This window comes from Gouania willdenowi, chromosome 7 (assembly GCF_900634775.1).
Source record: "Gouania willdenowi chromosome 7, fGouWil2.1, whole genome shotgun sequence".
NCBI classification, from domain to species: domain Eukaryota; kingdom Metazoa; phylum Chordata; class Actinopteri; order Blenniiformes; family Gobiesocidae; genus Gouania; species Gouania willdenowi.
In genome coordinates this window covers 2,551,624-2,677,441 of record NC_041050.1, presented here as the reverse complement: position 1 = coordinate 2,677,441, position 125,818 = coordinate 2,551,624, and the positions used below count along the sequence as shown (strand labels likewise).

The following is a 125,818-nucleotide window of genomic DNA, read 5'->3' as shown; positions in this document are numbered from 1 at the left end:
AAATGTTTATCTAAATCTAAATGATAAATGTAAACATTAAATCTAAACCATAATCCATCCATCCATCCATCCATCTTCTCCCGCTTAGCCGTTTCCGGGTCGCGGGGGCAGCATCCTCAGTAGGGAGGCCCAGACTTCCCTCTCCCCGGCCACTTCCTCCAGCTCTTCCGGGGGGACCCCGAGACGTTCCCAGGCCAGCCGAGAGACATAGTCTCTCCAGCGTGTCCTGGGTCTTCCCCGGGGCCTCCTTCCGGAGGGGCGTGCCCTGAACCCTGATAAATGTTAAATATAATGTTAAATCTAAATGTAAACGTTAAATCTAAATATATAAGTAAAATGTAAATGTTAAATCCCAATGTAAATATAAATCTAATTGTTAAAAGTAAAAGTAAAAGACAAAGATATTGAGGTTCTTGTTTGAAGATTTCAACAATGGCAGTGAAATTTACTGTGATGCAAAGGGTTGCCAGCTTAAATCTTGCCTAGGATGCTAAATTGGCACTGTTCTGATGAACTGGCTTCCTGCTCAGGGTGCCCCCCCCCCCCCCCCCGCCAGTTTAAAGCTGGAGATGGGCAGAACTTGATGAATGAGTGAACATGAACACTCAGGTACCACTAATGTCAAAAACACATTTTTTATTCCTGGGGGTTTAAAGGGAGTTTGCGTCTGCAACTCTTCTGGGAAAGAGATTTTATGACGGTGTTTATGGGAATTTTTTGGACCATTCTTCCAGAAGCAGCTCTGATTTAGGACACCAAGTCTCCCCTCTTTTTAATTCTTCCCAAGGGTGACGTAATTGTATTTATCTGGTTGAAATCAGGACCTTGAGCAGGTTACACAAGTTCCTCCAAACTGAACCCCTTGTTTTTCCCCCCTGAGCTGTTCTCACTACGGGAGCATAAAATGGTTCAAAATCACTTTGTGTGCTGGAGCATTAAGAATTTCTTTCACTAGTGCAGCGTTTTTCAACCTTTTCAAGCAGCAACCCCCAAAATAAAGGTCCCAGAGATCGGGGACCCCCACTGTTGAACACAGACATGAACATTGACGGCCCTGCCATGTGCAAACAGGACCATCTATAAGGGGGAATAAAGCGGTGAGATTTTTGGGGTCCATCCATAAAGTCAGCAAAATGATGGTCCATTGTTCTATGAATCTGTGATAACCACATTTATTTATTCATCTGAATAATATCCACTGTTATCCAGGAACGTCCTAAAGATGGAAATCCTGATTTTAATCAGAAATGAAACCACAGGAAGTGGTTAAAAGTGTTAATAAAAGTACCAAAAAATAGGGATAAAAGCATAAAGGAATTAGACCAAAAACTGACAGAAAAAGTATTAAAAAAGGATAAAAAGTGTCAACAGAGGCTTAAAGTGGCAGATGGGCGAATAATGGAATTTAATAACTAGTAAAAAGTTGTTTAAACTGGCAAATAATGGGCATGACAGGTGAATAAAATGTGATGAAAAATGACCAAAAATGGTGGAAAACGTGGTGAAATGTGGTTTTAAAAACCACAGAAGTTGATTAAAAGTTGAAAATTAGAGTGATCAAAGGGTTCAAAGTGTCAATATTGGAACAATTAGTTTAAACTGGCAAATAATGGGGATGAAAAATCATGAATGTGGTTAAATTGGCAAAAATAAGCATGAAATATGGTGAAAACAGGTTAAAAGTGACAATAATGGGTCAACATATGTGACAATAGGTGGAAAAGTGGTGGAAAGGGTTTATAAGTGTTGAACATGTTTTGAAAGTGGAGAAAATGTGCAGAAAAGGCATTTAAATTTGATGGAGAAGTGGCAGAAATGGGAGTAATGTAGCAAAAATACAATAAAAGGAGCAAAAATATGGAAAGAAAAAGTGATGAAAATAGGTTAAAATATGGTGAGTTTGGTGTAGTAGAAAAATAAGCAAAAATGGGCTGAACTTTTTAAGAAATTCATTTCTTGAAGGCATCTGGGCACCACGTCCCAGTGTCTTGCGACCCCAAATGAGGTCCTGATGCCAAGGTTGAGAACCCCACGGGGGTATGTTGTTGTTTTGGTTTTTGTGATGACTGAACACCTAAAACATGTTGTTTTGGTGAATATACTCCTAACCTGTTTTTGCTTTGTGTCCAGTCTAATTGTCCTGCTGTATTAAAATAGGTTTGGGTGTGTCCCACTCCTACGTGTTAAAGCAACACACACACACACACACACACACACACACACACACACACACACACACACACACACACACACACACACACAAAAATAGCAGGACCAATTATTCTCCAAACATATTGTCACACTCCACATGCATACTGCCACAAAAGCTAAAGCTATGGTGCTAATCCCTTTATTAATTATCAAAATAATTAAATGTATCCATCTTGGGTGAGGATTAGCTCATAGTCCTGTTAATGTGATATTTCTAAACAATGCATAAAGTGACGTGTCAGCTATCCTTCCCTGATTTCACACAGTGCGATCCAAACTCATGACACCACAGAGCATTTTAAAGGGCGCATGAGTCATCATCATAATCATCATCATCATCATAGCAGCATATCTGCATGAGTGGAGCCCACATTCATGCTCCCTTCCTCACCCGGGAATGGATGATGTCATCACTAAAAAACTTCCTGAACACAAGGTTCATTCACAGCAGCCTCCGTCCCAACCCGTTGGATGGAGTGCCAAACAAGCCCCGTCTCCATAGCAACTACATCCTTTCAAGCATGTGAGAGCCCCTTCTTGTTGTTTATTTTTTGTTCTTTAATCTGTGACCAAGGTCAGACCTCTGAACATCTGGTGTTCCATGAGGATGCATTAAAAATGTGATTTATTTTCAGTTTTGGACATAAAATGGGATTTTAATTTAATAACCCACATCAATTGGTTAAAAGTTGAAAATTAGAGTGGCAAAAAACAGTTGGAAAAAGGTGTATAAAAGGGTTAAAAGTGTCAATATTAGAACAATTAGTTCAAACTGGCAAATCATGAATGTGGTTAAATTGTGTGAATGATGTCCACTGTTATTAAGAAAGTTTATTTTATAAACACCACAGTATGTTGTCATCTTAAAGATGTAAATCCTTGTTTTAATCAGAACATTTTTTTTGTTAAAAGTGACCAAAAATGGTGGAAAAAGTGAAGAAATGGGATTTTAAAAACCACAGAAATTGGTTAAAAGTTGCAAATTAGAAGAAATTGGGGGATGTAAATTAAAAAGTAGGAACAATTAGTTTAAACTGGCAAATAGTGGTCATGACAAACTGTGAATGTGGTTAAATTGGCCAAAAATAAGCATGAAATATGGTGAAAAGATGTTAAAAGTGACAATAATAGGTCAACATATGCAACATTAGGTGTAAAAGCTGTGGAAAGGGTTTATAAGTGCAAAAAATGTGTTGAAAGTGGATAACATTTGAAGAAAATGCATTAAATGTGACGTAGAAGTGTCAGAAATGGGAGTAATGTAGCAAAAATGCATTAAAAGGAGCAAAAATACGGCAAGAAAAGGTGATGAAGTAAGGTTAAAATGTTGCAAGTATGTAACGATTAATCGTAAGGTAGTTAAAAATCGATTCATAGGTATCAAGGTTCACATCGATGCTGTGAAAATTGAATCACAGTACTTTATTTTAACTATCCAGAAGTGTTGGCGGCGAGTGAAATCTGCTAATACTTTCTTTCTGGTCGCCTTCTACTCTTAAACATGTTCATAAATGATTCCTTACCCCTTTAGCACCGAAAGAATATCTGAAATATTACGTAAATATCTGTAAAAGTCACGTTTTTCTATGAGCTCTGTCTGCTAGCGCGTAGCATCTCTTCTTCACTGCAAGATATCTGCATGCCAACCGACCACTGGGTTACCAGCGCACTCTGCTGGTCCAAACAAATATCTGACCTAAATACAGTAAAATGACTGTTTTTTTTTTTTTTTTAGGTCCAATTGCTAAGGCACAAAAAAAAAATTCAGTTGCACTTTTAAAAAGAAAAGGAACTTTTGTGCAGTTTTGCATTGTTTACTATAGAACCAGAATTTAAATAATAAGCTTCTTCTTCATTTGTATTATTCCTTTATTTATTTCATTCAAGATTTAGTTTTAGTTAAATTGCATCATTTTGAATAGTTTATCAAGGGATTCTTTTGACAATGAAAAATAGTATAGTATTTTCCCCCAAAAAAATAAAGGAATATTTTTCAGTCATTTACATACAATCCCATTTTGTAAAATAAATCGTGAGAGAATCGTATCGTGAACCCAGTATCGTGAATCTAATCGTAATGGGAGTTGAGTGAATCGTTACATCCCGAGTTGCAAGTTTGATGTAGTTGCATGAATAATCGTAAAAATAAGCAAAGCAGTGAAAGGCTCAAATTGTTAAAAACAATATTCTTAGTTTCTTAAAGGCATCTGGTGACCCCCCTGCTAGTGTCTCACGACCCCAAATGGGATCCTGACCACAAGGTTGAGAACCCTTATTTATTTTTAGTTTTGAACATAACATATATAATAGCTTTTACATCCTTCTTCTTGACTATTTTTCAACAGTCCATGTAACATTAACCCTTTAGGTTATCATCATCTATATCTGCATTTATAAACTTTTAAGTTTCTATTTTTCTTGGTTTTTTTTTTTTTTCAGTTTTTTTCATGTGACTCACACACCCAACGTCCAAACATAAACCACAATGTTATTTATTTATGAATAATAGGCATTCCATGTTGATGCCTGGTTTGGTTTGGATAATTTTGGACATCACAGGGGGGAAATATGTCGATACAGACTTAAAAAAATTGCAGTCAAGTGTGTTATTCTTCTCTATTAAAGGAACAAATGAAATGCTGTGTCAGACAAAGATGATGTTGTTCATTTTCAGACACTTTTAAATAGTCTGAATCATTCTCTCAGAGACATGAGTCAGTTTCCTGAGCCTCAGGTTTAGTGTAAACCACATTCTCTCTCTGCACCAAAGTCACTGCACAAAGTCTGAGGAAAAGCATTGAGATGTCAACAACAAATAAAAGAAACAATATTATATAAATGTGCCATCATTTTTATAGTTATTCATGTGTAGAATAAAATATTTAGGTTAGGTTTCATTAGGGTCTTTAAAAATGAGGCTGTAGCTTGAGTTATATGATATATGACATTTTTTTTAAATGACACAAAATAAAAACATTAAGGGGGAATAGACGATAACAGATTGTCGTGGATAGATTAAGGAATGGACATGCAGGATTAAATAAATTGTTGGATTTAATTGGAAAACCATCCAATTTGCTCGGCAGGAGAAAGTTAAAAAGGCAGAAAAAAATAAAAACTATTAATGAAACTCAACTATAGTCATTTTTAATCAATTCAAATTGTCCAAATAACTCAATTTTCCTGAAATAACTTTACATAATTTCACCTAATTAAATAAAAATTGGTCACAAAATCAATTAAATTTAAAAGACAAAAATCCTGCAGAGACTGAAATCTGTCACTTATTGCCTGGATATGTATGTACTTTATTTATCATTTATACGTCGTGTAAAGTGCAAACTTCTGGACAATAATGTTGAAATAAAAGAACTTTGGAGAAGTGAAATGAAAAAATGTAGAAAAAAATGTAGATATTTTATATATATATATATACATAATATCTACAGTTTTTCATTTCACTTCTCCAAAGTTCTTTTATTTCAACATTATTGTTCTTAATTTTGTCAAGAATATAAATCCCTGTTTGAGAGTTTTTAAGAGAAACTGGATTATTCAAGAAGAAGAAGAAGAAGAAGAAGAAGAAGAAGAAGAAGAAGAAGAAGAAGAAGAAGAGTGAATATTATTAACAGTCACCAGGGGGCGCCATCACACTCTTGTTTAATGTAAACATGTTTGTGGATCTAAAGCGTCTCTGAAGTTAAAGGTTAAACAGGTGAGTCTGTGCATCAGTTTTACCATTAAAACCACTAACATCAGCTCCAATCTTTACCTTTCTACATCTGTACCAGGCTAGTATCTGCTTTTACTGGTTATTCCTCTGCTTAGTAGTGAACCACACGAGGAAGAATCAAAGGAAACTTTTCACGTAAAACACGTGGTTCATTGCGGTTTACTCTGTTTAAGCAACACCTCTGTTATTTTAAAGGTTTGTGTTTGTCTGTCTGTGAGCAAAATTTCTGATTTATATGTTATGCGTGATTAAAAATAAATAAATAAATAAATAAAATTAATAAATAAATTAAAAAATTTAACTTGAGGTGAACTAATCGCTGGAAAATACAACATCGGAAAACAATAACAAGGAATAAATATTTGTTCCCTGGTAAAGATAGTAGCTCAGTAGTAACAACTGGTACAATGATAAAAATGGTGATATTAAAGTATAGCCTGTGATGCAGAATAGTACAGGTACACATTTACTCTGTCTCTGAAATGTTTCAAGATTTAATTAAATTTTTTTTTTTTCCAGATTTAGTATCACCCGTTCTTTTTATTATTGTTGTTTAATAGTTACTTTACTTCCTGTTCTGCCAAAGTACCTGTGAGCTCCTCCCTCCCTCCTGCTAAGCAGTGGGAGGAGTCAGTTCCATAATGAACCTTTATGGAGTTCCTGTTGTAATTATGTTTAATTGAATGTGTCCAGGGCCCAGTCCGTCTGTATCAGAAGGTCGTTTGGAGGTTAAGTGCTGCGCTCCAACATACTGTATACTCCAGACATAATTATTGTCGATTTATTTTGATGCACAGCAGCAATAGCAGAGCAGATTACAGTAAATAATGTAGTGCTAATAAAGCTCATCTGTTATCACTGAGGTGTTGGTTTGTTTCCAGCAGTCTGTACCTTGCTATCACAGCATCTGTATCGGGTGTGAAGGCGTCAGCTCTGGGTTTGTCTGGTTGGTTTCACAGAAAAAACAAGAAGTTTATGTTGCTCATTTTTCACAAGCACTCAGTCTGAGAGTGAGAGTGGTATTAATGTATCATCAGACCATTTACTGTCAATGATCCTTTTCCTGCTGTTTGCACTATGCACATCAGCACCGTGCAGAACTACCATCTTTTAGAGCAGAGGTTCTCAACCTTGGGGTCAGGACCCCATTTGGGGTTGCAAGACACTTGGAATAACCGTTTTTTTTTTTTTTTTTTTTACCATTTTTCTGCAACTACACCAAACTTGCCATATTTTAACCTATTTTTCTCACTCTTTCATGACATATTTTTGCTCCTTTTAATTAATTTTTTCTACATTATTCCCATTTCTGAAACTTCTCCATCATCCTGCACATTTTTTTCCACTTTCAAGACATGTTCAGCACTTTTAAACCCTTTCCACCACTTTATCACCTATTGTTACATATGTTGACCCATTATTGTCACGTTTAGCTTTTTCCTGCTTATTTTTGCCAATTTAACCACATTAATAATTTGTCATGCTCATTATTTGCCAGTTTAAACTGATTGATCCTACTTTTTAAATTTTATTACCCCATCCCACAGTAAGAATGACATAAAAACACTTCTATGCATCCGTCTACGGGAATCTACATCCCACAATGCAATGTAGGAAACTTTCCGACAATGTCAGTAAACAAAAAATACAAACTTTCAAGCAGCAATGTCAACCTTTTACAACCTTTTATTTTGAGCAAATAATCTTGGATTATTAACGCGTCACCTGACCTGTGATCATCATGATGATCCCTGTGGGTTTATTCCTGTTCTCTTTGTAACGTCTGCAAAGAGAAACCAGACGAGTTGAATGCCAATATAGTTTGACTAAACCCATCCAAAGCCTGTCAGTATCTGTTTGGGATTTTGACTAATTAGTGTTATGGCAATTATTATTTTAATCATCATATCATCAAATGTGTGTTCATGTGTACAATTTGTCATGTGTTTATACACAATGACTGCATTATATCGTTGTACTTTTGAACAGAGATGATGCTCCTTTGCTGAGTCATGTTAGATTAGAATACCCGCAGTACAGACAGATTGTGCTGTATTCACAGGAATCCAGGGAACGTTTCGTCCTGACAGGCGGGCTCACCTCTGCCCGTTCTTTTTGTCAAAAAAATGTGATTGATTGCATTGAGAGACCAGCTGACCAATTCCACAGTTTTGGTTTTGGATAAAAATGCACAGTCTCGTACTAGATCCACAAGACACAAGACAAAACAGAAAGTTGTTTATTTCCTTCCGATTGGTCAAAAGTTTTCATTACAGTTTTTCCAAATTAATTCGCAAAAAACAATTCTTATTATAATGTACATAATATACAAATATTTTAAGTGCCATTAAACAAAGTGACTGTACAAAATATATATGAATTCATTTGTTGTTCTTTTTAAAACTTTTAAAAGATATGTTTTTGGCGCTGGAGTCGTGAAACCATATTGAGATTTTTAATTTCATTTAATTTTTTAAATCAAATAGTTTTCCTGTGCTTTGATTCTAACATATTACTGTTAGTTTCATGTCACAGATAGTTAGTTCTACCTCAGGTGTGTAGTGTAAGTTTTCAGTGAAATGGTCCCAAACTTTTGAGACTTTAGGTTGGTTCTTCTTCTGTTGAGCAATTCTTCTTCACATTGTAAATTGTCACCAATAAATATGACATGTTTTTCATAACATAAGTTGAATTATTTTTCTTATTTTGCACAAGGAATGATTATTGAGTAATGTTACATGATTTTTAGCATTGTCGTATGTCTACTATGGAATCAGAATTTAAAAAATAAAACGCATTACTTATGTTTTCACTTTTTGACCTTTTGCTTGTGCTTCCTTACCTTTTTTTTTTTGTGATTCTCGACCTACAAAAAATAGTTTTCAACATACAAACAAATTATTTTCCTTTTTATTATAGTTTTTTTGTAAATTATTTTCAAATACTTAGAGTATTTCACTTTTTTTCACATTTAGTTTGACCTTTTTTTTTAATTGTTTATGAATGTTAATCCTTAGAGACTATTTTCCCCTACTTTTCTAGAATATAATTGATGCTAAATCTGAATTCTACACCCACACAACACGTCCATATTAATAACCATCATCAGAAACAAAAGAGCCCTTTAAATGGCACACGGCAGACAAATGATTGTCTGCACAGAGGGCAGAGAGAGCTGTCACATACATCTATAATCAAACACGTTCATTCTCAGTTAATAGCAGATGCGTCTTCTCATGACTAAAGTCGACTGACAGGAGAACAGGAGCAACGACGGAGCACAGAGGGAATTTGGCTCATGAGGAATTTATTTTACAACCATGAAATGTAAGGTTATGTTTTGAATCATAAAAATCAAAACAAGACAAAACTCCACTCCATCCTTACTCTAATAATGAACTCTGACTGAAGAATCAGTTAATATTCAATGTTTAAACCTCAGCATTATTTCCAGTCTCATTAGAATCAGATCTAATGTCACACAGTTTGAGTTAAAGCAGGGGTGTCAAAGCTTAGTTCAGGGGCCAAATACGGACCAAGATTAGTTTAAGTGGGCCACAGATTTTTGGTGGGGGTGAAAAGAGTAAATTCAACATTAATGTGCTTTGATTTACACTTCCACATTAAAATGATTTACAAAAAGAAGTTAGAAAGTATGTTTAATAAGATACAGGATGATGGTCTACCTGCTGGGCATTGCTGCCTAACGCACCTCCACCGGTGCTTCCCTTGCAAATGTATTAATCTGACACCACACTGGGCGTAAATGGGTCATCAGCTGGGGACCACCAGTCATAGATGTTTTGCTTCTTTAACCCCAGTACATCTCCTGGTGGCGGAGCGATGGCAGGCAGGGATCTCTCCCTGCCACCCCCTACTGATGCCCTAGGTGTTATCAGCCCCCCAACTCTTGTGCTTCCTCCTCAGCCATAGCCAAAAGCTGCCCCTTTCCGCCTCTTCCGCCAGTTCTTTAATGGCTTTTCGACACCCTGCTCCTGTGCCTCCCATATTGCGCAGTAGTCGAACCATTGAGGACCCGACGAAGCCCCTGCATCCCACTTCGACGGGGCACATGATGGCTTTCCAGCCAGCCTCCCTGCAGTCTTCGACCAGGTCTGCTTACATAGACCGCTTCCGCTCGTTGGCAGCCTCCATACCCTCTTCCCAAGGAACAGTTAGCTCCACCAACATAATGGTGGCTCTGACCACATGACCAAGTCTGGCCTGAGCGATGTTTCTGCTACCTCCCTGGGGAACTGGAGCTGCCTCCCCAGGTCGACCCTCATGGACCACTCGCTGCCAGGTGTGATGACTCTTGACATACTTCTCTGGCGAGGAGGATTGACATTTTCTCCGGCCCTTACGAACAGGATGGGTTGTCTCGCTGGAGCCGAAGGACTGCTGTTAGCCTCCTGTCTGTATAACTCTGCCACCTCTGACAACTTCCTCAACACCAGATCATGTCGCCACCTGTAGCGGCCTTGGGACAATGCTATCTTGCAGCCCGACAGGATATGCTGGAGGCTTGCATTGCTGGTACTACAAAGGGGACAGGTCTCTTCAGCACCAAACCACTGGTGGAGGTTTCTGGGACAAGGTAGGGTGTCATAGGTGGATCTGATTAGGAAGCTGAGCCTGGCTTGGGGGATCTTCCACAGGTCAGACCATGACAAGGACCTGTCTGTGACACCTTCCCATGACATCCAGCCTCCCTGCCAGCTTTGCGACACCGCTTTGATATTAAGGCGCTCCTGGTCGGTCCTCGTCACTTCTGCCACCACCATGGCTCTCCGCTCTTCTTTGGAGGCTTTTGACCAGAAGTGGGGGTATATGTAAGTATATCAGTCCCTGCAGGAAATTCACTTAAATTTCCCCGATTTCATAAAATCGGGGAAATTTCTTCAAACAATTTGAGGAAAATGTGCCAGGTTTTGGGAAAATTGAGTTCTTTCAACAATTTGAGATTAAAAAACGAGTGCTGTCATGTGATATAATAACAAATATTGTGGCTTTTAATTGAATATCATTGAGTTTTCTACTATAAATATTATAAATATTTTTTTTGTTTTTGTTGTCCTGTCTTTATAATGAATGTATTCTACATTGTCGTGCTTTTGTGTTTTGTATAATTTCGATTCTTTAAATGTCTTGTACATATAGTGGAATCGACAATAAAGCTGACTTTGACGTTTGGTGTATTTAGAGGGGCTGATTATTATACAACCAAATTAGTTTATTTTTACGAAATGTTTCAGGTTTTCTTTTTAATTTTTATCGTTTTTACCTTCAAGCAGGCCAAATTTGATGCTCTAAAGCAGTGGTTCCCAAACGGTGTGCCGTGGGATTTTGTGACAACCATACTGTTGCGGCGATCTGGCCGAGTGCTGTTTGAAACCTTGTTTATGTTTTTAAGGGTGAAAATAAGTTAGCATTTAAAATATAGCAAATTTTTCTATAATAAAATTCAGAGTGAAAATAATTAATTTATGTATGAAAGTAGTATAATGTAAGAGTATTTATGTTGAGAAATTGTTAAATTAAAATTGAAATTGTAATATCTATAATTGATATAAACATAAAGAAAAAGGTTTCAGGTTTAAAAGTAGTTTTTTGTTTGGTTAAAAACTAATTTTACAGATTTCTACCTGCACTGATTTAATCAAAAAAAGTTACAAATATAATTTTACCAAATTAAATGTACTGACCTGAAATTGTGTTTATTTGTACTTACCTTGTTTGATGAAAAATGATAAACTTATTAGCCTTGTGTTTTATGTTCAAAGGTTTTTCACATTTCTTGTTACTGGAAAGAATAAAAGTAAGAACGAGTGAAATCCTGAATCTGGTCAAGTTCTTCTTTTTTCAAGTGTGGGAATCCATGACGTCATAAAGACACTGGGCACATACATTATTGTTGCAATATACAACTACACAACAATAATTACAATTTCATTTACTACTTTGTATGCACTCATTTCATAATTCAGAGGGAAACTCTACACCTAAAAAATATTCTTGAACAAAAAACAAAACAAAAAAATAACGCAATATTTTGCTGTTGCCGCCGTTGTGCAGGCAGGATTCTTGTACGGTCGCCTGTGGCTCAGGTGATAATGTGCATGATATGAGTGATCACGTGTGTTATAAATAGAGGAACCTCTGGGTACCTCACAGCACGATACGCGATACACAGCCCACGATAACGATTATCTCACGATATGACGATACTGCGATTATCGATTTATTGGTCAGAAATGACATAACAAGAAAAAAAAGATTAAGCGAAAAAATAAAATATTTTATTTTATGTCTCTGAAAGACAATGGTTTTATTATTTTCACTTTTTCAAACTAATCTTAAATTCAAAAAAAAAAAAAAGAAATCGATACTTAGCGCGAGCATATCGATAATCGATCGTGCGAAAAAATATCGCGATATATTGAGATATCGTCACACTCCTAGTTATAAAGGCTATTTTGCACAATAGATGTGCCTTCAGATTTGTACTTTTTCTTTGGTGCACCTTGAGCACAGAACGTTTGGGAACCACTGCTCTAAAGGGCCGGGTTTGGCCCCCGGGCCTTGAGTTTGACACACGTGTGTTAAAGGAAGGTCCATATGTATTGAGTCCATATTTAATCAAAGGAAGATTGATTTTTTTTTTTTCTCCATCAGAATATGTGAGCTATGTATATCACATGGCTGAATGTACTATTCTCACATGTTTCAACTCTGTCTCATAGCAACAGTCTGGTCGCCATAGAAACGGATGTAAACCTTAAAGGATTTTTATAATGTGTTTTGGTGATGAGAGGGATTTTATTAATAGAAACTGCTAATTTAAGAATGCTGTGTTTCCTCGTTCTACGATTTAAGGGAGTTTCTCATGAGGATGTTGGTTCAACTGTAACTAGTTTATTAAAATGCTTTAAAGTTAAACACTTAATAAACTTAAAGATGGTATTAAAGGTGAAAATCTCAGAAAGACTATTCTATGCAAACTTTTCCAGTGTGGTTGCAATGCAAATATTGAGGATTTGCAAACTAATTAAAACATATGATCAGTGATAGAAAGTTATTAAACAAAAGAAAAAGAAAATTCAACATGATATTTTTAAATGTAGTTTAGAATAATGATCAATCTGAGCATTAATGCAGGATCAAAGTGTTTTGTTTTCAGAGTCCTTTTTTATATTTTAGTTGTCTTATTGTATATATTCTATTCATTTCATGTATTTTTGTTGCCATCTGGTGTGTATTTGGGATTTTTCTTTTGTCTTTTTGTATATTTTTCTGTTATATTTGTGTATTTTGTAGTCGTGTAGTGCGTTTTTTTAATTTGTTGTCCCCTTTTCTGTAATTTTGTCCATTTTATATGCATTTTGTTTTTTATATACATTTTGTGTAGTAATTTTATGTATTTCTGTTGTCTTTTTGTGCTTTTTCTGTACTTTTATATGTTTTTCGGAGCTGTGTTGTTTTGTGCATTCTTCTGCCATTTTGTGTGTTTTCTTGGGACAGAATTTTATCCATTTCTGTTGGAGGAAATAAATGAGTTATCGATAGAATAATAACAGTAATTTTCAAACAGCAGACTACATAACACTCCATGCAGCGGTTTGCTCCAGTTGTCAATATATATATTATATAAATTTTTTTTGGAATTGGTTGTCTTTTTATATATTTATCTCTCTTTATTTTGCATTTTTGTCGTTTTATGTGATTTTGTAGTCTTTTTGTTGTCCTTTTGGGATTGAGAGGTGAATTAGAGGTCGACGATGGTCGGATGGCCACCATCTGTATTACCAAATTGGATATTTTGTCATAACTTTGGTTCTATTTGACATAGAAGCATGGTCTCAGTTGTGAATTATAGGTTTTCAGGGTCAAAGAATTCAATAGCATATCTTAAAATACTGTAAAATTGAGCTCAGAGCATGATCCAAGACCACCATCCTTATTTTTGAATTTCAATCTCATCATAACTTTGGTTTTGTTAGACGTAGAAACCTGGTCTTTGTAGGTTTTTGGGGACAAGGATTGTGATGAAATGGTGGCCATCTTGGATTTCTTGATATTTTTTTAGAGTGTGAACTATTGGTTTGCCAGCGTGGATCCCATTAAAAATGGATTCAGCATACTCAAAAACCCATTTTACACATTGTCATGCTTTCCTTCAGATGTGAACTTCTATTTGACATATCTATTACCAGCCCACTGATCTTCTATTTGATTAAGAGTTTTCTGAGAGTACTAGATGCTGCAGATATTGTATGATAAGACATAAGATGATTTCCTAGTGTCTGTCTCTAAATGATCAACTGAGCATCAGAAGCCCTCAGGTGTGTTTATAGCTACATGTACAAATCCCAGTCACCACAATGACCTGTCAAGAGGATGTACAAGTACTCCAGTTCATATTTCTCACAACTCCCCCATCAATTTGATGTCAGTGTTTCCACAGGGATGATTTTCACTGCCAAAGGTCACCAGCTGCTCACCATCAGCACGATGACACTCTTCAGATGGCCAAGAATCTTCCACTTTCCTCTGAAAAGTGGAAAAATCCACAAAGTAATTCATCCAAGGAATAAAAATGGACTTAACGCAGGCTTTGAGGAGGATTTGCAATCTAAGTAGAACACGATCAATGATAGAAAGAGATTAAACAAACATGTAAAAGATACTTGAGTCACATTTTCAATGTTCATGTCAGCATTTATGATCAATCTGAGCATTTATACAGGAAAAAAACAAAGGGTTTTGAGGCGTTTTATACATTTTTGTTGTCTGTTTATTAAAACACAACATTTAAACAGATTTATTTGGAAGAAGAACATTACAATTATTCAAGTGGATTGTCATTGAATCTGTCACAAATTCAATGAATCTAGAATATTTGCAGTGGTTCATGCTTTTCCCATGCTTGTAGAACACAATGGAAGTCATTTTTACCCTGAAATTGTTAAAAGAAATCTGATTTTTCCAAAGTCCTGCTCAAACCTCAAATTGTTTGACTATATCTCCCAAAATTAATGAAATATAGTCACTACCTGTCACCTATTGCTTGGATATTGTCAGTGCCTTATATATTAACTACATACCGTACTTTTATATAATTTATATAAGAAAATGCAAAGTCTGCTGCACCTGGTTTTCGTCCCCAGGTCCTGGACCAGGTCTCCTCACACAATAGGACTGTTTGGGATTTATTTCATCAGTTTTCTGGTCCTGTTCATGTTTTCATGCAGACTGTGGATGTTTTAGCTTGTAAAAAGCTGCTCACGTTTATGTTTTGTTTTGTGGCGTTACGGTCCAAATAGTATCCAGATAAACTTGTGACTAACTATCAACTGTGAGGAACAATAGATGTTAGAACTTCTACCATTTGACACTTTTGCAAAAACAATTACACAGCTTTTTTTGAGGGCAGGAAATATATTTATTTTGCACGTTATAATACCATAATACAGCTAGCCACTAACGGCAGCCGTCAACACGCACGGAAGTTGATCACAGGAAACGAGTAGCACCAGTAAAATCATTACACCACCTCTGGTTCCTTTAATTACATATCGTGTGTGCTTTTTGTAACATCCATCTTTTGTTTTGATTTATTTATGTATTAATAACGTTTCTATTCACCAGTTCATCAGTAATGTGACTTATGCGTTGCTTTTTTTTTTGTATGAAAGGACTCTATTTCCGGTTTAGATATAGAGTCAAATGCGCTTAAAAAAAAAGACAAACAAACAAGACAATATGATATGTTTCCATTATTATTTTGATTTTAAAACCAATCAGAAATACACCTGGTTTCAAATATGCAATAGTCACAATTAATAAAATAAATGTATTTATTTAATTGCATTAACACAACATGCATTGCTCGCTTCTTGTAGTGTTGACCTTCGACAGTATGTGCAGACAAAGTAAAAAAAGAAATACACCGTTGTTTAGTATTTGGTTTTTCGTTTAATTTGGTTTTGAAACAAAATAACCAAAGAACGAATTGTACACGGATTATAATGGTAACCCCTTTAGCAATGCAGAAATGCTAAGATTAGCATGTTGTGGAAGTTCAGATAAACTGATGCAGGTCAGACTGAGCTGGTTTTCTCTGGAGACGAGGCAGAGAAAAGTAATTACACAGCCATGAAAGCATCATACTTGTTATTCGGAAGCAGCAGCAACATGTTGAGAGAAGCTCCTCGCGAGGCTAAGACCTTCTGCTATTTTTGGTACTGAGAGTCATGTGAACTTGTAAAATCCAGGCGTGTGTTACTGTTACACTGAGGCTATGATATCACCCTGCTGGATCCTCTGCTTTGTTTCAGCCTGAGACGCTGAGATAATTGTGGTGTATTTAGCAACAGCTGCACATCACCAGAGATGTCTGAGGATTCTCACAGCTTTGTGCTTGTCTCATTGTTTTTCTCTGAGATTTGAATGTTGGATAATATGTTTTTATTGAGTGAAATATTGTGGGGAAAAGTATCAAATGTATAATGTAGTTACTCTCACCTTGTATTTTGAACAGGTTTGCAGACGTTAACAATGTAAACGTAGCAGCTCTGTGATGTAAAGAGTACTGATACAGTATATCTACTCAAGTAGAAGAACTGTTATTGATTGAAATTGAACTCAAGTTCAAGTAGAAGTAAATCATACACAAAATAATCAAGTACAAGTAAAAAATAGCTTGATTAAATAGTTCCCCAATTAAACATTTCTAGTTACTTTCACCCCCCACGTTTATTGTTGGTAATAAATCTTTACGGTTCCCGTACATACAGTAAACATCTCATGTATAAACTTAAAAATAAAAGACCAAATCTTGGACAATTGGAACTTAATGTTTTTCCCACAAATGCATCTGTATAAAATAAAAGGATGTATTTTTGTACTCGTCCTGTGTAGTTTGTGAGTAAAGTTTTGTATTTTTGATGTTATTTTTTTGTTGTCGTTTTGTATATTTTTTGGTCATTTTGTGTGCATTTGTTGTTTTCTGTTTATTGTGAGTCAATGAGTGGATTGTTGCAGGTATTTTGTTTGTTTTTGGAGTCATTTTGTGTATTTCTGCAGTCATGTATGTTTTCTTGTCATTTTGTGTATTTTTGTAATGACCTTTTGTGTTTTGTGAGTCAGTTTGTGTATTTTTGGCAATTTTGGTGTATTTCTCATTGTGTGTTTACTTCCCAACATATGTACTGGCATACAGTAAACATCTCTAGTATAAACTTAAGAAAAAGACCAAATCTGGCACGATTGTAACTTCATTTATTTTCCACAAAGGCATTTGTATAAAATGAAAGGTTTGTAAAAAAGTACAAATTTGTTTTGATAAAATAACACTAATACATTATATTCAAAATAAATACAATTCTCAGGTTCTAAGTATGGCTACTTTTATGAACTTTAAAATGGTGCAATGTGTGTGACAACATAATAGGCAGAAACCACAACCTGAACTATAGAATGTGGTGTTAATCAGAAATTAAACTATAAACATATGGATTATATTAAATGTGACTTGAAATCAATATTATACTATGGTTTAAGGTACCATTTTTTTAAATAATTTACTCAGTAACGGTTGAATGTAGAAATGTCACAAATTACTTCTATTAAAACATACCTAAGTACAAATGAAATGACTGATTTAGAAATATACACCAAAAAAGTACAAGTCAAAGCAACTCAATTATAGTAACGTGGGTGTTTGTAAAATTGTAATCCATTACTTTCACCATTCGATTGTTTATCTGGGAGCTGTTTTTCAAAAACTTTAATCTGGATAAAATTGATCCCTATTAGATTATAGAAAAAGATCTGCTCTACATCCTATCTGGTGGACATGTCAGCTCCTCAAAACTGGAAAAAAGTGTCTTGAAAATGTGTTGAAATGACATGGAATGACCTGTAGTTTATAAATATGTATTATTATTATTATTATTATTATTTGTGAATTCATAAGCAAAGAGGCTCGTGACCCACTGAAGGTCTTTGAATCACCTTGTGGTCCTGACCCACCAGTTGACAACCTCTAACTTATGCATTTTAAAAGTAAATCTGGATGCAACTTAAAGTGTGGATTATCTCTGTATTCTGTGCTTTTTTTTCTCCAAATATAAGTTCCTGAGTTTTCTGCAGGTTTCTTCCTGTAAAAGTGAGTTTTACCTCTTTATCCTGCTTTACTTTTGCTAATAACACTTTATGCTAATCAGCTAATGACAACTTCCCACTGTTTTAGTGCAATGTAAAAGTCTTGTGAGAGGTGATGATGATGATGATGATGATGATGCCACAGTTAGAGAGCTATTAGTGTGAAACACTTACCTATTACTAGCCTAAAAAGATATATAGATAATATAGTATGATGACCACTCACCTCTCCATCATCTACTTCACAGCTTTTAAATCTTTTTTTACGCTAATGTGTGCTACTCTGTTAGCTATCATTCTGAGAGGAGGCCGTTAAGAGTTGCTCTTATTTTAGAAACCAATCCAAACCCATCACACAAAAGCCTGGACACATTACCTGGTAATAACATTTTGAAATGGAGGCCTTTTATGAGATAAAAATGGGTTTTGGTGCATCTAGAGAAACAATGTGACCAATGCCTACATCTCTGCTTTATTTATTCCCTCGGGGTAAAAGGGGTGGGACTTAAAGCTGCCAGAGATATTTGTGTATTTATTTTTTATCAGATAAAGACGTACCGTCGGCCTTAAAGATCAATAAATCAAAGATTTGTTTTGAAAAGAAGATGTAAAAGGTTAAAATTGCCGCGTAAAGTTTATCTCCACTGTGAACTTGCGCATTGCATTGTGGGATGTGGAGTTCCGTAGACCAGTGGTTTTCAAACTTTTTTGGCTTAAGTTTCACTTATTTCTGAATCCAAGTCAATCCTTTAGTCCGACTACAAAACTATTTAAACACAACTATAGACCATAATGATGGAACAAACAAGTGAGAACACACATTTTAAAGAACGTCATTTTGTAAATAAGTGGAAAGAAACAGTATTTAGTGCAGTGGTTCACAACCTTTTTTGGATTGTGATTTATATTTCACAAAGTTAAAGTACGGAAATACAGTTAAGATTGCGTGCCGAACAAGAACAATAGAAATTTCAGGTGACCACATTTAAACTCATGACGACCCCATGGTTGAAAAACACTGATTTAGAGGCTCCTGAATAGATTTATTTTATAGTTCTTATCGTTTCTGGTCATCTCATGCCTGGGGTTGGACCAAGACTGACACTTTATTCATTTTCTGCTCTCGCTCTCTCTCTCTCTCTCGCTCTCTCTCTCTCTCTCTCTCTCGCTCTCTCTCGCTCTCTCTCTCTCTCTCTCTCTTCAGTACCCCCTGTAAGTTTTCAGTGAAATGGTCCCACACTTTTGACACAGAAGAAGAACCACTAGGTTGGTTCTTCTTCTGTTGCGCAATCCTTCTTCCCAAAGCGACACTGCGCTCAGTAGTTCATGTATGGTACTGCAGCAAAAATGAAGCAGAAATATTTTTGTCATGAATTTACAACATTAAACAACGCATTGACGGAAATGTTTTGTAGTCAACATTATCAATTATGTTACTAATCATTTTTGCATTATTATGTATATGTTACACACATTGTGGTTGGCGCGAACCTGGAGACGGTCTATTTTTCATTTGCCTCCCCCGCTGGCAAGAATCTCAAACTCCATTTATGATTTACATACTTGACTTGTGGTTAAACTCCTTTTTGAGGACCTAAACCTCTGTAAACTCTGTCGTCAGCGCTCAGGGCCACTGTTCTCATAAATGTAGCCAATTATGAATAGACTAAGGATCAACTCTGAGTGTATGAAAACTGCTCATAGTTTAGTGTTTGTGGCTGTAATGTGTGTGTTTCATATGAGATTGGAGTTGGCATTGTGCTGTAAGAGCAAACACTGAGACCTGACAGCTGTCAGAAATAGGCTGAGGTCACAGACGCCTCCCACACAATCCCACACTGTCATATTTTGTGTTTCTCGCTCTCCTGCTCAGCGAGGGCAGGTCTCCGCTTATTGTCTAATCCTCCCCCTCGCCTTTCATCCGCCGCACGCTGGATATCTTTACGGTCCCCGCGCCCTCGGAGAAATCACAATATTGATACTAGCCTGGCAGATGTGTCAAAAAGATGTTCACTTCTGGAAGAAAGCATCAAAATGTGTACATGTTGGTTTTTCAGTATGCTGAATCCATTATTTATGGTATCCACGCTGGCAAACTAAGGGTTCCCATTCAAAATCATGAAATCCAAGATGGCCACCATCCATATTGCCAATTTTGATATGTAACTTTGGTTCTATTTGACAAAGTAGCATGATCTCAATGGTTTTCAGGGTCAAATAATTCAATAATATATCTTAAAATTCCGTAAATTGTGCTCGGAGCAAGATCCAAGGTGGCCGCCATCCGTATTGTAAATTACTATAACTTCATGTCTGTTTCACGTAGAAACATGATCTTTGTAACAAAATGGTGGTTATTGGAGACGAGGATTGTCCGTCTCGAGACCAGGAACCCCCACTGTAGCTGAAGGTGGTTGAACACAGACATGAACACTGAAGTCATGTGGAGACAGGACCATCTAAGGGGGAATAAAGGGGAAATATTTTTGGGGTCCATCCATAAAGTCAGTAAAATGATGGTCCATTGTTCTATGAATCTGTGATAACCACATTTATTTATTTATATGAATAATATCCACTGTTATCCAGGTATGTTTATTATTTGCATCATAGTATATAGTCATCTTAAAGATGTAAATCATTGCTTTAATCAGAAATAAAAATGGGTTAAAAGTGATCAAAAATGTTGTAAAAAGGAATTTTAAAAACCACATAAATTGGTGAAAAGATGTTTATACAAGTACCAAAATATAAGGATAAAAATACAAAAAATGGTTAGAATTGTTCATGTTGGCTTCAAACTGGCAGAAATGGGTAAATAAAGGAATTTAAAAAGTAAGAAAAACATGTTTAAGCTAGAAAATAGTGGGCATGACAAATTGTGAATAAAATCTGATGAAAAGAGGTTAAAAGTGACAATAATGGGTCAACATATGTGACATTAGGTGGAAAAGGACTGGAATGGGTTTATACGTGCAGAAAATGGACGTGGACGAAATGTGCGGAAAAGACATTGAAATTTGGTGGAGAAGTGGCAGAAATGGGAGTAATTTAGCAAAAATGCATTAAAAGTGATGAAAATAGGTTAAAATATGGCAAGTTTTGGTGTAGTTGCAGAAAAAGGGTCAAAATAAGCAAAAATGCAAGTGCCTGTATTACTATGCATTATTAAATTATGACTAATTTGTTTACAAAAAAATGTTGACAATCATGTTTTTTGGCACTAATCTGTGGGACAATACATCATTGAGTAAAATGTATTATTGTCTCAGGCCTATGCAGGACTGCAGCCCTCTAGGAATCAAGTAATGGACCTCTTTCCAACTAGTTTTGCAGGAATAAACAATTTGAATGTTAAAGTGAAACTTCTGATTTATGATTACGGCTTGTATTAATATGTTTTTGAGGCTAAAAATGTAAAATGACTTGTTGCGTTGTGGCACAGCCAGAGATTGTGTGCGAAACTTACAATTTCTTACTCTGCATTTTTTTGATACATTGAGATAAAGACAATACTCTTTACTTTATGCAAACCTAGGGCAGAATAGCTAAAGAAAATTGGGTTGTTGCAACTTAACCTGCACTGGTTCACTAGTTTTCTATGCCTCTGCACGTCAGCCTATGAGAAATCTAGATTCAGGGATAGAAAAACTGGGCATCACAAGTCAAATCAGTTGCTTTTCTTTCTGTGATGCTGTTTTGTTTGGATAAGTAAAAACAAGGACATGCTTAGCTTGATTTTTCATATTTCTAGCTGCTTTTTCTCAGCGTGACTGCAGTTCAAACATTGCGCTATGCTAACAAAAGCAGATAGTAACAAAGAAAGCAATTTCCAATGTCAATAGGAGGGAACAGCAGCTGCTCAGCCAATGCACTTGTGTGAATGAAGTAATTAAGGCCTGATCAAAGTGTTTGTTTGAAATGAGGAAAAGGTTGCAAAGTGAAACTCTGACTTCTTATCAGATATTTCTTCTTCCAACTTCAACCTTTTCCCTTTTTTTGTCATAAATGATGTTTGATTCACTGGTCTGTCTCACACACTTCGGTCTCAAAACATTGAGAAATTTTTACCATTGTTCTGTGATTATTCAATAGTCACTGTAAATGTATAGTTTGATCGGATTAATACTTTTTGAGGTCTGGACAATTTAGTGAGAGGGGTATGTGTCGATTTTTGCCCGTCCTTAATTTTGTTCCATTTTCAGCTTCCAATATCTGAGGAACTACATCACATAGGAAACTGAAATGTAGTTCATTAATACAGCTCCACCTACTCTCTCAGAATATACAAAAATATCTGCTATACATCCTATCTGGTGGACATGCCAGCTCCTTTAAAATTAGAAAAAAGTGTCCTGAAAATGTGTTAAAATGACGTGGAATGAATCATCTGTTTCAGATGTCGTCAAAGGAAGCTAAACACACCAAAATAACTGAATGGCCTTACGTCTAAGACCTAATAATAGAACTTTGTTTCTAATTTGTGTCAGAAATGTTTTAATCACAATCACTCCCATTTATTTCCACTCCAATGTTACTTATTAGTTTAGTAGTTTTCAATTTCAATCCTATGTTTTAGTGCTTGGTTAGGTTTCATCCAGTTCTTTGGAAGTTATGACCTTATTCCTAAGAAGTTATCAAAAACTATCATTTTACTATATCACTATCAATATATTTCAGTCCACATCATCCTGAAGCATACAAGTCTCCCAATCTATAATAATCTATATTAACAGGCTTTGTTATCAATTTCAGATCTGGACCTGGTCATACACGTGTTTATATCATCACGCATTGACTATTTAAATCCAGAGGAGACCTGGTGTTCCAGGCTGTAGCTCCCAGACTCTGGAATAACCTGCACCAGTCTCTCAGCTCAACTGTGTGGTCACTTAAAAAACTGCTAAAGACTTCACTTTACAGTAAAGCTTTTAGTTAACTGGATTTTAATTTTTATTTATCATTTAATGTTGCTGTTCTTATGATATTTATGCACTCTTGTTTTATTATTCTATTGTGTTGCACTTGTACTTTTACCACAACTCTGTACAGCACTTTGTGATTTTATCTGCAAAAAGCGCTTTATAAATAAACTACTTACTTACTTACTTATTGTAATTCTGTTTTTACTTGTTTTAATAAGTCAACCCTAAACAGACTCCAGATTGTTCAGAACGCTGCTGCCAGACTTTTAACCAGTGCTCCCAGAACATCCCACATCACCCCCATTCTTTCTACTCTGCACTGGCTTCCAGTTAAGTTTGGAATAAACTATAAAATCTTAGTTCTGACGTTCCGAGCGTTACATGGTCAGACCCCTCAATATATCTCAGACTTGTTGTGCCATTACACTTCAGGGCGAAGCCTTCGGTCTTCATGTCAGGGTCTCCTAAAGACCTCAAAAACTAAATTTAAAACGCGAGGAGACCTGGTGTTCCAGGCTGTAGCTCCCAGACTCTGGAATAACCTGCACCAGTCTCTCAGGGAGCTCAACTGTGTGGTCACTTTTTAAAAAACTGTTGAAGAAAAAGCTTTTAGTTAACTGGATTTTAAATATGTATTATCCGTTTACGATGCTGCTCTTATGATGTATATGCACCCATGTTTTTTTTATTCTATTATGACATTGTATTTTCACCACAGCTCTGTACAGTACTTTGTGATTTTATCTACAAAAAGCGCTTTATAAAAATAGCTGCTATCTTATTAGCCTTGGGTTACCTGTAGGTTCAGCTAGCTATAGCTAATGTAACAGTTTGTTTTATTAAGATCCCCATTAGCTGTGGTAACACTCTTATAGCTTAAGGTGGATATGAAAAATTTAGTATAATATTAGAAAACTTACCCAGCAGTGCAGGAGCATTACTGGTCTGGTATGTTTTTGCTTCTTATAGTTGTAATGTCCACTTTGTTGTTTATTTTAATATGTTGAATATATCCTCCATAGCGTGTTGTAACCCCTTTTAATTGGATCTGGAGGATATTGCGCTGGTATTGCTCTAAAACGAGTCACTAACGTGCACCGGGAGACTTTTATTTACGAGACCAACTCAGGAACTTCACGGACATCACAAAAGTAAAAAAAAAAAAAACACAAAGCAGATGCATATGTTGTATAAAGTGAATCACTGTCTGTGCTGTGCAGTAAACCCAGGACTAGTATACCCAGCATGCAGCAGGTATGAAATGTTAACATTTAAAAGACTCTTTTGTACCTACGTATTTCCATCAAATTTAATTGGTTTTAGTTTGTTTTTTATCTTAGCCAGGTTTACTTTACTCAATTTTTATTTATATTTATTTCTAAATTGTAATCTAATCCTTTATTTGTATGTTTGTGTTCATCTCTAGCTGTTACATGTGTATTCATTGTATGTGGATCTATTTATTGTTGTCAAGGGCAGCGACTTGTATGAATCGTGAGTCAATGACAAAGTTTATTATGTTCCGTTCTATCGCATGTTTTCTGTTCTTGTGTTGCTTCTTTTATAAATGCTAAAGTTTATTGACTTTCAATGTGTTTGTGTTTTCTATAGGCCACAAGCTTTTTGACCTTTTTTTTTTTTTTAACTTCATAGCTTATACCAGGGGTGTCAGATATGGACCAGTTTAATGTCAAAAGAGCAATTTTAACATTATTGTGTTCTAGTTTTCAATGTCAGTCCCTGCAGTGTCTTCACTTAAAAAATTATTGGTTTTGTAACCATTTTTTGTGGAATTTTGCGGAATTATTTGTGTGAAATTGTGAGAAAAATTTAGATTTTTTTTCTATAATTTGAAATAAAAAATTACTGCATTCATGTGACGTAAGCGTGAGAAAACTTTGAACTCCTAAAAATGTTGTGAAGTTTGATTGAATTTGGATATTTGAGAGATCTACAACTAGAGCTGGGCGATATAGACCAAAAATCATACTGTATCTCAATATTTTTTCTCAAAATAGCGATATACGATATAAATCTCAATAATTTTCATTCAAATGAAGTCTTACCAGAAATACAATTCTTGGTTAAATTTGCTGATACAGAAGACCACACATGCACATTTATTAACGAACAGTTGCACAAAATGTGTCACTTGTCCATTTCTCCTATAAAGGACAGCACGTGTGAGTGACTTCTTTAGTGTGGCTTTCAGGGGAAGGTGTGTGTTAGGACACACTCTGTAATCCATCTAGCTGAGCTTTTTATGCTATTCTGAGAAGTAATGAAAGCAACAACTCAATAAACTATAATTTACACAATAATTCATGTTTTCTCTATCATTTCTCTTTTGTGGGCTGAATTGGATGCTCTAAAGGGCCAGATTTGACCCCCGGACCTTGAGTTTGACACATGTTGGTTATACAAACACTGCCATTCAGTCATTTTAAGCAGCACCTCACATCTTTTAAATACCATGCTGCCATCACCATGGACGTGCTGATGTTAACGCTCCTTCGTGTTGCAATGTAATGGAATCCAACAGTATCAGACTGGATTAATGAGACCATGAGGATTATTTAAGCGCACAGCAAAGAACTTTGGCCATCATTTTGGAACAAAACAATGGGAAAATGTCACATCCAGGGGTCGCTCCCTTGGAAGGCTTTTCAGAAACTGTACGTCCAGGTGGAGCCTCAGGGCTTTGCCAGGACATTTAGAGTGATTATGTTTCTTAGCTGGGAACGCCTGGGGATACCCCTGGAAAAGGTCTGGCTGGGTGTTTCCTGCTAAGGCTGTTTCCCTGTGACCCAAATCTAATTACAAGTTTGATTTTTCTTCCCTTAAAACCAAGGAATGGTTGGGAAATTCTAGATAAAACAACAATTTAAAGCAATTTATGGCTCAATTGGTTCAGATGATAACCCTGTCGTATTGGGTTGTTGTGACAGAGAATGTTTATGATAGGGCTGGGACTTTAATGTGCTAGTAGCGATTAATTAATTACAGAATGAGTTTGGATGAACTACGGCTGGGCCCGCGGAATAGCACGTACCGCCTTCAAGAGAATTCAGTCAAATGACTCGGTTTCACTGACACGCACTCATAGAATATCCATGTCAAATTACAGCCCGAGCATTAACAGAGGAGTAGTCATTTGAAAAATTAGGCCCCTGTAAGATATGTTATAGTCTGTGTGGTTTTTATTACTTTATTAGTTATAGTTAAATGATTAAACGATAGTTAGAATATGAAATTATCCATGATTAACTGTGTGTGTGTGTGTGTGTGTGTGTGTGTTTGCAAAACATATCCATTGTCCACCATAGCTGGTTTAAACTAGTTTGGGCCAGTGTGGGGGTATGTGACCCACTGCAGGGACATATGAGCCTTTTTCTCCCCCAAAGTTTTCGTGTTACCATATATGGCATTAACCCTGCACCCAGAGCGCTGTTGCACAGCCCTCTGGGTGTGGTCTATGTTTTCTATAATAAATACCTGGTTCTGAGGCATCACCATCAGAGCAATCCAACTTATATCGGACTTTTGTGTCTCTTTTTGTTGGGTTTTTCTCCGAGCTGCAGCTCGCACCTCTCTGCCTCTGGTCGCCTTTTAAGTCAGATAGTGTTTTTCTCCCTGAGTTGTGATTGCAACGGTCTTAACGTATTTAGACCCAACATTCACATTTTAGCAACGGTCTTAACGTATTTAGACCTAACATACACTGGTGCCGCAACCCGGGACCTTACATCTTTTCGTCTGGATCGGTGCGGGCGCAACCGGACCATTAGTAAAACTGCCGGCACCCCCTCCTTTGCAGGGGTGGTCACAGCTTGTTCCAGCACCGACCCGGACGGGGAGTGACGGGTCCCACGAACCAGGGAGAACACTGACGAGGTGAGAAGCTGTTTCTTTTCACCATAGTACCCGTGACGTACAACGGGGAGTGAAGACCGTGGTGGGTGACGTAAAACTCACACGGCGTGGTAAAGGGACAGAGGGCAGACGGGAGTTGTTGTGTGTTGTTTCTTTGTGTGTTGTTTCTTTGTGTGTTGTTTCTTTGTTTCTTTTCACCATAGTACCCGTGACGTACAACGGGGAGTGGAGACCGTGGTGGGTGACGTAAAACTCACACGGCGTGGTAAAGGGACAGAGGGCAGACGGGAGTTGTTGTGTGTTGTTTCTTTGTGTGTTGTTTCTTTGTGGTGTTTCTTTGTTGTAACGGTGTCTGTAAATCCCGTGCTGAGAACATGGGTAACGCGCAGCGTAAAGCATTGATGGAAAATAATGATGTGAAATTCATGCAGAGAAAGTATCCCGGTAGTTGTTGCTATTTAGAAGATTGGTACAAAAATTGTGGGTTTGCAGGGAAGTTAGCAGCAGCTAAAATACAGCCTTTTGATGAGACCGTGTGTGTACCGCGTAGAGTTGAGGAGACAAATCAGCAACAGAATGGGGCCGCAGGGGGTTTACAAGAGGGGGGAGCAGTTGCAGGACAAGAAACAAAGGGACCTGTGACTAGGGCGACTTACACAAAACCCCCAAGCCACGAAGAAATAAGTGCGTGTCGTCAGAAATCAGACGAGACGCCAATGGAATATCGTGCCCGTTTAGAAACGGTTTTTAGGACTAATAGCGGGCTTCCTCATTCTCCGCTGGTGGATAATCCATACCAAATACAGCTAAAAATGTGGTTAATTAGTGGTTTGTTGCCAAACGTGTCAGATTTCATAAAAGCAAACTGTGTCACACACCGTACCCTCACTGTTCCAGAGCTAATGGAATGGGCCGAACATGCTTATGAAGTCACTGAAAGAAAGAAAACAAAAACTGAATCAGCTAATGTTAATGTATTGGCTGAGGCCATGGCTGCAGCTCTAATGAGCGAACGCTCAGGGTTTAAAAGACAGGGAAAAAAGCCATATCGTACTAGAACGCCTGATGAGGAATAAAGCCTGTAATTAATGATTTACTGACTGCAGGCGTGTTACAGGAACATGACTCAGCTGAATGCAGCACCCCCATCTTCCCTGTAAAAAAGCCACAGGGGGGCTGGAGGATGGTACATGATTTAAGAGCAGTAAATCAGGCTGTTAAATCACGAGCTCCAAATGTACCAGGCCCACACACATTGTTAAATGAATTACAACCTCATCAAAAATGGTTCACTGTAATTGATTTAAGTAATGCATTTTTCTCCATTCCTCTTCATAGTACAGCGCAGGGATGGTTTGGATTCACATAAAACAAAATGGGTGACTGAAGGTGCTGTTAAAAATGACTCTGGAGTATTTATGTTAAATGACAAGCCGTGTTTGCCTAGATGTATGTTTGACGTCGTTGCTAGAATGAGCCATGGGTTGGCCCATGTCTCAACAGGAGGGATGGTAGATATAGTCAAACAGTCATTTCATATACCACTAGGACTCCAAACCCATTTTAAAAACTTTTGTCGTCAGTGTATCATCTGTTGTCGTCATAACCCTCAGGGTAATGTTACCAGTGCTAAAGACCCTCGAACCCCTAGGTCAGGCTGCTAAACACCTAAACACGAATGATGTCCCTTGTGGTAATTATAATGGTCCACCAACTAACACCAAAGGTCTACCATCAGTAGACATAAACCATTGTGCTACCGTTCAGAACGTTCGTACGGTTGTCCCAATGTTTGCTAGAGACGGTGTTTGGTTGAAGTGCGGTGATAAAGTTTATCCTTCCCCTCCAATTAATATGTCAGCCGTTTGTGTACCAGTAGCAGTCACAGATGGGTCTTTCATAGTTCATATGACAATGCCTAGTCGTTCTCGTCGTGAGATTATAACCTTCACACCTCATGATGCAATATGGGGCTCAGATGTCCCTCCCGAACATAGATATTGGTCAACTAGTCAAAAAGTCGTTCATGCTCTTTTCCCTAATATAGGCGTGGGTAAGAATTCCCTTATGGTAGAGACCCTCCAATACCGCTTTCACATGCTTCTTAATGCATCTTTAGCTGTTAATAACAAAATGAATGCTAGAACAGCGGCCACCGCGCAAATGGCTATTCAGAACCGTATGGCTTTAGATACGATTTTAGCTTCCACAGGTGGTGTGTGTGCTATGGTGGGTGCTACCTGCTGTACATACATACCTAATAACTCCTCGGAGTCCATCGAAGACGCCCTGCAAACACTCCGCAACCTGGAAGGTGCCATGTCAGCTGACGAGTCCAATGTCCATTCATCCGGGTGGGACTGGCTGTTCCAAGGCTCCTGGTTCCAATTCCTGCTACGTCTGGGTCTCCCTCTTCTGGCTGTGCTGCTGGTCGTTGGTCTTGCCTGCTGCTGCATCGTCCCCTGTGTGAAGAAAGGCATAGACAACATGATCATCGGTGCTATGCAGGTTCAGGCCTCCCCAGAGTACCAACTCCATGTTATGGGTCTCTCCCCATCTGCCCCATTGATGGACTAAGACCCTGCCACACCTTCCCATCATCACAGTGAGCGGTAAAGGTTCACTGCTACTGGAGGGTTATGTGCTGGTAACCTCTGACCCTCCCTTACCAACTCCAAACACACACTGAGACCTAAAGCCCTATTTTCAACACCATGGTTTTGGGTCATCAGTTGTACATACACCCTGAACTGTCTCCAGATCACCGTGGATCAGAATCGATGTTCGCCCCAGCAGGGGGGGACGGTGGGGAATTTTTCCCGTACTAGCTGTCGGGTTTTCGCCCCACCTCACGGTGGTCATCCCTGTTGTTTTGGTCCTATGATGGCACCGGGTAAACCTGTGAAGACGCCCGTCTGCTTGATGTTTTCCAAACCCACAACAGGGCGGATATGTAAGATATGTTATAGTCTGTGTGGTTTTTATTACTTTATTAGTTATAGTTAAATGATTAAACGATAGTTAGAATATGAAATTATCCATGATTAACTGTGTGTGTGTGTGTGTGTGTGTGTGTGTTTGCAAAACATATCCATTGTCCACCATAGCTGGTTTAAACTAGTTTGGGCCAGTGTGGGGGTATGTGACCCACTGCAGGGACATATGAGCCTTTTTCTCCCCCAAAGTTTTCGTGTTACCATATATGGCATTAACCCTGCACCCAGAGCGCTGTTGCACAGCCCTCTGGGTGTGGTCTATGTTTTCTATAATAAATACCTGGTTCTGAGGCATCACCATCAGAGCAATCCAACTTATATCGGACTTTTGTGTCTCTTTTTGTTGGGTTTTTCTCCGAGCTGCAGCTCGCACCTCTCTGCCTCTGGTCGCCTTTTAAGTCAGATAGTGTTTTTCTCCCTGAGTTGTGATTGCAACGGTCTTAACGTATTTAGACCCAACAGCCCCCAGGGGCCCCCGTGACACATGCGAAGTAATGGACTCCATTCATATATTGATATGTGTCAATGATTTGGTTCCACCAACTGTCGCAATATTTGACTCACAAAAAAATCAGAAAACAACTTAAATGGAAATTGCTAAAAAAAAAGAAGGGCCCCTAATCGAATTATGCGAGACATAATCATAATCTACGTTGAATTACCTTTGAAACAATATATCACTTGACTGTGTTCCCATAAATTTGGAAATTACCGAAAATGGGGGATGAGCCCCATTTAAAAAAAAAAAAAAAAAAAAAAGCGTCTCATCATATTCATTCTGATCTAACAAGAACTAACAGAGGAGTAGTCATTATAAAAATCGGGCCCCGGTGACACGTACGGGGTAAAAGAAAAACTAGAATTAAATATCTAAACTGTCATAAGATTCGCGTCAACCACAATGTGCGTAACATATACAATAATGCAAAAATGATTAGTAACATCATTGATAATGTTGATGAAAAAAATTTGCATTTAATGTTGTAAATTCAGAATAAAAATATTTCTGCTTCATTTTTGCTGCAGTACCATACATGAACTGCTGGGTGCAGTGTCGCTTCACCATTTACATTGTGAAGATGAATTGCGCAACAGAAGAAGAACCAACCTAAAGTCTCAAAAGTTTGGGACCGTTTCACTGAAAACTTAGACTACACTTTTGAGGTAGAACTAACATCTGTGACATGAAACTAACAGTAATATGTTAGAATCAAAGCAGCAGAAAACAATTGTACTGTATATACAGTATATATACATTTCAATAACTCCAGGAAAACTGTTTGACCTTCTCAGACTTTAAGACGTACTGAAATATGGAACGATATACAAATAGATTATTCTTTTCTGGATTTAGTTTCTAATGGAGTTCAGTGAAGTTATTGAGCATTCTATTGCACATATTGATATCGAGGAGGAGATGTTTCTTATTGTTTCAATGGTTGAGAGATTTTGAGGTTTATATGACATTATTATAATGTATAATAAAGATGATTGACACTGATTCCAGATTTTCATCAGTTTTAAAGAGAGAAATCAATTGTTAAACCTTGAAAATAACAACGCATTTATTTATCATAATGTATTTTGTCGTTACAAGGAAGATTCAAGAAAACGTCAAGTACTTTTTCAGTATGCCGAGGTCTGCCCAGGAATCCTTTTTTTGGAAATCATAATACGCTCACCCTAAGTGATGTGTTTTTTTTTTTATTTTAATACACAAAAGCGAATTTGTTTACACAAAATCTGGAAAAGCATGAATATAGCTTATGGTTTTCTGTCGATGTTATGACTGAGGTTGTTTTTTTAAATCCAGGTTTGTATCTACCTTAAATTGTCTTTAACCGTGCGTCCAGCTCTATCCGCTGTCATTGGAGACACAATTGCTTCCATGAATCACTCCTGACAACACGGACAGTTGATTTCTACTCACTGGAGCCACAGGCTGCTGTCTGTAAACACAAATTGAAGCCATTATGGGTCAGACTCATAACAGATCTGAAATAATACACTGAGTGCGACTCAGCGTGGCTGCGTGTTCGTTTGTCCCTGCAGTTTTCATTCAGGTAAATCAATAATGAGATAATAGCTCCAAATACAGGTGGTACAGGCAGTTTGGAGATAATGTTCAGGTGACATGAAACAGTCAGGCCTGCTCCACCTGTACCCACTGCTTTAGAAAGTAATCATTTAGCACAAACGAATACTGTTCAACAGCTTTTTAGATGGAGAACATTTTGGATCAATAAATCAACCTTTATTCATCTGTACACGACACTATAGTACAGAAATTAAATGGCAAAGGGTATACAGTATAGACACTTACAAACCCTTTCCAAAAAATTGGAATATATTTAATTTTCATAATTCCATTCAAAAAGGTAAACTTTCATAGATTATAGATTCACCAATCCCCAAACTGTGTGAGGTCCAGTGTGAAATATCCACAGTCAGTCATGATGTTCAGCTCTGTTCCTCACACGTCTTCCTCCAAACCCTTGGACCTTGATTCCCAAATGAAAGACACTTTACTTTCATCAGAAAAGAGGACCTCCATGGGCTGTGGGGTGGCCTTGACCTGGGTGGCTTAATGGGTTGTCGGGGTGTTTTGGGTGCCTCTGCGTGGGCGTGCGTCACTTTCGGGTGCTCTCATGGTCCCTGGGCTATTTGGTGTTGCTCTCCTGCCCCCTCCGTGCACATCTGGGTGGCCCTTGGGGCTGGGGGCCACTCTTTCCTCTTGCTCTCTGTCCCCCTGTATCGTCCTCCCCCCTCCTCTGCCTTTGCTCTTTGCCTGCTCTCCCATTGGGTTGGGGGGCTCCTGTCTGCCCGGGATGCTGGTGGAGGGGCTGTGGCCTTCGTTTGGGGGGCGGGGGTTGCTGCGCCGGGTGGGGTGGCTTGGGGGTGGGCCCGTCGGGGGCCTGGGGTGGTGGGGTTCACGGCTCCGGGATGGGGGTGGTGCTGGGGGTGGCTACTCTCGGGGGCGGCGCTTGTGTCCTGGGTTATTGCTGTGGGTCGCTCCGCCGGCCGGTCTGGGCGCGTTGGCCTGGTTCCCTGGGGCGCGCTGAAGGTGCCGCCAGCGCGGTGGGTCCGAAAAAATACCTTATTTTTTACTCTTTTTCATTGGCCCATAACTGCAACTTGTGGGAATGTAAAAAACAATCTGATCTTTGTTTTAATCTATAGTATAAAGATTTCTCTTTCTTGGGATATAAAACATTTTTATTCTTCTTTGACCCCAACTTTGGGTTATTTTACCACTCGTGAATATTGGCGTAAGGCCAGCTTGGTTCTCTGTCTTATAATCATTTGTTTATTTTGCCTTTATTTATTGTCATCTATGTGTTTACACATATATGAAATTTGTTCTCTACATTTGACCATCCCTGGGGGGCAGTGGGCAGCCTCGGGGAGAATTTGGGGGTTGAGGGACTTTCTCAACATCCCACAGTGATGGCCTGGGTGAGATTCAAACTGGTGACCCTCTGTTTACAAGCCTGCTTCCTTAACCACTAGGCCATCACTATTATTAGTTTTTAACATTTAAACATTTTAAAGTGTTCTAGTCACATTCACCCAATCACACACACATGGCGACTCCATCAGGAGCAGCTCATGGTTTAGTGTCTTGCTCAAAGACACTGAGGCACTAGGGTTAGCACCAGGCTGACCAACGTAGCACCATGGTGACATCAGGAAACCATTTCTGCCTGTGGCCATCAAACTTTACAACTCCCTGTTAGTGGATGTGATATTTTAATGTAAATATTTTTAATAGTACACATTTGAATATGTGACTGTTTTTTGGTGTTTTTAATTGTTAATTTGGAAAAAAAAAGACAAAAAGGAAAAAACCACCACAAGACCATAAATACAAAATTGATCACAACACAATACACAACATTGACGATCATCCATCCGTCCATCTTCAAACCCCTTAATTCCCATTTATCAAAAACCAAAGAGAAAATAAAATAAAAAACTAAATTGGAATTCACTCAAAAGATCAATTTAATGTTTTGCAAAGTACTGTATCTACAATATACAGCTGACATAACAGAATGTAAATATATATATATATATATGTATATATATTTACATCAAATATACATTAAAAGTGCAGACTGTTTATTTACGGAGGATGAGGAGAGCCACATTTAAATAATAAATACACCGTTCATTAATTGTCAATAATTCATTAAATGTGTCAATAATTAGTTAAATTCATTTTACATTTTATTTTCATTCTGAAAAGTAATATATACTGTATATATATATTTTGTACTTTTCAGAATGAAAATAAAATGTAAAATGTATTTAATTATTGACACATTTAATTACTTATTGACAAAAACATTCATATCTAATTCTTCAGGGTTTCATCCTTAATCACTATATTTACTTTGTGTAAACTTTTTATTGTCCAGAAGTAGTATTTTATGTGGCTTTACTGTATGTGTATGTGTTTTATGTGGCATTGATTGATTGATTGTTGGTTTTTTGTGATGAAATGTCTCTTTAAATGCTGACAGTGCACTTTGAGCTCCTTGCACATTTTTTTCCAATGTGGTTTTTCATACTGTAAATGGCTAATAAACTGAACTGAACTTTTAAATAATATACAAAATGCCATTAAATTGGCCAACCAGATGTTAATGCGTTTCGCGCACACGTTGAAAGGCCCGCGATAGGACTGGGAACTGACAACTCCTGACTTTTACCCAACAGATTTTACAGAGTAATTAAACCCCCCAAAAAGTGTATCAGCCATCTCTACTACATACTGTACTGTATCTTTAGCTGTTTTCATGAATATTTTCAGTTTTCTTTCTGAAATGCACAATGGATGGATGGTGTATTTATTCTGATATAGACTTCAAAGGCCAGTTAAACCATCACAACGGAGGATGCTAAAATAAAATGAAAGAAAAAGGTATGTGTACTACACTTCCTTTGGTCGTCGTAAACATCCTGCGTCGGATCATTTATAACCTCAGGAAGGTGTTTTTCCACCTACAACCCTGGTACTGTACTTCTTATCCACCCCACTGTAGCCCAGTAACCCCCTGGAACAAGATGAACCAGCAAACCAGTGAGTATTCCTTTTCAAAAAAGGTGTAAGGGAGGCATGGATCCCTTGATGGTGGTTGCTATGGATTTCTCGCCAAAGCTTTTGGTGTGATGCCACATCCCACTAGTGATGTCAGCGCTAGAGCTGGGAGGAAGGAGTGGAGAAAGAGAGAGAGAGAGAGACACATGGGGAGAAAGAGAGGTGGTGCGAGGGGAGCCAGCCTGTTGCTCCTGATCTCCACAGGCTCCTCGTTCTCCTGCAGCACAGAGGATGGAGCCGGGCAAAGCTGGAGCAGCACTTTGTTTTTCCCGTTTTGGGATTTCTTCCTCTCGCCCTGCACATTAAACTCGTAACTGTTGGGATTCAAGAGGCACTGTGAGTAAAACAATATCTTTGATTGATCGAACAGCAGAATACGTACTTTTTTTGTAACTTAATTTGAATGAATCTTGACTTTAATGAAGTCAGAATGTTGGAGTTATCACGTATCAATCACAGCGTTTTACAAAAAGGAAAATCCATGTTATTTTTCCACGTTTATCAGGAGTGAACAGGTATTTATTATCTACTGCAGACACAGATGCAGTGGTTTACAAATCGCCTGCAGGCATTTATTTAGACACAAATGAATGGTGACAGCGTGAATTCTGCAGTAGTTCCTGCTTGTATTTGTGTGATACCTTTTTTTTTTTTTTTTTATCTCTGAACGTGCATTTTGTCTGTGTTTTATGTTAACTTTCAGTTTATAGTGTTTTTTTTTTTTTATTCTTATGTGTGAAAACATAATATTTATTTCTTATCAAACCTCTAGCACTAAATAGATATTCAATATTTCCCCAAATTTTTCCCCCTTCATTTTTAATGACTTATTTTTTATTTATTTTTTTAAATTATCTTACATTCTCACCTCAAACATCCTATCCCAATGACCTCATAAAGTTGTGTATATTATGGTATTATATCTTTGTGCACTATCGTATTTTGTATTGTTTCGTCGAAAATTATGTATTTTAATGAATTAATCCTGTACTCTTACTTTTTTTCTTTTTTTTTTTTAACACATAGGTAAAACATTTTAAATGAATTTAGAATTTTATTTCGGCATTCATCAGAAAAACAAAACAAAAACGAAACAAACACTCAATTATTTGAAACAAAAATTATTAGGAAACTAATGTTACTATTTCTACAATACACATTTAATATATATTCTACACAAAGTTTTAAATATACAGTTTATACATGCACATCAAACATATATACATACATTTACATGCATGAACATGACACGCACATAATATTATTAATATGCTGTTTAATTTTTACTACACACATTTTCTCAATTATATTATATAAACGCAATATAAAGTGTCGAATATATATATATAATTGCTGTCCTAGGTATAATGATTGCTTTTCGTTCTTATTTTTACTAAAGATATATGAATTTAAAAGCTTTTTAAATGGGTTCATGTTGTTATTGCAGTTCCATAATTTAACATCTGCTATTGATTTTATGCTCAGCCTTTTCAGTGTTTTTTTGGCATATTGCATCTTGAATTGTAGTTTTTTAGATTAAACTATATTCCCCTTTGTTCTCTAAAAATCTGAGTTGGATTAGCTGTGGTAGTTTTAAATCTGATGTTTTTAACAATAATCCATTTGTGTGTTCTCTGTATCCTGCGTTATGTATTTCCTGTCAATGATCAATGAAGTATCTGTTGTGTCAAAATTCATCAAATATTAAATTTCCTGTTCACTTACGATGGATTATCTTTTTGTAAATCAAATACAAGCCATCTTAAGTGTTATTATTTTATTGCCAACGAAATGAGTTAATGTGCATTAGGCGAGTGTGCGTTTATAGCAGGATGTTGGTGTGTCAAAGCGTCTTATGGTCTGGTCTGTTTGTCAGATATCAGAGAGATATTATCAATCGTCAGACAATATGAGCTCACGTCTGCATGACAGCACATCCAACAGGTTCAGAAATATCTGCTATAACACATATAATCAGTATGTATTCATGCATGTTCAATGGTACATATATCAGTTTTTTTTTTGGTTGGGTTCAATTATAATTGTCATCCCGTAATTAGTGAATAATTACAATTATGATGTATTATAAGGGATTAAAGGCTTCTCAAATACAGCAGCATCACAAGTATCACATACAGTTTGAAAGCTTAGAATCTTCTGTTTTTAACCATATAAATCATTCTAAGACACGACCATCACAGCAAACACACCATTTTTTTCTCCAAGTTTGACATGTAGGAGGATGAGTTATTATTAATGGGTTATATAACTAAGATTATTAATTATGATTATTAATATTACTTCACTCCTTTTAACAGGAGAAATATGTCTAAGTTTTTAGACTAAACTCATCAATGTGAAACCAGGGAAAAGTGAATTCTAACAGCAACATCTACACCATAATCACAGCTTTAATGAATCAGAGAAATCAAAGATTATGTTTAACCTTTTATTCAAAAGTCAACAATTAACACAGTCAAAATATCCATTGAAATGGAATAATTAAATCATGATAAAATGCATTTCTATGCTAATAAAAGTGAGGATTATATGTAATAAAGTGAAATCACTATTCTAGGAGAATGCTCGTCTACTAAATATTGAATAAAATGCAGGAGACATATTCGAATAATAAGATCATAAAATCAAAGAATAAAATCATAAAGAGAGCTCATAACAAAGAGAGGAAGACAGACAAAGGGGAGACGAACACACATGAATGAGATGAAGTGTGTGTGGAACATGTTGTGAGTGTGTGTAAGTGTGTAGTTATGGAAGTATGGATGTGAGCTATTGTGGATGAAGTTTGCTGATGAAAGTTCATTCAGGTACCTTGAAGATGATGTCAGGGTTGGACCTGGAGGTGCTGTTTGAAGAGATGCAGTAGGACGTGCCACCGTTGAGTTCTGTTGCGTTTCAACAGATTATAGCCCCTTCAGCCAATCCAAGCGGTTCTGGCCTTCACAGCTGGGTTAGAGATTGGCTCGTGGCTAACCACAATGGGTCGCAGGCAGGGCTTCTTTCGGCTGTTACGCACGTCACTAGATGCTGGATTCGTCCGAAGCAAGCAGATATTGATTCCAAAAATCTAACTGTTTCAACTAAGAATAAAATGAAATAAATGAAAAGGTGGGGAAGGGAAACGTGTTGAGTATGAAACACCAGCGTCCCAAAACTGAAGTTAGGAACGGCTTTCTTCCTTTAAAAAGGTTATCTTTGGGACTCTCCTCCCAAGAAGGAAACTTCGTTGATTGGTTTAAAGTTGCCAGCATCTCAGCTGGCTGCCCTTGGGTGTGTCTGGGGTGTGTGTTTATGTGAGACAAAGACAAACAGGAGGGATGATTCCTAGATTTACACATAAACCATAATAATGAGTTCAGCATATTCAAATAATCTTTTCAACATCGTATCTTGAAATATCATGTATTACGAAAGAGTTTGATACCAAACACGACTGGAAAATATCCTAGAATCACTTTAGGAACCGGTTAATGAATTTTACTTGTAATTACTCATAAACATAAATGTCAAAAATCATGTTATGCCTCTTCTTTACTATATGGTTGCAGTAGATACCTCAAACTAACTTTTGTGACGTTTTCTGGTATTTTAAGCACTTTTTAAATGATGGAACATTTAAAATAGCATTCTGTGGGTATTAAATTATCTGAAAAGAGTGGAATAGGACAGACATTTGCAATTTCAATTTCTGTAGAAACCATGTTTTCATTTGTAACTTTTCAAACATAATACAATTTCTGTGTTCTCCCTTCTTCACTGGGACACATCTCAGAGAAGAGGCCTGGAAAGTGTCCTTCTGTGACATTTCACCACAGGGGGTCAGGGGTCAGTGGGACAGTTCTGTGATCTTACAGCATCCCAAAAGTATCTGTTTGTAAAGGAGGGAGAAGACGGATGTTCTTCCCCCGTGTGGAGTTGTAAAAAGAGTTCGTACTGAATATTTCAAAGAGTTGGGTCAGTCTTTTCGGCTACGGTATTGGGTTCAAAGGCCGCATAGTGGGGTTAGCTATGCACCTCAAAGTTGTGGGGGCAGTTATTGTGTAAACAGTTTGTGATAAAGAAACAGGCTCCTTGGTTAATTCCTGCTAGGAAGAGGGTCTTTAGGCTTGATGTGGTTTGGTTCCCTACAGACAAAATAATTCTGACATAACCAAGCCATCACCTTTAAAGTGATGTTTTATTGAATCCATATATTCCATCAAACATGTTCTCAAAATCTTCCTCAGACATTTAAAAATCCAGTGAATCACAGAATTTAGTCCAAAACACAGTGAAACAGCTGAAAAAAATTAAATGTAACGTCCTATTTACAAGAAATACGCAGCTCCGCCCTGATGTCTTCTTACTTTTTTTTTTCTTTTTTAAATCTCTGTGAGGCTGAACCGTATCATTAAAAATAATAATTTTTAGATTAATGTTGTAAATTCATGATAAAATCAGCTTTCTGCTTCATTTTTGCTGCAGTACTATAACATGACCTGCTGGGTGCAGTGTCACTTCAACATTTACATTGTGAAGAACAAATGCGCAACAGAAGAAGAACCAAGTCACATGACTCGAGCACCAAAAAATAACTTGTATTTTTTAAAAGAACAACAAATGAAGCCATACAGTCACTGTGTTTTATGGCACTTAAACTGTTTGTATAATATGTATATTATATTAAGAATTTTATTTTTTTCAAATTCATTTGGGAAAACTGTAATGAAAACTATTGACCACTGTGAGGGTGGGGGGCTATACCGCCCTGCCCCCCGCAAACTCCGTGAATACTATCAGTGGTTAGAATTTGTCATATTCTGTCATTTTGACATAATTGTACAAACAGAAAAACAATCAAATGAAAAGAGCCTTGTTTGTTTGTGTGGATAAGCTTTTGATTCAACTTTCACCCTAGGTTCCCAAAGTGGGGTACGGGTACCCCCGAGGTTACGCAAATTGTCATAGGGTATACATGAATAAAAAATAATGAATTGGAAACTAAAATATAGATTGACCAGCAGTCACGAGCCTCCATGCATTGCCACAAATTATTAGCTCAAATTATTATTATTATTATTATTATTATTATTATTATTATTATTATTATTATTATTATTATATATCATTCCTCAGAAGAATAGGTACAATTAAGATGTGACATTCCATCAGTGGTTCCCAACTTTTTTTGGTCATGACCCCATATTAATATCACAAACGTTTAGTCGTTTCCAGAGTCGTTTTTCTTTCTTTCTAGAATTAGCTTTTGATAATGTTTGTTGTTGCTAGGGTTAGCTTAGCACACAAAGTGATGAGATGCGTCAGCTCAGATATTTTTATACTGCATTTTATTTGAACTACACTAGATTTGAGAAAGTTAAAGTATAGATTACAGTTGTTTAAGATTGTTTTGTGTGTGGTGTTAGACATTGAAACATTTAAAAAATATTTTTTTTTAATGAGAATCAACTTTATTTGTCATTGCACATGTTATAGAGCAACAAAATTTCATTTCAGTTTCATCCCGTCCAAGAAAACATCAAAAGACAACCACATACGGGACTGTCAAAGGTTTAGATCAGGGGTTCTCAAATGGTCTCACCCTGGGACCCACATTAAATCGCACCCCACATTTTTCAAATATAGCACATTCTCTTTTTTAAAAACATAAATCGACATATTTTCCTGTGCAACATGTGCACTTCACAGCATGCCTGTCAAAAGAAAAGTTTCTTTCAAAATAAAAGACAAGTCCAACATGAGACTCCAAGTATGTACTTATTTTTGACCAGCTATTCGCGACCCGCTCAGTAGAGGTCCGCAACCCACTTTTGGGTCCAGATCCACCAGTTGAGAATCACTGGTTTAGATAACATTGACCAACACACTTTTGACTGATTCATTCCATAATTAAGTGTTGTTTGTTCTGTTTTTTGAAAGATTGACAAAATAAATTTAAATTCAATGAATTTGTTGTAAGAGAGGAGTTTGATTTAATTTGTTGCTACTGTATGTTTTCAGAGAGGAGTTGATCTACAGCATGTGGTTAATATTAGCTTAATAAGGTCCATAATGCACTTGCCTTATTTAGGACTGTGGACTGCTGCTGCTGATGATGATGATGTATGATGTGTAATACATCATCCTCCTTCACTTCCTCCTTTTCAGGTAATTGTGAGTGTAATGAGGTGATCTAATGACTTTGTTCCTGTTCTGATGGCTAATACTGGCTGTATGTCTATATGACCTCCACAGAGCCACAAAGTAATTATAACCTGGCTATTCCCAGGTGCCTTTATGTGTATTCGGGATAGATATCCTTCACTGTCATCGCAAAACGGATCGAACGGTGCGTTATCTCACCAGCAACACCGTCAACTCACCAATACCAGCGAGAATATAGTGTAAATACAAAGGAGTCGTCAGGTTTACTCTAGAACAGGTGTTGGACATGCTATAAAAGTGCTTTGTGGCTGTGATACAGAGTTCCTTCTTAACCCTCCTCAATCATAAATGGGGTCAAATTGACCCCTTTTATTGTTAATCATTGAAATAATAATGACTTTTTGGTAACTTACATTTTCATCATCTAATGCAATGGTTCCCAGTCCCGTACCCCATTTAACCTGAATCCATGTACCCTGCTGCACACTTAAAAAACATAATAATGTAATGTCTGAATAACTGAATTTCATATTTACGCTTTTCAATAACATCAACCAGTATTTCTTCCTATCACAATTTATTATATTGTATCCTCAGAACGTCAATTGCAATTATGTTCTCAATTACTAAAGTTCAATAACAATTAATCACAATTACTGAGCCTGAAATAAATAACCTAATAAAAGTGAACCTTCCTCTTGTGTTAGCTTTCCGTGCTCTAATGCTAACAGCTCCTAAATCAGCTGTTAAATACACTGAAAACAATTATCTATCATCTAATTCATTTCATATTTATTGGTTATGTTGTTTGACTTCTTAATCAATATAAATATAGGTTTTAATGTTTTTGGTCTGAGCCTGTTTTGTGTGAGTGTACCCCTTGATTTCATATTTTTTTAATGGTAAAATGTGGGAAAGCTTGATATGGATGAAACATTTTAATAATAGTTAACTACATAAACTGTACATAGAACTGTAACATGGTTCCCCAGTTTTGCGTTAAATTATAATTATCAATTTTCATGGCAATTACAATTGCAAAGTCAATTACCTAAACTCAATTACAATTTAATTATGATTAGTAAGTACCAAGTACACGATTACAGTTATAATTGACCTCATCCCTGGTTGTCATTCTGTTTTTATTTTTTATACACGTACCCCCATGACAATTTGTATACCCCTGGAAGCACCTGTACCCCACTTTGGGAACCAAGGATCTAATGAATTATTAAGTATTAATCAATCAGTTTATCTTATTAAATCATAGTGCATTATAATTTACTAATATTTATAAAGAAGATTATTTTAACTGACCAACCAACTTGGTCACGAATTGTCCTAGAATATTTACAAATGTCTGTTTTTTTTTTTTTTATATGGAACAAACACTAAAACTTGGTCAACAATTATCTGAAAAAAATCATTTTCTGGAGGCAAAGATCCCTGGGGTCAGATTGACCCTGTGGGTGAAATGTGTTGGCAGTATCTGAGGATAATAGGAAGGTTAAAATATCATGACCCAAAAATATACATTTAAATGTCAGAAGATCAAATATAAGAAGGATTTGCTTCATAATGGATTAAGTTTCTGTTTTTTGTGGAAATGCTTTCAGTTGCTGACAATCACGTGTTATTTTCTACTGAGGTAGAAAGCCCTCCGAGGCCGTTTGTCCACTACATTTATTCCATCTCATCAGCTAAAGCACTTTTTCACCCACAGCATAGGATCAGTTGAGTGACCACGGCTTATTCCTCCCGTCACCTGCGTCCACAGGGACGCCTTCAGACGCTGATGGAGGAAAAACCTTCCAAACACTCTAAAGTAACACATGTTTATATTGGATTTTTGGCCGACAAGATCCGAACAAGATCCGTGTCGTAGCTACGTATATATGAAATCATTATATACAGTATATATATATATATATATATATATATATATATATATATATATATACATAAAATCAAACCGTTTGGAAATTGTTAAATAATATTTCTACTTTGAGATTGGTAAGTGCCTCTTACCATAGGCAGAGTTTGAGATTCTTGCCAGTGGGGGGCAAAAGACAAAATAGAATTAAATAATATAGACTGTCTCGAAATTCGCAGAAATGATTAGTAACACAATTGATAATGATGACTACAAAAATTTGCGTTGACGTGTCGTTTAATGTTGTAAATTCATCATAAAATCTTTCTGCCTCATTTTTGCTGCAGTACCATACATGAACTGCTGGGTGCAGCGTCGCCCCACCATTTACATTGTGAAGAAAAATTGCGCAACAGAAGAAGAACCAACCTAAAGTCTCAAAAGTTTGGAACAATTTCTAGAATGGTCCAGCTGCAGACCCACAGGCCATCCAAACCACGCCCATTGTGGCGGCCACAAAGGAAATGAAGCGTTTGCAGCATACAATACATAACCCGACAATGTAGCAGCTACAATTAGCATATTAATCAACGTTTGAATAAAGAGAAACTATAAACGGACTTTATTCGTGGTTTAACGATGTAGTGAGACCCTAACCATAAAATAGCTTACTGACTTAGGCTATTGTTTTTCAAAGTGGGCGTGTTATGCTTCATTTCTGTTGTCGCCGCCACTATGACCATATTTGGAAGTTCAACTTCCTTCAACTTCCTTCACGTTGGCCTGCAGGTCTGCAGCTAGATATACTTATATAAAACTTATTAATATTTACTACACACCTATGGCCAAAAATAACTTGTATTTTTAAAATAAGAACAAATTAATATCTATATTGTACAGTCACTGTGTTTTATGGCTCTTAAAATATTATGTAATATTAGATGATGTACATTATATGAACAATTATATTTTTTTTAATGAATTTTGGAAAACCGTAATGAAAACTTTTAACCACTGGGGGGGGCAATGCCCCCCATGCCCCAGAGCAAACTCCACATAGGTCTCTTTCTTTTGTTGAGTTACGAGGGTCAAAATCAAACAAACCCTTTTTTAACCACTGACCGTGGCTCAGTGGTAGAGTCAGTCAATATTCAAAGGGTTGGGGATTCAAATCCCGTTCCAACCAAGTTGTTGTTGTGTCCTTGGGCAAGGCACTTTACCTACATTGCCTCGTATGAATGGGTATGAACTGTGCATGATTGTTGGTGGTGGTCAGAGGAGCCGTAGGCAGCAACACTTCTGTCAGTCTGCCCCAGGGCAGCTGTGGCTACATTGTAGCTTACCACCACCGATATGAGTGGTTTGAGTAACTAGGTGTGAATGAATAATGGTTTATGTAACGCGCTTAGTGTCCTCGAAAAAAAGAGCTATTTAAACCCAAGCTATTATTATAATTTTAATTTAAATAAAAAGCTTATTTTCTTGTATTCCATTTGTTTTTAACGCTTTTGTAAATAGGTCTCTTGTTTTGAAGTTAACAGGAAGTTTTGTCATTAGCACAATGGAGGGTCTCTGAAAATGTCAGAATGAAATGTGTTCTCCACCTTTGCAAGTTCTGAAAGTATTTTAAGTGAAAAAGTGACCAAAGTAAAATATCAAGATTTCTATTCATTTGATCCATAAAACAAGTTTTAACACTTTTTTTCTTTGATTGAAAATATTTTTCTAATTTTAACGTTATTTTTTTCATTGACGTGATTTTGTTGTTGTTGATTGAAACAATTTTTTTGAATTGAATAATGAAGAGACAAATCTACCTTCATAGCTGGAAGCACTCGGGAAGAAAGATGCCTGATAATGAAAAGTCATCAATGTGAGATCTTTTTAACGTGTGCGTTTTGATTGGTCGGCTCAGAGCTTGGAAAGGTCTGGCATAGACACTGTGGACGGGAAACGACAGAGGTGTTGATGACTCTGATCATTTCCTTTTTGTTGTGAGACGTCAAAGCCGGAGACGAAATATGCTTGGATGGCATTTCCATTGGTCGTGTTGGCATTTAAAGAAGAATAGATGAGAAAATAAATGAGTGGCCAGTGATGTGGAAACTCAAAGCTATATCCAGGGTCTATCACAGTGTGGGGGGGGGGGGTTGCATATTTTATTCATCAGTCTGGGTCAAAATGCATGTGTAGTGGGTTAATAGGAGTCAAATCACCTGTAGGAGTAAATGTTAGCTCTTGTTATGTTATGCTTTTGTCCCAAATTCAATGAATATTGCAACACAACAATAGTTTTAATTAGATACATTCCATGTCAAAATACATGTTTTTCTGATGCAATGTTTTTTTTATATTTTTTACGTTACTAGTGAAAAACAAATAAACTATATAATTATAAGACACAGAGACAAGCAACAACGGCCTCATGTAAAGGATTCTCAATATTTGCGAGTGGTGAAATAACCCAAAGTTGGGGTCCAAAATAAAAATTAAAAAGTTGCATAAAGAAAAATTAAGAAAGCGTAATATTTATACTATAAATTAAAACAGTCATCAGATTGTTTCTTACATTCCCACACGCAGTTATGGGCTAATGAAAAAAAGGATTTTTTTTTGGATTTCCAGAGCATGTCACCTAAGAACAAATGCACATATGTGACAAATCATTAGTTTTTTTTTTTTTTTTTTTTTTTTTTTCACCTTGTTTGCACATGCTGTTGAAGGTTAACACTACAAGAAGTGCAATCTTTTAACAGCAATGCATATTTTATTATTGCAATTAAATAAATGAATTTATTTCATTGCATAATTGTGACCATCACCAGCCCTCCCTAGGGAAGGGTAAATACTTTATTAAAGGGAGGATGTAAAAGAGAGAGGGCAGTGTTACACCAGGGTGAGGGGGGTGGGGGGGGGGGGAGTTAACAGGGAGGAGGGATACAAGATAGGAAAACGAATGGGTGGGGAATAATCAATAAGTTTCAAGTGATGTGATGTGAAATTGTGGTTGTGTATATTGTGCTTATTGTTGTGTTATCAAGCCAGTCTGGTGACCAGTGTGCGGCTTAGGAATAATGATGGTGGCTGTGAGCAGAGGAGGAAGTGAGTGGAAGTTACATAAAACAGGTATTTGGGAACAACGTGTCTATGGTTGAGCCCAGTATGAGTGTTATCCCACAGCCCGAGGCCAGTGCGTCCATGACAAATGTGATTCCAAGAGCCGCTACTGCAAAACCCATAAGCCACCCCCGGGCCCGAAGAAGCAGTCGGGCCAGCAGAAAGAGCGAGAGATCTAGGGGCCCCCGGCGACCACCCCACGGCCAAGCAGCCCCCCGAACGCCCCCAAGGTCCCAAGCCGAGAGGCTGCCATTGCCCCCCCCATACACACCCGAAAAGCCCCCAAGGAGCCAAGGACCCAGCGCACCACGCCACCGACTCCAACCCCCAACCCCCAGGCCCCCCAGCCCCCCACCACCACCCACACCCCCGCGCCCAGCCCCCCGAGGGGAGGGCCCAGAGAGCCCCCCGCCCGAGACCCCAGCGGAGGAGCCAAAGCCCACGCCCAGCAGACGACCAGAGCCACGCCGAACGGGCAGCCGGCGGGCCCCCGCCGGTGAGCCCAGAGCCAGCAAGGACCCGACCCCAGGCCAGGAGGACCCGGAATGGATGCAGCACCAGGAGCAGCCCGCCCAGGGCGAACGACCACACCCCAAGCCGCATAAGGCACCAGGGGGCCGCTGGGAGTCCCCCCGCCGGTCCCCAGGCACCCCAACCTAGCCCCCCCGGGCGCCCCAGATGCTGATGCCGCCCGCGCCACGAGCTTCAGTTCTTTAAAGCCAGGGCCCCCTCCAGAGGCCAAGCCAGACCGCCCCGCCGGGATGTGGCCCCCTAATTTAACCCCGACACTCTGCCTCACGGGGGACTGCCCAAGCAGGGGCCGCACCAGAAGGTATGCAAGGGCGCGGCACGCGCCACCCGCCCCAGAAGACCCCCGCCAGGACCGGCCCGGCCAGCCGGCCAAGCACCCCGGGCCCCAGGAGCACCCCCAGGGACCAGGACCCCCCAAGGGCAAGCCCCCGGGCCAAGCCCCCCGGGACGCGCCCCCCACCCCAGCCCAGGTCCCGGCCACAGCCCAGCAGGACCGCACAGCCCCAGACGGCACAAGGCCAGCAGCCCAGGGCCCGCCGCCCCCCGGACAGCGCAAGTCACAGGGCAGCGCCCCCCGCCGGCCCGCGAGCAACCGGCGACCCCCACCGCGGGGACGGAGGCACCCCAACGGCACACATCCAGCGCGGGACAGCAGCCCCCAGCCAAAGATGCCCCGGACCCACCCACCAGTCCGCAGATGGCAGGACATACCCACCAGGCGGCCGAAAGCAACCTCAACCATCGGAACAGCTAACGCCGCCCCCCCAGTAAACAGCATCATCCCGAGGCGCCAAACAACCCTGCCCCAACCCCGGTGAGGACACCAGCACCCCCCCAGCACACCCACCCCCCAAACCGGCGAGGCAGGCCGCCCCGGGCCCGCACACCGCGGGGCCCGCCCCCAAGGCCACCAGGAGACAAAGCAAGCACCAAGCCACACCCAAGGGGGAGAGGCACCCCCGCGCCCCACCCGGCCGACACAGCCCGGAAAGACCCCGCAAGGAGAGACCCCGGCAAAGCCCCCCCGAGACCCACCGCCACGCCCGACCGCACCATCTTGATGTGCTTTTACTCTATGCAGTGGCCCAGCCACCAACAGAGGGGCCAGGCCCCCACCGGAGAGGCCCAGATATGTGTACCAACCCACCACCCTGTTATGGTGCCTCTCCATTCCCCAATGGAGAGGCACTTCCCGATCCCCTGTGTGAATGTGTGTGTTTGGTGAATGTATGGGGTGTAATTAAAAGAAGGGGGATGGAGGGGAGCGGTGCTCCCCCTCCAGCCTCTGTGGATTTATGTGTATGTGGTGTAATAGGCCGGAGGGTGTAAATGATGATACACCCTCCGGGGGGTGACATGTTGAGATGCGATTAAAATTGGAGGGATTAGTAGGGCAACTAGAGGTGGGAGGGCCGCCCCCATGCCACTACATAGTAACACAGGTGGCGGCCCCCTCCACCCCCAGCCCCACCATCCAGCCCCCCAAGGGTTGGGTATTGGTGTGTGGTGCATTTTCTGAGTGAGCCAGACCAGCTGGGAGTGGGGTGAAGTGAACATGTAGGAGGCCTGTCCAGTGTGAGCCGGGCCCGTCCGCGTGGCGGGCCACGCGAGAGGGTAGATGGCGCAGACGGGCAAGTGGCACTGCGGGCCCCGGAACAGCACAGCCGGAGACCCCCCCCCACGGCACCCCCCCAGACCGCGCCGGCCCCGCGGAGCACGGCGACACCCCCCACCCCCGGGCACAGCCAGGCACCAACAACATCCCCCGGCGCCCCAGGGGGCGACCCCCGCCGCCCGCCGGCCCGGAGCAACGCCACCCCGCCACCAAGGGGAGCGGCCGAGCAGGGGGGAGGCCCATGCCCGCACCAGGGCCAGCACAGGCCCACCCGGCGGTGACAAATCATTAGTGATGTGAACAGTCTATGTTCATAGCTCTAAGCTGATCACATTACAGGGAGCTGAGACATATGCCAAGTAGTTTACTGAAGACCCAAACATGTTCCAGACCCAAACACACAATAACTGTCATGTCCACCAGATGTATAGCAGATGTTTTTGGATATTCTGAGAGAGTAGATGGAGATGTATTACTATACAATACTATACAATATATGTATAAAATGTGCGTAGAATGTTGGTGGCTTTTATTCATCACATGTTATCTTGAGGGGATAATTCTAAGCTAGGCTATGCTAGGCCAAAGCTAATCTACGATGTAAACAATATGTATTTTGATGAGAATAATAACAATTTGGAAGAGTGTTACAAATATGCATGATATTATTATCTTGATGTTATCAGTTTTTTTAAAAGAAGTCTGTTTTAAACTTTTAAGCATAATATATTTGAGGCAGTCAGGGCTAAACATATATAATCACCAAGGGGCGTGGCTTAGTGGTAGAGTGGGACGTCCAATAACCGAAGGGATAGGGGTTCAAATCCCGCTCTAACCAAGTCATTGTTGTTGTGTCTTTGTGTCTTTGGGCACGGCACTTTACCCACGTTGTGCATGAATGTTGGTGGTGGTCAGAGGGGCCGTAGGTGCGCTTCTGTCAGTCTGCCCAAGGGCAGCTGTGGCTACATTGTAGCTTACCACCACCTGTATGACTGACGTGAATGAATATGAATATGAATGAGTCTCCTTGAAGAAAGCGTTATATAAATCCAAGCCATTATTAGGTCTTGTGTCTCCTAAAGATTGATATTCTCTTTACTTTTATGAACCACAACCTCCACTTTAGTGTTTTAATTGAATTAAACTCAAGATTCCTTGTCTCGACGCAAGAGAAGTAAAAGCATCAAACGTAGGAATCTGTAAAAACAGTAAAAGCTGAAGCCTTGAATAAAAAATGTATATTGTTTATATAATTGTTCCCACCCCTGGTAAATTCATGATGTGATCAGCCCCTTCAAACCCCTGATGTGAATGTTTGCTGCAGTATGAAATATGGAGCGATGAATTGAGGAAGACAATAAGAAAATAAAGTGATGTATTACATTGGCTTTGCTCTGGTTATACAATCATGTTTATAGAAGTCTAAAAACAGCCATTAGTGCTTATATACAGTCGCTCGTTACCGGAATGTATTATCTGCACTCTGCTGTTGGACCACAGGCAGACTCAGGGAGACAGTTACTGCCTCCGAGCTAACGGCTTCTTACAGGGTTGTTTTCAGTGTTGCATTAACGCCGCCGCCCACCTCCAACATTAGAGAAACACTTTAGTTTACTACGGCTCCCGCTGGAGTTTCTGCAAAGGGAAATTCCTCAGAGGTAAAAAAAAAAAATAAAAAAATAAAACCTTCCTCTGGTTTAGTGTTTGTGTTTAACCAGATATCAGAGACCAAACAGAGGGAGGCAGAGAGGGGGCGGAGTCAGCCTGGGGGTCCATGTCGGGAAACACCAGCCTCTTATCGTCCATTAGCGTATTTCCACCGAGCTGTTAGGGGAACAGGAAGAAGAAGAAGAAGAAGAGTGCTTGTTGTCTAAATGTTCTTTATGGTCAAAGAGGAAAAATGTATAGACCAATATCATTATGTTGTTTTTGTGCAACTGTTATTACAATGGGGGCCACAAAAAAATGATTGTATCAGAGCCGAGGGCCACATTATCAACATTCATGTCAGCATTTAGAATAATGAGCATTAATGAGCATTATTACAAAGACTTTGTGTGTTTTGGTAATTGCGTTTAGAATATTTCTGTCATTTTTGTTGTCGTTTTGTGTATATTTGTAGTTTTTTGTGTGTTTTTCTGTCATTTTGTGTATATTTGTATTTTTTGTGTGTTTTTCTGTCATTTTTCTTGTCATGTTGTGTATATTTGTTAGGGTATCAGCCTGAAAACGAATATCGGATTCAAATTCCCTCTCTTTATTATATTTATTTAATTGTAGAATACTGTAGATATTATGTTGAAGGTTGAAATGTATGAAACCAATTGGTTAATAGTAAATGGCTCAGTTTTTGTCATCCCTACTGTTGCTGACTATTGTTCTCTGTTTGAGTGACATCACTAGATCAAACCTTTTCTAACATTCCACACTACAAAATAATTCATTATTATTTTTTTATAAAAAGAAAAAAAGGGATGAAAATATGTATGATTCATGCTGATATCGCATCGGATCGATATAGGCCGATAGGCAAGGCTGCAATATCGGTATCATATCGGAAATGAAAAAGTTGTATCGGGCCATCCCTAATATTTGTGTTTTTTTTAGTGTGTTTTTCTTTTCTTTCATTTTTGTTGTCATTTTTGTGTGTTTTCGGAGTTGCTTTAATGTACTTTTTTGTCTCTTTGTATATTTTTGCTATTTTGGGTTAGGGTTAGGGTCATTTTGTGTGTTTTTCTGTCATTCTTGGTATTGTTTTATGTATCTTTATTGTTATCAATTTTCATTTTTGTGTATTTTTGTTGTTATATTTGTAGTTTTTACTTATTTGTAATCATCTCGTGAGTCATTTTTTGTATTTTTTTTGTTGCATGGGCCCACGTCTGCTTTACAGTCTTTATTTCCTTACAAAGGGTTTAGTGTATTTTTTTTTATTATTTTGTCATTTTGTGTATTTTTGTTGTCATTTTGTGTATTTTTGTTGTCATTTTGCATATTTTTGTTCTCCTTTCGTGTGTTCTTGGAGACACATTGTAGGTTTTTGTAGTCGTTTTTCATGTTTTTGTATTTTTTGGAGTCGTGTTGTATTCTTTGTGTCTTTTTGCATTTTTAGGTTATTTGCGTGTATTTGGATTGTCGTCGTTTTCCATGTTTTTGTATTTTTGGAATCGTTTTTTGTCATTTTGTGAGTTTTTGGAGTCTTTTGTATTTTTTGTTGTGTCTTTTTGCATGTTTTGATTATTTAGTGCATTTGCTTTGGGAGGTACAGCTGCTGCCATGTCTCAGACCTCATCATTTCACTGATGAAAGTCTTACATTATTAAGTGTTTGTACTTCACAGCATGAGTCAAGATGAATTGCAAATTCTTCTGTCTGATAGAGATTAGATATGATCTGTTTTATAAACCACTTCCTGCAGAGAAACATCAATTAATAGTTGGATATAAAAAGTCTATTAATGTGATTCTGTCTATCAGGGTTGGGGTCAATTATAATCATAATCACGTAATTGATAATGAATTACAATTATGGCATAACTATAATTGTAATTTAAGATAAACAGTTGCTGTTAGTTTAGATAATTGACTTTGTAGTTGTAATTGCCATGAAAATTCTATAAAAATTGTCAATTATAATTTAAAGCAAAACTGGGGAACCATGTTACAGTTCTATGTACTGTTCTACACATATGTAGTTAATAATTATGATTAAAATATGGTTCATATCAATCTTTCCCACATTTTATTATTTAAAAAAAATTGAAACTGACACAAAAAAGGCTCAGACTCCCACACCAAAAATATGAAAACCTATATTTTTATTGATTAGTAAGCCTAACAAAGTAATCAATAGATAGGAAATAAATTAGATGATAGATTTTTGTTTTTAGTGTATTTTACAGCTGATTTAGGACCTGTTAGCATAAGAGATGCTAATAGAAAGCTAACACAAGAGGAAGCTTAACTTTTATTAGCTTATTTATTTCAGGCTCAGTAATTGTGATTAATTGTAATTGAGAACATAAATGTAATTGACTTTGTGAAGATAAAAATAATTTTAATTGGAATGGGAATAAATGCTGGTCATCGTGAATGAAATTGAAATAATAATTGACCATGCGTTGAAAATGTAATTGTGACTAAAAAATGTAATTGACCCTACCCTGCTGTCTATTATTAATTCATCATTAAAGTAATACAATTTCCTAATGTACGTTTAATGTCTATAAAGTCTCTTTGATGGTCTCATAGTGACCTCACTTATTTAAACGGCTTTGTTATTTCAGGTATTAATGGATATGAATACACAATGCAGTGAGTGAGTCACCAGGCAATCTGGAGAACATGCCCTGTGGCTTAGCTGTGATAACGCTGGCATGGAGAGAGGCCAGACCTCATCCGATCTGGTGGGAGAACAGCATCTCTCGTCTTCACAACGTTTCACTTCTTCCTTCAAAGACGCTCTTCCTTCCTCAGACGAAGCATCTGAGGCACAATAGAGCAGAGACGACACCAAAATAACACACACGTTTTCTTTTTTTAAAGGGTCGAATGGCAAAAAGCACAATCGGTTGGACAGCCTGGAGGGGTTAAGTGTGATTTAACGTAGTGGAGAGTAGCGTAGGCTTCATCACATGCACTGTGGTGCTGAACTGGAGGCGTTCTGACTGGAGAATGTCAGAAGCAGCAGAACAAAGGCTTGTTCCAGCAGTTTGATGAATGCCCTGTGTTCTCATGTTTGCATTAAGAGTTTATTTTATAGATTTGACATGAAAAGCACATGTCCCTTGGTTTAAGTTTAAGCAACCCCTTAAAGTAAATTCACAAAATGACTCTAAAAACTAACAAAATAACAATAAGACATACATAATAAGAATATACATAAAAATGACTCCCTTAACTGAAATATATCATAATAACATCAAAATGACTCCAAGAACATGCAAAACGACAGAAAAATACACAAAATGGCAACAAAAATGGACCCAAAAAACACACAAAATGAAAGAAAAATGCATAAAGGACTACAAAAATATGTAAAATCTCTAAATGACTCTAGAAAAATGACTCTACAACACTAATGACAACAAAAATATGTAAAACCATGCAAAAAATTCAGAAGAAATTACTCCAATAACCTAAAACGATAAAAAAATGACTGCAATAACTCATGACAACAAAAATGATTCCAAGAACATGCAAAATGACTGAAAGATACACAAAAGGACAACTTAAATACACAAACATGACCTAAAAACAAGTACAAATAGTGACTCCAAAAACAACAAAAATGAACCCAAAAACAATAAAAAATACATAAACCGACAACAAAATGCATGAAGTAAGAGAAAAATATCGACATAATTCCAACAAAAATACATAAAACAACAAAATGATACAATAAAAACACACAAACCCTTTGTTTTTCCCACACATTAATGTTCATATTGGTCATTATTTTGAATTCTGATTTATAGAGATAAAAAAGATAAAGATAAAAAATAAAGATTTATGAAACGACAACAAAAATACACAAGAGACTCTAAAACACAGAATGACAAGAAAATATTACACAATTACTTGCAAAAACACACAAAACGACAGAAAAGTATAGAAAACGACAACAAAAATACACAAAACAGCAGCAAAAATACATAAAATGATAAAATAACAACAAATATACACAAATTCGCGGGAAAATATACAAAAATACACAGAATGACCGAAAAATATATAAAATAACAACAGAAACACACACAAACCCTTGTAATAATGCTCAGATTGCTCATTATTCTAAATGTTGACATGAATATTGATAATGTGACACTCAGATCACATTTTCCACACAAAGCTGTGTAACATGGAGCAAAATGATAGACTATCACTATCGATGCTGTGGGAGGGTTTGTACGACTGTAATCAGCGGCTGACGCAGGCCGACTGTAGCGCAGGTGCAGAATAATAACAACCGTTGAAATAACACAATCACTTCCTGGTTTTGGGAACCAGGACACGCCTTCCTGACCCAGAAACACACACTGACATTTAACTTCCTCCCTTTAATGACTGTAATTGACTGAATTAGTTTAAACACGAGCGACACAGTGTTCACAGCTTCACTTTGGAACATTTTGGTTTTTATCTTGAGGCGACAAATATAATTCTGTAGCTTCTCCTTTTTCAAATCAATACCCTGTAAAGCCTGAGTCAGGGTTGGGGTCAATAATAAGTGTAATTGCGTAGTTTATAAATAGCAACAATTATGGCGTAATTATAATTGTAATTTAAAAAATCTGTTGCTGTCGTAATCATAATTAATTGTAATTGACTTTAGGTAATTGACTTTACCTCCTGACATGATCCCTGTATTAGTTTTGTTAGCAAATGGTAGTTGTTCTATACGTTTGAATTTCAGGTTTGAAAGTAAGAGAGCTGATAATCATAGAACACGTTGTTTGTCCCAATGTTCTCTTGGTTTTCCACTAATGTGGAATCTATAGTAATATGATATAGTGTATTATGATTATCATCAGAGCTGCTCTCTAGCCTTTCTCTTCTTTTTGTGTGTCAGTTACAAAGAAGATGTTACAGGATTCTCTGGAAGTCTCTAGAGTTCTGTCCTCTGGTTGGTTTGACCCACATGGTGAGACAGCGTGTGTGTGTGTGTGTGTTTACCTTTTTCCCCTCAGACAAAATTTGGTAATAAAGGTAAAAGCGTTTCGGGAAAAGTTAGATTTTTGTTCAAGCATGTGTTTTATGTCAGTGAGAAACGTGCTTCTCACATTCATGATTAATCTGAGCTTTAAAACAGGACAGAACAAAGGTTTTAGTCTGTCTTTGGTTGTCTTTTTGTGTTTTGATTTTCGTTTTGTATTTTAGAGTATTGTTTTGTTGTCACTTTTTTATGTATTTTGTGCATTTGGTGGTATTTTGTTCTGTATTTGGAGCCATGTGTATGTTTTTTGTGTATCTTTGTTGTCATTTTTGTTTATTTGTCTGTTATTTTGTGTATATTTATTGACATTTTGTGTATTCTGGAGTTATTTTGTTAACTTAATTGTGTATTTTTGTTGTATTTATGTGTAATTTTTAAGTCTTCATTGTTGTCATTGTCTTTATTTGTCTGTTATTTTGAGTGTCTTTTTGTCATTTTGTGTATTTTGTGTTTCTTTGTTCTGTATTTGGAGTCATGTATATTGTTTTGTGTATCTTTCTTGTCATTTTGTTTATTTCTCTGTTATTTTGTGGAGTTATTGTGTGTTTTTGTTGTCATTTTGTGTAATTTTTTTAAGCCTTTGTGTTACATTGTTGTCATTCTGTTTATTTGTCTGTTATTTTGTGTAAATATGTGGACATTTTGTGTATAATGGGTCACATTTTGAGTATTTTTGTTAAAGAGAGCAGCAAATATTTTCTAACCAATGATTAAAAATATTTTTTAACCCATTTTCTAACTTCTACTTATTACATTTGACTCTATCCCACTGAAGAAGCAGTTGGAATTTACACTGGTTTATTTTCAGCGATGCTGCACAATGTTTTATTTAAATATAACAATGAAACATTGGAGTGTTTTCAGCAGCTTGTCAGTGGTATAACAATCACCAATGTTTCTGTGTGGGTTGTTCTGTACAGGAATTAAGAAAAGCTCCGCTCTCACAGTGACAGGTAACTATTACAATTAAAACACAAATCCTGTAATTGCCTCCTGCTGCATTAGGGTCACATGGTGCTGTTGCACATTTAAAAGATCAGGAAAACCACCGTGAGGTAACGTAAAGGGAGTTCTATTAACGCGTATCCCTCATTAAGTTAGAAAAAAAAGCAGTGTACAATAATGGTGGTAGTAACTAGCAGGGTTGGGGTCAATTATAATTGTAATTGCGTAATTGAAAAAAATTTATTGGCGTTTTAATCATAATTGAATTGTAAATGAGTTCAGTGACTATGGTTGCTTCACTCGCCCATGAACGAACACAGACGTGCTTTTTGCTCGCTTTATTGCTCACGACCGTTGTGATTGGATGTTGCGACCCAGCGTCACTCGAAGTCAACTTTGAGCGACTTCTAGCGACTTAGATCGCACAATTGACTTGCTGGAAGCGCGTGAGACTCGCCGCTTGAAAGGCGGTCGCTTGACATTGCATCATTTACATTGGTTTTGAATGTAATCCAATCGGTAATGAGTTTCTCCCTGCGTCACTTCCCCGGTCGTCAGCTCACTGGGTAGATGAAGTGATGAGTCGTTTGGTGTGAACGCATCTTAAGTTAGTTTTGACTCTGTCTCGACTCCTAAAAGCCTTGATCTTGTCTTGGTGTCGGTGAATTCTGGTCTCGGGCTAATCTTGATCTCAGATGGAGATGTGAACACAGAACACTAGTAGTAACTCCTTTCTCTTTGTTCTAGAACCAGAGGTGGGTTTGGTGCTGATGGGATCTTGAGCTCAGGCATGTGAGCGAGCAGTGAAGATGACCTTGCTGACAGGCGATGGCTCTGATTACGACTACAGCGCTCTGAGCTGTGCCTCCGACATTTCCCTCAACCCCCCACCTCAGCACAAGGAGGAGGCCTGTAAAGGGGCCTTCTACCTGCGGGCCCAGCCGGCCCCTGACCTCGGCCCTGAGGCGTCCCTGCTCAGTGCCCGCAAGCTCTACGCCATCATCAACGTGGGCGGCCTACGCTACCAGCTGCCCTGGACCACCCTGGAGGACTTCCCCCTGTCCCGTCTGGGCCAGCTCCACCTCTGCAGCAGCTTCGATCAGATCATGAGCGTCTGCGACGACTATGACGTCACGCACAACGAATACTTCTTCGATCGCAGCCCCAGCGCCTTCCGCACCATCCTGACCTTCCTGCGAGCGGGGAAGCTGAGGTCCCTCAGGGAGATGTGTGCGCTCTCCTTCAGGGAGGAGCTGCTGTACTGGGGGGTCCCCGAGGAGCGCCTGGAGTGGTGCTGTCGCAGGCGTCTGCTGCAGCGCATGGAGGAGTTCAGGGCCATGGAGCGGGCGGAGGAGGAGGAGCTCCTGGATGACCTGCTGGACTCGGACAGTGCTCAGGGAGAGATGGCAGCGGAGTCCAGGTTTAACTGGTGCATGGGCAAGCTGAGAGACATGGTGGAGAGGCCCCACTCTGGACTACCAGGGAAGATCTTTGCTTGTCTGTCGGTTCTGTTCGTCACCATCACTGCCATCAATCTGTCCATCAGCACCATGCCTGCCATGAGGGAGGAGGAGGAGATGGTGAGTTCACCAAAGACACCCTACATGTGACCTCATGGACATTATTTTAGATTTCCTTTTCAAATCATTTCAGCTTCAGTAAATCGATAAAGGTTCATTGAGTGTTAAAGGCTTTAACAGACCAAGAGTGGGGTTGAAAATAATGAGATAAAACATGTACAGTAGCCAGGGTTGTGGTCAATTATCATTTTAATCACGTAATTGATATTTAATTGTCAATATAATTGCAATGGTAATTTTGAAAATATGTCACCATTTTAATCGCAGTTGATTTTTAATTGAGTTCAAATAATTGACTTTGTAATTGTAATTAACAAGGAAATTCAATACAGAAAAATTAATTAATCGCAACATAGGTCTATGGCTTACACATGTGTAGTTAACAAATATTAAAATATGATTCATATTAAGTTTTCACACTCATACAGGTGGTCAGGATTAGAGTTATATAATAAAAAATTATTTCAAATAGGGACAATACAATTTCACAGAGTAAAATATTGTGAATGTAACTGATATTTTGTAAAAATTGTTTATAGGTATTATTATTAAATTCCAACTCTTGTCCCTAGTTGGGCTTTTGTATAAGATATTATAATCAGTGCACTAAAATATAAATGTAAAGATTTTTTAGAATTCAAACAACCAAAATTAGTTTTTCAAAAATAGTGGTTGAAAACACACATATATATTTATATTTTTATAGATCTATATATTTTCCTGTGCAACATGCATTTCACAGTAATGTATATCAAAATAAAAGACCAAAAGTCCAACATGAGAGACATTAAATATTTATTTACTTTGGGTCCGGACCCACCATTGAGAATCATTGCACGGGTACAATTAAAAAGTAGCTCAATTAAATAGTAAATGTAAAAGTTACTTTCACATCCCACGTTTAGTGTTGGTGATAAATCTTGGTACGGTTCCCTTGCATACAGTAAACATCTCATGTAGAAACTTAAAAAGGAAAAGACGAAATCTTGCACAATTGGAACTTAATTTATTTTCCTCAAAGGCATCTGTATAAAATAAAAGGTTTTTCAAAATGTACAGTTTTTTTTATTTGTATTTTTTTAATAAAATAACACAAATTTTTAAAAATTCTCAGGCTCTAAGTAAAGCTACATTTATGAACTCATAAACATGCTAAATGTGGGTAACAACATACAGTAATAGGTAGAAACCCCAACATGAACCATAGACTGTGGTGTTGATCAGAAATAACACGACTTAAAACATATGGATTATGTTCAATGTTCCTTCATATGAAGAGAACGTGAAACAGAAATAAAACTTTCAAAGGTGGAGAATCATCAGAGATATTTATCCTCAGTGTGATTCAGGTTTTTAACACTTTAGGTTCCAAATGCATCTTGGGAAACTTGGAACTATACTTCAGTGGGAACGCTCATCATCATAATCATACTTATAATATATAGTAGACAGTATATACTCGTTTTTTCTGTTGACTTTCACGTTGCTGTTGGTTGCGACTAATTTGTGGTTTTTAGAATGAAGTCATTGTCACATTTAATGAAACAAAAATAATAATAATGAGATTTTAGTTTTTTCCTCTGCATGCATTCAGGATCTAGATCAGATTAGCTTTAACCCTTTAACACCTGTAATATTAACATCTCCGCCTGGGGGTTTTTTTGTGCTTATTTTGTCTAAAATGGTCAGTAAATGTCCTATGAGGAAGTGCTTTTTCCCTTTTTTCACAACACTTTAGACTTCCAATAATTATCTTTTCTTTTTTTTTTACAATTTATTTCATTCTACCAGTGTAATATCAGTTTATAATGAAGAAAAATACAAAAATAAAAAGGCATTTTTTAGAGATTTAGTAGGAAGAAAATAATGAAAGCTCAAATGAATAACAGATTTTTTTCAACAAATATATAAAATCTAGAATGTACAGAACTATTTACAATTACAGTTTTTGTTTCATTTTTCTAAATGTGCAAAAACAGGCCATTTTATGGCAACTGTAACAATCACAAGCCAAAGTGATTTCTTCGCAGGCTTTCTACGGAGGAGGGGACAAGATTAGCGTAATGTTTTAGGTTATCAGTAAAGCGCAACATCTTCGCTTTTAGAAACAGTTGGAATTTTTCCAATAGAGCGACTTTTAACAGAGTTGCGTTAATTTTAATGTGTATACCAGGATGTGTATAAGGCGTAGGTGTAGGTGTTAAAGGGTTAACACGAGCTGGCCAAAGGTTTAAAAAATACCAAATTACTTCTTTTTTTTTTCTGAAATGAAATCTGAACTGAAAACAGTGACTCTGCATCTCCTTCATAAAGAAACATTTCTAAACCCTCTGCACATTCTTTGTGTGCAGCTCAGTATTTCACTATAAAGCCAAGGCTGCAAATTCAAAAAAATAATCAATGTGTTTGATAAAAGCTCCTGCTGATGTCCTCAGATGTGCTCATTTAATATAAAATCATAAAAAACAAGCAGCTGCTGCTAGACTTAGTCAAACATGTATCATAAGGATTTTTACATCTGGGGGAGTTTTTGGATCCACTTTTCTTATTCTTTGGGTTGACAAATAATGAAGCAACAATGATGTTTTTGTGCAGGAAAAATAAAGTACGGAAAGTCTCCAGATGCACAATTTTCACCTATTCTTTCTTATCTTTACTCTTTTACTACACCAAACTTTCCATATTTTAACCTATTTTCATAACTTTTTCTTGCCCTATTTTTGCTCCCTTTAATGCATTTTGCTACATTACTTCCATTTCTTTGTCACATTTCAATGCTTTTTCTGCACATTTTTCCACTTTCAAAACATGTTCAGCACTTATAAACCCTTTCCACCACTTTTCCACCTAATGTCACAAATGTTGACCCATTATTGTCACTTTAACCTCTTTTTACCATATTTCATGTTTATTTTTGCCAATTTAACCACATTCACGATGGATTTGTCATGCCTATTATTTGACAGTTTAAACTAATTGTTCCAATATTGACACTCTGAACCCTTTTTACCACTTTTTCAGTCCATTTTTGTCCACTCTAATTTGCAACTTTTAACCAATTTACGTGTTTTTAAAATCCCATTTCACCACTTATTCCACCATTTTTGGTCACTTTAAACCCATTTTATTTCTGATTAAAACCAGGATCTACATCTTTAAGATGACAATAATAATAATAATAATAATAATAATAATAATAATAATAATAGTAATAATAATAGTAATAGTAATAATAATAATAATAATAATAATAATAATAATAATAATAATAATAATAATAATAAACATTCCTGGATAACAGTGGATATTATTCAGATGAATAAATAAATGTGGTTATCACAGATTCATAGAACAATGGACCATCATTTTACTGACTTTATGGATGGACCCCAAAAATCTCTCCCCTTTATTCCCCCTTATAGATGGTCCTGTCTCCACATGACTGTTCTTCAGTGTTCATGTCTGTGTTCAACCACCTTCAGCTACAGTGGGGGTCCCCAGTCTCTATGGAACTTTTATTTTGGGGGTCAGGGGCTGAAAAGATTGAGAACCACTGCGGATTGCCTCAACTGGTTAGAAACCATAATTCCTACGGATTTTGCAGTTGAAGTGACTCCCTCTAGTGGCCTCAGGATACACCTACATGCAGATGTGGACTGGACATCTTTTTTATTTTATTTTTTTACGAGAGAGTGGAGCTAGACATGGTAACAGATGGCCAAAAATAGTCCGAAAAGTGCAAACACTTGGCAAGAAAATAGTGAAAAGTGACTAAAATGGGCCTAAAGCAGTCAAGAATGGCATAAAAATTGACAAATAATGAGGTACCAGGTGGTTTGTGATGGCAAAAGGTAGCTTAAATGGGCAAAATGTGTCAATCAATAGTGATAAAGTGCAAAAATGTGGAACAAAAAGAGGCTAAATGTAGGATAAAAAGGAAACAAGTGATATTTATTGAGCAAAAGTTAGCTCATTTGGATGAAAAGTGTCCAAACAAAGGTAAAGAAAGGACAAAAATTTGATAAATGTGTTAAAAATAACTTGCAAAAAGGGTCGAAAAAAGGAATAAATGGATACTTATTGGCAAAAGGAGCTAAAGTCTTAAAAAAACTGTCAGAACTTTTTGAAAAGTGGCAAAACTGAGACAAAGGAAATAGGTAAAGTGGGTTGAAAAATTTGGGAATAATAATTAAAATTAAGACAAAGAACCACATGTTGAGTATCACTGACTTAATAATAACTTCTACATGGTGTCCCTGATAATGTAGTGGGCTAGTCTGGATAGAAAGTGTCAGGGATGATTTTTTTATCCCAGTCCACCACTGCTTACATGCTAATGCTAATGCTAATGGCTGCTTTCTTCTCTCCTTCACAGGGCACATGCTCCCAGATGTGCTACAACATCTTCATCGTGGAGACGGTGTGCGTGGCCTGGTTCTCCCTGGAGTTCACCCTGCGCTTCATCCAGGACCGCAGCAAGCTGACCTTCCTCCGGCAGCCGCTGAACATGATCGACGTGGTGGCCATCCTCCCGTACTACATCACCCTGCTGGTGGACAGTACCTCCACCAAGGGGGAGAAACGTCTGGGCTCCGGCAGCAGCTACCTGGACAAGGTGGGCTTGGTGCTGCGCGTGCTGCGGGCTCTGCGCATCCTGTACGTGATGCGTCTGGCGCGTCACTCCCTGGGTCTACAGACCCTGGGCCTGACCGCACGCCGCTGCACCCGAGAGTTCGGACTCCTCCTCCTCTTCCTGTGCGTGGCCATCGCCCTCTACTCCCCGTTGCTGTACTTGATCGAAAGCGAAATGGCCACGTCCAAGGAGTTCACCAGCATCCCCGCCACCTACTGGTGGGCGGTCATCACCATGACGACGGTGGGATACGGGGACATGGTGCCGAGGAGCATCCCGGGCCAGGTGGTGGCTCTGAGCAGCATCCTGAGCGGCATCCTCCTCATGGCCTTCCCCGTCACCTCCATCTTCCACACCTTCTCCCGGTCCTACGTGGAGCTGAAGCAGGAGCAGCAGAGGCTCCTGCAGAGGAGGACGCACTTCCTGCTGCGGAGCCGCATGGCTGGCCTGGGCAGCAACCTGTCGTTGGAGAGTTTAAATACTTTAAACTAATTCATTAAGATTAGGGCCTATTTTGATGGGGAAAATCATTTTGGGCAAATCGAGAATGAAGTGGAAATGTTGAGAATTAAGTTGAGATTGACGTCTAAATGTTGAAAATAAAGTCAAAATGTCGAGATTAAATTCGAGATAGACTTCTAAATTTTGAGAATTAAGTCGAAATGTCGAGATTGCAGTCGAGATTGATGTCTAAATGTTGAGAATGAAGTGGAACTGTTGAGAATTAAGTTGAGATTGATGTCTACATGTCGAAAATTAACTCAAAATACATAAATTGCGATAAAAGTCGAATGTTTGCTAATAAAGTAAAATCCACGGAAGCAGACTTGGGCCAATTCACCATATACGACAACAAACAGCAGATCGTGGCCGCGTATCGATGAATGTGTTCAACTATACTTAGAAATTGGGTTTATTAACAAAGAGATTCTTTATTTTTTAGCTCATAAACACAGTGTTGTAATCTCTTTAAGGACTTTAAAGACTCGTGTCAGTTTGTCTGTGGCTATGGAAACAGATTAGGACCACTTTGGATGGACTGTTGTCGTACATGGTGAATTGGCCATAGTCAGCTTCTGTAGATTAAACTTTATTAGCAAAACCTTCGACTTTTATCACAATATTGTACTTCGAGTTCTTTTTCAAATTTTAACTTTAATCTTGTCTTTTCGACTTTAATCTAAACATTATTACCTCCGCAAAGCGCAGAACGTAAGGTTATGTTTTACCCTGCGTCTGTCTGTCTGTTAGCAAGAAAACGTGAAAAGTTATGAACAGATTTAAGAGACATTTTCAGGAAAATTGATAAATGGGACAAGGATTATATTCTTGATTACATTTTGGTGATGTTCTGCCTACCAAAGAATATATATATATATATATTCCATTCATTCCCATCCACACTGTGGAACTTCTGTAGAATTTGAACATCACTGTTGATGACGTCATCAGTCCTACGATACAGTGATGTCACTAGTATCTTAGAACATGCTAGGCTAATGCTAGTGCTAACGTGAGGCTAACGCGAGGCTAATGCGATTGCTAGGTTATTGCTAACGCTAGGCTAATGCAGTGTGACGCGGACCAGCACCTGCATCCTCACTTGCATTTTCTTCAGGAATTGCTAATATTCTATATATATATATTCTTTAATTAATCGTGGTGGCTTATGGGTAATATAGGGAAGTGCATTGTGTGTATGTCCCACCCGATACTCGTGCTGTAGTTGGAGGAGGTCTGTGCTCTCAGTGCTTTTCTAGTATTTCAACTATATTCTTGAAATTTCAACTTTAAAATCGTCTTTTCGACTTTAATCTTGATTTGCCAAAAAGTGTTTTCACTATCAAAATTGTCCCTAATCCGCTTTCGTAAATTAACTAGGAATGTTCGATCTTAACATTTTGCTGATATCTGATATGCCGATATTGTCCAACATTACATTTTTGATTTCTGATATTTACCCATACCACTATACAGTGTGTGTAACTGTAATGTTGATAATGTGGCCCTTGGATACACATTTCTATATTCTGTGATTTCTTGCCTTTGCCTTGTCCGAATTTGGGCGAAAGGGAATGTCTTGTGGAGTGAGGTGATGTCACGGGGAATTCAGCGAACAAACTGGAACAAACATACATAACGATACATATGCAACAATCTTTTGTAGCAACATTATTACCTTTGATCAGAGCTGTCCGTGGTCCTGACTTTAGATCAACTTAAACCCACTGCAACCGATCACTGTGGCCACTGGAATTATTAATAATTAATAATTAATATTGTGAGGGTAAAAAACGTGTGTTGCAGTTCATTTTTGGGATTGTTTGAAACAATCAATAATATTTTGGATTTTAAATGTGGGGACAAAGATGAAAAGTGTGTTTTATCACCTGACTGTGATAATGTGTTCTCAGTTAAAAGTGAAAGTGCAGTTTTTTGTTAACATGAGGAAGAACAGCAGTGGTTGGTGAGGAACGAACAACACTGCATGAAGACTGAGACCAAAGCAAGGAATAAACATCATCATATGTTAACAGTGTGTCTTTATTTGACAAGAACAGCTTTACATTAGGCCAACATACAGTATATTGGAACATTTATTTTGCACTACTGTGCTAATGTTGTACTAATGTCAATCTTTTCAGAGCATGTAACGTAACCCTTTGATGGAATCCTTATTCCCTGATGGCATAGCCTCTTTAAGAAGAATTAAAAACATTCTCCCACAATTAGGTTCTTAAAGAGGAGAAAAAGTTTCAGTACATTTTCCCAGGAACTTGGGAAATATCTAAAAAAAAATATTAACTTTATTTATCCAGTATTTATCCAAATTAACCACAAATAGGGAGTATTTTTAAATTACTGTATGTATTCAAATGTAAATATCAGCGTCCAATGAAAATAATACAGTTGAAAAACATAAAAATGTCTAAGAAAAAAGTGTTCAAATGCAAAAAATATTTGAAACTCAAATGATTGTATTTGAAAAAAAATTCTTTAATTGAAAACATGTATTTTTTATTGCATTTTTTATTAAATAATAAAGACACAAATGTATGTAGCTACATTTTTCACTGTATATTTTATTGTATATTTCTTTTAATTTGTATTCTGTTAGGGATCCATTTGAACATTCTGTCCAGGGACTACAGATGAAAAATAGCCTTCTGGTTAAATCTGGTACATTTTCTATCTGGATATTAATGTACACTGTCCCTGTTAAATCAACCAATAAATAATGAAAATAAAATACTACCCATACTATGGTACAAAAAAAAAGATGACTTCAATCATAAATAACCTTTTCAATTGAAGAAATGCAAATTTTTGGGTTTATATTTATATATATATATATATATATATATATATATATATATATTGCATTTAAACACTGTTGTCTTTGTGTTTTTTTTATTATTATTATTGAAAAAGTTCTTTTTTTTTTTTTTTTTTTTAATTGAAGTTATTTTTTTCATTGAGTATTTTTTGATTGAATAATAAAGACACAAATCTATGGAGGTAGATTTAAAAAATTTTAAAATATTTTCAACACAAAAAAGTGTCATTTATATTTTATAGCATTTCAACAGCTTTTTTTTTGTTGAAATGTTTTTTTGATTGAATAATAAAGACACAAATGCACTACCCATAATGCTAAAAAGATGACTTCAATCAAAAACAAAAAAACATTTAAATCAACAAGGTTTACTTCAATCCAAAATAACCTGTTGAATTAAAGAAAATAGTGTTTAATGCAATTCAAATATTTATTTTTGCATTTTAACACTTTTTTTGATTGAATAATAAAAACATATTGTAATTTAACTTCCATAATCTAACAGCAAGTGCATTTTAGATGTGCTATTTCTTCGTTTGAACAGCAGGTGGCAGTGTTGTGTAACCAAATATGGAGAAGTCAAAAGGAAGTAGTATATATTTTAGATTTCAATTGAGAACTGTTTTTTTTTCTTTTCTTTTTGTTGCTGCTGAAAACAATTTCCATCTTAAATATCATTTTTATTTCTTAATTTAGTATTGATGATTTTCTTCATATGATTAATGCAATTTGTGTGTTAGGGGTTTATTCTGTGGAGGTAGACTTGTGTTTTTATTATTAAAATCATAAATCAAAAAAGTATTGAAAAGTATTTATTTAGTATTTATTTCTAGTATTTAGTATTTCTAGTATTCTAATTGAAGTTAACTTTTTTTCATTGAAAAGTTGTAATTTTCTGATTGATATTTTATCTTTTTTTGATTGAATTTTGAAGTCATCTTTTTTGCATTTGGGCCATATCGTGGGTATTATTTGTATATATGTGTGTATATTATTAAATCAAAAAATAAAACATTTCAACAAAAAAAAAAATTCAATTGAAAACATTTTGTAAAAAAAAGTGTTTGAATGCAAAAACAATTTTAAGCCCAACAAATTGTGTTCAAACACTTTCTTCTATGATTAAAAATATTTATTTTTGATTGAAGTAAACCTTTTTTTGATTGAAAAGTGTGATTTTTTTTAAATTAAAAATACATTTTCTAAATTGAATAATAAAAACAAATCTCCATAAAGTTACGGTAGATTTGTGTCTTTATTATTCAATCAAAAATAAACCCTTTCATTGACAGAAAAAGTTTGCGTCAATCAATAATAACCCGTTTAAATCAAAGAAGAAAAAATAAGTGTTAAAAAGCAATTATTTTGGTCTTAAATATTTTTAAGCATTTGAACACTTTTTTTTCTTTTTTTTATTAAAATGTTTTTTTTTTTTTTTTTCTTGATTGGAGTTATTTTTGCATTTGGGTCATATTATGGGTAGTAAATTTGTTTTTATTATTCAATCAAAAAATAAAATGCTTCAAAAAAATCAATCAAAGTTGAATTTTTTTTAAAGGTGTTTCAGAAGTGTTTTTTTTTTATATTTTATAACCCCCCCCCGACACAAATCTACCTCCATATTAAACTTGATGTTATTGTAAAATTTTTGTGCTAATATGTGCTAATGAGAAAGTGATAATTAGTGGCTGTACCTGCATTTGAACCTTATCCACGGAGAAGGAGGCGGGGCTTTAATGAACACGCCATCCAACCAAATCACAGCGCGAAACCCTTCAGCCAATCAGCGGCTGGTGATCCTCCACAGGCCACTCCCCCCTCTCTCTCGACCCCTCACGGCTCGTCCCATGTTTTGATCGTGATTTTTGATGTTTGTGCGTCGGTTAAAACTCACCGTGCTGTGTGTGTGCGCGCGCGCGTGTGTGTGTGTCCACCTGGATGACGCTCGGTAGGTTTGTCTCGAGCCCACCGGAGTGACCGGACATCCTGTCCAGCTGAATTGGAACCGGGAACCAATCACCGAACACCCTCCGTCTCGAGCCTTGTGTGTTTTTTGGCTTCATTTCGTCTCCACCGCAGCTTTTTAGGACCTGTTTTTCTACCTTTTCACTTCCTCTTTATGACTTTATTTGTTATTTGATACCGAATCATCAGCGTTTTTAAGGGACTCGGTGAAACAGCTTCCGGTGAAACATCTCCAGCAGCTGAGCTTCAGGTGAGAGAAAAACTTCACATTTTACTGCTGAGTCACTGAAAGACCCTCCGAACACCGATGTGTCATGTTTATTCTCCACTTTCTGCTTTTAAAGGTCATAATTAGTAATTATCTACAGATAAATGATGGATGTTAGTGTAAATTAGCACATGTGCAGCAGTAATAATGAGTGAAGGAACGGCCTCACCACACCTTTAACTGTGCAGTTCTGTTCACATCTAAAGTAATGACTGTCAAATAGAGCTGGGCCATATATCGGGATTTAAGAAATATCGAGTGTCAAAGCTGGCAGCTCTGCAGTGAGAGTTTAATGGGCAGCAGCAGTTAGTAGAGCTGAACGATATGGACCAAAACTCATATCTCAACATTTTTTTTCTTCTAAAAATGGCAATATACAATATCAATCATATAAATATCAATCATTTTAATTTCATCCCACTAAACGAGTGATTCTCAACGTATGGGTCGTGGACAGCTGGTCAATAATATTGTAAATACCTAATGTCTCTCATATTAGCCTTGTTTTTTATTTTGAAAGAAACGTTTCTTTTGACGGTATGCTGTGAAATGCATGTTGCACTGGAAAATATGTAGATTTATGTTTTAAAAAAGATGATTATAATGTTATCTTAATGTATGTTTTTGGAGTTATTTTATAGATTTGTCATTTTGTAATTTTTTTTCTTTTGAGTTTTTTTTTTTTTTTTTCTTATCGTTTTGTGTACTTTTCTGTTATTTTTTTGATTTTGGAGTCACTTTTTTATGTTTTTCAGTTTTTTTTCTGTGTTTTTATTGTTGTTTTGTATACTTTTCTGTTTTTGTTAATGTTTTTGTTGTCTTTTTTGAAATTGTTGTCATTTTTCATATGTTATTGTAATTTTGTATGTTTTTGGAGCCATTTTTTATGTTTTTGTTATTTTTCTCTGTTTTTATTGTTGTTTTTTATACTTTTATGTTATTTTATGTATTTTCTTGTCTTATATTTTATTGTAATTGTGTATGTTATTGGAGTCATTTAATGTTTTTCTGTTAGTTTTGTCATCATCTTGCTTGTCCCTGGAGTCATTCTGTATATTGTTATTTGTAATGACTAATTTGGTGTATTTTTGTTGTCATTTCATGTAATTTCGCGTCATTTTGTATATGTTATTGCAATTTTGTATGATTTGAGTAATTTAAAAAAAAAATGTTTTTCTGTTTTTGTTTGTTTTAGGAGTCATACTGTATATTTTTGCTGTTTTGAATGAGTCATTTTGTATATATCTTAATTTTGTATGTTTTTGCAGTCATTTGGTATATTAATGTTTTATGTTTTTGGAATTAATTTGTAGATTTCTGTATTTTGTATTTTTTTGTTTTTTTTTTATATGTTTTTGTTGTTGTTTTGTATACTTTTCTGTTATTTTGAATATTATTGTTGTCATTTCATGCAATTTGGTGTCATTTTTATGTTTTATTGTAATTTGTTGTTTTCGAATCATTTTTTTAAAAAAATGTTTCTGTTATTTTTGTTGTGTTTGTAGTGACTCATTGGAGTCATTTTCTTCATTTTTCTTGTCACGTGTATTTTTCATGTCCTGTCGTGTATCATTATGTCATAACTTTTGAATGTGTTTTGGAGTCATTGCTTGTGGTTGCTGAGCTGGATTAGCAGTTGCAGGAGTTTGTTTGTTTCCTAACACAGTGGCTGTTGGTTGCCCTGTAAACACTGTATACATTATACACACTGTATAGTATACACTACACACACTGTATACACACCAGCACACCTGTCTGTCCTGCTGATCCAGGATCAGCTCTGAGCTCTGCTGACCTGGCCTTGAGAATCAAACTCCATCCACTGTCTAGACGTTCTCTGCTCTCAGACATTAAAGTGTGGTTCTCAATCCTGGTGCTGTAACGTCAGTGCACGGTGATGACACGTGGTGTTGGCCTTGAGGTCCAAACAGAGCGATTTAAACCTGCTCTGCTGCTCTTTCACTGTGTCGCCGTCTATTTGTGATCCGCCTCAAACCCAAATATTGTTGCGCGTAAACCCCTCAGCTTGTTTTTGTGCCGTAGTAATCTGTGCTTAGATCAAAAACCTGTCGCCAGAGACCTCCCAGTAATGCTTTAATGAAAGTATTTTTCTGTGACGTCTGACTATCATCAGTGCATCTGGATAATCCAACCCAGATTTGGTCAGTGTTTCTTTTTTTTTTTAATTTTCCTGATGGAATTAAGATGTTTGGCTTCTGGCTGGAGAAGCTCGTTATCATGGATTCAGTTTAGTTTTCCTATATCTGACGTTGGACCACTGACAGATGATGAAGGCTTTTTCCTACATAACAGATTATTATCACAGAACAAGTAGTGCTGTACGATGTGGAGAAAGTGTTATATCAAGATATGGGTAGATTTATATCATGATAACGATATACAGTGGTGTGAAAAAATGTTTGACCCCTTCCTGATTTTTTACTTTTTTTGCATGTTTTCCACACTTAAATGTTTCAGATCATCAAACAAATTCAAACATTAGTCAAAGATAACACAAGTAAACACAAAATGCAGTTTTTAAATGAAGGGTTTTATTAATGAGGCAGAAAAAAATCCACCTGAAACTGCCGTGCTGTGATACATCAAGGACCGCTACTTGGTTAAGACCAGATGACCATCCAAGAAAAGGAACCGGTCCAAGTTCCTCTGTCAGATCCACCTAAAGTTCCACAAACACGGTGACAGAGATGAACCTGCAGCAACAATTATGAATTTAAAGCTAACTAACCTAAGCTAACACACCAACACATCAGACTGGGCTAAGAGCTAACGCTAACCATGCCATAAAAGGAATCGACCAAGTAAAAAGTACACGTCTTACTGTTTATGGTAGGGGTGAGTATTGGCAAGGATGTTGCAATACAATGCGTATCATGGTATATTACAATATTCTACCCAGTTAATATCATAATTAAACGTAGAGATGAAAAATCAAGTTGCTGTATGTGTTCATCAGAAGATATTGAGCATTCAGAAGACAAATTGAGTCAAAACTATTTGCTTGAAAACATCCTATTTATTATTATTATTATTATTAGGGGGCCAAGCCCGCGGGGCCAGGAAACCAACGCGGTTCCTAGGACCAGCGGTGCTAGCGTGAAACTTGGCACGTAGAGTCTTCATTTGGACCTGTTCTACAGTTCAGCAAAAAAATTTGTTCAGGCAAAATATGCGCAAAATATTAACGAGTATAGTTCTCTAGCCAGCTATTAAAACGCAAACTGTTGCATATATTGGTCAAAATAATTGCTAACACCACCAATTCAGGGATCCTTGGTTGCCATGTGACTGTGGGTGTGTGAGCCAAATTTGAATAAATTAGGCCTCTAGGGGGCACTGCAATTATGAGAAATGTATATCTCCTAAATGGCACAACCGATTTTTACCAAATTTGTTGGGTATGACCTTGGGTCGGTCGTATGAGATTAAGAACTGATTATTATAATGAATAATAAGTGATTGACGTGACTCACCGCCACTGATTTCAGATTGTTTTTAAGTCATTGTTATATAGAGAGAAACATAGATGGTAGATTCAAGAAAATGTCAAGTATTTATTGAGTATGTCGAGGTCGGCCCAACTGTCCTCTTTTTCGTAAATCCAAATATGGTCAGTGGTCACCCTAAAAGTAGAGATTTTGTTAGTTTATAATGTTATTTAAAAGTCCTTCTACAGCAGTAAGAGATAAATCAACACGTTTGCAGCTATTTAGCGTTAGCCTCAAGTGTTTCTAAAAGTGGTACCATGTGCTCCATTGTGCTGCCTGTGTGCAGGCCCTCACATAGCGGACTTAATACTCCTCGGAATCCCATGAATGTTTCCCAGTTGAAGATATCCATGTTTACGTCAGATCCAATGAGACTGAAAGAAAAATCCTGCTAATTGGCAACGTTGTCGGCCACGAACCGGACCCTTTGTTCCCCGTCATAGTGAAGCCGTCTGTTTGTCACGGTGATGGTGATACACTGAGCCTGGCATCAATGGAACACTTGTTTCCTCAGACGTCCTCCTCCAATGAAAGTCACTTCCACTTTTAGGGACCACATCGTAGCCCAACGGTTTGGTTTGTGATGCGTGTGGTTAAATTCCACAACTCTGCTTTACACTCTCTCCGCTCTAGTTTATCATTTGATCATGTGAGTGAGTGTCCCACTTTTCTTTAGGTCAAATGAGGATTATTCGGCTTTGAGCACTGAAGACCCTTTGCAGTTGTTAATTGGTAATTCATGTTTGTAAAAACGGAAGAAGTCAGTCAGGCATTAAACTCAGGGTTTTTTATTTTTCCCACATGTTCCCAAATATTATCAGGGTTCCCGCAAATCCTTAAAGTCCGTGTAATGCAGAAATAAATATGTTTCTGTCATGTGACATAATCATCTCTTGGTAAATTATCATTTCATTATCATGTTTAATAATTTAATGCATTAATGAATTTTACAAAATCTACAATCTGTATATGTGACGAAGCAATAAAACAATGAACATGTATGTGAACTGTCTCAGAAATTAAGATTTTGTAAAATACGTTAAACGCTAGGTCACTGCATCAGCTGTCAGCTCTCGGTCCTCATCTCCACATAGCGTTAACCTAAATATAAACAAGGAGAATCACTCCCCATGACTATTTTTGTTCATAAATGACTCTAACAACCTTTTTCTAACAATCTGCGGAGGAAAATTTCAGCATCCTGCCTTTCCTGCCTTTACAGTGAAGAAAAATGACTTTGTTTCGGTCATATCACCGGCTGCTGCACTAAAAAGACACAGCGCTCTGTCTCCAAATCCTCGCTTCTGATTGGTCAATCACACACACAGGGGAACAGGGAGGGGAGGGGCCATTTCTACGATCACGAATCAGTTTTGCTACAGACAGAGAAAAGTAGTTTGTGCATCTGTAGCGGTAGATTGGAGAAGTTATTACCGAAGAGTTGTGGTTGTAAACGATCATTTACACAAGTAATTAAAAAACATGTGAATAAATGTGAGATTACAAGTTTGCAGCTGGAATTTTATGTGTAAATATCAGTCTATACATTTTTTCTCATCATTTGTGACATTAAATTTATTTCACGTGTGTGGATTTTATATACACAAGCTCACATCACATTCTACAAGCTCTCACATTTTGCAACATATCTACCTTCATAGTTCTCAGACTTATTGCAGTCACAGGTTTTTATTGATGTACAATGTCTCGAACTCCATCATTTTCCTCCTAGTCAGTTTTCTCTTTTCACTGCTCACATTGCTCCTACTAGCTTTAGCATTAGCTTGATTAACTTCAAATGCTGCATATTCAGTTGTGTTGGTGGTTTCTTAATTGGTGAATATTTGCAGCTCCATCACGACTTAATTCAGCGTTACACAAATTACAAATTGCGATCCTTTGCTCTCTTTTTTTGTGTAATACTGCAGAACTGTCCACATGCTAAGTTGACAGTCCTCCGGTGTTGGCGATCAATCGTTGCATCCTTAGTCCAAGCATCACAATGGGATCTTTGTCAAACTGGGTTGTATCGCAGTTATTCCTGCTTTTAATGCATTTAAATTAAGATACATGTATCTCCCACGTACCGTTAGCTGCTTCACATAACTGGACATTGAGTGGTGTTTAAATAACACGTGATCGATTGTTAAAACCGCAGGATGAAGATATAATGTAATCAATTCAAGACTGTGGTGGATGTAGTAGAAAAGTAACACGTCTGCTTTGTGATTTTGAGTATTTAACAAACAAAACACTCGTCTGATGCTAGCTTTAGCTCTTTTTCAGCTAACCAACAAATTGTGAGGGAAAAGGACAGTATACACACAAAAACAAGGGGGGATGAGATTTGTGATGGCTTCACGCTGACAAAGGCCTTTGAATTTTTTATGGTGCAGATACTAAACTTCTGTTCCTCTGGCCCAGATTTGGTGCTAATTAGAATCCGGCTACATTAAAGTGCTGGTAGCATCTGGTCTTTCACTCTGTCCCACTTCTATCCCATGCTTACTATTGATACTTTCTAATAAAGTGTCCTAGTTTTACTTGTTGTTGATTGATTAAGGGATTGATCTCTGATGAGATGCTTCTATTTATTTTCTTTGGCTGATTTGTCATCGTTAGCAACTCTAGCCTGAGTTCCGCATTCAAAAATCACATTGAAATGCATGATATGGTCCCAAAACATTATTTGTGGTCTCCAAACATTATTAAATCCCGCACAGTTGTGTGCTCGGTGGTGTAATGATCACCACTTAAACACCCAATTCATTAAAAACACAATTCAGATAAAGCAGTAATTTTCAATCACAGGATAACATGATCACTCCTCAATTTGTAACACGTATCACAAGATTTTGTACAAGATAATGAGCAAAATAAAACACAATTGTCCATTTGTTCACTTATTGGACATTCAGTCGCCCATTTTTTAGGGAGAAAAATAATGTATAAATGTGATATTGTGCCATAACTATTGTTTTTCATTTCATATTTCTTTATGCTGTATTTGCACCACATGCTCACACAAAAATCAGTTTACTAAAGTTGCTACACACTGTTTTATGGTGGACACTTGTGTGTAAATTGGTGATATTGTCCTAAAACTTGTTGGTGAGGGTTTAGTCCGTGTCATGCAGCTATTTCAATTTTATGCGGTTAATTCCTTCACTTTCACTAGTATTACGTAATATTATGTTGTATTTTGTATGAGAATTGATATTGTCTCTTTGCTCACCTGTTTATTAACACAAATGTGTGTAAATGGGTGATATTGTCCCAGAACATGCATATGAGGGTATAGTCTCTGTGATGATATTGTAATGTTGCTATTTCCGTTTCAGGAAGTAAATTGCGTTTTTTCTCTCTGTCAAAAATATATTTGTGCAGTCTACGAACCCAAAGAGTAAACATATGTACAGTAGACGTTAGTTAGTGATGCACCTAAGTTCCAGCCACCAACACTAAAAATAAAGTATGTTCACTTTTGCACAAAACAAAACTTCTTGCACTTGATGTGTCTTTGTTCTAGGTCTTCATTATCAAACTCAAAGTGTTGCCATATCAGACAATTTGACTTGCCTTGTTTGTTTACCAAACATTTTTGCTGCCATGCTTCAAGACTCGCTAACAGCAACTTTCCTAGTGTTAGCCTGCAAACTAGCTTTGATAGCTAGCGTTAGCTTTGAGAGGAGGAGCTTGCATGTGCGTGCATTAAACAACTCAAAGTTAGTATTTATACGTTTTTACGTGTGTACCAAGCTTTATTCTTTGTAGTTATCCTAAATCGTGGAAGTTTGTTTAATAATTAATAATTAAAACAACAAGATAAAATCAATTGTTATTTTTCTAATCATTGAGTGTAATAATGAAAATTTGATTAATTGCACAGCCTTACTGTGGGGAAGAGCAGCTGCACATTGAGTATGTAGAGCTGAAGGCCCTCAACCATTCAGTACTCGCTCTGTGTCTGAATGAAGCGTCTGATAGTGGTTCAATACAAACCAACAGAGGGGGGTTTGTACGCTCACAGGATCCCAGGCCACTTCCTGTCCTTCTGCGATGGGAACGGTCCAGGGTGACACAGGCCATGCATCTCTGCTCAATCCCCCCACTGTTGCCTCTAAATGTGGAATTTAGACATTTAGAGGGATGCCTCAGTGTGTGGCTTTGTGTTGGTGCAGCTGTATGAGGCTGCTAGGAACCATGGGATGCGAAAAAGAGAAACCCCACCGACCCCACCCCACCTCAACCTACCACCACCACTGACAACGTGAGGCTGTTCATCCCGAGTGTAGAAACATGGAACCGATACCGGCACATAAGGCATCCTAAAATAACACTGATGTGAGATAGAATGTCTTTTTATATGCAAAGCACCAACAGTTTTTTTTTAAATTGGCAATCAAAAAATAACCTGTTTGGGGGAGGCGGTTAAAACGATCAATGACTCAACGCTTAGTTCGCTGAGTAATGGGATGACTCGTTCAAATGTTCTCTGATTGTATTCCTGCTTCAACATGTTCACGCCTCAACAACTCCATAAGTACCCAGCAGCATATGTGTGAAATATTTAATCAACAGATTCTTCTAACCTCATTAAACCAATAGCAGTTACGCGAATGGAGATCATACACAACGTCACAGTTTGTCAAACATGTCGACCTCCACAAGTGTCGTGCGTTGAAAGTGCTTTTTATTGCATATGTAGGGCCTCCAGTTTTTTATCTTTCCCTGTTTAAATTAATTTCATGGCTATTAGTATTAAACTAACGCAAATCTTACAAACATGCTAAATAGGATTAATAAAGTCAACTACTGTTATTAATTTTATATTCATATGCTATACAATTATATGCTACATTTTATCCTGAAATCATTATGTAGCGATAGCTTTACAATGTCCGTTTGCAACACTTTTGACCCTAAGCCTCTTGTTTTATGGGAAAAACACAATGGAAATGTGTGACATGCTCCCAAAACATTGTTTATGAAAGCTTTAATTATCTCCAAGCTGTGAATCTCCCTCACGATTTACATAAAATCCTGCGAAGCCGTGAGATCATAAAAGCTTCTGCCGTGATGTGTCACCAGGTAAAATGATTACCAGTTCAGCTGCTGTAATACACCAACAGCTAAACCCATCTGTGTACCAGTGCCACACACCTCAGTCACAGGATCACATGACCACTAGACAAACCTTAAAGGTGTATTTACACATGAAGCGTGAGATTTTGAAAGGGATTATCAGTGGAAATGGACATCAGTCACACTTTCTAGACCAGTGTTTGTGGGGTCGCCTGGAATCTAAATGGGGTCGCTTGGAATGTCCAGTAATTGATTTAAAAAATATATATTATTAATTCTTAACAGACTTATGCATTAATATTCTTATTCAAATTAAAACACACTATCTTATACAACTGTATTCTGTACTTTCGCTTCAAATGTCATGTTTTAAATGCACTATAGAAATATCAAATGTCTTTGGGATCGCCAGAAACTTGTGATATCCAAATTGGGTCACGATCCTATAAAGAGGTTGGGAACCACTGTAGACATTCAATCACTCGTTTTCTGGTTGAAAAATAGTGTGTACATTTGTAATATTATACCACAAAATGCAAGAGGCATGTTGGGACCTGATTTTAATTGAAAAGAGCGGGGAAAACAACTGGATCTGACTACTTATTCTGTTTTAGAACGTTAATTAAATGTTTTCCGTCCATTTTCCACTCACATGGAAAATTGGAGGCCCTTCAATGCATCTTCTAAACTTCCTACTTGTAAAGGTTACATAATATAGTGTTCTAATTGAGCTGTCTTTGTCACTTGGGTTGAATATCCCTTTAATGTGAAGTAGTCTCAGATCTGTCACTCATTGCTTATCCTGAACTCTTCTGTGCAACACCAATACAAAGCCTTTTCCCTCACACTTCATCAGTGTTGTGGGAATATTTCTCTGACTTGATGAAGCCAAAGGCTGCCTGTAAAAACTGTACTTGTGGCTCATTACTTGTTTCCTTCCTCCTCCTCAACCAACCACGTTCCCCGCAGCTTTAACGACATCAGTGTTCGATTTGAATATTCAAATTAGTTTACAGGACGGTTGGTTTAAGGTAGTACAATTAAGGAAGAGCTTTGGTACGTTGAAGCCACGCCCTCCAGTGAGATTTAGAAACATACAGGCAGTGATGCTGCTTTTACTGTTTTTACAGATTCTGCTCTTGTGTCGAGAAAAGGAATTTTGAGTTTAATTCATTTAAAACACTGAACTGGAGGTTGTGCAAAACCTAGGTCATAAAAGTAAAGAGAATATTGATGTTTAGCCCTGGACTCAAAGATATTATGTTTAAAATGGGCGATATATTATAAACTAAAAAAAAATGATCCCGATAATTTCTGGTATTTATCACGATAACGATATCTAAAAACAATAAATAAATAAAACAATTCCCAACTCGAAGTGTAAACAGGTTCCTTCCAAACACAAATTAATCTGAATACATCAACACTAGACACATTAAATATGTCTACAATAGCTGCTGACACAAAGAGCTCATGGACTGATATTTTATGGAATATATTAGTGCACTCTACTAGTGTTGTTATTGTATACAATTCATTTATTTCCTCAGTTAAAATAAAAAAAAAATTCTTAAAAAATAACTAATAGTGTTTTTATTGCTGCTGAATCTGGTTTATTTTATATCTGATAATGAGTTACATAAAGTTATGGTTGATAAATATATCTCTGATTTCCTATAATTAAACCAGATCAAGCTGATGATTTATTCATTCTGGATAGGGCTGGGCAATTTTGCCTAAAAAAGAAAAAAAATTAATGCACTGCAGACATCAGATATATTGTCAAAGGTACAACTTTATTGCTGTGATTGTCCTTAAGAATTAAAATGCGTAGAACAATCCCAAAATAAAAAGCAAATGAGACTCTGTCATTCAACTATTTCAAGCTTTAACCAGGTTTAAGCAAAAGTGCAATTTTTTTTTTTTTTTTTTAATTTTCTAATTAAGAAATCAGATAACTACATATTTTATAACATATAACATTACAATTTAAAAAAAAAAAAACTCTTCCCTTAGCATCTCGATATACAAACACATGTAAACAAGGAGGGGGCGGGCTCACGTCAGAATGTGAAAAAGTCCGAAAAAACTGTGGTGGGAAAAAGATTTTTAAAATAAAAATTGTTTTTATCTACAAATTCAATTAATCGATTCAATCAGCTTTTTGCCCAGCCCTAATTCAGGATATTTTAGTGTAATAATCACAATAGTTACATTACTGTCTAATGGGACCAGCTTTCTGTGAACACATGAAATATAATGAAAAATATTGCGTTTCACAAGTTGTATCGGATGAATAGTGACGTTAGTTTAATGCTAACATTTATTTCACACAACATGTAGCATGCTTGCTTTTATTCTTCCATGCAAGTGTTAAATCTGACCATAAATAGTAAGACGCGTACTTTTTTACTTGGTTTATTCCTTTATTTCATCTCTGTCACCATCTTAAGTGGAAACTTTGGGTGGATCTGGCGGAGGAAGTTAAACTGGTTCATATTGTTGGATGGTTGTCTGGTCTTAACCAAGTAGTGGTTCATGATGTACCGCTGCTCTGCAGCTTCAGGTAGCCATGACGAGTATCGCTTTGTGCATGCGTGTGTGAGTGTTTGTGGGGCGGTTGTGGCGGCGTACATCACGGAGCCTCTGCGCGGAGCTGCTATGAACAGCGCTCCACTCCAGAGATTAATAAGTTGTTGACAAAAAAGTTGGCGGGCAATTTTGTCCTGTGGATCACTATTTATAGGAGCATTCGTGGCTAAATTGTGGGACGAATGGCCCGTGGCCCTCACTAATTTCTAACGTGGGAATTATCGTTTCTATCGTGGGATGACATATTCTTACCGGTAAGAATGTTTTTGGCAATATTTCGTCAACGATAAGATATTGCACGGTCTTACCCCCCACATTTATTGTTAGTAATAAATTTTGCCGCGGTTCCCTTGCATACAGTAATGTAACAGCTTACTTCTTTTCAAAGGATTTTAAGTACAAGTAAAAATAGTGATTTAGAAATATACCCATAAAAGTAACTCAATTACAGTAACGTGAGCACTTGTAATCTGTTACTTTCACCTCTGCAAATTGTTGTTAAAATGCAATTATTCTCATTAAAATACACATTGTGTTCATCATAGATAAGCTTTGGCCTTGCATAGCCTAGCTTAGATTTATCCCCTCAAGATAACATGTATGAATAAATGCCACAAACATTCTGTCTGTTAAACTGGCTTTATAAATTTTTAGTTTATTAATTAGGCTTAACACTTTGATAAGAACGTGCAGTGTAAAGTGAGAATTATGTTTGCTTAGCTATGTTTGCTTCCTCTTTCCTGTTGATTATTCTGTTGTTCAACAGGAAAAAGCTGTGATATATTCTAAGTTTTTAAATTTTAGTCTCAGAGTTTTGCTACAAATATCTTATCCCAAACATGATTAAATATAATATCCCAACAGGTTTCCTTCAAATGTGAATTAAAATCTTTTAGTATCAATCATTAATTTCCAGTTGTACTTTTCAAAAATAAATGTTACCTGGAATTAAGGAAGAATTTCTTTTTTTTTTTTTTTGGTAACACTTTATTTGAAGTTCAATATATAAAGCTGTCATTAAGTGTCGTTCGCTAAGTTATGACATTTTTGGAGCTATGTTGGCATTTTTTGGGTTAGGTGGAGGGATCTAGTGGGGTTAGGGTGACTTAGGGTTAGGGTTACAATTTTCACTTAATGACAGCCTTCACAACACCTTATTCACCTTAATGACAAGTGTCATGTCATATTAATAACAGCGTAATGTCAGCCTTTATGTATAAAACTTTAAGTAAAGTGTATTTTTTTCCCCCTCAAAGAGGAGTTAAAAAAACATGAATTTAAATTTTTTTCATGTTGTTTTTATCACCTGAAGATAGGAAATTCTCCAAAATATAAACATATCACCTAACAAGTTTTGGAATGTTGTGTAGTCATTGTGTAGCGTGTTGACACTGCCTTCCCTCACACGCTGACAGAATGCAGAAAGGAATGTTCTCAGGATAGGTGCGTGTGTACGTACGTGCGTGTGCGTGCGTGACTCCAGGCAGCGCGTGTATCTGAACGGTTTGGGAGGACGGCGTCTCTACCTGCTCTCCACACATTCCTGCTCTGGGCTGTGAGAGTGGGGGAGCAGTTGAAACTCGTCCTCGTCCACCATGCTGCATTCCTCCATCCTGACTAGACTCTGTCACGGTGCTGGAACAGACCTGGAAATGCCACTGCACACACCTGGATCATGTTCACATCACTTATTTTTTACACCTTTAAATAAATCACACATTTCTGCATGAAGTAGAAAAACATGATATGGTTACGATAATCTGGAATGCTCCAGTTTAGATCCAGTTACCAAACTAATATAAACTACTGTCATGTTATCATTGCACTTCAACCTCTTCCTATAATTAAGCTGATAACTTTGCAGTAAACAGTAAAACTGAATGTTTATCATTCTGTAGTTCAGGATGTTAATCTTGTCTTCTTTTTAAATGATATGTTAAAGAGTATCTAAACTCCAAAACCGCTTTTTTTCTGCTGAATACAAATGTTGAGAGTTGGACCAGGATCAAAGTATCTCAATTTGTCACATTTAGTTGTAAAATGTCAGAATAACTGCCCTCTATGGGTTGAAACCATGATATTACAATTGATTTTTGCTATAGGCTGAGACAAGGTCATGTGACATATTGGGACCATCTTGCATCACAAACAAGCACTGTTAGCCCCGCCCCTTTTATAAAAACTAGCACCTGCTGGCTCTACAATCTGTGTTGAATAGTTTGGACAGAGAGAAGAGTGAATAGAGAGGTATATGAGTAATGAGGAGCTAGTTAGCATAGCATAGATTGTTTATTGGAGATTTTATAGTATAGACTGGGTGTGTCTTAACTGCTCCAGGAGCCCCGCCCATAATTAAGGCATTTTTTGAATTTCCCTCCTAATGGCAGGTCTGGAGAAATCAGGGGTTTAGTTACTATTTAAGGTTTTCTTTTCAGGAGATTTCCTCTTCTTTTTTTTTGGTTGCTAAAATTGCTACAGTTGTTTTTGAGGCAGAAAATTGTGTGTAAATGCGTCAGTCATTTTAAGTGTGAATTGACATTTCCCACTCTTTTTCCACCTGTTCACTGTGGATAATGCTGTGATGTTGTCACGTGAGGGTATATTTAATTTCCGTTGAGTTTATATATATATATTCTTTTCTGTTTTTGCAAGTTTGGCCTAAAATCTTTGAAATGTACTTATTAGAAGATCTACTTTATCTCCTGCTGCTCTAGAACTTTTAAAGAACCTAACCAAACCTCTACTATCATATACAATCTTTGATGGAGCTTGCGAGTAAAATTCACTACAGGTACGGTTTAAAACAATAGCTGTGGCCATTATTGTTGGTTTTTGCGCCCCCTGGTGGCATTTCCACATACAAATGTACAAATCAGAACACGTGACAACAGTATATGTAGCAAAAGTGACTAGTACTCCTTCATTGAGAAGATTCTTAAAGAAGTACCATTTTTTTTCAAGTTTATTTTTAATTATAATAAAATATATAATGTATAGTGATAATCTATATATCATGGGAAAATGCATCCACAAAACATCACGATGTCTGTGTCACTGAACAAATTCAGAATTGATCTACTGCACTGAATCCATTTCACAGGAATTACAAAACATTGTCAATCAATGTCACATGAATGACAGCCATGTAAAACACAGTGTATACTGCACAGTGGCTTTGCTTAACACACACTGACCACAACTAGTCACATGTCCGTGTGTTGTGTTTAAAGTCTTTAAGGGAAGAGTGATGCAAAATAATGTTTGTGCAAATTAACTTTAAATCATCAAAAACAAAATGAATGCAGAAAATACTCATTTCAGTGCTCGTATTATCGCGCTATCTGAGCTGACTTGGACCTTGATCATCATGACTCATATTTTGTGCACATACATGCATGCATTTATGTATATTCCCTCAGGATGGATTAGACCTCAGATTTGTGCACTGCGGGGAAGCCTCGTGCCGTTGCCTCGCTGCATTCATGAAGCTAAACGAGCAAAGAAATCCCATCTCACAGAACGACACGGCACACGGGTTGTTCCCCGTGGGGTAGAAGAACAGATCAAATACTGCCTCTTTGAAATGTGATAAAAGGGGTGAATTTAAGGGTTCGCTACCACAGCACTGGAGTTCACTGTCGGTGCCGTGCAGCTGAAGCAATGCAGCACAGTCTGCTGTAATATTGGAGATGACTCAGAAAGCCAACTTTTGCACTTGTGTCGCTTTTTTTTTTTATTTTAACCTAATTCATTTTCTGTGTTAAATATTTCTCTGTGAAGCAACACTTTTAGTCCCGTTGTGCAAACGATCGATATTGGGTGGAAATCTTTTTTTTTTTTCTCCAACATGGCTGACACATCAGAGGACATGAACCTTTTATTTCCACCCTTACTTCAGGCTGGAAAGGATTGAGGAAAGAATACAAGGAAAAGAAAGTATGGTGGTTGTACGAAGGGGGAGGGGGAGGGGGGTTGAGCTCTTGAGGATTATCTTTTTTCTTCCATTCCTTTCCTTTCCTTCCCTTCCCTCTCCTCTTCCCTCTGCTCGGTGTTTGAACACATGACAGCAGCTCATCATTTTCCCTTCCCACTATGACCATATTTAGATGAGGAAGTGAAGGGAGAAAAAAGGACACGATGTCACGCAAAATCCCAGATGCGTCTCAACAAGACATTTGTCAGGGTTATATCTGCCGTTGCCCCAGTGTGCTGTAACGCGCTCTGAGAAACAACGTGCCGCCTCTTGCACAATATCAACATAGAACAGTAAAGAGCTCAGGGTCCCTGTGCGTGGATCACATGCCTCAGATCTCACACTTTCTCTGGAGATTAAAGAGCTGCTGCTAATGGTGAATGCCTTAGAAATGTTTAATTGTGAAAGGAAATCTTTTATTCAGCTGGGGATTGTTTTTTCTAATGGCATGGCATAATATATTCTAAACATCCTAACCCTGTTTTAAACCTTAAAGAGATTTATGTCAGTATTAAAGATGAGCAATTTCTTTGATCAGAGTTGAATGATTAAGCACTAATTTAATCATTTAATGCTTTTCTCACCATATTCTTTTCATGTTTTGCGTTCCCGGAAAATGAACCAAGTGATGACAATAACTTCCTAAAATGGAAATAGGCCAATTGACTCAGAATCCTCACCTACATGTTTTTACCACATTTTAAATGTGTAGCTGGTGTTTATATATTGAATTGGGAAAATGTTACAAAATTGTGAGAAATTGGTGGGATCTGAGCTAATGTTTTGTCCTGCACTTCTGAAAATGAGAAAAATATGAAATTATTTACTAAATTTAACCTAAGTGATTAAGCATTTTGGCATGGTTTTTGAATGTTTAGTTACAAGATACATAATCTTTTGTGGCAAAATGTAGGTTTTTGGGGACAAGGATTGTGATGAAATAGTGGCCATCTTGGATTTCTTGATTTTGAGTGGGAACTGTTTGCCAGCCTGTATCTCATTAAAAATGGATTCAGCATACTCAAAAACCTTATATATAAATTGTCATGCTTTCTTCCACAAGTGAACATCTTTTTGACATATTTGTGGGACTAATGTGCTCTCATTTAATGTATTTATTTGAGCTTTCTTTCAATTTTCAATTCAAATTAAAGTAAAATGCCACAAAATACATCCAGATACTTTGTCAAACTCTTCTTTATTCGTTGTTGTTGTTACCAATCTGTGTGGCTGATTTCATTCTGTGAATATCCTAACTGATCACCTCAGCTAAAATGGCCCAGATATTTTCTCCCTGAGCTTCAATCCCAAAATAATTTGATGAATGTCACACTCAGATTACAAGCAGGGGGATAACAGAAAATCTATGAACCTGCAGTTGCTGCCAGGAGTGTTTGTTGTTTGGAAGTGGACAAAAAATAAATAAATTCCCCTGTAAGCGTGGGGTTTAAGATGGCACGCCCAGCTGCTCAGCGCTGAAGACGTCATGTGATTTATTTAGCCCGGTTAAGCCTCAGCGTTTGGAAAGCAAAAAGGTGATCTGAACACGACGTGATACACTTGTGACAATAACACGAGGAAAAATACGCACACGCACGCGCTTTCACACAGTGGAAGGAATAAGAAATCCTATTATGGAAGCCAATGCACAACAAAAAGCTCCTGTGAGGCTTGGAAAATGGGTCGACGTGATGTTTACTATGAGCTTTGTCCTGTGGTCCAGGTGATCTCACCTTTTTTTATTTGTCTTTGCCACTTCCTGTCCCGCCCCCTATAGGCGGAGTTTGAGATTCTTACTGGGGGGGGGGGTAAAAGTAAAATTGAATAAATATATAGATTGTCTCAACCACAATGTGTGTAACATATACAATAATGCAGAAATGATTAGTATCATAATTGATAATGAACCAACCTAAAGTCTCAAAGGTTTGGGACCATTTCACTGAAACATATACTTGTACACACCTGAGGTATAACTAACATCTGTGACATGAAACTTAACAGTAATATGTTAGAATAAAAGCAGCAGAAAACTATTTTATATTTAATGAAAATAAAAAATATTTTCAACATGGTTAAAAGGAAGATGATGGTCACTTGATTCAAGCGCCAAAAAGTAACTTATTTCTAAAAGAACTGAATTAAATGAATTCATATATATTTTGTACAGCCACTGTGTTTTATGGCACTTAAAATATTTTTATATTATGTACATTATATTAAGAATTTTATTTTTTCAATGGAAATCGCTAGGTGGCAGGGGGGCAATATACACACTGCCCATCTCCCACCCCAATTACATTTGTCAGTTACAATTACATCTTCAATTATCTGTGTTTAATTACAATTCAAATACGATCATAGTGACCAACTTTTATCCCCGATTACAATTAAATTGTGATTATTTTGTATTCCATGAAAGTCAGTTACAATTACGTTCTTGATTGCTAAAGTTCAATTACAATTAATCACAGTAACCTAATAAAAGTTAACCTTCCTCTTGTGTTAGCTTTCTGTTAGCATCTGTTATGATAACAGGTCCTAAATCAGCTGTAAAATACACAAAAAACAAATATCTATCATCTAATTCATTTCCTATCTATTGATTACCTTGTTAGGCTTCCTAATCAATGAAAATGTAGGTATTAATATTTTTGGTGTGGGCGTCTGAGCCTTTTTTCTATCGCTATACTCCTACATTTAATTATTATTTTTTTTAAATGGTAAAATGATCCTCAAGAGAATTGTCAGTATACCCCTAAATTTAAATTTTTTTTCAAATGGTAAAATGTGGGAAAGCTTGATATGAAACATATGGTAACACTTTAAATTATTTTAATAATTGTTAACTACATACTGTATGTGTAGAACTGTACATAGAACTGTAACATGGTTCCCCAGTTTTGCGTTACATTATAATTGACAATTTTTATAGATTTTCCATCGCAAATACAATTACAAAGTCAATTATTTGAACTGATTATGATTACAACAGCAACATATTTTTAAAATTACAATTAGAATTGCACCATAATAAATTGTAATTAATTATCAGTTAAGATTGACTCCAACCCTGCCAGAAACCCTGCGTGCGACCATTTGACATCTGTGTGGTTTGTCGGTATGTGGAATGCTTGGAATCGCCGCCATGGCAACAGCCGGCCAGCGTGTGTGTGTGCGTGCGTGCGTGGTGCAGTAAATATTGACTCTACCGTCTCCCCATCCTAGTGTCTGCTGCCTGTGACAGGATGAGAGGGTGGAGCAGAGACGTTTTTTATCCAGGACTCAGCACAGTCCTGTGGTCGGAGGCGCGTGTTTACCTTCAGAAAATGTCCAAACATGGCAGAGTTTGACCATGAACACGCTGTGAACACACGGTGACGCGCTGAGGCCGTGGCCTTGAGTCTATATTACCCAGTTCTACCCTACACTCGTTTCTCACTCCATCCAAAGTCACTTCTTATTACAATAAAAGTTATTGTTTGGGCTTTGAGTAGACTTGACTGCAGTCCACTACCACTGTCTGCTAATGGGTTGTGGGAACATTTCTACATGCTTTTATTTTGATACCAGAAGTGCACGTGTCAACTTCCTGTTGCGTCGTACAGAGGAAAGCTTGACCAAAGAGAAAATACTAAAGTAAAGAAAAGTGAACCACAAACAAACTCTGCTATCCCAGCTTTTATTATTGTTATCACTAATAAAATGCTCTAATGATAGGGATATATGGACACATTGTAGACTTAATTATTTTCTTTTTAATACTTTATTGCAATAATTAACAAAAAATTCAACTGTCATCGAAAGTACACTGCATTTTTTTTTTTACAAAATGTGTTCATGAAATAAATCAAGAAGCACAGAACAAAACAAAATAAAAACAAAGAGAAAAAATGTAAAGCAAAAGTTTAAAAGAAAATGGGGGATAAATAAAAAGGATACGTGCCTTTTTGTCACACATCTTTTGATTTTTTTCTCAACCAGAGATTTATTTTGGGTGAATTAAATCCACAAAATTAGTTGCACAAATGCACAAATGGACTCATGACCAAAAAAAAAACGAACAAAATAAGATGAAAATACGCTAAATGACTTAAAAAAAACCCACAGATAACGACAACAACAGAGAGCGCAAAATGAGAAAAATAACACAAAAAATGAAGCAAAACAATATATTTCACCAAAAACACATGAAATGACAACACAAATGTATTGTTATTCCCTGTATTATTCCTCTGTTTGGTCATTATTCTAAATGCTGACATGACTGTTGATAATGTGGCCCTCAGATCAAAAAATATATATTTTTTTGCCTTGTGACAAAAGTTACCCAATCAACGCACCATGACTACACTGGAGAACTGTTGTGGAGTTAGTTTTTTTTAATATATGAATTTTCCTTTCAGTATGGGATTTGGAGTTTGGAGTTTACCTTCATTGAAGACGTAATTTTTGTTGTTTATGGACCTTAGGGGTGGGGGGACATTTTGTATTTTCCTTCTTGAGAGAACTTGTTTAGTAGTATTTTTGTGTATTGTGTGTGTATCAAATCAAATTAAACTTTTTTTATATAGCACATTTCATGCACAAGGAAACACGATATACTTCACAGTCAAAAACAAGTCATCTCAACGATCACTTTCAAATTCAAAATACTACATACAAATTAAAAATAAAAGCTTAACATGTACATAAAAATTATCCACATAAAGTAGATCACACACACAAACACACACTGAAAGCAGGCATTAACATCTAACCATAAAATTGGTTGAGTTTTTCAATTTGTTTTTTTAAAAAAGCTTGTAAATTTCATAAAAATTGGAAAGACATTTCTTTGAACTGTTGTTTATCTTTTTTTCCCTTTGCTTTAAGGGTAATCATTTTTATTTGTGAATGTCCTTTTATGTGACTTTGGGATTGACTGAAAGAACCACACATCTTTAAAACCCTAAAATCCTAATTGCCAGGAGAGAAACCTGACTAAGATACAACATGTCCCAATACACACAAGGTGGTAATAATGCCCTAATGCACAATCTACCGGTTAACAAAATGGGAAGTGTGGGCAGACAATAGAAACTGTATTGTTTACAAATCAGGGCCATCATCATTTCCTTTATTCATATTTGTTGATGGAGAACAGAAATCATAAAGTGACATGTAGAAAGAGGAACCATCTCACCTGAGTGGGGAACAGCACACGTTTTCTCAAAGGTTTCCCACAGTAGACGGATCTGTTGAGACGCGTCAGTGGCTGCACCGGTTTATCCAGTCTTGTCATAGCAGCCCTTGCGTTGTTTAGAGGCCGCAGATGAAATGTCATCTAACGTGATTATAGGGACTAGATGTTGATAATCTGGACAGAACTAGCAGGGTTGGATTATACTCCCCCCACCCCCTCTTCATGTAGTAATTACATAGAGTATTAAGGTGAAGGAATACGTCCACCCAGGTCACATGCATGCGCTCCAGCAGCGCATAATTCATCATTCACTCTGTGCTCGACTTTCAAAGGTGGAGCAGCCAAAGAAATGAGTTTTGTTGCCCTCTTTTCTTTCTCTTTGTTCAACTTTTCCTACAGTGAAATGAAAAAGATCAACTTTTTCCAAAGCACAGTCACAGAGTTGCTTTCAAATATTGCTGCAAAGCCTGTGCTCCTATTTATTTTAATGTTGTTGTCAAAACATGCAAGACATTGCGTAATTCCTGGCAGAACCATTTACGAATTAGGGTACTACATAAAACAACAGGATACATGCATTTAATTCAATTCAATTAAATTCCACTTTATTTGTATAGCACAAATTACAACAGTCATCTCAGTGCCCTTATCAATATATAAAATTCATAATAAGGAAGAAAAAACCCAACAAGATCCACATGAACAAGCATTTAGTGACAGTGGGAAGAAACAACTCCCTTTTAACAGGAAGAAATCTCTGTTAGAACCAGGTTCAGAGGTGGCAGCCATCTGCGTGGACTGGTTGGGGTTAGTGGACAGAAGGACCAACAGAACAGGATAGAGAGATAGAACATCAGAGTGTCTCAGACTAGTTGAGCCGTGAACCACAGATCAGGAACTGCCATCATCAACTTCACGACACCTGAAACCGAGCAGAGAGAGAAGGACGAGGAGAAGACACTGACTGCAGAAAAACATGATACAGTATTAAGTCAGCCTGCCTTGGTCTTGGGCCTCACTCCCAGTGGCCTAGTCAGTACTTATTATAAAAGTGACAAATCTCTTCCCGTTTATTGGTAAGCTAAAAGAGACTCCAAGGTTTGTAAATACGTTCGTTTACAGACGCGCCCATGTCCGCTCTAGTGGTTAGGTTATGTTATGATTCAAACTCAACAATGCTAATAAGTAGGGGTGTGATGAGATCTCGTGCCATCAGAATAAACTCGACGATATTTTGCGTTGCGTTAAAAATCTGTCTCGCAAGATTTTTTATTTTTTTGTGAGCTATCTAAACTTCTATTTGTGATCTGTGGGGGCAGTCATGCACCTTTTCTACGTCTAGCCTGACAGAACCTAAAGCAGGAGAAGGAAAAGAAGAAGAAGAGGAGGAGGAGTACATTTTAGTTTGAGTTTCAATTTGTGGAAAAAGTTTATAAACAGGTAAAGAACATGGCTGTCTAGTTGCAGCATGTTATTGACATACTTGGTCAGGCTCTGTTTGCACTATTTGCACTCTGTATTGACAGAGTAGAACTTTGATTTGGTTTTGTACATAATATTGTTTGCACTTGAAAAAAGAAATATAAAAAAGATATTATTTTATTTATTTTATTTTCACTTTTATAAATTTTAGTTTTAGTTTCAGTTTGTGGAAGAAGTGTATTAAAAGCTCATGCTTACATCATGCATGTAAAGAGTTATAATAAAACATTTAAATAAGTCTGTTGGTCCAGTCATATATTTTGTCATTGTAGTTTTCTTAAAATCTTGTCTCGTCTTGTTCTCGTGAACCCAATATCGTGTTTTGTCTAGCCTCGTGAGCTGTGTGTCGTCACACCCCAACTAATACGTGAACGTCATTACAGGCGATGATAAAAGCAATAAAAAAGAAAATATCAAACAGTATGCAGGGTTTTTTTTTAATCGTTTTATTGTAGGGATGCACCAAAAGGAAAATTCTTGGCCAAAACATCGAAATAAATGATTATGCTAATTATTAGTCCTATAGCATTTATGGCTGTGAATGTGTACTAACGACTAAAATTAGAACTTGGTCATTGTATGAATTAATATTAATCCTTCGTGAATTTGGATAACGAATCTCTTCATTAACCCTCCTATTATCCTCAAATAACACATTTAACCCTTGGGTCAATCTGACCCCAGGGATATTTGCCTCCAGAAAATAATTTTCAGAAAATTGTTGACCTAAGTTTTAGTGTCAGACACTTTGTTTATTTGTTGAATATATAAATAAGCCCTTGATAATGAAACCTTGACCTGTTCTCTATCGCCACCATCTGGCCAAACGTCTACATTAGAATTTATTTAATTTTGAATAGTTTTTCATCCAGATCTTATCAAACCATATTGGTTGTGGTGGTGATATGACCTTTGACCTTTCCTGCAGCACCACCATCAGGTCAAACTTTCAGTTTTAGAGTTAGTGTATCTTGAAAATATTTCATCCAAATCTTTTTTAATTTGGGGTGCACATTCATGACTCTCACAGAATCAACCATATTGATTGATGTTGTTGACCCCCCTTTTCTTTTCGTAAACATATGTATTTACTTTTTTTAATCTCCTTTTTTCATATTTGGTATTATTCACTATAAAATCCTCTACGTCACTTTCACTGTGAAAGCGGTGTTCCAAAACCTCATTGACGGTAAACCTTTTCTGTGGGGATGTAATGTAACCCATGGGTCACACACAGACAGTTTTACACAGCTAAAACTTCTTGGGGTCAAATTGACCCCAAAGGAACACCAATGCGCACAATATGTGTTCAGCACATTGAAAAAAATATATCATTATGATATTTTTATGCTTAATCAATTTTACCCATCAAATTAAGAAAAGTCATGGAATATGAAGCCAAAAAAAGTCAACTCCTTTTTTTGATTGATAAACGTTGAATGGGGTCAAATTGACCCCAAGGATAATATGAGGGTTAATCTAACCTGCAAGGAGGCTCTGAACTTAGTGTTTAAGATAAACTTTACTTGAACTTTGATATCCAAAGCGAAATTAAAAATGTAGAGAAATCCATATTCGTTACAATCATTTGTGTTTTTCGATTGAGGCGGGGTATGAAAATCACCAGTTTTTTTATACAAATGTGTGCACACACACACACACACATCTCTGTCCGTCTAGGCGAAGGCTTTCTTTTTGTTGTTGTTTAAACAGTCACAAAGTGCATCGTTAACCTCGATTCTTGACAACCTGCCGAGATGCCAGTTCATCACATTGAGCTGAATCCATGCATCAGGCCCTGAGGCAGCGGCACGCAGCCTTTGGAAGGCAGGAGTCAGGGGTCTACTGTAGCTATCAGGAAAACAAACAAGCCTCCACTTGCCTCCTACACCATCTTACTCAGTACACCACCACATAGTGGGAAGCTCTCAGTGGGCCTGCTAAGCGTGTACAACATCCTAAGGAGGGTTTTTTCTCCTCCTATTTTGATCTTCATCAGTGTTTGATCCTTTTCAAAAAGGAGATGAAACAGTTTTTTTTGAGAGGCTAAAATGTGGTAGGCGTCATCACAAAGCTCGTGCCCACGGGGGGGGGGGTGTTGAAACGCTAAAAGGGTCGTAAAATCTAAGCCTACAAAGAAGTGCGCTGCTCATTGAGGCGTGTGAATGGATGAATGACTCTTTATTTAATTGAGACAATATCATTCTCTGATTTCACTTGTTTCGTATTCATGTGAAATAAACTGAGTAGAAAAGGAAACGCAGGATGTGGGGGAAAAACAACCCCCGACAGCAATAATAAAACACTATTCCCACTTAGGCAAAGCTCGGGAGACTTGAAGGATTTGGATTTCAGTGCCAGATCTTATGCATAATTAAACAAATCCCACTCACTCCCATCAGCCCACCAACCCCAGCACACCCCACGGCTCGTCGGGGGACTTCCATGCAGCTCTCCAACAGCTGAAGGTTTTTACACTATCTGCTCCATTAGGTTAGAATCCCAATCCTTGTGTTGTTGCTGCCACACTGAAACAAGTTAACTGATCCCTATTGCAACATATTTTGGCTCTTGAGTCTATTACCTTATTTCTAGGGCTGGGACTTTAATCACGATTAATTAATTACAGAAAAAAAAAAAAAACGCAGTTGCGTAACTTATGAGCTGCAATGTAGAAAGACTATTTAAAGGTTACCTGTAGTGAAAATATAGCAGTATAAAACCAAAAAATGTGTTTAACCTGTTACTAATAAACAAAACATGTGCATCTTAAAAAAAAGAAAAAAACACATTAAAGGACTTTTTAGAACAATTTTATACCACAGGGCAATGTTTCCCAAACTTTATTGCCCACATGTACCCCAGTTTGGGAACCAATGCCTCAGGGCATAAACTATGGAGAGCCGCTATTTTGGTCAGAATATGACGCACTTTTGTTGATTCCTGTTAGCTGTTGCTAGGCAGTTTTCCGTTGGTCTACAGTTTCTTAACAATGGCGGAGTGTAAAGCCAATAGTTGCTATGACAACAAGAGAAAAATGTTTATTTTGCATCTCTCTGCCAAATAATAACATTAAGTCAGAGTTATCCACACATTGGCTCCATAATATTGGTACGGGATACACACTTAAGCGTTACGTTTGGATGAAATTGGTAAGTATGAGGACCGCATCAGGCTAAGTTGCTATTCGAGGGATCTATGGGCTAAGCTAATGGGCACAAAGCCAAAGTTACATCTGAAATCAGACGCAGTCGACAGAATTCCTTCACAAGAAGTTCTTCAATGCAGCTGAACCAATAGCAGCGGCGGGAGTAGAGCTTTAATCCAGCCAATAGAAGAAGACCCAAACAGAACCCGACAGAACACGCCCCGGACCCGTCTGACCAGAATGAAGCTGATGTTTCTTTAAGCCGTAAACCTGTTTCAACCAGACACTATAAATGTTTGTACGCGCATGAATGATCACTCGAAACAACGTCCGACGCACACACCAATACAAACGCACCTTAAGAATAATATGTAAATTTCAAGCCAGAAACATAAGCAAACGTTTCTTACATTTTTGTTTTACATGTTTTTAAAATATATATATATTTTTGTATGGTGATAAATGAAGAAATGTGCAGTTTATCTTGGTTTATGAGTTAAAGCAGTTTGTAAGAAGGCTATAAGAAGAAAATATGGTTGTCTACAGGTGTGTAGAATCTGCCCTTATGAAGACCTCGGTCGAGATGCAGATTTGGCGCGATTGGAATGTGTAGGTCCGTTTTCCACTTCTAAAGATGTAGAATCAAAATATTCCCAATTGAGCATTTGTGACATGATTTTGGAATGTTTACTTTGTCAGCAATGATGTCATGTGGAAACAAGAAATTGACGAAAAGTTTGTATGTTGTGACATTTTCTCTATCTGTTCAAAGCGTATTATAATAAATATATAATGACTCTTTGTGTACCTTATGAGTCCTGTATGTAGCGCCTGCTCTGAGCTGGAAAAAGACGCCTTTGTTGGAAGAAGAAGTTAAAGCTGTGGGAGTGGCTTCACTCTGCCTCACTGGGCTGCTTTTGTCTGGATCTTGGTCTCAGTTGGACAAATGAGATGAACTCTGTTCAACCTTGTAATTTGTGTGAGAATCGTCTGAGGCTTTTGATTTACTCACTCCAGGAGAGTCGTTATTACGTCAACCATGAAAGTGTTTAAGCCACAAGAAGCACGTGATTATTGCTTTTATGTGTTCCATTCTTCATCAGTAGTAGTAGGGCCCATGGACCGTCAACAGTGTCTATATTATGGTGTCATAGGGCTGGGCAAAAAAAATCATTTTAATCGATTTATCAAATTTGTAGCTAAAAACAATTTTTATTTTGCAAATTCAAGTTTCTTTTTTGTTTTTTTAAATTAATTAATTTTTTTCCCACCACAATTTTTTCGGACTTTTTTGCGGTCCGTCCTTGTGATGATCAATCAGAGAAAGGATATCATTGGAACATGACTTTGGATAGATTAGTCTTATTTATTGCATATGTGATAGGGCTGGGATAAACGATTAATCTAGCGATGATTTTTTTCGATGCATCAATTAATCTAACGATTCATTTTTCCAGATTGATTCGACTCAATTCGATTATCGATTATCTCTCTCATTAATTGACTAAGAGTGATTTCTACATGTTGATTTACATATCTAAAATGAAAAAAAAAACATGAATTCCTTATAATTGCAATACGTGTTTATTGTTCTTCAACTCAGAATTCCAAAAATAAAGTTGAAGTAAGAATATAAAAGTACAAAATAATGTATTCAGAGTCAGAAGTCATGGTGTTCTTCCTGAACCAACATCATTTAAGCCCTATGGTGTCATTAGTCATTAAAATTAAAAAAAAAAATGAGTTTGGCATAAAATCTATTTTGTTTTTGGAATTCTTTAAATTTGTTTGGCTTTATCACTTTCCTCATCATATATCATGGGTGATATATCGGGATTTAACATATATTGAGTTTTATATTTTGCAAAAATTACAATGTCGCTTCAAAATACTTGTATGCTGCTTTCGATACTAACAGCATGAAAAGCAGAGTGTGTTCTAACCCAGACCTTCATCCAAACCAGTGGTTCTCAAATTTAGTACCCCTTTTCTCTTACTTTTAAATCTAAGTCCGTCCCCCCCCTCCCCAAATCCCCTTCAGCGTATGTTTTTTGATGTCATTCAGTATGTTTCTCTGTTATTTGTGTGTATTTTTCCTGGGTATTTTTCGCATATATTGTCTTTTTTGTTGTTTTGTGTGTTGCTGGTAATAGTAAGTATTTTTCTCTCTTAGTGTGTGTGCTTTTGGTGTCATTTTGGTGTCAGCAAAATGGCTGCCCACTGCTCCTCAGGGATGGGTTAAATGCAGAGGAGGAATTCCATTAATGTACTAACATTACATGGCCAATTAAAGGCGAAAGCCCCGATTTAATCTTTAATCTTGTTGTCGTTTGCTAAGTAATTTGGGTAATTGTCCTCTCTCTCTCGCTCTAAAGTACCCCCTGTAGTGCCACAGCGTACCCCGAGAGGTACATGTACCCCCATTTGAGAAACACTGCCAAAAACAAGCCAGACGAGAGAACTCATTCACACGTGCTGTCCATTAGAGGAGAAAAAGCCAAAAGTGGCACATATTGTGATACTGATTATTAATAAGTGAATTGTCTTTCTGGTCAGGCTTTATTTGAATTTTGAGAAAAAATATCGAGATATGAGTTTTGGTCCATATCGCCCAGCCCTACATCTTGCACAGAATTTGAGCTAAAGCAGTCAGAATCAATCAATCCACAAGTCAGAGGCTGGTTGAGCATCTTTGTAACGTCTCCTGCTGTGAGCTGATAGAAAACAGACTATCGGCGCGTGCATGCGTGTGTTTTATCTGTGAGCGACCCCGCATTGAGCTGAATGTCAGCTGGGATCAGCTCCAGTAAAACCCTGCTTCCGTACTTGTGGTGTCAGGCACTGATGTTGGACAAAATGGCCTGGTTTATTTGTTGTGCTCCAAAACCAAACTCCATTCTGTATCACCATGGACTTCGTAGGGCAGACGTAGGCAACTGGCGACCCAGGGGCCATGTTGCGGCCCTCTGTCTTGTTCGGTGCGGCCCACCAAGACAATTCCACCAAAAATTGTAATTCAAGAAATCAAAAGTAATCTTAAGCCCAACATAATACACAAAATAACTCCAAAATGCACAGAATTTCCACAAAAATACACTAAGCAACAACAAAAAAAACACAAAAAAAATTCCAAAAATACACAAAAAAGACTCATAATAATGATAATACACATAAAAGGACATCAGGTACACAAAGCAACCACCTAAACTCACTAAGCAACCACACATACTGTATACAAAATGACACCAAAGAAACACACAACAATTACACAAAATGACAGAAAAAAATACCCAAAACAACAAAAATACTGAAAAAATATAAAATGGCTCACAAAATATACAAAATGTCAGCATAAATTCCCAAAGTGACAGATAAATACACAAAATGACTCCAAAAACGACACAAAATGAGTAAAAACTTAAAGTAAAAAATGACACAAAAAGATAACAAACAACAACAAAAACAAAAATCTTTGTTCTTTCCCGTATTAATTCTCTGATTGGTCGTTATTCTTAATACTGACATGAATGTTGATAATGTGACCCTTGGATCAGATAATCACATTTTTGTGGCCCCTGCTGTGATAAAAGGTGCCCATTTCTGTCGTAGGGTGTCTGATGTTTTGTGATTGTGATTGTGAAAAATAAAGAGAAGTCACCGGTATAACTGCATGGAACAGAAATAGTAATATAATACAAAAAATCCCCTCACCTCATAATTCATTATGTTTCTGTTGGTTAAAAACAACAACATTTGAGCATTGAAACTGAATATAATACAAATTAAAACTCATAAATGGAAATTTATATTAATTATTTATATTTTTTGGTTCTTCATAGGGACTAATAAAGGCTCCAGCTTCAAAACATTGGAACATTTTTCTGTCAATAAGTTAATAATTCAGGCTTTACAGAGTTAAGTGAAGTCATCTGAAGTTTAGATGTGGATGTGAAAGCAGTTTTTAACATTTCAGTCATAAGAGACCCTCAAACACTTTATTAATCGTGCAGCTCGTCCGCTCAGCAAAAAAAATGCACAAAGGACAGCTTCCTGTGTGTGTGTGTGTGTTTGTGTGTGTCTGCGTCACCCTGAACCCGCATTGTGGGGGATATGCCTGGAGGGACAGATATACAGTATGTGCCATCCAGTCTTCCTCGTCCTCTTCCTCCCCCACTCATGATAGGAACCAAAAGTCAAACCCTGTGTTACCTCCTCCTCCTCCTCCTCCTCCACACACACACACACACACACACACACACACACACACACACACACCCTCCCTCCCCGTGTAAACTGGCTGACCTAATTCAATAGATTTAATTTGCAGTCAATACTGTCCAGTCAGTGCTCATGTACAGTATGTGACTGGATCAATGATGTGTATCCTCCAGTGAGTGTAGATCACTTATCTCACATGTGTCAAACTAAAGGTCCGGGGGCCAAATCTGGTCCTTAAGAGCATCCAATTTGGCCATCTAACTCAGCCATTCCAAATACACAAATTCAATTAAACTCCACATTATTTGCACTCGGACTCACAGTTTTCTCACGCTTGTCATTCTTAATCTTAAATTGTTGAAATAACAAGTATATATAAAATCCTGCAATTGTATCTAATGTAGGTGAGATTTTAGTCCATGGTTGTGTAGATATATCTGCTTGATTTTGTTGAAGTATATTACAATTATAATTAATAATTGAAGAAGAAATTGAAGTTAAGGAAGAAAAAGAAAAAGGAGTTGAAGAAGAAGAAATTAAAGAAAATGAAGAAAAAGTTGTTGAAGTTAAGGAAGCAGAAGTTGATGAAGGGCATTTCAGGCTGTGACTTTTCTCTTAAAACAGTCTCAAGTAAGGGTGAGAATAAGTATAGATTATTGATATGTCATAATTTTATATTTCATATGACAATATTTTAAATCGATGTTTTTTTTAGCCATGTCTGAATATATGGTTGTAGGTTATGCTACATGAAGTGTAGTACACTTTCATGTGTTTTTGAGAATTGTAGGACTAAAATAAGGAATTAAAAAAAATGCAATTATCATTATCGAATTGTGATACTTATAGAATCACAATATATACCGGAATGGCACACAAGTATTGTGATAAAATGGAATCGGGACAAAAACATATCACCCCAGTCCTATTCTCAAGAATTATTACTGTTCATGTGTTCCAGAGGTTATTGGCAGATCTTTGCTCATTAATGTATTCTTACAGTGCTTCAGTATTACTTCTCATGGTAGTTTATCTTTCTGTTAAAGACCCTCACAGACTAGCTTAGCTGACCATGTGTCATTTATTTTTTAATTCTTCTAACTGCGGCGACTAACCAGGCTGTTTCTGAGACTTATTGATTTCAGCATGATTGTGTCCATTTGGATGCACCATAATGATGTCGGCGGGAAAAGCTCAATCACATGGCACGATTACCACATGTACATCTTCTTATCAAAGCCACCATCCGACTCCTGTGTTTGTCTGTAAATTAGCATTTGGTAGCTGGCCCCCTGTAGTGATATCCATCCATGATAGCACGGGCTTGAGAGGCGACATTATTTCAGGCTTACAGTAGATTTCACTGCACTCACTAAGCTGCTATTAAAGCTTTACCTAATGATACCGAGTAGGCCACAAAGCTTCAGAAAGAAATAGATTCTAACGCAGGTCATTTAAACCTGATCAGACAGGACCATCTATAAGGGGGAATAAGGGGGAGAGATTTTTGCTGTCCATCCATAAAGTCAACAAAATGATGGTCCATTGTTCTATGAATCTGTGATAACCACATGCCAAAAGGCATTGAAATTGGAGAAATGGGAGTAATGTAGCAAAAAGGCATTAAAAGGTTGTAAAAAATATTGCAAGAAAATGTGATGAAAATGGCAAAATGACAAGTTTGGTGTGAATGGACTTGGTAAATGGACTTGATTTTATATAGCGCTTTATCACCACTGAAACAGTCTCAAAGCACTTTACATATCAGCGCATTCACCCATTCACTCTCACATTCACACACCAGTGGGACAGGACTGCCATGCAAGGCGCTAGTCGACCACTGGGAGCAACTTAGGGTTCAGTGTCTTGCCCAAGGACACTTCGACACATAGTCAGGTACTGGGATCGAACCCCCAGCCTCTCGATCAGAAGACGACCCTCTACCACCTGAGCCACGGTTGCAGAAAATGGTAAAAATAAACAAAAATGGGCTCAAATTGTTCAGAAAATATTTTTATATTCTTTAAAGCATTTGGCGAGTCCCTTTCAGTGAGTGAAAGAGGTTACTGTCATAATCACTGCTGCTAATGTTTGTGGTTAGATTAATGATATACTCCAGTGTTTAATTAGGTAGCGGCTACATTAACCTAGCTTGTTTCAGAGTTTGCTTTTTGATAGAAAATGTAGATGACGGGTAGGAATGTGCGATATTTTACCGCCGTCTCTCTGTGTGAGGTGGTTGTCTCAGCTATCTCAAGCTGCCGTTCTGCGATACATCCTGGACCGCTACTTGGTTAAAACCAGATAACCATCCAACAAAAGGGACTGATTGAAGTTCCTCCGTCAGATCCACCCATAGTTCCACAAACACGGGGACAGAGATGAACCTGTAGCAACGATTATGAACTGGAAGCTCAACTAAAGCTAACTATGCTAAGCTAACACACCGACACACAGACTGGGCTAAGAGCTAAAGCTAACCACTCCATATAAGGAATAATAGACTTAGTGAAAAGAACACGTCTTACTGTCATAAAGCCCCAGAGAGCCACCGATTTGTTTATGGTCAGATTTAACACTTTACTATGGAAGGATAAAAACGTGTGAAATAAATGTTATCATAAATAATAATGCCACTATTAATCCATCCCAATTTGTGAAATGCAATATTTTTTAGTTGTATTTCATGTGTTCACAGATAAAGCTGGTCCCATTAGACGAATGTAACTATTGGTAAATAGTAAATGGACATGATTTATATAGAGCTTTATCACCACTGAAACAGTCTCAAAGCACTTTACATATCAGCTCATTCACCCAATCACTCTCACATTCACACACCAGTGGGACAGGACTGCCATGCAAGGCGCTAGTCGACCACTGGGAGCAACTTAGGGTTCAGTGTCTTGCCCAAGGACACTTCGACACATAGTCAGGGATGGGATCAAACCCCCAACCTCTCGATCAGAAGACGACCGACTACCACCTGAGCCAAGGTCGCCCAGATAATCTATTGACATTATTATACCTAAATATACTGAATGATTAAATCATCAGCTTGATCTGGTTTAATTATAGGAAATCAGAGTTATTTATTAACCATAACTTTATGTAACTCATTATCAGATAAATGAAACAAGATTAGTCACTTGAATTTTCTCTCAAACTGTAGACATATATTTTCTTCAGATTTTAGACAAAAATGTGAGGAAAACGTGGGTTATTAATATACATATTGGATTATTTGGCACTATTGTCCTCCAATTTCTAATGAATAACACAACTTTCCGGCTTGTAATTTTACAATCTTCTTCAAAGGAGACCCTGGGGACACGAGAACCTTTAAATAAATATTACTTTTTTCTTTTTACATTTGAAGCCACAATGTCAGGAAAACATGAAAAAATAGATTAAATTGTTAATTGAGTGGAGCCTGCTGCCTTCACACACAAACTGATACAAAAAATACCCAAAACATGTACTGTACCTAACTTGATTTGCTTCCAATGTCGTGGCACATGTTCACATTATATACTTTCTATTTAAATGTTTACGTAGAGACCTAGCTCAGAAAATTATCAGTTTTGTATTAGCTTGAACTGTATTTGCACACCGATCAGTAAAACCCCATCAAGGAATTACTTGCTATCCACTTTTGCTTTTTCTGCAGTGATGGCATCTCAGAACTTTGTAAAACAAAGCAATGGATTCCACTCGCTGCACTTCACATTTCAGGTTCTAAGTGGAAGTTGTTAAAACATTTTAGCACCTAAAGTAACGCTGAAGTGACACCTCTGATGCTTTGGACACTAAGTGCAAAACAAGTTAAAAGAGGAAAGTAATCCCAACTATTTAGACTCAAGTTAGATAGATAAACTTGTTTTAAATCATGTGTTTTGTTTTGATAAGTTAAAACACTGTGTCAAACTAAAGGCCCAGGGGCCAAATGTAGCCATTTAGAGCATCAAATCCGGCCTGCGCAAGAAAGCAAAAATGACAGAAAACATTAATCATTGTGTAAATTACCAAATAGTTCAGTTGTAGATATCTCAGTCCCTCCAAATTCATAAATTCAATGAAACACAGGAAGTCAATGGTCGAAAACACTCTTCTCCACTCCACTCTTCTTTTTTATTTTATTTTATTCCACTCCACTCTTCTAAAATCCTTCTATTTCTTACTAACAATTGGAGTGGGGGTCAATTATAATTGTAATCATGTAATTGACTGTTGTAATCGTAATTGAATTGGAATTGAGTTCAGATAATTGACTTTTGTAATTGTAATTGGCCCAGCGACCCTGAAAAAGGAGCAAGCAGTTCAGAAAATGGAAGGATATGATTGATGTTCTTATAGAGATTCCATGATATCTACAGTCATTTACAATGTAATTAATTACAAACTAGGGAACGTTGTTATAGTTCTATGGCTTACACATAGGCATACGTAGTTAACAGTTTACCTGTCAATTCTCTTGAGGATCATTTTACCATTTAAAAAAAAAAAAATTAAATGTAGGAGTTTAGCGATAGAAAAACGGGTCAGGCGCCCACAGCAAAAATATTAATATCATCATTTTCATTGATTAGGAATCCTAACAAGGTAACTAAGAGATGAAAAAACAATTTTAATGATATATAATGTTTTTTTTTGTGTATTTTACAGCAAGACATGGGTCAAAACTGACCCGTTATCATAAGAGATGCTAACAGAAAGCTAACAAGAGGAAGGTTATGTTTTATAGGCTTATTATTTTCAGACTCAGTAATTGTGATTAATTGTAATTGAACTTTATTAATTGAGAACATAATTATAATTGACTTTCAGGGGGAAAATGGTAATTGTAAATTTAATTGTAATTGGAAAAAATGCTGGTCAAAATAATTGTAATGAAGTTGTAATTGAACATGGCTAATTGAAGATGTAATCGTAATTTGAAAATGTAACTAACCCCAACCCTGCTAACAATCCTCCAAAGTTTTGAAGAGAAGATCCAGCACCGATATTTGTTTTTATTGCTTGGATATTTGCAGATGTCTTACATACTGTATCAGTTATATCTGGAAGTAGAAACTGGGGTATAAAAATGTTGAAATGATACCAAAGAGGAACAGCTGCTCAGCTGTCTGTGTTGGGGGGGGGGCTGGGGGGGGTCTCTGTGGGATGAAGTATCATCTCAAACCCATCTTTGGTTTCTGCATCTGCCTTTCTTTTTTTTTTTGTGCATTGTGAAGATTTTTCCTAGTAAACGAGTTCCACAGATGGAGTATTTAATGACAGACCATGCTGTGACTCTTCATTCATTGGTTGTCCTTTGATATACGCTGCAGGCTTTGGCTATGGGCGGATCCAAGAGCAAGCACAAGGATGTCGGCCATCGGACCCGCAACGTGGATGGCAACCTCAACTCTGGGGGAGGGGCCGGGGGCCACAACTCTAACTCTACACAGAAGTCCCAGACGCCGCACCGCAGCCCAAACATGGACGGGGGTCTCAGTGGGAACCAGTCGATGGGTGGTAATGCGGAGCTGTCCCTGTTTGGAGGGGTGGACAACAACAGTGTGACCTCCCCCAATAGGATCACCCTAGCAGGTGAAACTCTCTCCTTTGGTGGCAAACTTGTGCTCTGGGGAATAAATCTTACAAGAACAGAGGCGTCAAACTCATTTTAGTTCAGGGGCCAAATACAGAGAAGTTTGATCTCAAGTGGGTCACAGATTGTATGCAGGAAAATGAGTAATTTCAACATTATTGTGCCCTAGTTTGCACTTCTATGTAAACATGAAACTCTAAATATGTAACAAATTGACAATATCCAAGCAATAACTGACAGATAGTCCCAACAGGATCTTCAATTTAAGTGTCCTAGATTTTGTGACTAATTTATATTTAACTATGTAATAGTTTTAGGAAAATTTAAGGGTTTTGTAAGAATTTTGAGTTTTTTTACTTTAAAAATGACTGCAATCATGCAATATAAGCTCTGGAAAAACTGAATGGGCCGGATTTGGTCCCCGCGCCTTGAGTTTGACACATGTGTACGAGAAGATCTATGTCTAACAAAACTCATTATTATGCACCATATTCATTTGGATACAGTTTTAGAGCCTGTGTTCCGCTATCTTGAAATCACATGATTGATGATGTCACATGGCCCCACTGCCTGTAAACATCCCATTGTTTTCTATTGGAGTGAAACATTCAGCCTGATTTTTAGATCATTTAGTAGATTTTTCTGTCAAAATGAAAACATATGCTGCTTTTGATTGCTCTAAATTGCGTGTCAAACTCAAGTCCAGGGGACCAAATACGGCCCTCCAGAGCATCCGATTCGGCCCACAGGGGAAAGTGAAATTGACAGAGAAAACATGAATCTATGTGTAAATTACCAAATAATCCAGTTGTAAATTGTTGTTAAAGGAACTCTACATTTTTTCCAAAATTCATGCAATTTAAAAAAAAAATTGCTTTGTCTAACTTATAGCTGGAAGTGCAAACTTGAGCACATTAATGTTGAAATTGTTCGTTTTCCCACCTAAAACCTGGGCCCCACTTGTGATCGAACTGGTCCGTATTTGTCCCTTGAACTGGAAAAGTTAAACATGCCGATGTATACCTCTTTTCTTTACCGAAAACAGTTGTGACCCGAAAAAAAAATCTGTGACCACAGGGGGCGACAGTTCCCACTCTGCGCTTTGGTAGTAAACAATGAAGCAGAGAAGAAGAGCTTTCCTAAGGGTTCTTTACTCTCCCTTAAACAGTGGTCTGACACGCTGTGGTGGCTGAAGTTTGGCGAGTAATCACTGATTGTTGAAGGATTCCCACCCAAAAGGACTTCTATCCTCAGGGTTTGTGTGTCTTCAACAGTCCATGATTACTCACTAACTTCAGCCAAATACTTTTTACATTTTGTATTTTTATTATTGTTTACTGCACTGGTTGTGATGTTGTGCATGCAGTGTAAACTTGTCATTTCTTCTTCAAGGTGGCGTGACGACATTTGTGGCGTTGTATGACTACGAGTCTCGAACAGCCTCTGATCTGTCCTTCAGGAAGGGGGAACGCCTCCAGATCGTCAACAATACGTAAGAAACTCAGCAAACTGAGACGTTACCTTTGGAAACAGCTTTCTCTGTGATGCATGTGTACAGAGAGGTTTACACAAAACTACGTAAACCAAGGTCTTCCCAACAAGTCAACAAAGATGTCACATTGTTGCCAGATTGGATGCTTTTGTATTCTGTTTTTTTTTTTATGAAAATACTTAGTACAGATGCAACCTTTAACTGGCAGTTTGGGGGGCATTTGCACTTTCATTTTCTATCATTTGTTTTGGTTTGAAGCGGGAAACAATCAGCTGGATCTGGCATCTCTGCCCACTTATACATTTTTAAAATGAAAGGAATCATCATTATACATTGTATAGAGCATGTGTCAAACTCAAGGGCTGGGGGCCAAATCCAACCTTTTGGAGTGTACGATTCGGTCCGCAGGAGAAAGACAGAAATGAGAGAGAAAACATGGTTCATTGTGTAAATGAAACTCAACAAGATTTGCAGGTGCTCGTTGTTTTCCTGGGGCTTATATTGCATGATTTACAGTAATTTTTAATGTTAAACAGTTGAAAAACCACAAAATTCTGACAAAATCTGACAACTGTCAGTCTTCGTCAGAGGTCTCTGCTGATCCTTTTGATGTTTCCTTTGAAGTTTCCTTGACATCTGTATAATAATTCTAGCAAGATTTTTTTTGTCTTCTTTTTGAATGATATGTGAAAATTACATCTATTCAAACAATTGTTCCTCAGGGAATGTTCTTTGATCTCCTGACATGTTTCTACTGACAACTGCCAGTCTTCACCAGAGGTGTCTGCTGATCGTTTTGATGTTTCCTTTGAAGTTTCTTTGACATCTGCGTAATAATTTCAACTGGATTCTTTTTGTCTTTTTTTTTAATAATATCGCTTTGACCACAAAGCGATCAGCAGATGTCTCTGACGAAGACTGGCAGTTGTCAGTCGAAACATGTCAGCAGATCAAAGAGGATTTCCTGAGAAACAGTTGTTTTGATAAATTAAACCTTAACATATTATTCAAAAATAATCTTGCTGGAATTATTACAGAAGTACCTTCCTTCAGAAGAACATGCACTTCCCCATCATTGCTTAGGTCAATGACCCCTCCACCCCCCTCCCAGTTTGGGAACCACTGGGTTAGGTTGCGGTTATTTTTACTGGTAATTCCAAAGTCTCAATTCGAGTCCTACTTAATGCAATACTAACCTGTTCATGGACTGGGTTATGATTGAAGGGGGGGTGGGGGGATAAGTATGAACTCACTCTATGAATCCATAGAGGTGCAGTGAACCATATTTAAACCCAGAGCTGCTTGGCCCACCAATAAACTGCTGACCTAGAAGATAAGAGCTGAGAACAATAGTGGATTATCACTGCATCTGTACCACCCCACTCCCCCGCCACCCCCCACCACCCCCTTAAGGCAAAGGCTTGGATCCTTATTAGGTCAAATTACCCAGAATAAATGAAATGACTCAGATCAAATCATCATAGTTGAACCAGGCTCAGGTCTGCTTGTGTTTGGACTGTAATCACACATTTGTTATGATGATTATTACGTTTTCCTCTTAGGCCGTGTGTCAAACTCAAGGCTCGGGGGCCAAATCAGGCCCTTTAAAACATCCAAATCAGCCCTCAGGGGAAAGTAAAAGTGACTGAGAATACATGAATCATTGTGTAAGTGACCAAATAATTTAGTTGTGGGTATATCAGTCGGGTTCTAAAGGGGTGTAAAATATCTGGCACATTTCATGGGAACTTAAGCTCAGGAATTTGGGCAATATTGAAAAATGTAAACTTTTCATGGGGATTATTTATTAAACTTAAGTAGGAATTGGGAGCAATTTTAAATCACTGCATCATGTCCAACATAAATATTGGCATTCATGCAAAATAATACATAACATTGCAACAGATTTATTTGGAAGTACAATTTAACAATCCTCCAAGTGGAGGGCCATTGAATTTGTCACAAATTTAATGAAGCTCTACAATATTTACAGAGGGTCATGCTTTTTATTTGATCAAATCTTCCAAAATTAAATATTGTCACTACCACTCACCTATTGCTTGGATATTGTCGGTCTGATAAAATTATAAAATTTTTCTCAAATTAAGACATGATATTTCCCTAAATTTAATCGAATTTGGTAATAAAATCAAGGAAATTTTAAATGTAGTTTCTGTTGGGACTGATATCTGTCACTTATTGCTTGGATATTGTCAGATTCTTACATATTTTGTATTTTACATAAACGTAGAAGTGCAAACTAGGGCACAATAATGTTGAAATTACTCGTTTTCCAGCATAAAAACTGCAGCCCACTTCAGGTCAAACGTGTTCTTATTTGGCCCTTGAACTAAAATGAGTTTGACACCCCTGTCTTATTGTGTCTTTGTTAATATTGAATATTTGATTTCCTTCTTTGGGTTTATAATTATGGTCCTCTCTGTGCACTTTTACTTTTCTATTTCTGCTCCTGACAAGTCTTTGTTTCTTTAACCATCGTTTTTTTCCTGTCATCTCTCTTTTTCCCCGTTTCTCCATCACAAACGATGTCATTTGTACAGGAGAAAGGTGAACTGCAGGTTTGTGACGCTTCTCTGGAGATGGTTTTATTTTATTTTTTTATTATTTGTCCTGCTTGTTTTTCACGTCCCACTGTGTGCTGCATGATCCATTCAACATGCACCGACCTAGGGCTGGGTGATATAGACCAAAACTCATACCTCAATATTTTTTTACTTACCAGAAAGACAATCAGGGTTAGACTTCATGATGCTAAATGGCACGCAAACACATTTATTTACAAACAGCTGCACAATATGTGCCAATTTTGGCTTTTTCTTTTATAAGGGACAGCACGTGTGAGTGAGTTCTGTAGTGTGGTTTGTTTAGATGAAGGTCTGTGTTAGAATGCACTCAGAATTCCATCTAACTGAGCTTTCCAAATAAACGGTGTGATTATTTCATTTTACTGAATTAAAACATCAAATCATTGTTTTTCTGTTTTAAAATTAATCTTGCTCTGTTTGTGTGATATTTGGATATTTACGAATGAACTGGCGAATTGAAACGTTATTAATACATAATTAAAAATAATGGATGTTACTGTATGTACTGTAAAGCACACACATAATATGTGATTAAAGGAACCAGATGTGGTGTAATGATCCTACTGGTGCTCCTTGTTTCTTGTGATCAACTTTTGTGTGTGTTGAAGGCTCATGGTATTATGGTATTATAATGTGCAAAATAAATATTTTTACTGCCCTCAAAAAAGCTGTAATTGTTTTTACAAAAGTGTCAAATGGTAGAAGTTCTAACATCTATTGTTCCCCACAGTCGATAGTCACTAGTTTATATGGAAACTACTTGGACCATAACACCATAAAACAAAACATAAACGTGAGCAGCTTTTTACAAGTTAAAACATCCACAGACTGAATGAAAACATGAGCAGGAGCAGAAAACTGCTGAAATAAAACCTAAACAGTCCTATTGTGTGAGGAGACCTGGTCCATGACCTGTGGAGGGAAACCAGGTGTAGTGGACTTCAGTTCTGGTTCTAATTTCATCGTAAATATCCACATTTTTCTTTTAAAACAGAAAAATGCTGCTTATTTAGTTTTTTTTGGTTCTGTATTTCTTTTTTGGTTTTAAGTCAGTAAAAAAAAAATAACCTCACCGTTTATTTGTTATTTTAATTTGGTTTTAAAACGGAATTACCAAAGAACGAACAGTACAGGGATTTATATCGATGTAGGCGATAATATTATTTTCTATATCGCCAAAATAAAAAACTTGATATATCTAGATTCGATGCATCGCCCAGCCCTACACTGACCACATAATCACGATCCTCCCTTTTAAACCCTGCATATATATACCGTATATATATTATTAACTCATTATCATCAACATGTGTGAATGTTCACTGCAGAGACATTTATTTGGGCTGGTTTTTATCAAGAGTTTAAAAAAAATCCTTTGATGAATGAACTTCTCTCTTGATAAACGGCCTTTAACTTCACACGCGTGTTTACGTCTCTGTTAAACGTTGTTATTATCTGATCCATGCAGAGAAGGCGACTGGTGGCTGGCACGCTCGCTGACAACTGGAGACAGCGGTTACATCCCCAGCAATTACGTGGCTCCGTCCGACTCCATCCAGGCAGAAGAGTAAACATCTTTTTTTTTCTTTTTTTACACAAAAAAACAAACAAATGTGCTCACACGGTTTGGATTGTTCCATTTTTCATTATTTATTTATTATTTTTGCTTCATGTAATATTGACATCACTCAGTTTAACACTCTGGTGACTTTGCTTATATATCTTCATTTGTTTCACTGCTAGCTGGTGGCTAATTATCTTAGCATGACTCAGCCATATTGTGAGCTGTCAGTAGGTTATGCCAACCGTCGCTTAAAATACGTAAAACACAAACTAAGCGTCTCTTATTGAACTGATATAGGACGTAACTTCAGAGATGTATAACGTACCTGACAAAAATAACTAAGTTAAAGTACAAATACAATCACTGAAAATTAGAAAATCACTTGCTTAAAAGTCTGAAAACAGCTCACATTTAATGAACATAAGCATCAAAAGTATCTTGTAAAAAAAAATACTCAGGTATGAAAAGTAAAAGTATTTTTCAAAGTTTGCATTAAAAAAACAAAAAAACAAAACAGCTATAAATGTTCTACTTTCAAGCCAGAGTTTTTGTGTTACTAGTTTTAAGGCTAAAATATGCTAAGTTGATGCTAACCTAGTGCTAACTGACTGCCACCTTGCTTCAGAAAATTAAGATAGAAATCAAATAGTTTCCATAGCCTGTCGTAGAGCAGTAATCTTTAAAAACTGGCTTAAATCAACATAAATCTCAATGGATCTATTGCATTCACTGCTTTTATTGTTGATTGGCTGCTTCCCATGCTGATCTTTCCCCTCATTAACCTGCTAGCATGCAGCAGATGTAACACACTAACCTAGACATGGGCAACTAGCAGCCCAGGGGCCACATGCGGCCCTCGGTCCAATTTTAAAAAAGTAAACGTACAAAATGACAGAAAAATACAACAAAAGTACACAAAAAGACAGGAAAAACACAAAAAAAATGACTCTGCAAACCCACTGTACTAACAAACAAACACAACAACAACAGAAATACACAAAGCTTTCTTCAAAAAATGCAAAATGACAACACAAATACACAATATGACTCCAATAAAACATACTTTTTACAGGAAAATACACAAAAGGACTACAGAAATGCACAAATAACAATGTCATAGCAAGCAAGATAACAACAAGCCTACACAGAATGACAGAAAAACGCACATTACTATAAAAACTTTTGTTCTTTTCTGTGTTAATGCTCTGATAGGTCATTATTCTAAATGCTCACATGAATGTTAATTATGTGGCCCTTCAATCAAACAAATATATTTTTGTGGCCCCCGCTCTGATAGAAGTTGCCCACCCACCACTGTACTAACTGTGTAACACAGCTCTATTTCTCACATCTTCTTTCCTGCATCCCCAGTCATCTCAATCTGACACTGGAGTCCAGGTAAGACGCTGCTGCCACTAGCAATGCTTTCAAATGGGAATAAACTCGTCTCTCTCTCTATATATATATATAACAAAGGGCAAAAGTTCACTCTTCCTTTTCTTTGTCCAACTCTTTCACCCACGCTCATCTTCCATCATCATCATCATCACCGATCCCCTCGTTTTCTTTCTCTCTCAACCTCACCAGGTGGTTCTTTGGTAAAATCACACGTCGTGATTCTGAGAGGCTGCTGCTAAGTTTAGAGAACCGGAGGGGAACGTTCCTGGTACGAGAGAGTGAGACCACCAAAGGTACGTGTGTGTGTGCACGATTGTGTTAAAAAGACTTTGATGCTGTTACTATTTATTTTTCATATCCACTGTTATCCAGGGGGTTTTGTATTTTTTGTACCATGGTATATAGTCATCTTAAAGATGGAAATCCTAAGCGGGTACACCCCCTTCAAAATCAGAAACAACCCCTTCTTCTTATTCGCTTCTGAATTTTAACTTAACGTCCGGTTTTGATCAGTATTTCATTCGACCAGCAGCAAACAGGGTTACTTCTACTTGACTTTGATGGAAGTCGAGTAACGGAAATGAAGTTTTTTGAAACCCTTTCTGATTGGTTGGTGAAAAGCTACCAGAACCCCCACTAAGGCGTTGGCCTGACCCTACTCCTAAAAACGGGCAGGAAAAACTGGTTAAAAAAAAAAAAAAAAAGGGGTTCAAAGTGTCAATATTGGAACAGTTAGTTTCAACTGGCAAATAATCGTCATGACAAATAGTGATTGTGGTTAAATTGGCAAAAGAAACATATATATATATATATATATTTTAGCTGATATCAGATAAACATGGCCAATGTTTACATTTTTTATATATGAGAATAATTTTGGTACCAGACCTCTGATTACTGATAAATGGCTTCAGTCCAAGTGTTTTATTGCCATCTGCTGGTGTGGCTTCCTCACGACACATGACTTCAAATACAACTGCTGCAACTTTTTGTTTGAATCTGGAGACAAACACCCAGAGTAGGAAGTATAACTGAGCCACTGAAGGGTTCAGGTATAGGCCAATGAAAGTACCGTAATTCCGGGTCTATAAAGCGCACCCCTGTATTGGCCACATTCCAATAATTTTGCTTTTTTTTTAAAGAAAAATCCCCACAAAGGCCGACTCATCATTTTAGGCCTCATCAGCACTCTATTAGTTGATGAGGTGCCCTTTAGAGGACTCAGCCAATCAGAACAGGCAGGTAGGAGGGCTGCTGTACTCCCGTTCAGTTTAACAGAGATTTACGTGTTTCAACCATAGACTAGGGATGTAACGATTAATCGTAAGGCAGTTAAAAATCGATTCATAGGTATCACGATTGACATCGATACTTTGAAAATTAAATCGGTCCTTTTTTAAACAGCAGAGGGCGCTCTATATTTATCCCTTCTCTTGACCAGCAGCGTACCGGCGGACGGAATCTGCAACTATTTTCTTTTTGGCCGCCTTCTACTCTTACATCTTAATAAATGATTCCTTGCCCCTGTAGCACCGGAAGAATATCTGTAATATTACGTGAATATCTGTAAAAGTCACGTTTTTCTATTAGCTCTGTCTGCTAGCATAACATCTCTTCTTCACTGATAGATTAGCTGCATGCCAACCGACCACTGGGTTACCAGCGCCCCCTGCTGGTCCAAACAAATATCTGACATAAATCAGTGCAATGACGGTTTTTTTTCTTTAAAAGTCCAATTGTTAAGGCACAAAATACATTTTCAGTTGCACTTTAAAAAAAAAAAAATTATTATGCAGTTTTACATTGTTTACTATAGAACCAGAATTTAAATTAATAAGCTTCTTCTTCATTTGTATTATTCCTTTATTTATTTCATTCAAGATTTATTTTTAGTTAAATTGCATCGTTTTGAATAGTTTATCAAGGGATTATTTTGACAATGAAAAATAAAAGGAAAATAATACAGTATTTTCAGTCATCATTTGTCTACAGTCCCATTTTGTAAAATAAATCGTGAGAGAATTGTATCGTGAACCCAGTATCGTGAATCGAATCGTATCGGGAGTTGAGTGAATCATTACATCCCGACCATAGACTGTAAAAAGATGGACATGACGTCCTCCGTAGTTCCCACTCAACGTTCTTAAAGCCAAAATACAGCACTCAGGAGCACTGCCATCTTGGAAATTTGAGCCACAGTCTGCGTAGGGTCCGGCGGGAGGAGCGCTGGTAACACGCCCCGCCCATTCAGCGTACTGCCCAATCATTGGCTGTCAGTCATCGTCATATATGACGTCAAATCCCATTTTTCAACCTCAAATAACTTATTTTAAACTAAGTTCACAGAAAATGAGCACTTAAACATAATGTAGGATGATAATAACTAATGATCACAGAGTATTTTAACTTTACAGTTTGACCCACATCCCATCCGTTATAATTGAGGAGGCGGGGCTTATGACATACTGCAGCCAGTCAGCAGGGGGAGCTCTAAAAAATAAAAAACTTCACTTCCTCAGGATGATGTCCCGTCCATTCTTTTTACAGTCTATGGTTTCAACCGATAAGTTTCCTTTACTACATGAACTCTCCATCTCACTGCTGCATGTCTACATGTCAGTCCATTTACAGCTTTTTATGGTCACTTTTTACTGGATCCATATTGTCACACAACGCTCCCTCCGTTCTTCTTACCGTGAACTATCGTGGAGCAATCACGTCGAGTCCAGACTCTGAGTCACAACATGGATTCAATCGCTTCTGAACAAACCTGACATGGTGATTTAACAAGTTTATGCTGGTCATTGTTTCCTTTGATTACAAACTGGCTGACTTTGACTTTAGTTCTGATCTCTGCTCCGTCTCCTTAAGTAAGCTTCTCCATCAGCCTCAGACTCCAGGGTGTGTGCATGACATAAGAATGATTCAGTGGTAGTGCGTTCAATTTACAGTTTCATTGGTCCACCTTAACGGTAATTTCATTGGTTTAATGTGACAAAGCTAAATTTTTTGGTGGCATTAAACGAGTAAAACTGGGAAAAATCCACAAATTAGCCGCGTCATTGTTTAAGCCGCAGGGTTCAAAGTATGGGGGAAAAGTAGGTGCTTATAGACCGGAAATTATGGTAGTAAAAAAAAAGTTTTTTTTCAGATTTTAAGAGCGTGTCACCCAAGAACCAATGCATATCTGTGACTTATCATTAGTGAAGTGAACAGTCTATGTTCATAGCTCTAAGCTGATCAAATTACAGGGAGCTGAGACATATGATAAGTAGTTTACTGAAGACCCAAACATGTTCCAGACCCAAACCCCCAAAAACTTTTTTCCAATTTAGAGGAGCTAAACTTGTCCATAACTCAAAAACTATTCATCCGATCAAATAAAAAATGTACAGTGTGACTATTGAATACTCACCGAACAATTGTTACAAATTTCTGAAATTTTTTTAAACTTAAGTGCGTGAGATGTCCTATATGACTCAGCACATTATCAGCTATTGGAGACAGTTAAATTTTCTGATCTGTTGATAAAAGCCTTCCTGGTTTGTTTTGACTCTTCATCTCCTCAGAAAACAACAACAAACTATGTTTCAAAGTCCTTGATAAATTCGATAAAGACCCAAATATTTTGTCTTTGATTAAAGTCAACTTCTCCAACTGAAAAATATTTGTGACTCGAGCGTTTTGAAGTGTTTTTATGCATCCTTTTAAATGTCTGAACTCGAGATTGCTCGATTTTTGATATTTGGGGCATTTTTTTAACAACTATGTCAGAGAGAGATTCTTGTGCCCTGGTTTTTCTACGTGCCCCCCGCTGTGTGCTGGGTGGTCCTGCTGCTCGTTTAAAGCCCTGCAGATTCAGGCTGATCTTTGGAAACATTTATAGAAGTGAAGCCTGTGAAGCTCAGTCTGGAGATAACCCTGATAGACAGCTGGGAGTAGGCGGGGCGGGGTCTCCAGGGTCTCTGATGGCAGTGTGCATAAGTGCAACACAGATCGCCACCTCAGGATGTGTGCGTAACAGATGAAGACTCAGACTGGGCTGATATTGAGTAGATGGTGTAGCAGCAGCAGCAGGAGGAAGAGTGTGGGTGAGGAAGACAGAATTAGGTCAGTGTGGAGCTCAGGATGAAGACTCTACAACCAGGGCCTTATAGGATGTGCTCCGACATGATTGGTTAAAGGGGGGGGGGGCTTTGCTTTGCTTTTGGTTGCTGAGAAATACAAACTGAGCTGACAAACACTGCCCTCTGGTGGTGTCATGATGAGTTTAATCCTAAAATCCTGCAGATGCAGCGCTCAGAGAAACACATTCACCGATCATTTTATACACTAAAATACACTAAAACATGATCTATCATGCCATTCTTTTAATATCTCTTGAGTAGTAGAGTAGAGTAGCTTCAAAGTGCAATAAAAAGAAACAGAAGGCAAAACACAAAACACCCAAAATACACCTGAAAAATAGTGCAATGAAGGGGATGAAATAAACTATACAATAGTAGAGGCTATATATAAATATAATATAAAGAATATATAATATATACATATTTACAGGCAGGGGCAAGGAGCAATGCCTCAGATTGTTTTGTTGTACATCATCATCAAATTTTATTTCAGACACATATATACAAGGTCCATAGCAGACAAAACACAACACAGACAAATCAGCAAATAACACATTAAAATTATGATCATCCAATGCCATATGAAATAAAGCACCAGTGTTTCCACAGACTAGAAAAGAGCCTCGCTGAGCTTTAAACAGGATTGGTCAGAGAACAAATGATGCTATTTACAGTGTGTTAGCTGACACACACAGTATCTCACAAAAGTGAGCACACCCCTCCCATTTCTGCAAATATTTAATTTGTAACATGAGGTTACAAAGCATTAGCAAACATTTGACTGGCAATGTTTCACCTTGAGCAGCATCATCATACCATCATTATATTCCACCTGTAGTTTATGCATACTGCTTTTTCTGTAATGCTGCCACAAGTGGACAGTGTACACAAGAGTACAATATGCTTGAAAAAGGGCAGTTTTGACAAATACAGAGCACATGGAGAACGTACGAATAAGCATGTTGGTGTGTACGTACTGTATACAACACTGCCTGTAAATATTTCTATCATCTGACAGGTCAGCTGTTATGTCAAAGTATTTAACCTCATCACAGACTTTAGGTTTAATGTCTGACAGTCTTGGTATTAATATTTTTAACATATTCTGTGTCTGTATACCCCTCGAAAATGGTAAAATGATTCTCAAGAGAAGTGACTGATAGTGTGGAAAAATTAATATGAAACACATTTTAATAATTAACTACATATGTATAAGACATCAAACTGTACAGACAGACAGACAGACAGAGAGGAGGTGTTGTAGTCTGTAGCACCAACCTTTTTATTAATCATTTATTTCTGTACATTCTAGTTTCTTTTTGTATATTCTCATATATTCTGTATTTATATATTATTCTAACCCTGTGTGCTGCTTTTCTTTTCTTTTTGTAATACTGCTGGACATGTTTTACTCTGATGAAGCCTTTTAAAGGGATTAATAAAGTCTATCTAATCTAATCTAATGTAACTGTAACTTGGTTCCACAGGTGCAATGGTGGTTGCCAATTTTAATAGAATTTCCATGCCAATTATAAATTCAATTACAATAACAATTATAACTACATCATAATTGTAGGTAATTATAAATTCGGCCATTGCAATTATAACTGACCCCAACCCTGATGGTTGATATCACATTTCTGCTCAAACAGCTTTCCCTACTTGTAGAACATGTCCCAGTGATGTTTCTCCTCTGAAGTGTATGTTGGGTGTTTTAAAGTCTGTGTTTGTTGTGTTCTCCAGGTGCCTACTGTCTATCTGTGCTGGACTACGACAACACCAAAGGACTCAACGTCAAGCACTACAAGATCAGGAAGCTGGACAGTGGAGGTTTCTACATCACGTCACGCACTCAGTTTGGAGCGCTGCAGCAGCTCGTCAGTCACTACAGCAGTAAGACCAGCTTCCTCTACAGCAGGGGTTCTCAACCTGGGGGTCGCTAGATGCCTTCAAGAAACTAAGAATATTTTTTTTAAAACAATTTGAGCTAATTTTTGCTAATTTTTACCTTTTTCCTGCAATTACACCAAACTTGCCACATATTCACTTTTTCGTGCCATTTTTCTGCTCTTTTTAATACATTTTTGCTACATTACTCCCACATCACATTTCAATGGCTTTTCTGCACATTTTTTCCACTTCCAAGACATTCTCTACACTTATAAACTCTTTCCGCCACTTTTTAACCTAATGTCACATATGTTGACCCATTATTGTCACTTTTAACCTCTTCACCGTATTTCATGCTTATTTTTGCCAATTTAATCATATTCATGATTTGTCATGCCCATTATTTCCCAGTTGAAACTAAATGTTCCTACTCTTTTTTTTTTTATTTTTAAGCCAATATTGAGACTGTGAATCCTTTTTTACACCAAACTTTTTTACACCAAACTTGCCTATTTTAATCACCTTTTCTTGCTACATTTTTGCTAATTTTAATGCATTTTTGCTACATTACTCCCATTTCTGTTACTTCTCCATCAAATTTCAATGTCTTTTCTGCACATTTTTTCTTTTTCCAAAATATTTTTGGCACTTATAAACCCTTTGCACCACTTTCCCACCTAATGTCACCAGTTTAACCACATTTACGATATGTCATGCCCATTATTTGCCAGTTAATAATTGTTCCCTCCCTCCTCATTTCTGCCACTTTTAAGTCAATGTTGACACTTTTACCACTTTTTTTTCTGTTTCTGGCCACTTGAATTTCTGACTTTTAACCGATTTCTGTGGTTTTTAAAAATCATATTTCACCATATTGTCATTTTTAACCTCTTTTCACCATATTTCCTGCCCATTATTTGCCAGTTTAAACTAATTGTTCTATTGTTGACACTTTGAACCCTTTTTACCACTTTTTCTGTCCGTTTTTGGCCGTTATCATTTTCAACTGTTAACCAATTCCTGTGGGTTTTAAAATCCCATTTCACCACCTTTTCCACCATTTTTGGCCATTTTTAACCCATTTTATTTCAGATTAAAACAAATATTTACATCTTTAAGATGACTATATACTATGGCCCTAAATAATAATAATAAACGTTCCTGGATAACAGTGGATGTTATTTAGATGAATAAATAAATGTGGTTATCACAGAATCATAGAACAATGGACCATCATTTTACTGACTTTATGGATGGACCCCAACAATCTCTACCCTTTATTCCCTATTATAGATGGTCCTTTTTCCACATGACATGTTCATGTCTGTGTTCAACCACCTTCAGCTAGGGTGGGGGTCCCCGCTCTCTGGGACCTTTATTTTGGGGGTCGTGGGCTGAAAAGGTTGAGAACCACTGCTTTAATTAACCCGACTAATATTGTCAACCTCCTTGTTTTTAATGTTCTGTGGGTCTGATCTTCTAACTCCTACTGGTTGTCCTTCCACAGAGCATGCTGACGGACTATGTCACAGTCTGACTGATATTTGTCCCGTACTGAAGCCTCAGACCCAGGGCTTGGCCAAGGATGCCTGGGAGATCCCCAGAGAGTCGCTGCGTCTTGACCTTAAGCTTGGGCAGGGCTGCTTTGGAGAGGTTTGGATGGGTGAGTTAGATTCCAATCAATGTTGGATCAATGCCTTTTTTATATCGAATTTATATCGCTCGTGTGGTGCAATGAAACAGACGAGCTGCTGCTGCAGCGTTAACCACGGACTATTTCAGACAAAGAGCCACCTTATCATAGGCGGAGTTTGAGATTCTTGCCAGGAGAAGGAAAAGAACAAATAGAATTAAATATATAGATTATATAAATATACTGTATATCGTGCCAACCACAATATGTGTAACATATACAATAATGCAAAAATGATTAGTAACATAATTGATAATGTTGACTACAAAAATGTGCTTCGACGCGTTGTTTAATGTTGTAAATTCGTGATAAGATCAGGCCGGCTGATGCTTTCTGCTTCATTTTTGCTGCAGTACCACACATGAACTACTGGGAGCAGTGTCGCTTCAATATTTACTTTGTGAAGAAGAATTCAGCAAATGAAGAAGAACCAACCTAAAGTCTCAAAAGTTTGGGACCATTTCACTTTGTTCTTGTGAGCAGGCTTTAGCAGTTTCATTGTTTATTTCTACAACGATTTTATTTTAAACTAGGAAAATGTTGTCTTTGGTTTTCATAACTTTTCTAAAAAAGAAGAAAAATGTTACTATTTAATAAACTTACTTTTGTTTTTAGTAGAAAAACAAAACATATATTTAAATATACTAAGAAGATCCCTTCATTTGTTTGCTTCCAGAAAGATGTTTAACTTTATTTTAAATGTTTTGCCAAGTCGATTAGTGACTTGGCACAACATTCCCGCATACCTGCATACTCATCATGTACCGTTTTCTTCATCAGGAACATGGAACGGTACTACGCGCGTGGCCATTAAGACACTGAAACCCGGCACCATGTCCCCGGAGGCCTTCCTGCAGGAGGCCCAGGTCATGAAGAAGCTGAGGCATGAGAAACTGGTCCAGCTGTACGCTGTGGTCTCTGAGGAGCCCATTTACATTGTGACAGAGTACATGGGCCAAGGTGAGCACCACGTGTCCCATTTACTGGGTTTTTTTCTGGTTTCCATCCTGATTTATTTTTCCTGTGTGGATGCAGCTTTAAGCACGACACGGAAGCTTAACCTGTTAAGCCCCAAAAATCACATACCCATAGCAAATAACATTTTTCTAAGCTTCTACATGACCTACATGGGTAATTTTTCGTTCAGAATGAAGTAGAACCCTTAGTCGTTACAACTGATGTGAAATTTTGAGGACAGAGTTACAATAAATCATGTTTTAAATACAGAAATCTGTAGTCCGCTCACAAAAAAACCTAGAGATTTACACCAAATATAAAAATCCAATTCTCAGTAGGGAAGGCTACAAAGGCAGAATTAATTGAACCAATGTATGGACATCAACTGCAGCAAATTTGGTGATAATAATACAGGGTTCCCGCAGATCCTTAAAAAGTATTAAAAGGCATTAAATTCATGAATCTAAAAATAAGGCCTTAATTGTCTTTAAAATGCCTTGAATCATTGTTTCAAAAGATTTTAGTCTCATGTTTGAAAATAAATGGTAACATTTGTTTTTAATTTTTCTTTATGACTTTTCTCTGTTTTTTTATTTTTTGTATTTTATAGATTTCTGGCTATTTTGTCTTGTGTGATTTTGATTATTTTAGTCAGGATTTTTTCTATGTTTTACTGTCATTTTGTGTATTTTTGTGTGTTTGCTTTGGAGGCCGCCAACTGGAAAAAAAATTACCACAACACGATGTAATTGATGTTGCAATTTTTTCCCCCCAATTGTGTTTACTGTGAAGTTGGTCTTAAATTCAATTTGTACAAAAAAAGTTCAGGCTGAACTCTGCTTTGCCACAACTGTGTACGGTTGGGTTTATTCTAACTTCTGTGTGTGTGTGTCCTTACTAACAGGAAGTCTGCTGGATTTCCTAAAGGGAGACATGGGAAAGATGCTCCGCCTCCCTCAGCTGGTGGACATGGCCTCACAGGTCAGAGAAACCCACACATGCTAAGTTCTATCACCATCATGGTGCTTGTTCATCAAACCCAGACTTTTCTCCGTCCTCGTAGATCGCCTCAGGGATGGCTTATGTGGAGAGGATGAACTACGTTCACAGAGACCTCAGAGCTGCTAACATCCTGGTGGGAGATAACCTGGTTTGCAAAGTGGCTGATTTTGGTCTGGCTCGACTCATTGAGGACAACGAATACACAGCCAGGCAAGGTAAGAAAAGAAAAGAGCTGAGCGTTATTTAGCATCCTGCAGCCACTTTTATTTATTTCTTTTTTTTGTATTTTTGTCATTCATAATGAATTGAAATACGGACCAGTTAGAGCTCAAGTGGGCCGCAGATTTTTGGCGCGAAATAAAGTAATTTCAACATGAGTTTGTACTTCAACTTATGAATAATATATATGATATAAGTATATGTGAGATATATCACTCCCTGAAGGATTTTTACTTAAATTTCCTTGATTTTGTGATCAATTTTTTATATTTAATTTGGGAAAGTTTTGTGGAATACTTTAAGGAAAAAAATTGCAGGATTTTGAATTTTAACAAATTGACTCTAAAATTAACTCCCATCTTGTGATATAAAGATGGGAAAACTGTGAGCGATGCAAATATTGTTGAGTTTCATTAAATTTGTGTATTTGGACAAGTTTTGATATCTACAACTGAATTATTTGGTAATTTACAACATGATTCATGTTTTTCTGTCATTTTTACTTTCTCCTGTGGGCCCAATTGGGTGCTCTAAATGGCAGGATTTGGCCCTCGGACCTTGAGTTTGACACATGCTTTTAATGCATTATGTGTTGAATCTTCCATTGTGATTAATAATGAAAAATAGCAAATGAAGAATTCTAAGCATTAAAAAACCTGTTGGTGGCATCAGGGTGTACAATTGTATATAACTATATATATATATATATATATGGACCTTTTTGTGTGTTTTTTGGGTGTTGCAGGAGCCAAGTTTCCAATCAAGTGGACCGCTCCAGAGGCAGCGCTGTACGGCCGCTTCACCATTAAATCTGACGTGTGGTCGTTTGGGATCCTGCTGACTGAACTGGCAACTAAAGGCAGGGTTCCTTATCCAGGTAATCACTTTATTTACTCCTACACACAATAATCTGGTCCAGTGTGGACTGGAGACAGCCGTGTCTCCATAACACTTGGAAATGCGCAAAATCTAAATAGCACAACACTCAAATATCGCAAAAAGATTTTATGCTTTCATGAGGAGGTGTTTGATACGTTTCGATATTGAAATGTGTCGCAAAAGCGCTATGGAAACACCTTTTCCGTATCTGGTCGCATGACCACTTCTCTCCGAGTAAACATGACGCGGTACACGTGGACAGAAGAGGAGACCGAGACATTTCTTAGCGTTATACTTAAACACTTATTACTGCCACATGTTATAAGGAGGTTTGGAGCGTCCATCTTTCTCCAGCAAAGTCTCATGGGATGAGATTTCACGGGAGTTACGAGGCTCCAAAACAACTTCAATGCACAATTATAGTTTGTCGACATTTAGAAATATCGCTTTTATTTTGCGAAAATCTGTAATGAAAACCCAGCTAGAGTTTGCTCGGAGCATGTTGCACTGTCCTAGTGCCTATGCTAGCTGCTACACGTTTAGCATTGAGGTGTTAGCTCAGGCTAGAAAAGCTCTGGTGATCGGCAAACTTTTTCTTGCACAATATTCCGACAACTGGGCTTTAGTTTTCCATTCTGACGAAGCACAGAAACGACTTCTCCTCAGGTTCTCCCGTTGTAGTCTGTGCATCATTATTTTGGTATACCGGGAACTTGTGCAATGAGAACGGTACCACGCTTTTTGGAGTGCGTTATTTTTCTGTAATTAACTAAAGGTGTATTTTAGGGTGTTTTTGAAACGATTCGGTTCGAATCACGATTCGCTGTTGCCAATTCGTTTCAAGCATAATATTCATTCATTTGGAATGGTTTGATCTAAAAGGATTCAGTGACTTGAAATTGATTCAGTAACTTTTTAGCCAAAAATAATAATGTAATCAGTGTGAGTGAAATAAATCCCTGGATACTGTAGAGTACAGATGAGCTTTCATAGTATCCTGTTGTTTATTGTAATGGAAGCATCTATAAATTAAAAATGGACATAAACAAGTAAACAACATTTAATGTCAAATATATTCACACTTTATTTGAATAAAGTCCAACCAACACTTCAGTTAAAATTAATAGGATGTTAAATAAGCAGTGGTTGAACCTTTTTAACGTGATGGTTATCATGAGGCTTCTGCAGAGCTAATGCTAACGAGCTAACGCTACATGTGCTGCTGGACGGTGGACTTGTGAACCACTGCTTTAAAATATCTACGTCTGTGTTAAAGCCACTGAACCCAAAGGTGGTTGACTTCTCCGTTTTGTTTGTTTTTCTACTGGCGTGTGATGTCACAGACATTAACGTCTTTATTATTAAAAGAGTTTTTAAAACACATCCAAATAAAGTCTGTCTCGCTTAAATACCAATGTGTTATATCCTTGTATCGATACAATTGATTGATTACCTTTTAAAACAATTTTAGATCGATTAGTGTCATCAGGAAGGACAACTAGCCGAGCACAAATCGATGTAGTTGGATCGTAGGAATATAAATTGATTCATTGACCTAATGGATGAATCGTTACAGCCTTACAATTGACAGGTTAAAGTCCCACCTCTGCTTATAAGATCAGTTTTTAAGACATAAAATCATCTGATGTTTGCCGTTTTTAGGGCATTATCTTCCTGTGTTTCCCACTCACAGTAAATGTGTCTGTTGTGTACCAGGTATGGTAAACCGGGAGGTACTGGACCAGGTGGAGCGTGGCTACAGGATGCCGTGTCCTGCTGAGTGCCCTGAATCCCTCCATGAGCTCATGTTGACCTGCTGGAGGAAAGAGGCGGAGGAGAGGCCCACGTTTGAGTACCTGCAGGGGTTCCTAGAGGATTACTTCACCTCCACAGAGCCTCAGTACCAGCCGGGAGAAAACCTGTAACAGTGTGTGTGTGCATGCATAGAGGACGTGCATGTGCATCAGCTCCAGCTCCAGGGTGCATGGACGTGTGTTGTGTGAGGGCCACACAAACCCTCGACTCATTATACGACGTCAAACCAATCAGAGATCCAGTCTTTTTCAATGGATTTCAAAACAAGAGCGCTGAAGCTTTGTCGTACAGTCCACATCCTGATCCCTGACATTTCCCCATGTGTTGATTTGCCAGATTATGACAATGAAGCCTGAGGATCAGAATTTAAAAAAAAAAAAAAAAAACTGAGCTTTTGGAACTTTGAACTTTTTGATGTAACAAAGTATTTTTCCTGCTGAAAACACTCGAGGATTTCTATTTTACTACTTTCTCTGGGATCTCGTCTTCCATTTCTCAGACTTGCAACATTTGGGCACCAGCAAGAATCATTTGTCAAGGGTTTTTTTGAATCGTAAAATAAACTTAAAAAAAGGGTTACATTTTGTGATAACTGTCCTTTCTGAGGTTTATTATTGAGACTTTTTATGCGATAAACTGGAGTTTTTGGTCAGTTTTTTCTCAGCTTGGCTGCTGACCATCACGTGTCTCTGTGTGGAAACATTTTTGATATTCTAAGCCATGTGTGTCAAACTCATGGCTCAGGGGCCAAATCCGGCCCATTTGGAGCATCCAATTTGTCCCGCAGGAGAAAATAAAAAAGACAGAGAAAACATGAATCATTGTGTAAAATGAAACTCAACAACATTTGCAGTTGCTCTCAGGCTTATATCTTCATTATTAATGTTAAACAGTTGAAAAAACTCAAAAATCTTACAAAATCTTTAAATTTTCCTCAAATTATGGCATAATATTTCCCTTAATTAAATATAAATTGGTACAAAATCTAGGAAATTTAAAGTGAAGATCCTGTTGAGACTGATATCTGTCACTTATTGCTTGGATATTGTCCGTTTCTTACATATTTTATATTTTAAGTATACATAGAAGGAAAAACTATGGTAGAATAATGTAAAAATGACTAGTTTTCCCGCTTAAAATCTGTGGTTCACTAGAGATAAAACTGCTATGGAAGCCAGTTATAATCACTGCGACAATTATTAGTTAGTAAAATCATAATTATGAGTTAGTAAAGTCATAATTATGAGTTAGTAAAATCTTAATTATGAGTTAGTAAAGCCATAATTATTAGTTAGTAAAATCATAATTATGAGTTAGTAAAGCCATAATTATTAGTTAGTAAAATCATAATTATGAGTTAGTAAAGCCATAATTATTAGTTAGTAAAGCCATAAATATTAGTTGGTAAAATCATAATTATGAGTTAGTAAAGCCATAATTATTAGTTAGTAAAACCATAATGAGTTAGCGTCATAATTATTAGAGAAGTTATTATTATGAGATACATACTGTTACCATTATTAATAACACTTTTAATAATAATTAATATTTTGGCTGTTTAGTCAGTTTTTAGAATTCAACACATGGTAAAGGTAGAAAATAGAAATACATAATTAAGTAATTGTTGCAAAATTATTTTATCACATTTTTGTGTTTCTTTGCAAATTTACATAAAAAAACAATTTATCATAATTATGACTTTACTAACTCATAATTATGACTTGCCATAGTGATTTTTATTATTATTATTATTGGGTTTCCATAAACTGCTCCGTATTTGGCCCCTGAACTAAAATGAGTTTGACACCCCTGCTTTAATGTGAATACACTACATACTCGTTTAGACGTTGGACTTAGCATTAGTACGTTAGTTAGTTTGACATTTACAACAGCCTTGGTGAGACTCACACCAACCAAATCAAATTTGTGAACAATGGTAAATTTACAGGCTTCTTCAGAATTCTATTGTATATAAATCATATTTGCATATATTTTGTATATATTCATAATTTATTCCTTTCCTTGGTATCGTTATTGAACCTGTTTTTGGACCAGAAGACGACGTTTGGTAAAACATGAGTTCAGTTTGATTTGAGCGTGTTTGTAAAGTATGTTTGTTGTACATTTCTGTTATGATTGATCCAGAATGGGAACGTTGGTTTTGCTTCTTTTAACGATACAATCAACACCATTAACAGCTCCAGGTTTCCAGATCATTCCAGTGCTGCTGCAGGGAAACAGGAAGTCAGCGTTTAATCATGTGCGACCAACATAGTGTCTATTAATGGTAATATCAGTGATATCACGTTTAGATACATGAACTTCATATTGATTCACTCGTGTACAAGTACACACTACTAGTAGACTCTTTGTTTTACTAGTAGCAGGGTTGGTGTCAGTTATAATTATAATCACATAATTGATCATTTAAAATTGCCAAATATACTGTTTTTGTAGGAGTTCTTTTTATTATTTATCTTCTGTAACTCCTTTGTCATGGAACTCCTCCTAGGCTATTAATGTAGGATTAATGACACGTCGTCTCATAGGGACAATGTCAAGGATGTGCCGTCGACCTTTTTTGGAGCCAAAATGTCAAGGTCAAGGTTGCGTCAAGTGTCAAATACCAACATTTTCCATATCTCTACAAATATTTATCGTACAAGTTTGATGTTTACATTTATGAAAAGTTCATCTCAAGTAGATTATTTTATTTCACTGTACCAAAGCTGTACGACCTACCAGTAAAAAGATCTGTAGGGGTCACAAAAAAAAATACTTTTTCCCTATAACTCGGCCACAAATTGAGATCCAGTGCTCAGACTGGTACCATTGAACAACATTTACTTTCAATGTGAGACCTTTACCTTTGCTCAAGGTTGTATTCAAGGTCAAGGTCAGTCTTCTGTTTTTACTGCATCATTACTTTCAAAATTAGTAAAAAAAAAAAAAAAAAAAACTTGGCAACAAATCCAGATACAAGTTGTCATGTTTGCCATTTTTTGTAATTTTCAGTTGGCAAATATATAAATAAATATACAATTGCCTGGCTGTAATTTTAATTGGATATTTTTTTAATCTGTTGCTGTTGTAATCCTATCATTTTGAGTTCATAAAATTGACTTTGTAATTGTAATTCCCATTAAATTTATAAAAAAAATTGTCAATCATAATTTAACGGAAAACTGTAGAACCATGTTTCAGTTTTATGTACAGTTCTATGCATGTAATTAATTATTAAAATATGTTCTATATCAAGCTTTCCCACATTTTACCATTTTAAAAAAAATGAAAAATGTAATCTAGGGGTATACAGATAGAAAAAAGGCTCAGACTCCCACACCAAAAACAATAAAACCTATATTTTAATTGATTAGCCTAACAAGGTAATCAAAAGATAGGAAATAAATGAGATGATAGATAATTGTTTTTAGTGTATTTCACATATCATCATATAATTTATTTTTCATTTCTTGGTTACCATGTTAGGCTTCCTAATCAATAACAATATTGGTATTAATATGTTTGATGTGGGCGTCTGAGTCTTCTTTCTGTCAGTTTATATATATATAGATTTATATATATATTAATGATAAGAGAACTGACAGGTAAACTTGATATGAAACATTTTTAAATAATTG

General features: G+C 37.3%; 2 protein-coding genes across 7 annotated transcripts; both read left to right on the top strand.

The window, feature by feature from the left end:
- The first annotated feature begins 5,900 nt into the window (after positions 1 to 5,900).
- Positions 5,901 to 64,714, top strand: kcng1 (potassium voltage-gated channel, subfamily G, member 1). 3 transcript variants are annotated; one of them, XM_028453914.1, is made up of 3 exons: positions 5,901 to 5,926; positions 56,715 to 57,547; positions 61,923 to 64,714. In XM_028453914.1, exons 2-3 carry the CDS (start codon positions 56,777 to 56,779, stop codon positions 62,670 to 62,672), a joined length of 1,521 nt encoding a protein of 506 aa, XP_028309715.1. In that variant the 5' UTR covers positions 5,901 to 5,926; positions 56,715 to 56,776; the 3' UTR covers positions 62,673 to 64,714. The 3 variants fall into 3 exon arrangements, with proteins under 3 accessions (XP_028309715.1, XP_028309716.1, XP_028309714.1); XM_028453915.1 differs by lacking the exon at positions 5,901 to 5,926 and adding an exon at positions 35,157 to 35,343 and having other exon boundaries at positions 56,723 to 57,547; XM_028453913.1 differs by lacking the exon at positions 5,901 to 5,926 and adding an exon at positions 35,157 to 35,343.
- Positions 64,715 to 67,347: 2,633 nt separating this feature from the next.
- On the top strand, positions 67,348 to 123,009 carry src (v-src avian sarcoma (Schmidt-Ruppin A-2) viral oncogene homolog). Of its 4 annotated transcripts, XM_028452696.1 has the most exons (14): positions 67,348 to 67,732; positions 102,273 to 102,534; positions 103,928 to 104,027; positions 106,589 to 106,606; positions 108,102 to 108,200; positions 109,569 to 109,595; positions 109,785 to 109,888; positions 115,466 to 115,615; positions 117,120 to 117,275; positions 118,086 to 118,265; positions 119,167 to 119,243; positions 119,326 to 119,479; positions 120,229 to 120,360; positions 122,079 to 123,009. In XM_028452696.1, the coding sequence occupies exons 2-14, from the start codon at positions 102,282 to 102,284 to the stop codon at positions 122,285 to 122,287; spliced, it is 1,659 nt and encodes a 552-aa protein (XP_028308497.1). In that variant the 5' UTR covers positions 67,348 to 67,732; positions 102,273 to 102,281; the 3' UTR covers positions 122,288 to 123,009. The 4 variants fall into 4 exon arrangements, with proteins under 4 accessions (XP_028308497.1, XP_028308498.1, XP_028308499.1 ...); XM_028452697.1 differs by lacking the exon at positions 106,589 to 106,606; XM_028452698.1 differs by lacking the exon at positions 109,569 to 109,595.
- Positions 123,010 to 125,818: the final 2,809 nt, after the last annotated feature.

What these genes read in the sequence shown, in the direction of transcription:
- kcng1 (XM_028453914.1), top strand. Translation starts at nt 56,777, where the DNA reads ATGACCTTGCTGACAGGCGATGGCTCTGATTACGACTACAGCGCTCTG. An exon ending in TGAGGGAGGAGGAGGAGATG is followed by an intron (nt 57,548 to 61,922) that starts GTGAGTTCACCA and finishes TCTCCTTCACAG; the next exon opens with GGCACATGCTCCCAGATGTG.
- src (XM_028452696.1), top strand. Translation starts at nt 102,282, where the DNA reads ATGGGCGGATCCAAGAGCAAGCACAAGGATGTCGGCCATCGGACCCGC. An exon ending in AATCTGACACTGGAGTCCAG is followed by an intron (nt 109,596 to 109,784) that starts GTAAGACGCTGC and finishes CAACCTCACCAG; the next exon opens with GTGGTTCTTTGGTAAAATCA. An exon ending in GACAGAGTACATGGGCCAAG is followed by an intron (nt 118,266 to 119,166) that starts GTGAGCACCACG and finishes CCTTACTAACAG; the next exon opens with GAAGTCTGCTGGATTTCCTA.